This window comes from Centropristis striata, chromosome 15, assembly GCF_030273125.1.
Source record: "Centropristis striata isolate RG_2023a ecotype Rhode Island chromosome 15, C.striata_1.0, whole genome shotgun sequence".
Taxonomy (NCBI): Eukaryota; Metazoa; Chordata; class Actinopteri; order Perciformes; family Serranidae; genus Centropristis; species Centropristis striata.
Window position 1 is genome coordinate 11,483,902 of NC_081531.1, and position 144,179 is coordinate 11,628,080.

Here is a 144,179-nt window from a genome sequence, read left to right on the forward strand (position 1 = left end):
GCATTGTGTGGATGGCTATTGTCACAAGTACAAACCCTCCTCTCCCTTTTAAGAAAAAGACAGTCCTTGTCCTCGTCTCCTGGTTTCCCTGGGAACTCCATTTAGAGGCGCATTGAACAGTCTGTCCGTGAATCATGTTTTTTTTTCTTTTTTTGCTGGAATGAATGGAAATTCAACCAATCCTTTCGTTATACATAAGAGCTTGCAGCTCTGTCAAAACGTAGCCATGGCTGCACAACAAAAAGGCAAATCAGAAAAATGCTTACCAGTGATCACCCTTCTTAACGTAACATAATCCAACTCAAAACCGCCGTGCTCTGACTCTCAGTGGCTATTGGGAGCTACTGTGACTGAATAAAGCTGGGGACTTCTGTAAAGGAACATGATACACATCTTTTAGAACCACCTTTAGTGAGTATTTGATCGTAAAAGGATAGGATTTTGAGGGGTTATTTCTCAGATATTGGCCGACAATAACAATGAATTTTAATAATAAATGCTGCTGCATTTGGCTAATTTCAGTGCTCAAACAGCTTCTTCATAAATCTATGATTTCTCCTGGAACTTCACATTCTCCTATAAGGTTAATGGAGGCTCTAGATCAACCAAAATGGAACTTGGAGTCACTCTGTCTTTCTCACACACACCCAAAGTGCCCTCTGCCACATCGGATCTCCAGGCTCTAAATTCTTAAGCAGTAGGCACAACACGGACTAGCATCTCCCGAGATTTCTATTAGCTCTCTCCCTGCTTGCTCATTTTTCTGTCCTTTTGCTTCAGTGTCTCTTCCATTGCCTGCTGTCTCCTTTTCCCCAATTATCCTTTGGAAGACTCTACAGATTACTTGGCCAGGTATCAGGATCTGTGATTTGCTTTTCTCTTTCAATTGAAATGAATAAATGAATTCGTAAACAGCACGGAAAACCCAATTGGAGCAGAAGATAATTACTTTACGTACCGCATCCACCAAAAGTAAATGCTTCTCTTAGAAAGGTTTTGTGCCCAAGGACAGCATTGTTTTAATTTTTAACCAATATTCTCCCTCTGCACATGTGCTGCAAACTGTTAATGTACAATAGGAACTCCTGCACTCTAATAGGTTTTGTTTTTTTCTTCCCCCCAGGGTGGTTGTTTTATAAAAATTCAAATCAGCCATTTATTTCCGTCAACAGGGCTTAAGGAGTTATTATTGGGTCGGACTTTTCAAGGCTGCCACTGTGGATTCCATCCATTGTCTCTTTCTGAATAGAAGCTAAGATAAATTTAAATGCCTGGTCCATGACAGCCAAATGTTAGGTAGTTATGTGAGGTAGTATTATGACACAAAATGCCAACCTCTTTATGATGACTTTGAGACAGGCTGGAATAAGCAGAAAGCCTCAGCAGTTTTCTGTCCATGTGCTGTAACGTCACAGAAATACATGTAAAAAAAAGTACTCTAACTCAAGTACTGTATAATTGAATAGAGTTTTCAGGTACTTTACTAGACTCCTTCATATTATACCGCATATAGTTCTGCATCAAGTACAGTTTGCACCGGTTTTTAAAACAGATTTTTTTTTCACACTAACAGGACCTGCACACTAGTGTCATGTGTAATAGTCCAGTGACTTATTATTAATATTCCCTTATCAGTTCCCTAATGAGGAAAATCAACCCATCCTTTACACACCATGCTCGTAGAAGTGGCATATAACTGGCTGGGGGGGTTGAGGTGCCTACTCAAGGGCACATCAGGCCTTGACCTGTCAGTCCTGGGATTCAAAGCTGCGACCCTCCAGTTGCAAGCCTGGTTTTCTAACCTCTAGGCCAGGGACTGCTCTAGCCCAGAGTTTAAGGGTGCAAAAAATTTTTCTGATGGACATATCTGTGGTTTGGGGCTACACGGTGGTGTAGTGGTTAGCACTGTTGCCTCACAGCAAGACGGACGCTGGTTTGCCTGCGGCTCTTCTGTGTGCATGTTCTCCATGTGTCAGCGTGGGTTCTCCAGTTTCCTCCCACAGTCCAAAAACATGCACTTAGGTTTAATTGATTCTAAATTGCCCGTAGGTGTGAATGAGATACTCGCCCAATGTCAGCTGGGATCGGCTCCAGCCCCCCGCGACCCAAATACAGATAAGCGGTTAAGGATAATGAATGAATGAATGAATATCTGTGGTGTGTAGAAAAATACATTTTCAAAATGTTTTTCCTGGTAACTCGGCCACTTGATTCATATACAAATAATTAAGCATAATTCTTCCTCTTTAAACATTTTATTCTTTTTAAATGATTTATGGTACCCAAATAAATGCGTATCTGCATTGCTGCAGTGGTAAAAAAAACTGCCATCACTGACTCTACTCCAGTTGAGGCTGGTGTAACTACACAAATAACTATAAGTAGAAGCAACAGTTCTACAATGTGAGAAGTGAACTTATCACATTCATGTTTCCTATCCATGACGTTCAACCCCAAACTGAACTCCAAAATGTGTGCCTTGTTCGTTTCAACATCATTGGACGATGGTGCAGTTTTCCCTCAGGGGCTCTGTCGCACTGCATGAGATTTCCACAAATTACCAAGAAACAAAGCAGCCCCTTATAACGACAGCATCAACCTCAAATGTGCTAGATGCAAATACGGCAAAAAAAAGTCCCTCTTGGGGGATGTTACCATTTGGAGCCATAATGGTGCAGAAAGCACAGAAAATGACTTGCTAAACTTGGCCGAGCCAGCTCGTGGAAGCGGAGCGATGCAGACTTTAGCCCACAAGCTTTTCTTTAGCAATAAGGATAATGTTAGTCATATAATACGACATTTGCAGAGCCACGACATTGACAGGTTTATCTAAACGAGCTAGTCGTTAAGTCTTGTTAGAAGGCTGCAGAATACTGGGCATCAGCTAATGATGGTGGAAGCAGCCGAAGGCAAGACTCGTCAGTCCAGAGGAGAGACGGTAGGGATGAGAATGGCACATACTCTTTAGGCCATCATGATATCATCAGCATATTGTCTTTCCTCCCGCAGCTCTCATTAGAACAAAACGTCTTCTTTTGTCATTTAAATGTACTTTCTAGGACTAAAACGATGCATATACCTCATCTCCACAGTTTTGTATTTCAGTTTGCTTTTCTTTTTCTGCTTGTCTTTCTCATCGTTTTGAAGTTGACACAGAGGGTCAGACCGACCACTGAACCATTGATCTCCTATTCAACAATCCCATCAGTTCTGACAGCTGTTGATGTTTTGTTGCTCTGCTCTCCAGAAGAAGCGAACTTGTGCCAAGACTGAAATGAGGTACGACAGAAGGAGAGCACAAGTAAATAAAGGTGAACTAAGAGAAGAGAAGAGGAGAAAAGGAGGCGAATGGTGAGAGGAGGGGAGGGAGCACAAGGTCATGCAAGATGATAGATTAAGGGGAAGGATGAGATGATCAACAAGGATGAGAAATGGTCCAAAGGCAGTAAATGTCAGAAAAGGAAGTAGGAATGAGGAAAAGGAGGAGTAGAGGGTAATTACAGAGAAGAAGTTAGGGACTGTGGAAGTGAATGCAATGATATGAAAGGACAATGGCAGAGACAGAAAGAGAGAGAGAAAGAGAGAATGAAGAACAATCAAGGTTGGAGATTAGACAGCAGGGAAGTAGTATGGTGTAGAACCATTCGTATAGTATAACAGTCTGGTCTCACTTTTAATTCATTGGATACCAACACTCATGGCCCTCAAGGTGTGATATCTAGTCACACGGCACCCTTTACCATCTGTATGAGATTCACCGAGTGCTCCATTCACTCCAAGGCAGACTCATTCAACATACTAAGTCATGCTTTAGAGTCTGTATGACATGAACTGGGTTTTCCAATAATGCCAATGTGAATCACCATTCATCCATCCATCAGTGACAATATCAGTGGCCAAATATCGACGACCAAGAAAAAAAAAAGCAGTTGTCCAGAATTGCCACAGTATCCTGTTTATTTATCAATTTATCTGAGGTGGCTGAACCAGGCGGCAACCTCCGGGTCTGAGCAGGGAGGCAAACCAGGAAGTGCCTTAAGCTGCATTCTAGTGAAAATTCCAGCAGGGTGTGCTAAGTGTGGCTGCAAAAAATGTATCTATTCTATTAATTTCAATGCAAAATGAGAAACGTCTCACTTGATTTATTACCTCAGAATTTTTTTTAGGACAACACTATGGTCTCAATCACTAGTAAAAAAAAAACTTCAAGACAATTTGATGTTAATAATGGCCCCATTTAGAAGAAAATAGATGATAAAGAATCGTATGATTCGGGGCATGGCTACCTATGATTGACAGGTGGCAAACAAGGCGAGCCGTCATAAGGAGAGAAGCAGAACAATGCAGGACATTTAGCGGTTTGGTCTCTAACTTTGACCCTTTCACTATATGTTCACTTAATGACAGTTTATTTGAACGTTTTGTTCATTAAAAATGTCTTGTTCAGCGTTTGGTTTTCACTAACAGACACTCCAAGGAGTCGCTGTTCGGTTTTCTTGAACATCCCAGTTAATGCTCCAGTTAATGCTAACATGAATTAGCAGCGGCTTCTCTCAGTCAAGTTGCCATTGTAGAGAGGCGTGTAGTCAGTGTCATCAGATCAGATTTCATCATAAAAGGTCCCTGTTTAGAGGAAATAACCCCTCCCTAGAACGGACCTTTACCCTCTTTATATAACATCCATTTAATATTGCCATGGATTGGTTCACAATGACATTAAAACATTAAAACTCTCACACAAACACCAATGCATTATCAGACGTAGAGGGCTGTGACAAAGTGTCAGTATCTAACGAGTTGGGATGAGAATGCATTGCGTATTAAGCTTGATACTACTATAACATACAATAAAGTAAAATACTCAAAGAAGCTATTTTGAAAATATATGTAATGAGTGTTGTATTCTGTGCTAATCAGCTTTGCCCTTTTGACTATTCTCTATCCCTTTCATCTTACCTTGCTTCATAGAATTCCCTAGACGTCCTCCTCTTAGCCTGCTGCTTTTATCCATTTCCTAGATGTTTCGAATTACACATCTGCCTCTTTCAAATCCCAACCAACATCCTCCACCCCCTCCTCCTCCACCACCTCTAAATATGTATACTGGACTTTAATAAGACAAAAGCCGCTTTGTCATCTACAAAATTGCTTTCCTATTTCATGAGATACGCATTCAATTTTTTTGTCTGTAGGGTTGCTTTATATAATGGCAGTTATATAACATAATTAAAAGTTGCTGTTTTACCATCATTGGATTACATTTGTGTGCTCTCCACTTGCCAGCCGAGCATCCTGCATGGAGAGTGGTCTTAAGCTTGTTGCAAGCCGCGGTTATATTTAATACCAGACAACAGAGGGGTAATTTATGTGGCTTACATCACCGAATGCATCCTGTTCCATTAAATCGCAAGTGAAGGCTTTAATGTGGAATTAACTAGTTTTCTGACTGCTTACAGGACAACACTTCAACTCCACCAGTTAATAGAGTCACAGAAATAGTATATTATAGAGTCACATGGCGCCGCTTATTAATGTTGCACCACTGATAAAACGCAATTAATTTTTGTGAAATAATGGAATCATTAAATTATTGCAATATGCAATAATATGCAAATTCTTTCAAGTTGCAACAACAATTTATGCACACTCATTGTGTAACTTCCATTCGCAGTGCACTCTCTCCTTCTATACAGCAGTGAGGTGCTGATTGTAGATGCAGTGACCATATCTGCAGCACACAATCCACCCTTTGTAGTAATACAACTGGATTTATGTGGAACAAATTTGACCCGTTTGCGGTTTTGAATTCTTTTATTCCAAACAATGGCCCTGGCTTGAGTTTTGCTGCAGTAAGCTAGTTGGCTACGCAGCCAGTAAACACTGCCTAATTCTTGAAGGTCAAAGCATAAACACCCTTGGATCCAACATGGACAATATGTTTGTATGGCTCATTGTGAGGCTATTTCTTCTGTTTTGTGTTTGGAAATGACTTTCTTTACAGGGTATTATCAGAATGTGTGTGCCGTCAGCTGTCTTGTATTAATGTAAGCTCCAGTATGTTTGGTATTGACCCGAAACAGCTACAGTACTGCACCTGTCACAGCCAGAAGGCCTGTTTAGCAGCAAGCACATTTACCCATATAAAGCTGAGGAACATAATAGATTTATAGCTTCACCTTGCCAGGGTAATTCTGTTACTGCGTTGTGTTTTCTGTGTTCATACTACGCTCATATAAGCTTCATGCACATATGTGTGTGAATGTGTGTAGGCTTGTGTGTGTCCCACCTGGAGCTGTGTTTCTCTCCTTTCCACTGCTATAAATCACAGTGTAAACCCACATTTACCACGGTCAGCGCAAGCTTCACCTGGTTATGGTTCGTCTTAATCTCATGCCCTGTTCAACCTGAGCACTGTTTCCCCTTCAGGGATTCAAAAGGGATCACTTGTGTTCATTCTTCTCTGGTAATATTCTTTTTTTCTTCCCTCTTTTCCATTCCTTTTCTCTCCGTCTGTTGCCATCCCTAACAATTTGCCTTCTCTCTCCAAGGCCTTTCGGATGTTCTTTGTCAGAACCGATAGTTGCTATGCATATCACTAACAAGCTCTGCAGTTCAAAAGGCTACGACGCTCACTTCTGTTCAGCCACACATTGGCATTCAATCATATCTTGTTACCATTACATGCCCTCTTTTGAAACCATCTATTCTGGGAGGGAACTTAGCCATTGAAAGGGCACAAGTTGTATCGAATTCAATCACAAGAGCATGACATTTTTCTTTTTTACTTCCGATCACATTTTCTTACTGCAGATAGTTGCACTGTGGACTTCAGAAAGAGCTTTGCCCCTGTTTTCCACTGGGGATTACACTGCAAAACTCACTTCCTGAAAGTATGACACAGTACCAGCCGCCTTAATAAATGTATCGGCTTGTACAGGTACAAAATATGATTTCCTCTCGAGGCCAGTGCTTTTCCAGTCTCAAGAGCACAAATCAATAAAGAACTTACAGGATAACACGGTGTGTGAGCGAGGAAGCGCAGGGTAAAGCATTGATTGGATGTATACTTAAGCTACATCATGCTTTTGCAATGCAATTATGAGCAAAATAATGTCCAGAAAAGCAGATTTGAGGAGGACATGCTTCTCCGCTTCCAATTCCTCTTGACATATTTTCACATTATGGCACACAATGTAAAAAAAAAAAAAAAAAAAAAAAAACCCAACCTGCTCAGAGCCTTTTTTTTTCTATCTTTAGAGGTATGGTTAAGCTTTCAATCTGCTGCTCTGAGTATGGTAGGCAGCACATAACTGCATTGTGTCCAACCATAAATCAAGCCTTGATAGACTGTGTACACTGAATCGACACATATCTCACATCACCTCCCCAGGGATGCACGGGAGGCTAAGGCATCCATCAACAGTTAGCAGGTTAAATGCAAATGGTTGGGAAGGCAAATGGATCCTGATCAGACTAGAAGCAAATCAAAACATATGGTGCCTCTCCTCTAGAGGGCTTCTGAACAGGCCTGATAGCTGTTGTAACACACAAAGTGTAGTCAAAAGATCGTGTGCATGCGGCAACTTGTTAACAAGGGACATGACAGGGCTAATGTGAAAAATATAACCAGTAAATTCACTACAAAGCAGGGCCATATTCACAAAATATCTTAAGGCTAAAAGTAGCTCCTAACTTGCTGATTTGGGAGTAAAAATGATGGATGTGTGAGTCCTAATTTTAGGACTCCTTAAATTATGGTGTACGACTATTTCACAGAGCATTTCAGTGCTAAAACCAGCTCTAAATCTGTGGAAAATAAGAAGTCAAGAGGATTTGGGGACTTCTTAAACACTCACTCCTATTTGTTACATTAGGAGTCCTCTGAGTGGTCAAATAAAAAGTTTTGTGAAAACTGTGCCAGAACTATAGACTTGAGACTTGGACTCAATGCCGCAGAAATCAAGACTTACTAAGACTGACATCAGACTTTGCTGTTGTGTTCTTGTATTACTTTACACTGCATGAAGACTCGACCTTATATGAGATTATTTCTAATTGTATTAATGCATCTCATTGAAGAGCAACCCCACATAATAAAATGTTCTGTTTGGCTGCATGAGAGTCAGTTTGTCTGCATTCATTTTTAGCCAATACAATTAGGTTAGGAAGAAAAAGATCTGTTTCATATCGCACTAAAAAATGGTCAAAGTTTTGCAGTAGAATATGCATTAGAATGTATTATTCGTACATTTTATTTCAACATTTTTTTTAAATCTAATAAAGTTCCTCCTTGGATTCCCCAGCTAGTTTAATGGTCAAACCAATTGCAATATAATTGTGGGGCATTTTAAGACCTGTGACTTGACTTGGACTTGCCCTCAAGGACTGGAGACTTCCACCAAAATTAAAATTAAAAAAACCAGCTGCGGTAATACTAACACGGTACATCCTGTAAATCCACTGATGCATCAAACTTGTCTTAATGCAAATGAGAGAAATAATTTTGTTAGTGTGTGAATATATAATGTACAATATCCGTGTCTGTAACTATGTTGCCACCAGGCTTATGCAAGCCAAATTCTTTCTTTTCCCCCCTGCAGTATGGTGCCGTGTCATTGCTTGCATCACTTTTTATTCCAGCTCTCCTGGGTGATTGCTCTGTTTGAAGTTCTTTTGAGATTCAGAGATTTCCAGATAGAGGGAAGAGATTGAAAAAACATGTCATTCTGTTATAAAACACAGATGTACTACTGTTGTTTTTGGGCAACAATTCCATATTACATGAGAGTGTGCCCCAGGCTCTCGCTCATAAAAACCCTGCAGAGTTCCCTCTCAAACATGAAACATTTTATATGATATGAAATGATTTAGCTCTTCCTCTGTCATGCTGTGTATGTGCATGCAATATATGCTGTGCATGAATCCATATGCCTCACACACACAATCACACACACAATCACCTCAAGGACAAATAAATCCAATATCCATCATAATTTGATTCAGTATATAATTGTGTGGTTGATTAGCATATAAACACTGCCACGTTCTAAAATCCTTAAGGAATGCTTGTTTTTTTTATGTGCACACACACACTAATGCTGATGTAATTTGTTAATGTTGACATTTGTTCCACCCTCAGGCAATGCATTTTCCCTCTTCATCCACCTCTTATTGTGTCATCTGGCATTCTGACCCTGCCCACCGTATAAACAATAGATAGATAGATAGATAGATAGATAGATAGATAGATAGATAGATAGATAGATAGATAGATAGATAGATAGATAGATAGATAGATAGATAGATAGATAGATAGATAGATAGATAGATAGATAGATAGATAGATAGATAGATAGATAGATAGATAGATAGATAGATAGATAGATAGATAGATAGATAGATAGATAGATAGATAGATAGATAGATAGATAGATAGATAGATAGATAGATAGATAGATAGATAGATAGATAGATAGATAGATAGATAGACAGACAGACAGACAGACAGACAGACAGACAGACAGACAGACAGACAGACAGACAGACAGACAGACAGACAGACAGACAGACAGACAGACAGACAGACAGACAGACAGAAATGCAGCATCAAAGCATCAAAAAGAAACAAGAAAAGAAAAAGATATAGAGAGATATTAGACTCAGAAGAGAGAGAGAGCGAGAGCTTAAGAGGATAAGAGAGTAAGATAGGGAGAGATAGAGAGAGCGCCTCCATTATTCATCAGCTCATCTCACTGCAGTAGATCCAGCAGGGGGAGGTGTTGCAATATTTGGTTGGTTGCTGGCTGTCTGTTGCAAAAACACACTTACATATAAATACATGCAACTTTTTTCTCAATACCACAGAAACGTTTCCTGAACAGAGACACACAGAACTGCACCGGGTCCTTATCAGATATCGATAATAGACAGCTGATGTGTAGATTTGTCTGTCCTCTCTCTCATTATATGTCCCTTTCACTCTCCTGTCTATTTGTGCTCGAGTCCAGCTCACTTGGCCGGAGGAAGGTACGTGAGGAGCGGGGCGGTGAAAGAGCTGTTCAAAACCATGAAATGTCTCCCCTCACTTGGGAGGTTCTGACATTTTGTCTGTCTTGAAGGCAGGGAGAGTGGAACAGAGAGCGAGGAAGAGGGAGCAGGATATTGGGATGAACCCAGACACAGAGACAGAGTTGTATCTCTCCGTCACACACAATGTGATTGTCACATTCAGTAGGTGGTCATTATCACAGAACAAAAGAATAATGAAAGGTTCGGGATTATGGTTTCCTGTCACACCGAATCTACTCATTCGATTTCATGGGCCTCCGAACAATGAGAGCGCTTTTATGATAGTGCCAGGGTGCTTTTCTATATTCTGGGTCTGCAGCTCCACCTTAGTCTATGACGCCATGTAGCTCAGACAGTTTTTTAGGTGTTTTAAATTGACTTTTCATTTGGCTGTCAAACACATCACAACACTGGTGCTGATACAAACGGCGCCGACGATTTAATGAGACCCTCTCATATTTCTCTGGAACTGTCAGATCAGACTGGGCCGGTGAATATTGGACATTTGACAGGTTGTGAAGAAGAGGACTCTAATGGGATCAGAGCAAGATTAACCTGTTCGGGGGCCCAAGGGTAAAAAAAAAAAAAAAAGAAGAGTTCCGGGCCCTGACCAGCCTCCCATTTCTGTTTTTTTTTTTTGTTAGTGTGTGTTTGTGTTTGTAACTTAACTGTAATGTATCCTTAGGGACATTTTTGTCTTTTTACCATAACTTTGGCTGTCGTAATACATATGGCATACATTTTGGAGGTTCAACCTCAGCTACTATAATAAGTTTAAAAAAAAACTGTCAAAATAAAAATATAAATAGACACCCTTAAGTTGAAGAATATCCCCATACAATTTTTGATTCCACGAATATCACAGCATAAAATCATGTATACTATTATATCAGGATTATATTTACTACCATTTTCCGCTATATTAAGCCACTTTGTCATGTTTGTCTTATAGGGCAAATACATTTTTTCTTGTTATTATAAAGTAATGAGGGTTATTGCTGCTGTATTATGGAGCATGACAGTGTTAATTGCATTTCATCAAAACAATGTTGTAGATATATCTTAGACTGAAAAAAAAAAGCCAAAAAGTCCTCCTTTTTGTCTCCTTTTAAATATTGGTTAAAACATGTAACTTAGAAAGTGGGGGAAAAGTTACTATACGGTAAAAAAAGAAGGGAAAAAAATACTATACAGTAAACATTTGAACTTTTTGTGTTGTTTTTCATACCAACAGTTTTTTGGTGTGGATATTTTTGTCTGCTATGGAAAGTATTTTAAAGGGATGTTCTATGTAGAAATGTATTTGGAAATAAGCATGACTTGCTTCACTTCCCTGTCTGTTTTTAAGACAGGGACAGTTTTGCTTCTACTGTTGCTTGAGGATGTGTCTCTGACAAATACCATCAAACACACACACACACACACACACACACACACACACACAAACACGCACACACAAACGTAAGGACACACTTCTCCCATCACCAGTGGCTGATTATTTAATGAACAACAGATGCTAGTCTTGCTCTTTTTCTGTGTCATGAAGTCAAAATTCTAACAAGCGACACATTATTTCTTACTGGTGGCAATTTTCAGATGAAGTCTCATTTTCTGCTCCATTATTAACACATGGCCCAGGCACACGCACCGCAATGCCGTGACTTGCCTTGGGTGCCAGCTATTATTCATTATGAGACTGGCCACGTGTATGAGCGTGATTTCTTCGCACTAAATAAATCATTGTCGTATTTCAGACCTGACCACTGACAAATCTCTCCCCCCTTATTTTATGTCTCAGAGCCAAACTCATAAGATCCTTGCATTTTTCTTAAATTAATGTTTTGTTCTGAGAGGAAAAACTCTCCCTCCGACTGAAATTCAATTAGGTAAACGAAGCAAACTGTGTTTCATAAACATGCTGGGCAACCAAATGTCTAAACAGATGGGTGTGTGTCAACATAATCAGATTTTTATTAATTCAAACTGCCAATTAACTGCCATTGAAGGTGACAGATTCAGTTCGAGTCTCTGAACCATGTTTTTCTGTTTCTTGCTTTCATACTGTGTTTGAGTCTTTTCAAAAGAGAAGTCTATAAAAAATCTTGCTTTTTTTATTTAATTATTAGTAATTACTTGCTGCAAATGTGTAGCTAGATGCAAAACAAGGTTATTGATAAGAAACAGGGAATACAACGGAAGCAAATCTTCATTTTTATCTAAAACTGTAAAAACTTTTCCCAGTTTGTGAAAAAATAAATGCTCCGAAAGGTAACAAAAACCTTTGAAGCACACGTACACACCTGAAGACATTATTACAACTGAAAATGCAGTATTATTAAAAAAAAACATGTTAGTCAGTCTATCTATTAGTTATTGTATTGCCCGGCATTTACATCATCTCATGGATTTTCTCACACATTTCTCCTACTCTAATGCTCCCAGGTCAGGTACTTCAGATGTGTGTAGAATAGACCCTGTTTCCATTTAGCAGTAACATGTGGTCTGAGTGATCTGAACACAAGTGGACAGCTCTAAATACAGGTGAAAACACTGTCATGACGCATTGAGATTGGATGTCAAAAACCACATTGGGAGGTGGTTCAGGCCGCATGTGTCCATATTCAGATAGTAGTGAGAACGGGTATGTGACTCTTGTCCACCGCTACTCAACCGCCGCCGCCTGCCCGAGCGGAGGTTCGTACTCATTTGCACAACAATGGCGTCTTAAAAGCGAACAGTTGCAGGTAAACAAACAAAAATTACAAGTGCGTCTAACATTTTCGGTGATGTGGTTTGCCAGGAACACGCCAAAAAATGTATTGTTTTGACTTCTTCTTCTTCTTCTTCTTCTACTACTACTACTACTACTACTACTACTACTACTACTACTACTACTACTACTACTACTACTACTACTACTACTACTACTACTACTACTACTACTACTACTACTACTACTACTACTACTACTACTACTACTACTACTACTACTACTCATAGACTGTATATAAATGATGTACATAGTCACCGTTACGTCACCCATTGGTTTGTGGCCTGTTGGAAGCATCAAGTTTCCGTTACGTTTAGGCAACACTCCTGTGGGTCATATGACAGGGTTGGAACAAATGACCCACGTGGCTGTGTAATTTGACTTCTTCCATGAAACCCAGTTCCATTATTATTATTATTACATTACACCTCATATGTCAAATATGACACCGTGACACTTGAACAAAGCTGGACTGTTGTCCCTTCATAGATTTCCCCACATTTATTCATAGAACTCTAAAATATAGCTGCAATTCCTACTTTCTGTGATTCCAGGATGCACGCCTTTACAGTATATGTGGTTTCACTGCATAACTTCTTTAAGTTTTAATTAGCTGAAGCCACAAACGTTTTTTCTCTTCACTGGGAACAAAAATGACAATATTGCAAGCAGAGAACTCTTTGAACTTGCTGCCTCCACTTGTATAAGTGTTCTGCCAAGCTTTATATGTGATAGTTGTGTGGAAGCAAAGAGAATTATCTGAAGAGGATCAGAAATCACTAAACTATTTTACTGAATGCATTTATGTTCTGATTACTGCATTGCTGCTTTTGCAGTAATGCATCAAATCGATGAAGGAAATATCTCCTAAACCCTACCCATGAGGCATTGCTCTTAGCCCAAATTTGCTGTTTGGATCCAGCAGTGGAGGTCCAGCTGTCCTGTCATATTGCTGCTTTTTTTAAGGTGTTTCTGGACTTGCTGTTTCCTTTCTTTGCCCTGCAGGACTTGGTTGCCTGATGTGACTACGTGCCTGTTACTGAACTGAAAGCCTTTGAGTCCTGATCCTGTTAGAATGAACTGGATACACCATCAAAATCGAACATACTGAAGCAAACTCAACGCAGAAAAGATATATTGTATTGTATTCTGGAGGTACAGTACTTAAAGCAGTGCATCTCAAGTTAGGGTCCACGGTAGGTGAGCATGTGATTGACAGAACATCAGATATACGCCTGGCAGGGCATAGCGAGACCACAGTTATCTCATATACCCTTTCTTTTTCTGTCTCTATAGTGACACTTCTACGCTGTCTCACAACCGTCCAAGCAAGCTTCATATTCAATCCAAGTGGCACCATGATACCAGAGGGAAGCAGGGGCGGAGCGAGAGATGAAGAGACAGAGGAAGAGATACAGGGTGAGGAAGGATGGAGGAAAAAAATCCAATAGAGGTTTTGAATGCTCTCCAGAAAGGACATTAAGGAGATACTTAAGCTAAATCCATTACACTCAACAGGATGTGGCTGCTTTTCTGCTCTAAATCAAATCATGTGTCCAGGTAATTGTTCTCACATTAGCAAAAACTACATCTACTGCTCAGTCAGTCTGCCCCATCCGTCTGAGATGAGGGATGGATGAAATGTGAATCGGATGATGATGGGTATAATCTTGATGAGGCAATAAGCATTATGAGGACAGTGTCACAAAAATTGTGTTTATGAGACAAAATGAAGTATAATGTAGCAGAAAGCAGCATTGTGATGATGGTGATGAAGTGATTACCAGTCTTTATAAAGGCAGGTTTTACTGATTGTGCCTGCGATTCTTCAGCAGTTTCTCTGTTGCTCTTTGTTATACATTTACACAGTTCAATGCCATTCTACTGCTGAGTGGCACCACTGGTGACTGTGAAGTGAAGTTTTATTCCTTTAGTCTGAGATGGCTCAGGCAAACATAGGAGGAGCATTTTCTTAGAAGAGAATACAAACCTGAAGTTGGGGGGAAAAAAGAAAAGTACAATTTTTTAAAAATGGTTTATCTGGGTTCTGTTTGCTTGTCTTAAATCTGACGGGAGTTTGATCGAAACCCTTTGAAGCATAACAGCAGTTTCACCAAACTCTTTGTCAATCATTTTTGGTAGAAAGTGGGCACTGGACAATCTCAGGGAATGGTTTGGCACACTGTCCCATAAACTGTCTGAGAGGTATTACTGAGCTAAGCCATGAGTATTGGAGTAATATGTTGTATTTTCCTGTTTTTTGTTCAGTTCTTACTGCTGCATTTTGAACAAGTTGCAACCTAACAATGTTCTTCTTTTTTAGGTTAACCAGTTTAGGCTACATTACAGTAATCCTGGTGAGAAAATACAAAGGCTTGGGTCAACTCTTTGGTAAGAACCAAAGAGGTGTAAATGACATTACAGCACACTTTTAAATGCTGAAGAAGTGTTGGTACGTTTAGAGGTCAAAGCTAGCATTGCTAACAGCTATCATGTAGGAATGCAGCTACTGTTTAAGTGACAGAACACAGAGAACACAGATGAGGAGAGACAGCCAGCCACTGACAATGGAGGTGACAAGTGTCAAGCAAGGACAATGCAATTTCCACCACGGCAGCTTGAGGGCCGGTTCAGAGCTGGTGCCTAATCTCAAACCACTTCTGTGTTTCAACAGCAAATCTGGTTCCAGAGCGGCAACCAAGGTTATAATAGTTTTGGATTTTTCATTAGTTTTAGTTTTCATTTCATTGTGATATTTTGTTTTTCAAATAATTAGTTTTTAGAATGAGTTTGCTAGTTTTAATTAGTTTTTATTTTTTGGAAAATGCTTAATTTTAGTTCAGTTTTTATTATTTTTAGTGTTAGTTTTAGTTTTTTTGTAATGGGGTATTTGTTGGGTGCGAGATTAAAAAAAGTCACAAAAAATGTTTCCTTTATTTCCTTTGTCTTATCCATCTCAGCCCCAATAAGTTTATTAAATCATTAAACCAGATAGATTAAATAGATTTCATATCAACCAAAAAGGTTTTGGTTAGTTATCCTTTTTTAAAAATCTCTCGTTTGTATTTTTATTTCAGTTAACAAATTTGTATTTTCATTTCTAGTTTTCGTTATTTCATTTGTTTTCGTTAACTATAATAACCTTGGCGGCAACAACTGTTTGCTGGTCTCAAACCAGGAACAGGGGGACAGGATTATTGTGACCAACAAGACCAACTAAAACATGTATCATTCATTGTATTTGATTTGTTTAACTACAATGTGATCAATGCGAGCTAGCGCTAGCGGGCTAGCGTTAACAGGTAGCATTGGCCTACAACAAAGTCTAACATTAACATCTTCCATTCAGGCTTAATTTAATAAGAACGTAATCAGCGTCCATAGCAATCAAGACGAGCAGAACAAAATTTGTGTAGTACCAGTCATGTTTGGATGCCAGTACAGGCTCGCAAAGCCAGGAGTGACATTTGTAAACAGACGATGCAGTCCACCATTGTTGTTATTATACTTGCTGAGAGATTGTAGACGTTTCGAGTCGTATACAGTGACGTAATGGCGTGGCTCTCTAGCTTGTGGAAAAGCAAACGGGTTCTGGAAAGTTTGGCAAGTTGAACCAACTGCAAACCAGCACCAGCATTAGAACTTCTTGTTTGAGTTGGTCTAAAAGGGGTAATAGAGAACATTGGGAACCAGACACAGGCTGTAGAAAATATAGGGAATCAAGCAAAGGACAAAAAATATAGGAAACCAGACAGGATTTAGAGAATACATGGAACCAGATACAGGACACAAAAAAAATAGTGGCGCATTATAGTAAAGTGATGCAATTTTTGATTATTTAGCAAAGATCTCATATATTTTGGGAAAGCACCTGTAGTCAACTCTTCTGTTTGGTCATAAACATTGTAATACTTGACTTTCCCCATATGGCCCAGCCCAACATGACCGACACTGAGAAATTATAGCAAAAAGCAACTTTACTGCTCAGTATTTTGGTCACATGGTGGAAGTTAGCGTGAAAGTGTATCTTCTATTGGACATAATTCCGACTCAATAAAAAAAGTTTGTTAATATGGCCTAATGCATAATTTAGACACTCATGTGGAATAAACCACACTAGCGCACAAATCAGAATTTGCAACACAGTGCAGGCAGACTATATTAGTCCTCATTCGTTCTGCTGCAAGTAAGAAAAATGACTGTGCCACAGCAAATGAATTACTCAAACCTTCAATGTGTGAAGCCCAAATTGACCTTTACATGGCGCCTATCAAAGTGCTGCATTGCATAATTGAAAATCTTTGAAATATAAATGGACACTGAATCTCATCAACTTTCAATGTAGAACATCAACAGGAGTGGACTCATGTACCATCTCTGCGCTTTGAGTTCTGTCCAGTTCTTTGGCTTCATAGGCTTTTGTACTTCACCCAATTTATGATTTGAATATCAATTACTTCAAAACCACACACACACACACACACACACACACAGAGTCCACTTTTGGCCAGGAGATTTTTTGGCTGAAATAATACTTTAAGACTCTTCATACAAAAAATTGTTTACAACTGCAACATAATTAAAAGGAATCTCTCTCCTCTAACACAATATCTTATTCATTCATTATCTTCTACAACTAATTACTATTATGGGATTTTAACAAGCATCTTTTGTCTTTAGAGGAGCTTTCTGAGATGCACAGTGTTACAGAACTAAGCCACTACAGTCAGCTGTAGCAACATAAATAAAATTATAATCCAACCTTGAATACTGAGGCGTCCTCTGCAGTGTTTAAAGGCGAATTGAATTAAATGTTTAAGTCAAAGTATACACTATGTTGCCGCAACCTTGGCTCATTCACTATACCTCTGCAAACATGAAAAACTCTCTGAAAAGTCACACACAAGAGAGTGAAGACTAATCTTTGATGCCATCAAGCGACACTTCCTGGAGCTGTTCCATTTGCTGTGGATGGGCCAACTTTGTGAATAGTTCGACAGCGCTCAAGGCTATTTTCTGGGGATATAGGCACATCTTTTGGTTCAGAGCTCTTAGCGCTTTTTATGAAATGAAACCCATTTGGGTGTAAAAGACCTAACAGTTATTCTACAGAGTCAGACTGCAGTGACACTCCCTATACTGTGACAAGAGAGCAGCTGATCACATAGTCCTGGTTGTCTGGATTCTAGCTTTGGGGTTCACTTGTTCATCTTCATAAATATTAATTGAACTTCTCGAGATGATTATAGAGTGCTGAAATTTATTTCAAGTTTGAATACTATGCTTGATCTCACTTTAAATTAACATTATGTGATTTGATATGACTGGCTCATAGCAAGAACAAGAAGTTGGAGCGTTTTACATCTGCAGCTTTTATTAATGGGTGTTTTGAGATTTTTTATATATATATATATATATATATATGTATATATTCAGTCATGGAAAAAATTATTAGACGACCCTTGTTTTCTACAGTTTCTTGTTCCTTTTAATGCCTGGTACAACTAAAGGTACATTTGCTTGGACAAATATGAAGATAACAACAAAAATAGCTCATAAGAGTTTAATTTAAGAACTGATATCTAGCCATTTTATATGGTTTTCTTGGTAATGATTTTGGTTATTATCAAGAAAACCATGAAAAACGGCTAGATATCAGCTCTTTAATTAAAATCTTGTGAGCTATTTTTGTTTTTATCTTCATATTTGTCCAAACAAATGTACCTTTAGTTGTACCAGGCATTAAAATGAACAAGAAAACATATTTTTTCCATGACTGTATATCTTTTTTATATTTTTAGTATAAGAAAGGGGAAGAAGTAGTAAATGGGGAAGCTATCTTCGAAGAGTTTAAGTGTAATACTGCCAATTTTTCTACATCATGTTGGAGGTTTTGTGAATGCAGCAGCTCATCACCTCAAGCCTGTACAAATAAAACATAACCAGGGGTATTACTGTGAACTCTACACACTCCCTAAGTGGAGACCTAGACTACATTTTCACCAAATCCATTACTTTCAGCTCAAAGCACTTTACTTTCTTCCTAAATTAGACCCAAAGCATGTTTTTAGCTCCCCAGGTAAGAGCGAATGGCCTTGGGTTAGGCAACAGGCATGAAGACACTCCCACTGATCCAGAATACATTTGGCGGCTTCATAAACAAAGAAGTCTTTGTAAACTCTTTGATGTATCAGAGGAGTCGCACTCTGAAATCTGTAGCAACTGATTTGATCTCTTATCGTCAGGAGGGATCGAGCAACAAGAGCTGTCTTATTTATTTGCACATTTGCATTTACCTATTAGCTTGTTTCTACAGTAATTGTGTATCTCTCTTATCCTCTCTTTCTGTTATGTGGCAGGTGTACCCGTGGTTCCCGGCAGATATCCTGTTCTTAATATCTTAAAAACCACACTCCTGTCCTTGGTGTGTCTCCAAACATCACCCATGCAATTCACTTCACCTCTGTTTCCTCTTTTGGTGGTATTTATACCTGAGGAGCCCAAAGGTCTGAATTTGTAGCAACATACAACACATAGTTATAGCTTTGCTGTCCAAGTACATACAGCAAGCCGGGTCGGCAGAGGGGCTCCCGCCAGGGCTTTGCAGGATGCTGATCAGAGCAGCACAAAAGGGGTAAGTTTCCACAGACTCCCCACTGCTCAGTGGAGAGAATAAAATACACAGAGCTAGGATGACAACCTGCATTTTCAGGTTTACAGCAAAGTCTCAGGGTGCACACACACACACATACAGGTGTGTACACAGGCACTAGCAGGGTACAAACATCGGAGCTGATTCTGCATGCAGTGTCAGTATAGTTTAAGCTTGGAAACCCACTTCACACTACCTGCCCACTAATGGAAACCAGTTAATTTGTGGCTGGTGGAGCATTTAGCAGCTAATGAGCCTGAAAGTTCCCATGGGAGTTGGTGGCTACCAAAAAAAAATGCTAAAAGGAGAGTAAATGTTGGACTTTCATTCATCAGGTGTAAAGAAGCATGACTCCAAATAAACGCCATGTCTCGTGGATAATTTAATAGACAATCTACAGTCATTATGCAATTATAATGTTTTGCCCAGAGTGACCTGTTAAGTTAAAACAGTATGAATGCCATGACATGTTGAAGGTTTCTACAGACTGTGACTAATGACATTATCTCTAATTTTGGTTAGGCTAGTTCCTCCTTAAAGGGACATATCATGCCGCTTTTCTAGTTCATACTTGTATTATTTGGTTTCAGTGTTAAAAAAAATATTGTTTTTTTTCAAACTTTCCATCTGAATATACCTTCATTCATTTTATGTCTAAAACACGGCATTAAAGTTCATGTGTCTTTAAGCCAACTCTCCTGAGTCTGCTCTGATTGGTCAGCATTGGAGGTTATGCCTTCAGAACTTTCTGCCAGAACATGTGGTTGGCATTGTGGAAGGGTTTAAACCACAATCTATTACTTAACCTTCTGAAGAAGCTTGGTGCTTAAAACTGCAACTGAAAAAAGTCAACTAAGTCAAAAAAGAGTTTGGTTTCTCATGGGTCATGAACATTAGTCTTCTCAATGAAAGTTGAGAGTTTAAATTATTCATCCATGCTTCATGTTCTACTACTTAAGCTTTGGCACCTTTCTACCAGACAACCATATCTCCTACCGTATGTGCTCAAGCCACATGGGGGCCCAGTATGTGAATCCCATGTTTTCTGATCTAGGTAGTGGCATGGAATTCATTTGAAGATGTATTAAAATATCAGACATATAGCAGTTTAAAAAAGCATCATATATGATTTGACAAACACAGAATTTGACCAACAATTACTGTCTTTCTGTACAGGAAACTCTTGCTTGATTAAGATAAGAGCCACTCTGCATCATTTGGGAACAATAACAGGAAATCATGAGACCTGACGCATGAACATTAGGTATAATAGAACCAGAATTAGAATACTGTGCAGTTTCTGTTCGAACCAAGGACCTGTTTGTGTATTTTGAATATTGTATCTGTTTTTTGATACTTGTCATTAAATGTCTTTCTAAGAAACTCTCTTCGTCTGTTAAGATTTTCCACAACATGTCCAAATGAAGCTTCATGATCCATTAGTTACATTAAATAGCCACATTAAATGGCCCTTATAGTTTAAAAAAAAAAATAAGGCTCAATTAATGGCAATTGAGTGTGCTTGCAATCTTTTGTTGAACAGAGAGCAACATGTAGTAGGCTCAGAAAATACAGAAAAGGTTTCATGAAGCTTCATTTGGCCATCATTAGATCTAGGCAGTCTAAACATAGACTGGCACAAAGGTTGTCTTGTATCACAGTTTATGGATTGGTAGGCACATGTGCCAAAATGCATGTACAAGCACTGAAGATATGAGTTTTTCTTTATACAGTATGTACCTGTTAAAAGAACATATGTGGCTTTGAAAACTGTTAATTGCTAACAACAACTTTTTTGGAACACACTGAACATAAGGACAGTGGAGAAGTGCACAGTGTTGCAGGAGTAGTTGGAGTAGTGTCTATAGATGTTGGATACTGCTATTTTTTTCTTTTCTTCTTCTGCCATGAACTTGAGTTGCCATTGAAATCCACTGTCACTGTTGTGGATCCAAGCTGACTACAGATGCCATCCTCTTTGAAGGAGCGAGCAACACATTTCTCATAGCCAACTTTCAAGTCTACAGGGGAAGAGTTTTTAGGAGAGCTTGTGGACCATTTTTCATAAAGAATGTGTTTTAAAAAAATACCCCTCTGTTATTCATTACAAAACTTAAATTTTCAACACTTGAAGGTGTTTCCATGAAGCTAGAGGTTCTAAACGTTGGGTATTTCAACCAATGGTGTTGTGTGTCCACCATGAGGACAACAAGGCCGAGTAAATTATCAACTATTGTTGTGAGTAACCAATATGCCTGCTATGCACAATGGGACAGAGTGCTACGGCCTTGAGTTGAACAACATGTTATGCAAGCATCCTGATGGAGATGCAGAAAAGAGTGATGAGCTTTGGATAAAGCCCTCTCCTACGCAATGAATTTAAATCAAAGGCATTAAAAACCACTGAGGTGTGTGAAGATGTACTGCACTGATTAGGTGAGGTAGGCCCCATATTCATCATAAAAATAAAACTGTTGTGCTGAATTACAGTAATTTATTTCTCCTCCAGTCCTCTTGAATGTCATCGTAAAGTGAAAGGGATGTGTTGCTCTGTCACGTAAAATAATGTTTCCAGTGATAGCCACAGCAACAATTCCGTCTTTATTCCTTACAGGTAATGCTGTCTGATGGGTTGGATTCAATTCCTTATGGTTGAAAACTCATTTTTTATATGATAGTCATCAAAATCAATACACTATCCCACAGTTACAGCCCAATCAAGTCGACATATACCATGACATCAAAGTGTTGCTACAGAATAACTAAAGACTCTGCAGTGTTGTGAGTCACAGCCTTTGGCCACCATTAGGAAACCCTTTTAATATTATCAGAATTAGACATGAAAAAAGAAAATGTGCCTTCAGAACCAATACCCCTGCTGTTTTCTTAATGACTTAGGTGACATGCTCTCCATTTGAAGGGAATGTATAGTGGTGCAGCCAGAGTAAATGGACTAAATGCCTCCTTTTCTAGTGTGCTGCCATTAAAATACAGAGACAAGAGTTTATAGCTGATGGTCGATGTGATGTTTAAGTGTTCCCTTGGGACTGTCCATTTAGTGACAAAAGGGTGCAGGCGGTATATCCTCTTTCTGACACATGCATCAGGCTACATTAACGCTTTTTTATGAGCTGTGATCAAAGTAAATACAAATCTGTACAGTCGTTTCCCAACAAGAAATGGGCAGGCGAGATAATAGGTATCCTCAAACTAAAACTTTTGAAGTTTCCTGGAAACTCCAGCCTACAGTATGATGAATGGGGGGTGGCAGAGCATTAGTGTTCTTCAGATGACAAAGTGGGGCTCTGGCACATCTTCAGCTATAAAAAAAAAAGAGGTAAATGGAAATAGAGAGGCCACCTTGAAGGTGAAAACACTAGGAACACTTGCAGTGTCGCGGGGAACAGCTTTATTTTTGAAACATCAGGGTGCAATGAAGGCCACAGGCAGAAAACGCATTTGTATACCACTATAAAGTTGTTCCCTACAGCACTAAAAGCATTGCTAGAATTTTCAGGGCATTAGCATTCTTCCAGGGGAACAGCTAATCTTGATGGCAAGTGTTGTGTAATGATAGGGAGATTTGCTTTTGATAGAAAAATGCATTATACTGTAAGTACATCCCAAAGCAGATAAATATTTTGGCATCTGCACTCGGTGTATGTGTGAAAGCATTTCTGTGTTGCAGCTCTCTCACGCTATGTTTTTTTCCTCACAAAGAGGCTTTAGAAAAAAAAGTCAACAAATTCCTCAGGGTTCGACGCAGAAATACACTTCTCATATTCCAGTATCGCTCTGCTTTAACTTACTTAGCAGTGCTCGGCCGACAACTTGCATTACTCTTCTATTTTGGCATTTTCTCCCTCATATGTAATCTGTAGTATCTGCATCAGTGACTTCGGGTTTGTGTTTGATAAAGCCGTGACCCTGAAGAGAACATAAAAGCCTCAGAAATAATACCAGAGCTGAAAGCAGAAACTCCCTGTGATCTACCTTTGGGAGTGGAGATTATACCTGCTTAACGTCAAGCAGACCAAATACCATATAAAGAGGCTATGAAATCAGCCAGCTAAATTTCCCCCCCTAATCACAGCGGAGAGGTTAGATGCTGGCAGGCACCTCACAAGCCACAGTTCAGGAGAATGTGTGCAAGCCTGGTGAAAAGCAAACGACTGAGCTTGACTGTCAAAGGCTTAGAGAAAACTGAATTTTTAAATAATCCTTATGGTTTGTTCAATCCACATACAATGGATGGTTTACTGAATCAGAACAATTTAGATAGAGCCAGACAAGTTGGATTTTTTCTTTCCTTCAACTCAGTAAAAACAAGTTTGAAAACTTAATAGGAACCTAAGTTATTGTTTATATTTCTTCACTTGGCTGAGGAACTCTGATTTTTCAACTCAAACTGTGATTTAAGCCCTTTTGTCAAACTCAAATGCAGTACCCCGTATTGGAACAAAGTGCATTGTACTAAATGTATTTATTGATCTTCATTGTGTTGAAGGTATTGTTTCGCTGGATATAATTTGAATTATTGGAATCAAATAACTTTATTGTGCAATGATTGTACATTACCTTTTTTTTCTTTTTTTACTTGAACTTTTATTGGATTTCTCGAGTAAAAAAGGAAACATACTTGAACCTTGCATACCAACACAACATAAGGGGAGAAAAGAAGAAGAAGAAAAGGGAAGAAAAAGTACAAATTAAAATGCATAAAATAAAATAGAGGGGTTATATGCAGCTTAGTGAGATAAGAGCCTAAAGCAACATTTCTCACCGTGGCGGGGGGTCTATTCACATGAATCATATATGAATGTAAGGTTTGTCATAGCTTACATTTATTTTATAATTAGACTTTTATCAATCATTAATTGGTTCCACAAGCTATTTCCTTTCCACAAACTATTTTATAAGCTTCCCATATTCAGTCCCAGACTATATCTATTATTGTTCCAGGTTTACAAGGGTGCAGTATATATAAAGCAGGGTGCCTTTATTGTTGTAATATGATTTTTTGTATTCATAATTAAATAATCAGAATCCCTTTTTTATCCTCCCACAGTCCAAAAACATGCAGCTTAGGTTTAATTAGTGACTCTTGCCCGTAGGAGTGAATGAGAGCATGAATGGTTGTCTGTCTTTATGTGTGTACACTTTTAAAATGCAATTTAAATTAGATAGGAAAAAGGAATCATACATGGTGTGATATCCAGCTTTTAAGGGGTCTTTGGCCGGAAAACAATTGGAAATATCTGGCCTATAGGACAAACTGAACAAGCATAGTGCAGTTCAAGCAAGCCATCAAATAGAGTAATAAACAAAAGGAGCATGGTTAATTTATGTTGCTTGGGAGGTATGCCTAACGTATTTTACAAACACTGTCAAGTATGACCTTCCACACTTGTTTAAGATGTAATATCATCCCAAATATTACATATGATATCTTCCACAAAGTGGCCCTTTAAACTTATCTTAAAGAACTGTTTCATTGTTCTGTAAAAGCAGCTTCTAAAATCCCTCAAGTATTAGATCAACCTACGCTAGTTTTACTGTTGTTTAGATCACACTTTCCTGGCAGATTCATGCAAAAATTGTCTTTTCTACAAGCAGCTACAATGTATATTTCACCGCTTTACAGTGCAACCTAATCCCTAACTGCACATTGCCCTTGGCCTAATATGCCAGTTATTCATCACATCTGCTTACTCTCAGAGATATTTTTCCAGTATCTGAAGCAAGATCCACCCACGATCCGAACACAGTCCACACATTTTGCCAGGTTAAATGCAAACAGCATGAGGGTAAAAGGCTGTTTAACGTGCCATTCTCTCTGCGAGGTGATTGATATGGTGGTTTCTGCCCCCTTCAGGTTGACAGATCTGAATGCCCAATAAGTCTGAAACAGTTCACACCCTCTGCAGCTGCCTCTCCACACCGTCAGGGTTGTTGGCATCTCATATCGAGCTTGTGCTCGTAGTTCTTTCCTGCAGGGTTATTATTCAGCTGCAAACCTTCAGGCTCTAAAGTTATAACATGAGATTTTAAAACAAATGCTATTTAAGATGTAATGTGCAGGTGTGCTATAGACTTCCCATGTGCTTCAAGTTTCAACTAGAATTGGGATATTGAAAATAAAACAGTGAGAACAATGTGATTTGTTGCTGTATATACGTATGTTGATGCACTGTGATTTGACAGTTGGTTGGGGTCCCACCTACACTGTAAAAAAAATCTTGGAAACAGTCTGGGATCAAAAGTTTCCAAACATTTACCATCAAATAACATAAATAGCCGTAAGTTATTTTACAGAAAATTTCTTTAAAAATCTAGATAATATTCATTAAAACTGTATTAAAGAAAAAAATGTATATGTCTGTAGAATAACCAAAAAAATGTTGACATTTATTTTTTATTTAAATTGTATTTTTCAATTTTATTTAATATGACAGTAAGTGTTTGGCAACTTTTGCATACTTTTCACCATTTTTTTAAAATGTTTTTTCACATTTTTTACCATGAAAAGACAGAAAGTAAATATTATATTTGGAATATGAAATATATATATATAATTTATTTATTTTATTTTATTACATAGAAAGTATAATGTCCCATTTTATTAATTTAAATTTGTAATAAAAGTAATTTACTTATGCCATTTGCACTTAATGTTGAAAAAACAAGAAAACCCATGTAAAATAATACAGTCAATTTCTGTGAAATAATTCTCTGTATTTACAGTGTAAGACAAGTGAATGAAACACATGCTCTTATATGCAGTATTCGTATATGCAATATCCAGCATTAAAGTGGTGTGAAATAAAAAAAAACAATAATCTCATTACAAATAGAAGGAGCCTCTCTCTGTCTGTACTGTATGGATGCATGTAAGTCTATCCTTCAATTTTCTCAAAACCCATCCATCCGGTTGATTTCACACTGAGGGTATAATACTGAGGACCTCAGTAAGTGCACTATCAAATGCAAACTTTTGAGCTCTTTGGGACAGAAGTACACTCTGACTTTGTACTGTTACACCCTGAACGTACATGCACAGTACAGCTTGTTCTCTGCTGCCTGCTACAGTACGTTCAAGAACAGATGAAGAAAGAGAGACCGGCCTGACTGGAGATGTCACATACACTCAAACATTTTAAGCATCAGCGAGATAACTTTTGAAATGAATGCTTTTGATCCCAGAAATAACCCGGCATTGACTTCATTGAGGCTTGTGAGCTTTTGTACACAAATGCCGTGTATTCTCTAGCATCGCTAGGGGACGCAACGATATCATGGCAGGTGATTTGCAATAAAGGAAGTCGTTTGGATGAGCAGTTCTTGAGAAAGCTGCGAGCCGCAATACCAGAGGCCAAGCAACCGGCCTGTTCAGAACAAAAAAAGATGCCTTTTTTCAAAGCCACTCCATAAGAAAGGTCCAATAGGTTATTCACATTGTATTTCTAGTTAAAACATAATGTATAGAGTATGACAGAAGCCATTATCTGCTTGAAGGTAAGAAAAAACTGCAGCAAATCAAGAGTCGCAGAGATGTTTCCCTTAATGGGGGCCCTCATTAAATCAGCAGAGAGCACCAAATGACTCAGCGTGACATGTTGTTAGATAAAAGAACAATTTCTAAATGGGGTCTAATAAAGACAGATTCTAAAGAAAGTTTAGCATGGGAAATAAAAAGTTACAGGACTGAGGGCGATTTGGAGACAAGGTGGTCTCTGAGTCTGTTGGCACTTCAGATGTGGTTTAAAATTTTTAGTAACGTCAGACCACAGAGAGTGCTTTCTCCTGTTCGTGTCTGAAAGCTCTCAGTAAGGAGGGATGTGGTTGCATATTTGCTATGTTTAATAAACAGACCACCTGGCTTTATACTGCATCTGTCTTTCCCACACTTTATGTTTTATTCCATCATCGCTGGAGCAGAATCTTCTCATGAAGTTTTTCCGGTATGTTTTTTTTTCTTGACTGGATTTTTTGCTTCTCATGTTACATCACTGCGGTCTGAATGCCAGACTGTTTTTCGTATCCAATCGTGCTTACAGTGGATCATTCTGCTTCCACAGCTTGATGCTAACTGAGTGGGGCTGTGACAGCATATGTGTGGGTTGTAAAACTGGAATGATAGTGGAACTGGGCATCTGTGTGTTCAATGATGCCATTATAGAAGACTATACCTCCCCCAGCTCTTATCTAAAGATGACACAACATATCAGCACAGCCAGGCTCACGCATGCCACCCTGTCTGTAGAGTGAATGGGTGCCATGAAAGATGAAGTCATTATTGAATGTTTTTTTTTATCTCACATGTCATATAATGAAGCCTTCACATGCCGGTACTGTCACTAGCCACAATGTGCCCAATGAAAACCCTGCATGCTTTGTAACAGGCTGCTGTTATTTACATTATGCTATATTGTAATATCCTCAATATGTGTCATGCAATTCTCCATGAAACTACAGGCTGATTCACACACTGGCTTACTACTTATTTTTAATTCCATACATGAGTGTGTTTATGTGCCCTATATGAATTATGGGATGCCATTAAAGGTATCTAACTGCATGTATTTTCCCAATGCTATAAGCCAACACAGATGAATAGGTTTCTGAAAGCCCAGGTGCATCCATGATATGGGGATGCGCCAATTTGGCTCAAATTTCTGCTGTGACTATTGAACCAAGTGGATCCAACCTGACATATCTCTCTCTCTGTTAGTGTGTGTGTGAGAGAGGAAGAGTGCTAGACAGAAAGAGAGAGAGAGTATAAAAAGGAGAAACAGGGACGTATTCTGCTCAGGATATTAACTGACTGCCCTGTATCATCAGATTAATACTTCGGTATAAACAATATAAATTAAAAGTAAACATCTAGTCACCTTCTATGATTGCAAGCAAGTAAACAAAAGCCTCTATCCAAGCCTGCACTCCTTCTTTCCTTGGTGTGTCTAATTATCAGCCAACCATGAATGTCTCCCACTAACTAAATACATCCACATGGGTTAATTAACTGTTACAATTTAGTAGCCAATGGGTATATTAGCATTTATCTAAATTACCTCGTCCATCTTAACTACGCAGATCGATACCTCCTACTGCTAACCAGCATCTCTGAAGCTGACGTTTGGGTCATGACCTGCTTGGCTGGAACCTCTGACAGCTGTGGTGACATGGCTGCAGGGCAGAGAGAGATATCTGGCCCTGGGGACCCACTGATATGGGCCATGCATGTGTGTGACTGTGGGTGTGTGCCTCTGTTTAGACCGATTTAATTTACAGCATGTGATGAGCAAGGACTACATTTTTCATCTCTATTTCCAAAGCTGTCTATGTGTAGAGTAGCTCTATAGTGATATAAGTTTGAAAAATATTGTGTAAAGGCAATTGCTGGCAGCTCAGAGCAGCAGGATTTTGACTGCACAAAAATTCAGCAAAACACATTCAGTTGAATATGATTGTGTTTGCCGGTATTATAGCCATATGTAGTCAACATAAAAAAAATGTCAAACTCAAGTCATTTTATTTATATTGCCCAATATCACAACTCACAAATTTGCTTCAGAGGGCCTCATAATCTGTACAGCATACAACACCCTCTGTTCTTTGACACTTGCTTTGGAAAAGGAAAAACTGCCTTCCAAAAGATCTGTTTAAAGAGGAACAAGAAAAATGAAAACATGATCGATAATACAGTCATGCACTGGTGGACTCAGGGGAGGGGCAGAGGGGGGTGACCACCCTAATGTTTGGATAAAACACAGCAGATGTGGCCTCTTTGATGCCTCCCTTGGTAGAGAAAATATGCTTCTGTGGAGAAACCATTATGGATTACTGTGTAGGGTGCACCTTAATGGAGAAAATGTGATAAAGTACCCCCTAGGGTACCCTTCTAGTGGAGAAAACATAATGAAGTGCACTCTAGGGTACCCTTCTCGTGGAGAAAACATTATGAAGTGCACTCTAGGGTACCCTTCTGGCGGAGAAAACATTATGAAGTGCCCTCTAGGTTACCTTTCTATTGGAAAAAAAACATTATGAAGTGTCCTCTAGGGTACCCTTCCAGTGGAGAAAACATTATGAGGTGCCCTCTAGGGTGCCTATAAGTGGAGAAAACCTAATAAACTGCTGTCTAGGGTGAGCTTCCAGTGGATAAATAAATATTAACTGCCCTCTATGGTTGCCTTAAATGGACAAAACATAATAAAAGTGTGCTCTAGGGACCCCTTTCATAGAAGAATACATCATAAAATCCATCTAGGGTGGCCTTCCAGTGGATAAAACATTACGAGGTACTGTCTAGGGTGCCCAAAAACAGAGGAAACATGATCAAGTGCTGTCTGGGGTGCCCTTTCAGTTGAGAAAACATGTTAAAGTGCCACCCAAGCTTCACATTAAATGGTCAAAATGTGATGAAGTTCCCTCAAGGTTGCCCTTAGAGACACTATGATAAAGTCCCCTCTAGGGTGTGCACTGGTGCCCTTTTTATTTTTTCCACCCCTGCCCCTCAGACAGCCTGAGTCCGCCACTGCTGTCATATCATGAGATATCTGCTGTAAAGGATGTTCTTAGGTACAGTATGACCAGGGAATGTGAAATGCAAACTAGTTATAAGAATATATAAATATAACAAGACTCGCTCTCTTCTCTTCATTATAGGGGATTTAGGAGCAGTTGCTAGTTTACTCTGCTTTGGGGAGTACTGCAAGCCTGATGAAGCATCTGTCAATTTTCTTAAGATGATTAACCTACGCTGAGCCTCACTTGCCACAAATAAACACATGATGGTGTTTTCAAATCAGACACAGCTCATCTTCCATGCATGTCACACTTAGGAGGCAACAGCTGCAATCAACTTTGATTGCCACAGTCGAATTTTAATAACTAATGTTTAAAAAACAGGAACCATACAATGGCTGGCTGTCATTCTGAGTGAATGAGTTTATAAGGCCGCAAATATATGAGAAAACAGTGCAACAGTTTACCATGGCTGTCGCCTCATGGGACCGTAAAAGCGATAATGCAGCATGTTCACTGCCTGTATGCCCGTGGAATAAATGTTCAGAGGGGAATTTGGGCTAATGCACCATGACAAGACGACGACTTTGCAAGCACCTGCTTGTTTCCACTGCACCTGCCACTCTCCTTGGTGCTGTTTTTTTTCCCCCTTCAGCTTTCACGCTGCTAGGTTTTTATTCTAAACAAGATCAATTAACTGTATTTTGCTATGTTTTGTTTACGACATTTTGATAGGGACAAAAAAGCACCATATGTCCACTAGAGAGAAGAAAGTACTTAAATTAAAGAAAATTGTAAATTGTTCTTCCCATCTTCCAGTGAAGACAACATGTGAGAAATGCAGCTCAGATGAAATATGTCTTCAGAACATACTGTACACACTTGAAAATAGATACTTGGCAGATGTGTCCTTGGAACAGTGGACATGGAAGACAGAACGATGCTGCTGAGGACACGTGGCCTACTTTGTTCTTGTTCGAGTCATGCACTAACAGTCCTAACAAGCACCAATTTTAATCTAACTTTCCTATTTATTTGTCTTGATTTCCCTGCTCTCCTTTAAAGTATAGCTTTTAAAGAGATTTGTAACTTGCCATTCAATCAATGTGTGTGTCTTAATAGATTGAGGGTGGGGGTGGGGGGATTGGGGTGGGGTGGAGAGAGGGGAAGAAAGAGATTGCAGAGTGCAACAGCAGTATCAAAGTAATTTATGAGACAGTGCGGGATAGGCTACCATTTTGTATTATAGATTATGAACACATATTTTTCTCAAACATCCCCTCAAGGAGTCCTTGGAAAGAAGTTACACCCCACCAAAGCAGCAGCATTAGCATACTTATATAATGATATTGAAATGGGTACTAGAGCACCTTACAAAGGACAATGCAAACCTCTGGATACTCTGCTGTCTGGATGAGTTTCAAAATATGTCGAAATACTTGGAAAAGCACATATATCACAGAAGAATTGCGCGTGCTGCCAAAAAATAAATATATCCTCTGGCACGGGCTACTTAACCCCATTCAGTCAAACAATTAATTAAAGTACAAAACAAACAGTCAAGTGAACTAATCAGCTCAAATTCAGGGATGACAGTATTTATTTATTTATTTATTTATACATATATATTTATAAATAAATAAATCATGCAGGCTATGAGAGCCTGTATTCCTCTTATTTAAGCTACCACAAACTGACAGACGCTGTCCTTGGTGCTGATTGGTGGTTTGTTATGCATTTGAAACTAATAGAGCTGTCCAAGGTGCTGAAAGCGTGACAGGGCTGGACTCGGGCCTGCAGCTCATTTAGCATCCTAAATAGATTTATATGGCATGAAAGAACACACACTTCTGTATAAAGTTAGAAAAGCGCTAATGAAACATGGTTACTAACTTTGAGTCTCCTTTAGACCCTAACTGTGATTATTAAAACTGTTAAAAAAAAAAAAAAAAAAAGAGTGTACTTGCTCCTCATTAGCCTGTTAGGGACCCTAGGATGTTTCCTTGTGAGCCTTTAAATTAAATTTTAATTGCTGGATCACATAATTATGGAGCAATTGTCAGATGTGTTACACTGATGAACATTATTATGTTTTTTTAATCATTTTCAAAATATATATATGACCAGGCATCACGTGGTATACACCAATTGTGTGCCAGTGAAAAATAAAACCACCATTTTTACTGTAGCACCAAGCTAAGGCTTTTTCCCTCTATTCAGTGCAGCCCTGCTTCCGCTTGGTGAAACCACGCATGTGTTGATCCGTGCTGCAGCAACGTGCATCAGTTCCTCTCTGACCCCACTGTTAATCTGCATTCAGACTGAGACTCCACTGCTTTTTTTTTTTTTCAGCTGCTCGATATTAAGAGTAGCATATTACAGGGGGGCTTCTTCTTCGCCGTCTCCGGCAGTGTTTTTTTTAGGGCCCTGCTATAGTGCTGACGACTCGACAACAGACCAAAAAAAAAAAAAATTCGCGACGCGAAAATCAAGCTTTCGACTCGCATCGATTGTGTTTTTGGCTCATTTCACCCCACCGCACGTCCGCCTCGGGTCTAGATTTGCAGACCCGCTACTGCTAACGTGCGTAATGTATCGTAGAGAGGAAACACAGTAAATAGACGGACACGTCCATCTGCAATAAAGAGGAAACGAAGATGGTGATGATGGCTTCACCAAATTTAGCCTCCAAATGCTCGACAGCAATGGCGAAGCCTTCCATCCCCCTGAAGCTGTTTCTCTGGGTCTTTATTGTCGTTAATCTCCCTACAAGGTAAGATATTCACGCGTGATATTTCCTCTTTAAACTCTATGTTGCTGGGTAGCGGTGCTGTGTCTTATTTTAACACATAATGTTGCGGTGCCTCCCATCTAATGCCAACACAAGCCTGCTTTTAATGGAATCCTGACCGATTATATAGCTGAGGTGTATCTACTTTTATCAGGAAAAAAAACATGCAGTGTATACATATTTGCGGTTTAACATGGAAGTGTGATATCCATTTTTTCAGAAAGCCATAGCGACACATGCATCGCGTCTACTGGGAGATTTCTCGCACCATAATATGTTTTTTTCAAATAAAATAAAAGCGACAGAGTGACTTAAATATTCCGCTGTTTTTCAATCAGGTTATTTAATTAATACCGGGATTTTTTTCCCCAGATGAACATTCCTATGAAGCGATCAATGCATCACACAATCTGTCAAGCGTTAGAAATAGCATAGTGGCAGGCTAATTTGCTTGAAGCTATGGCTACATATAGTCCCTGGCTAAGCTGTCTTTAAGGATCAAGTCTATTCTAAGAGCTAAAGCCTTATTATTAAACGCAGGATGTGGCCGAATAGAAAATATGGAAACAGTCGTTTATATTAACTTGAATGACGGTACCCACGTATTTCAAATTAAATAATAAAAAAAAAAGCATTTCAAAATGGCAGACAATCACACAGATAATACAAGTGTAAAGGCACAATAAGGACAAGAATAACACATATGGACTCATCCCTGTCCTCCCCACACACACACACACACACACACAGGCAAAGGGACTGCCATTTCAGCTTTAACTGAGGTGCAGATTTGAGTTTGTTGAGAGAAGCTGTTTGCTTGTCCCCCCCCTGTCAAGACATTATTCTCGTGCACTAAGATGAGAGAAGTCAAGAGGAATGGATGGTTAGGCTCCTCGCTTCGCTTTCGTCTTGTGCTGCTGGAGGGTGAAAAATGGAGGCAGATAAATCAGTCGACGTTCAATCACCGTCATGCTGATCGCAACCTCAGGGCTCCCCTGCCCAAAGCCTTCATTGTCAGGCCTGTGTGTTTTTTTTTTAATTGTATGGACAAGTAGTGTTCACAATATGCTTGAGTAAACACTACACCTTGTCCCATTGACTTACATCAATAATTGAGATCTATGTGCAGGTTATGGTTTCATCAGCAGGATGTGTTTTCTTTAAGTTTATATACGAGTCCTGTGTATTAATTTGGAGACAGCCATTGCTCGGTAAATTGCATTTGTGATTCATGTATGAGACGTCTTACATAAGACTTCTCTCAAGGCCTCTGGCATGCTTTCAGTAATCTATGCTACTTTGTGACTCATTGACAGTTACTATGTGTAGTGGTGTCTGATTGCATCACCATACATTAACCCCGGTGCACAATCCACTCGCAAGTGGAAGTAGAGGACATTTTGTTACAAATGTTGTGGCATATAGTTCCCTCAGTCAATAATAAGGCTTCAGATGTTAGTCCAGGGCCCACGAGGAGAGTTTGTAAACCTCGGTATTATGGCCATGACGGGAGGAAGTGATGTCAGATGACAGGAAGTGCTCTGCTCAGGGTTTCTATAGTGCCAGGTGATGTTTACATATATATGTTAACTCACCTTGAGCATTTTTAGGTGGCAGGTGAAATTTGTTACGTGACATTACAGTTATTAGGTTTCAGGATTGTGTTTAACCCTCTGAACCTCAAGCTGTTTCTGGGCATTTTTTTGCTGCTGTCACAATTTCATCACAGTGGCCTAATTTTTTTACTGCAATATGTAAGTCCTGCACCTCTATGGAAACAGCACAATCATGGCTAGAAGTAGGGAGAACCAAAAATATCTTGTGTGCAGTACAACACAGGAAAAAAATGGGGGCTCCACATGCTATACATATTGAACTATTTACATTTTTCACAACCTCTCTTGTCCTCTCCTCTCGGCTCTGTGTAAGCAGCCTGCTGTTTGTTGACCTTTTACTGAATTTTTGTCATGTGACTGTAGGTCTCAGCTGAGTCATGCATGGCTTCCTAGTTGGGCTGAGAAACACATAATTTAATGTTTTATTCTGGTTAGAGAAAATTACTTTATTTTTGGTGAATTTTTAAATGCGAAGAAAGAATAATGTGATTTACTATTTACTATTTTAAGCTTAGATTTTGATATTGTTTTCTGGTGGAAGCATCCATCCCACATGATTTGTTCAAGGACTGTCAAAGATGTGAAAATATGATAATAATTTATTTTTAATAGTTTCTGGCTATGATTATTATGATAATAGTTGTTTCATTCTGGTGATTAAAAAACAAAACAAATATGCCTTTCAAACCCACTGGTGTGTTGAGTGGTCCAGAGGGGTAACTTTGAGCCATACTAGCTTTTAAAAAGTCTCTAAAAATGATCACTCTTGATAATATAAAATAATAAATCCAATTTCTCTAATGCCTGGCGAATAGTAATATGTTTCTTATTGTCTTGCATAATTAAATGAAAAATAGAAAATGTTTAGTAGCCACATTAGGGTCATGCTATCAACATTATATTTGGAAAATGACTTGGTATGGCATGTTTTTTCTAACCCTTTCAGCGTTTTACATCATCACAAGAAAACATTTAAAGATGCACCAATCTGACTTTTTCAATACCAATACCAATCCCTGGAGTATAAAGTATAGAGCCAATACCAGTGTTTCATTAACAACCTGACTCACTGTATGGAAATTACTGGGATCATTCTATTGGGTGTAAGACAACATCAGGCTTAATTAAAACATTGCTTTTCTGACTTTGTAAAAAAAAACCTAACAAGTAAATACAGACATGTTTATCTACTGAACTTCAACATGTACAGGAATTACAATTCAAGCCTAAACCGGTTGAAAGCAATAACTAATAACTAGTGAAAACATAAACAGGAATTCCAATTGCAATTTATGGTCAATCGAGATATTTGAGTCAGTGCTGGTTCAATATAAGCATGGGTATTGATGCATCCCTAATAATATTCTGCAAATGTGAAAATGTCGTGTTGTATTTTTAACTCTATCCCATGTCATGTAACATTTTAATGTTGAATATACTGTTTATCAATGCTAACAATGCAGGATTCCAAAAAGGTAACAAAAGCAATAAAATGCCTAATAAAGTCATAACTTCGAGAGAAACATCCATACAGCTACCTGATAAAAAAATGCCTTGTACTAAACCAGTAATGATCAAATAACAGATACCTTGCCAACAACATATACACCCACACTGAATCTGAATTTGGCACAATTGTTTATAAAACAAATAATGATGAAGATATTTCATTTACATATTTTACCAGTTGCTTAGCATTAGAATATTGAAACCCCGGATCTGTATTGTTAAATTCTGCCTAACGTCAGCTTTTTAGATGGAGTATACAATGGACATAGTACATGAAAAATAGTTGATAAATAACAATAATCAAAACTGATGAATTAATATAGATTTGTAGTATTATTTTAATTTTTTAAGTGTGGATTATGCCAGTTCTATGATGTCATTTCTAGTGCATGCCAGTTATACCTACCCCAGTTAAACCTGCTTATTAATAAGAGCGCTTCCTTTATATTCCATCATGGGAAGCCTACCGTGTCTAGGACTCAATCAACACTATCTGTCTCTTGTCATCACTTGGAAAGGCTTGGAATGTAAAATATTGAAAACCTGTCAATCTGTCATGTATCCCATAAAGACTATCATATGAATTGATGTCTCAGAATTCCTAAAATGTTTCTGATAGCAGGCAGATGTCAATGTGTTTTTTGTGTTGGTTTCAGACAGTTTGACAGGACAGTAGAAGAAGACAGTCAAAGCTCATAGCTGCCTCTTGCTTACAGTTTCGAGAGTCTGTCGTATTATTCATCACCCAGGAGGTATTAAGGTCAGAGTGATTTCAGATTTCTGGGATGGAGTGGTGTGAATTAGAGTGGTGATTACTCCCATTTACTCAGGCCAGTGAGTAGCACAAGAAAGCTGAAGTAGGGTCATGGATATTGGCACACAACATGCCTTGAGTGTCCTATCTAAAGACTGTGGCTTTTACTAGTTTTGTTTTATTCTAAGAGTAGATAAATATAGATCTACTACCCTTCGTCCAAAAGGGTTGGTCCATTTCTATTTTAAGGACGCAGGTACACTGCAGGTGAATGAGGCTACTAGAGTAGTGAGATGATACGTTTAAACGCTTTGTTTACCTCTGTGTTAATCTATATGGCATGAATTCAAATGCATGGAGGGGTTTATACTAAACACTCAATTCTGCATTCAATGTAGATGCACTGCAGTGTCCCCCTTTCATATGAAGCTTCAAAAAGTTGAAAGCACCAGGATTTAAATGCAAACAGCATCCCACCCAGAAGTGGACCCTGCTAATACTCCCTTTACGATTGACAAGCTCTTTAATCCTCCACATTAGACAGCATCTTAATGACTTATTAATATTTCATTGTGCTGCTGCTAAGGGTTGTTTACATCATCTTTAAATCAAACCTCAGATTTAAGTTACAGATTGGCCTTTTAACTTAATACACAGCATTGGCAACATTACAGATTGGCCTAATGAGCCTTATTGTACTTAATCGCTGACAGGTCAGTGTCAGCTAATCTATGTGATCTGGTTCAGATTGAACTGAGAGAAGTATATTAGTACACTGCTACTCACTACCTGAGGTCAGTTAAATAGAGTAGGCTGATATAGTCCAGGTGATAGCTATTTTCATCTTGGTCTGCTTTTTTTTTTTATTTATTTGCCTTTCCTAATTGTTCTCTTAATGTAAATCACTTTGAGGTTTATTATTATTATTATTGTTGTTGTTGTTGTTGTTGCTGTTGTTGTCATTATTATTGTCTTTTTCTTCTTTTTCTAATTATAAACAACTTTATTATTATGACATTATTATATTATTATTAGAAATATTAGTTAGAGCCCGATCGATATGGGACTTTTGAGGCCAATGCCGATACTGATTTTAGAGGGGGGAATTAATTGATAACTGATATGGTGGCCGATATAGTAATTTTTTTTTAAGGAATGAAAATAGACAATTTCTTAAAAAATCTGGATTGTGCACTGATTTTTCAACAATCAAAATGCAAATGCACCCAAAGGGCTACTTTCTCAAACATAAAACTTCATTAAACTATATTGTTGTACATTGCTATACATTATACAGTGTGTTACACTGTCAGCCAATTCTATAAAAGATAACTGAGAAAATAAAGAATAACTAGGAATAAAAATAAAAGCTAAATAAACATAATTTCGGTTCAGTATCATTCCTTTGATGACTATTTAAAAAATATATAATTAAAATAATTAATAGCTAACACCGTTTCTAAATCCAGGCAACCAATTTTTTTCTGCATTCTATATTTTGTAAAAAAAAAAAAAAAGTCTTCATAACGGCACATATCGGACAGCATATACACAGATAGAATAGGCCTTTGATGGACTAATAATAATAATAATAATAATAATAATATGGGAGTACCATAACTGTAAAATGCAAATTAAAAGGCTGGTTGTTAAAGCAGGAGCACAGTGAAACTCCACTTCAAATGAATACAGTTTATTCATTAGTAAAAAAGTGTCCAGTGTATTGTTATTCTGTTATATTAATGGTAGAGTTTATGAGAGGAGGGTTGTAGCAACAAAGCGGCATGCAAGAGTGGTTTGTTGTGTCGTTGCCATAGGTGAAGGACCAATTTCATGTCGGTTGATAATAAGCGTGAGGGTTCATTAGATTTAGTTCCTTTATTATCTGGGATTTAAAACATGCAAATATGATAGCTCAAGGGAACTTGATGGGGATGCTAATGGCAGGCACATAGCTGTTTCCAGAGCTGACATTGCTATCATTACCCTACTTAGACCATCTCATGAATGTGTAAAACTGCAGAGGATGGGAGCTCTCTGCTGCTCTACATGAAACCTGAGATTAGATTTTAATTGGGAACTGTTTGATAGTAGGGACAGGTTTTTGTCTGCGGCATGTAGAGCAGATGAGTGTTTATTGATAATGGTGCTATATGTGAAGGGGTAGAATTTATGGAAATATCAGATTGTCCTCAATGGCAGTAGCTGCGAACACAACACTTAACTCCAGCACTCTCCATCGTTACATACACAGCCGAGGACATGCATATGCATGAAAAACAAACACTGATGCACACACAAACACATAAGAGCACACACACACTGGTGCACACCTCTCTGTGGATCTTCAGGTACCAAATTAGTAGGCAAAACCTCAGATCTGCCTGCAGTGGAGAACACATGGCTCTTCCTTTGATCTGCTTGTCTTTGGAGCATTTCCATATACACAGAGATACTCTGTGAGATGAATAAAGATGATGAAATTGCAGCAACCTAAAAAAACACCAAGGAAGTTTACACCCTTATCTGCCTTGCTTATCTATCTATCTATCTATCTATCTATCTATCTATCTATCTATCTCTCTATCTATCCATCTATCTATCCATCAACCTTTAGTCATGTAATGTTTTAAGCCACCAGCATAACGTTACACACTCCCCCACATCTAGCCCGCAGTCCCCAATTGTTTTATTTGCCCGAAGGAAGTAGCATCTTGTTAGCTCAAGGGCGCTATTAAGAATGCCACTATTGAGCCTTGGTCTGTTATATTATCAGTAGGCTTCTGCAACAGTAGTTTATCTATTTTGTTTTCCAGAGACGGTACAATGGTAGGAAAGTGCTATGTAGTGATGGAGTTTATGACATCTGAAATTGTCACAGTAACATTTTAGAAACCTAAAATGATAAGCATAATGTCTAACTGTGGTCTCTGTGGCCCTCTGTGCCACTGACACTGTAGCCTTGGACACAACACTGCAGTGCACAGAGCTTCAGGAGTGGCCAGTGTCAGATCTCTGCAGAGCACCAGAACACAAACACCAACGGTATGATAAGAGTACCCAAAACACAAGATTCACTCTCAGTGGTTTCTGTGACATAAAATACAGCAGCAGCATGCAACAATGCACTTCCCATACTTGAGGGGCAGCCTATCTATAGGCAATCCTCAATAGATATTGAGAACTAGGCTACAGTTAAGGCCTACATTATCCAGTTACGTATTTTCATTTAACATTTGCCAAAAGCCTTAGTGTGCAATTGCGTGCTTTAAATGCATTCTGCATTCTGTATCGTGATCTCTCTCTTTTGCATGCAAGTCAAAATAGTTCCAATTAAAAACTACTTATACATATGAGCAAGATTGTTATAGAATTAACTAGAATCATTATACTGCTGTGATTGTATAGGGTGAAACTGAGCATGAACGAAAGGCTTTAGAGGAGATTTCAAAATATCAAAATATGTATAGCCTAAAATATTACAATATAGTTTATAGGCCACATTGCCCATACATGTGTACATCTATCTATACATCCATCTATCTATACATGTGTACATCCATCTATACTTCCATCCATCTGTACATCTGTACATCTATACATGTATTCCATATTTGCCAGGGAAAGTTACCTGGATATATTTTTTATAACATCCAGTAAGGCATATCTAAAAGGGTCCACCTAAATAAAAATGATTAAGATTTAATGTTTCAGACACTAGTGTTTGGTGGAGATGGATGGCACTTAATGGCACTTTATGCAGTTGAAGGAAAAAGTGCTGGTCAAAACATTATTCCAGCTGAAGAACATGAGAAAGCTATCAGTGCCTCTATTCCTGTACTTTACCATGGAAATGATGTCTTCTATTTCCTCACCATTACTGATTCTTTATTATTTCATTCAGAAGTCTTTTGTCCTCTCACTGGGAGCTCCCAACTGTTTCACTGTTGCTCTTTTGTGCTTTTGGCCGAATCTCCAAACCCTTCTTTGCTGGAATCTCTCTCTCTCTATCTGTAACTATTTATCACTTTTCTGTTGTGTCTCTGTCTTGTTCTGATGCACTGAGTGCCTGAAAAAAAATCTGTGTTATTTATCAGTTTTCTGTCATCTGAGGCACAACGTCCATGTAATTAGTGCAGTAGGCCCCTCTTTGATGCATATGCCTACAAGGAAGATCGCCAGAATAACAGGAGCAATGGAATGTGTGGTTGATTGCACATTCTATTCAGGTCTTTGGTTTTCATGGAAAATTACCTCCCTCCAAGGAGTGTGTGCACATTTTCACTGGTGCATAGTGGAGAAAAATACATTCATAATATCCCTGTATTCCATATTAATCTAAAAACTTTGCTTTAAGACAGGATTATTTAAAAAAATAGAGGGCAGTAACAATATCTGTCTATTTTCTAAACTTAAAATGAAAAGGTTATTGTCTAACTGTGGTCTCTGTGGCCCTCTGTGCTGCTGACACTGTAGCCTTGACCATAACACTGCAGTGCACACAGCTTCAGGAGTGGCCGGTGTCAGATCTCTGCAGAGCACCAGAACTCAAATACAGACGGTAAAATAATAACACCCAAAACACAAGATTCACTCTCAGTGGTTTCTGTGACATAAAATACAGCAGCAGCATGCAAAAATGCCCTTCCCATACATTTATAATATCCCTGTAATCCATAGAAAATCATAAAACTTTGCTTAAAGACAAGATTATTTAAAAAAAAAAAAAAAAAAAAGGGCAGTAAATTACAATATCTGTCCAAGGACACAATCTGCTATGAATGGACTCCAAGGTATGAATGTTTAATCCCAGATTTCATTTAATAAAAAACAGAAAAGCTGATTTTGAAGAACTGAGTGTTGGACCAGACATTATGTATTTTTAAAAAGCACTGCTCTACCATGTTCAGTCAGATAGATTTATAAGAAATATATATATATCTTGTCTTTATCAAGGATGTTTTCTTCTGAATCTTTTTCTATTATTTATTTGTTCTAGTAAGTAGCATGACTCACTTAACTGCAGTACTTTTACAAACCTCTTAAAGATCATATCAAGTTCAAAACATAAATCAGTAAAAGATGTTAGGGCCAGGTGACATCGCCAAAATATTTCTGCAAAGTTTTCTTGTAATTTAACAACAAATAGTTTATATGAAATGATCACTCAACTGAGTATTTAGTCACTTAAAAGAATAATTTAGTGCATACAGTTTCAAGTGAAATTATAGAGAAGAAACATATTTCTAGCTATATACTGACTATGTTTACATGCATGCACACAAATACAGAGTAATATTTAAAGCAAGGTTAAGACAATACTACACTGGGTTATTTCCATAAGTAGATTTCTTTGGTGACTATTAAACAATTGAATGAATGAAGAAAATCTTGCACTGTTGTATTCTGAGTAACGGAGTTAAAGGGTTGGAGAAGCTTGTGACTGAAATGTTGAGTCCAGTTTTTGAATTTTTAAACTGAGTGGTAATGTAAAGTGTGATGGAAACACCAAAGAGGTTTTCTGAGGAATTTGAGTTAGTATGTGCTTGTTAATCCTCCTGTTATGTTTGTTTCTCAGGAACAGCAATAATGTTTGTGGGTCAATTTGACCCGGGGCATGTTTAATAATGTTTAATAAAGAGTGTCAGAAACTAAAAAATCCCAATAAACATTGTTTATATTTCATTAATAACTCCACTACAAACCATTTCAATCAATATTAAGTGCAAGGTGTTCTTTACCTCTCACAGGTCATGGTTCAATGAGGATTCACTCGTTTTTCATAAAAAATGCATGTTAAAACTTTTTTTATGTACATTGCGAAGACCTACATATAAAATACAATGGTTTGACATGATGTTGATTTCTTAAAAATTCAATTAATCAATTAAAAATGTATTGTACATTTTTTTTTTATCTTTATAATTTTTATGAAAAAATACTTTTAACTATTTTTTCTTTTAAACTTTGAAATGGGTCAATTTGACCCGCAACATAAGATGATAAGTTTTGGAAACAAAGATGAAAACAGTCTCACAATTTTTTATTTTGTTTTCTCATTAAAATGTGGGTATACTTTAGTTTTAATATTTATTTAGAAGAAATGTGTATTGTGTGTAAGAATTGTGTATCCCAATATCTTGATGCAGTACAGTTCCATTGAAACATGATAAATTATCATTTTGAAGCATCACTAAGCCAGTATAGACATCTAAATCATTATCTCACTTTGAGTTTAATTAAAGCCTTACTAATTATTCTGGAATATTGCTATTTTTTCCTGTAATTTCATGTTGTGACTTGTTTTCAAGTTGTTGTTTTTTCTGAGGTTGCAAATCTCATAAAAACCCAACAACCGAACTGCATTTATTTTTGACTCTTCATGCACCAAACCTGTCTAGAAGGCAGGCCCAGACGCTTATTGTGTAATGAACTGCTGCCTCAGTAAATCACACACTAATTACACACAGACAGTGTGAGCACAAATTGAATAAAAGGATGCAGCCCATATTTGCTGGCTGCTTTTATGTCCATAAATCTGGCCCACAGTCTCTCTCACCATTATTTACAGATCACGTACATGCTTTTCTGTCTACTCTTCTCTTTGTCACACGCACACACACACCTCAGCCCTGCTGTCTGCCACTACACACCTTTGCCTCTTATTGCAGACAGCATTATGTAGTGCAAAGTCTCCTGGCACACTGTAGTCCCTCTCAATGGCAGCATGTTGTTGTCAACGTATTAATTCACCCTAATGCATTTCCTTTCCTCCATCTTCTATTCAGGTCTCAAACCTCAGAAAGATCTGTTGTAACAGAGACAAACCTTCATTTCAGACATATAATTTTCCAAGCTCATACTTGTCTGTGGGAGAGAAGGAAAAACATTTGCAGACCTACTGTGGCGTTTTTTGTGGCCAAGGGGCTCTTGAGACATCATTATCCTTTCAGGGTGAGACCTTTCAAGGTGAGGAAGTAAACTCAGGAAAATAGGATCGTCCTCTCTAGTTCTCAAATAATCTTTGGGTCGGGGGATAAAAACCCTGTTTACCATTCAACAAACAATTCTGCTGTCAAGTCCCTCAACTTTGGCATGTTGGAATTTGTCCACTGAGTTGGAAATTGAAGGAGCCTTAGCTGTTATTGAAGGCGGTTGTGGAGGTTGTCATTCACACTCTGGGCCTGACAGTAATAGTATGTGCATTTCTAACATTTCTTAAGTCACTTATGTACCATTTTGAGAAGCAGTGGAAAGACTGAAATTCGATTTTGGCTTTTTCTCTCAGTTACTTTTTACTTTTGGCAGTGGTAAAACCAATCCTTTGGGTCAATGTCTTGTCCTTTATTGCACTAATACTAAAAAGGAAACATCTCAGCATGAACGAGTGACCATTATGAGCTTACTTAAGGCTGAACAGGAAGAGAAATTCATGATAATATCTCCAGGTGGGCATTTAACGCCATGTCCAATTTACTTGGCATTAACACTAACATCAGCTGTCTAAACTGTGGCGAAATTGCATGACTGATGCTAACAAAGTTGCTGACTATCTAACCACATTACTTAAATTGAACATTAGCTACATCTCTCCATGGGGAAAAGGTGTGTACAAGGCTTCCAGGAGTATAACAATTAAGGATAGAAGTGATGTGTCATGTAGATGATATTGGCTCTCAGCTGGTGTGGCGGTGAACGCTAATATGCACTGATGTAGTTCCATTTAAAATGAATAAAAAACTATAAAACTCAGATAATAACTTATCCCCGTTAAATTATCTAATGGCATGTCCCCTGAGAGACAGCATCATTCCAATCAGCCATAAGCTCTTTATATATCTATTTCATATCCTCTTAGATGAGCATATTCTGTATGAGAATGAGCCTAATGCCATTTTCATGCAAATTTTTGTATTATTGCAAGTCTAGCCCACCAGATATATTGACCTATCACAGATATATTGCCATCCATTGGTATCAGTGTATAAAATGTCAATAGAGACCTTTTTAATAGAATGTATAATTCAGAAATAATGCATCTTGGGGTAATTTAGAAATAGTGTTATATAGCCATATATTTTATTTTTATTTTAATTAAATGTATTTATCATTCTAATGGTCAGCAATTAACTAATAATGAACATACAGTACTGATGTCTTTTTTTTTAGCTGTTTATTTAATTTGAATATTTTATATTTTCTAATTTTTCATTTTAGAAATTGGTTGATATCATCTATAATAATTTTAGATCAACAAGTTCTCCAACATAAACGACAGATTATGTTTATGAACAGAGAAGGATCTGTTATTACCTCCATCAAATTATGGATACACCAATTCGTTCGGAGGCGAGCCAGACGGTTTTGGACGAGACCTGGGCGATCTAGTCGATGGTGGGATAACTTTGTTGAAGGAGTAGCTGATGAAAATGCCTGGCGTGAAAACTTTCACATGCCCAAAGATGCCCTTATCACTTTAAGTGATGCCGTCTGGCATGCATACAATCGAATTCCACACACTTTCACGGCACTGTATGCACGCAGATTTCCCCCCAAAAAATAAAAAGTGAAGACGTGACACCACTTTTGCGTCTTCTGTTCAGGTCGTCATCATGTAAACGTAGCCTAAAATCGGTACCATGTACTGTAGGTCTCATGAATCCCATATTGGTCAGGTTCTACTGAGAACCATGGAATTACAAGAAAAAAAAAGATGTCATTTCCATGCACGGAATGCAGAGATCTGATGCAAATAAGTCCAGCCCTTTCATGTCATTTTAACATCAAAATTACAAATCTTATATGATGTGGTCTAAATACATGATGGGATTGGTTTTGAGGTACTGGTCAGTTCTTCTCCAAAAAACTAAATGGTCCGGGATGTCCATATTTGAAATAATTAATCTGAATCAGACTAATGAAGCATCTTGGAAGAGACGTTTCTTTGCAGATTACAATCTTTTCATTAGGTGACATTGCTGTGAGAATGTGAAAGACCTTGTGTATTGTGGAGTGCTACAAAATGGAGACAAAGGGGCTTTAACAGCCGGTAGACCGGAAAAATTTGAATGTTTGGTAATCCTGCAAAAGGTTCACTTTTTTTCACCGTTCTGTAACCCATATTTCTCAGTGGTGCAACTTTTTTGTCTGATGACAAACGACAGAAACATAATGGAATCAGACAATTAACCATGAATATTTCAGTTTATCTCTAGCTGCTATTATGTGGTGATGAAAAGGCTTGAAAATACGCAAAGTTCATCTCCAGTTCACCTCACGAAGCCTTCAAAAGACTTTCTCTCCTGTGTCTCTCTTCTCCTAATATTTCTCTGTAAAGAAAGCAGAGCAGGCTAGGAAAAACACAGCTTTCTCTCCCTTTAAAAAGAAATTATTGATCGCATGCATTTATTTTCTCTCTTCTCCCTGCAGCTCCTTCCAGACTGATGACGATGATGAGGTGGCTAACAAGACGTGGGTGCTGACTCCCAAAGTGTACGAGAGTGACGTCACGCACATCCTAAACAGCCTACTAGATGGATATGACAACAAGCTCAGACCTGACATTGGAGGTGGGCGCCGATTTTTCACAGATGATCCGTTTCGTCACAGAAAGACAAAGAGATGCACCCACGTTTATGGCCGAATGCGCAGTCGAACACGTATATGCACTCATTAACTGACAAACATGCTTATACCCAAGAACATAATCCATGATTGTGCATCCTTGTGAAGCCTGAAAAACTTGTTTATGAAAGCAAGGCAACCTCAAAATACACCCCGCTTTAATCTTTAACATCGTTCTCAAAATTGTCACTAAGAAATACATTGAATTAAGGGAACGCTTCTCTGAGACTTTCTCCTTTTTGTTGAAAATCAAGCAGCAATTAGAGGAATTGCATCTTAAGGCACTTGTGGGAAATGAGGGGAGACACTTATATATTATAAAAAAAACATATCTAGTGACAGTAAGGCTGCATACATACAGAGGCAACAAAAACACATCTTTTAAGAAGATAAAAAAACAGCCTTGTGGTGCAGTTGATGACAATGCTTCCTCTCAATAAATCATCGAGAGTCACTGACTTCTTACACTGCAACAGCTTGACTTTACAAAAAGAAAAGACTTGCAGTTCGGCCTTAACACCAGTGACTCGTGACACTTTACTTGGACTCTAGCCTGATTGCTTGGAATCGTGTAACATCTTCCCAAAGCACAGAGTACTTTCTCCCTGACAACAGGAAATTTAAGAAATTAATCCGTCAGCAGCCAACCACAATGTACAAACAATGGAACAGAGCCACATTACCAGTGGTGGATTGCATCATGATAGCTATCTAGTTAACAGTAATGCTGGAAGTCACTTGCAAAAAGTTTACCAATGAAGCTTGGCTATTGTCTGAATTTTAACCCCTAAGCAATGAGCCCATTTGTATGTATGTGTGATGATGTCACTGTAGTAGCCATTTAATTTTAGGTTTTTTTAAATTGACCTCACTGTATAAAATAATCACAGCCTCATGAAACTTTACAACCACAATTTAGAGACCTATAGAGCATTCAGAGGATGTATGGCTTCCTCTGGTTTATTGATAATAAGGAGGTTTCTCAGCAGTTTACAGAAGAGATGTGCTCGCCAATTCTTGCAGAAATCTCCAAAATATCAAAGGTTTTTCATACTAAATCACAGCATTGATTTTCTATGGGGCTCCTCTTGGTCTAAGTGTCTTAATGTGGTCTTTTGGAGGTATTTTGGACCATATTTACCATTTCTCTGTCGGTCAAAATGGTAAAATGTTGAACCAATTCTGAGGAACAAATGGAATCAACCCAAAAATAAATCCTTACAAATCCTAGATTGTACATTTCGACAATTCTAGTTAAAATGGATTGACTTACTATTTTGTATTCTAGATTTATGACTAAAACAACTTGACACCGTGTTGAGCTGCTTCTCAAATTCATCTTCATGTTCTCAGCTTTAGATGATGCCACCACTTCTAAGTGGCTCGACTTTTGACCTGCTATCTCCCCCTAAAGTCCCCCTATCCCCCACCCCTACCCATCTGAAACAGAGGGTTAAATCTAAAGTGACCCATTGCTTTTAAACACTCAGAACACAAAGTTTCAGACTTGGACTTGACTTTGTTGCAAAGACTTGTGACCTACTTGTGCCTTGCCTCACCTCTGGTGGTAGCTAGTAATATTAGCCATGCCACCTGATACATATTTTAATATATCTGCTGCTAATTGTACAGTTATAAGAAATAATGACTTTTTAATGGCACCAAATGAAAATGGTGGGCCAGCTGCAGCGGATGGTCTGCAGAAATGAACAGGAAAGGTTTAATATGCACACTATACAGTTCATTACTAGTGCAAGGTGTCCATGTGTTTTAGCCTCTGTCCGTTCTATGTGTGTGTTTGTGTTGACAGACAGCTGGGCTGACTATAAAGAATGTGTGCCTCTGTTTATGTTCATGCCTGCTTTATGGTCGGGCTAGCAGCAGTCCGTCATGGTCCTGCAAGCCTTGTCTTGTCGATGTGAGGAGTAGACAAGTAGCTCACTCCCTTCACTTTGACAGACAGCTGGGCAGGGCTCCCCTGTCTGCACAAGTGCACATATATCCTAAAGCCTGTCACGTCCATCTGCAAGAGCAGAATAGGGAGATATTCAGTACCCTTGAATACTTGATTCATGGGTCAGTATTCCTGGGAAAACTGGTTTAAGTCAGAATCTGTCACACAGTCTTACAGAATAATAAAGATAGAACACTCTATATGCTACAGTGAATTGCTTCTCCGTCTGCTGCCGGGGTGCAGGGTAGTGGTGTATTAAAGCAGCAGAATGTCCCAGTCTTATCAGTATATGTCAGCCTTCAGTTACAGCTGAGACCTGTTACCATTTGTTTGCCTAAATTAAGTGTTGAGTACACATGCAGGAAGAGGAAACTGCACCCTAAACACCAGCAGCAAAGTGATTATTCCAGAGAAGAAAATATTGACCCCCTTTTTTTAATGTCTCCCAAAACAAAATGATCACAAACTGATGAGCCAGCTTTAAATTATACTCCGTGCAGTAAACAGACCAGGACGGCCTTTGAAGGAGAGGTCTTGTTTCTTAATAAAGCCTGACTACATGATTTTTGGAGATTAAACTAAGGATGCAACAATATGCACTCAAATCAAATAGATGTATGTATAATACAGATAGAGAAAATGTTCCTCTTCTTTGGACAAATTATGGTGTATTAGAACTTTTTTTTTTTTACAACAAAATTTAACTGTTTTCTCTTTGTTTGGACTGAATGTGGTCATAGCCACAAATCCCTCTACTGTTGTCCTAAAAATAGCACATATGTGCCACCTCATTAGCTGCTTCTTCACACCTGCCACTGAGAGATTTTGCTATTTGGGATGTACCCGGATCCGAATAAGTTATTTGTGAAAACGCAAATAATGTGATGAAGTTTTGTCTTTTCTATCCAAAATTGCTCATTATTCTTCAGGGTAAAAAAGCCATCAGCCATTGCATTCGTTGTCATGATGAAAACTCCACTATGATGACATGGAAATGTATTTTATAATTAATTATAAGCAGATATTAAATCAGTTTGATACATTGAAGGCACAGAAACTTCATTGCCAATTAATATTTGCTTAGAAAATATTTGCCCAATTTAACACAACTTGCTGTGTAAACCAATCCCATTTCCAGTCTTTTTTTGGAACACAGATACAGAGACAGATCATTTTGCTGATTCAGACCATAGACTGTATATAAATAATGGACCTAGTCACCGTGACGTCACCCGCTGGTTTGTGGCCAGTTTGAAGCATCGAGTTTGATATTACGGCTGTCGCCATCATTGTTTTTTGAAACCGGGAGAGACCATAGGAAACAGGGGTATCTAAAGATAAACTGTTAACAATAAAACAACATATACATTACCAACCACAAAAAAATTAACAGCCCACTCCTTGGAGTGTCTTTTAGTACAACCAAATACTGAACAAGACATTTTTAAATTAACAAAATATTTAACAAAACTTTCATGAACTAAAAACACGGTGAAAGGGTCAAAGTTCTGAGACGAAAACACACACAAGTTCACGGCTGTTAGCGACCTGTCAATCAAAGTTAGCCACGCCCCACATCATACCCTACTTTATCGTCTATTTCTACTAAATGGGACCATTATTTCCACAATTAACATCATAATGTATTGGAGAATACTTAAAACAAGCAATTGAGACCATTATCTTACCGCAAGAATAGATAGTTCTTTTATAACCACCGTCAGCGACCCCTGTTGGATTTTTGAAAAATTGCAGGCTTAAGGCACTTCCGGGTTTGATTCACTGCTCAGACTGGGAGGTTATCCTGATATAGATCCATATAATAACGTCTCTGTACACCTCTACTCACCGTCCAAACCCAGATTCCACCCACCTCCTTGAAGTTGCACCAGCAAACCAGTCCTCATCTCTATTGCAACAAAAAGGGGACAATCCTCACCGGCTTCCCCGCTGCAAACATGGCCGATTATTTTAGAAAATATATTTTTTTTAAAAGCCCAAGCCGGAGGTACCACTACTGAGAAATGACCCGATGCAGCTTTAAAGTATGACTAATGAATTGACAGAAATGATGGCACAAGATGAAAGCAGCTGAGTAATATGGATAGTAAATCCTCTGCACTGCTTTCATGTTTTTTTTCTTCATGTGCTCTATATAATATGTAACAATGCTGCATATAATGTGACACATTTCATGAAGGGCAGCATCTATGTTCTTAAGACTTTAGAAGTGCTATAAATTGAAGAGCAGCTCAGATCTGCTTTGAGGTGCCGCTTCAGCCCAGAGAGCCGCTGCTTAGCTGGGCGGCTGGCTGCCACCGTCTTAACCATCATCTTCAAACACGCTATGATCTCGCTCGCTCAGTGGTGGTATTCCAGCTGCTGCCAAGTTACACAGCTACAGAGGGGTTATAATTAGCTGGCTATACTGTCATCTGATCCACCAACCAATCAACCAGCCAACACTACCAAGGCAAAGCGGAGCTTCTCCTCCACTCCTCAGAGTGCTGACATGCTGTGGATTTAGATTCACTGCTGATTGTGCCACAGCCTCCCTTTGAAGTCCATTGTGATGCTCATTTAATTTTAATGTCCCCCGAGTCTACTGTACGTATAAAAACTGAAGCAAATAGGACAGAGACATTGAAAGGGAAAGAGAAAATCCTTAATTCATAAATCATAATGCATCCATGGCTTTGATCAAGGTTGTTGCCTTCTAGAAAATAAATAGATTGAATTCAGAGAGTTACTGTACAGTGACTTTAATGGATTTAATTAACAAGTCTAAATGATTGCTGTATTCTGTCAGTTTATGAGCTAATTTCATCAGCCTTTTTACCAGGACGCATGTGGTGGGTGTGCTGGCTTGTCGTCTCAGGCCGCAAGTTAAAAAAATCTGAGCCACTTTATGTTCACTGGCATCCTGGAATAATATTTCCCTGGCATCTGTTTATGCATTTATGAAACACATCCACTTTCCACTTGGCTCCATAAAATAAGACACATTTTGTTTTTATTTATTAAAATTCTATTTATGCCATGCTGGTAACTTTACAAGTGATCTTAAAAATAATCCAGTCCTGGGTTATAGATTTTTTCTGCATTGCATTTTTCAGACTACATAGATTATACATGTGCCAACACAATAATGTGCAGTAGAATACTGATGCATCTGCCCAAAAGCCCTGCTTAACTGTTGAAAACAATATGTAATATCAAGCAAAAACCATTGGGAGCATTGTGTGTGTGTGTGTGTGTGTGTGTTCCTGACTTTATGGATGTATTAATGTTTCCCACTGAATTTGTTTGTGTGGTAGCGGGAGGTGTCAATCTTTGGCCTGTAAAATAGGCCAAAGTACCAAAATACTCTGTAAATCTTACATAATCTGTTTTATTTGTTTATACATTTGATAAAAAGTATAGCAAACAGTAATTATTGTAATTATTTTAGCCAAAGCAACTTGCTAATGATCAGGCACCCAAAGGTGCACCCCTGGCTGCACACCTGACCGGCTGCTGTTTGAGCCCTGATCCAACAGTTGGAGCTGCTGAGTTGCTAAGCATTAGTTGTGTTCAGAACATAATGCGATGAGTATCTTATTCACTACTATCGTTGTGTTATTGATTGATTTTAACTTGCTCATGGCCAATAAAGTGCATGTGTTATAAAACGTGCATTTTATGGATTCACAATGTACAGAATATTACAGTACAAATTACATCGGCAGAATACTCAAGCAATAGTCATATTGTGTTTACTTGCCAACCACGGAGCCATTTTGCATTCACTAAGTGTGGTGAACATGTTCTATGAGTGCTATTGTGTTTTAAACAAGTTTCGACCAAACATTCATACAGAATGACCGGGAGATAATTCGCTCCATCTAGCCATATTATGTACTGCTTTTGCAATATATGACAATAGGCGCGTTTCCATTCGGTACTTTTCCCCCTAGTGAGACGCTATGGGTGTGGCTACGGAGAGAGGATCCATCCAAGATTCGGCAGTTAGCGGCTCAGGTAGCGGTTCAGAAAATACCTGCCTCAGGTTGATACTTTTCTGAGCCGCTACTAACTAGTCAACGCTGACTGGATACGGTTGAGGTGGCGCCTTCGTGCATGCGTGATAAATTTGCAGACTGGATGCTGAGGGGTTAACATCTCCTGCTCTGACTGCAGCTGGAGAGACTGCTGCGGGAGGACTGGGCCGCTTGTGAATGCTTTGGGACGGCACCTGCTACTCGTTAAGAAGAGTAGGAATAAGTCTCCAAAAGTCTCCAATAACACCAGCAAAAGTCGCTATATTTGTTGCTAGTCCCCTTATTTGAAAAAGAGTCGCTAGAAGGGTCTGAGTAGTCGCTATATTTATTATTTATTTTTATATTATTCAGACCAAGTCACTATGTTGGCAACACTGCTTGCCGCGTCGGTCTGCTGTCACATTCGAACTCTGTTGGTTAGCCGCTACAAAAGTACCTGTGTGGGAACAGAGGTCGAGGGGAACTAACTGGTGGGCGTAGCCAAAACACTCAGCCGCTTTCCAAAAAATACTCAAAAAGTACTAAGTGGAAACACGCCTCATGGAACTGATAAATTGCTGCACAGCGTCCTGTCCCATGTCACAGCTCCTCCACAAGCTCTCCACACTGAAGAGTTGGTTGGGTAGACAGAGTTACGCTAAGAACATACGACATAAGACTGCAGATGGGTACGTTTGTTTGAGAGACTGAAACAGAAGGATGGCCAGCTAGTGAGCAAGGACAGGTTGTGCAAAGCTCTTCAATGAAATTTGATTAAAACAGTTAAAAAAAAAAAAAAAAAAGAGAAAATCAATATGTGGCGCTCACTGTTGATATGTTGCTGGCCACTACAAATAAATTAATCTGTGGGAAACACTGTATTTCCCACTAAAAACCAGTTAATTTGGATGATTTGCCCCAACTGGGGACAAAAGTTGTGTCCTCAAGTGGGGAAAAAAGCAGATTTTGGGCCCAGCGGTTAACCGATGTGTGCACATATGCATGAGCATGTATGTCAAAGTGTGTGTGGAGGAGTGGGGGTGGGGGTGGGGGTGCAATGCACTTCCATGTATGCCTGTGAGTGACATGAAAAATGGATGCAAACTTGCACTCACTCCCTCTGTCGATCTCTCACACTCACTATAGGTCCCGCTTCAAGCCTTACCATGACTCTCCTCTCAGACATAACGCGCAGTCATCCATAAACATACACATTACATGGCAGAGTGTAGTGATCCAGGCTGACTTAGAGGATCTGAGAGTGCACAAGTATCCATTTGACATCAAGCTTTTCTCAGCATCCTGTCACACGTCTGTCTGTCCATCCCACTAAGTGTACGTAGTAGTATGTGGAATATGTGACGGTGGAGAGTAGGTGCACAAGCAAAGATGATTAATTTACACGTGCAGCATGTAATAGCAAATGTACATATTTGTTTGGTTTACTTCTTTCCATGAAAAGATTGTTACAATGTGATTTATTCTTGACAGATAAAGTGTATATCTTCTCAAAACTTTATTAATCAATCTCTTCCAAACATATCACAATGAAGATGAAACCACAATTAACAGAGGATTGTGTCTGAAAACAAAATTATTCCAACTTTATGGGCTGTGTATTACGCAGAAAACTATGCTTGGGGTGATTTAGAAATTGTGTAAGCTATAAATATTAAATTATTTTTTTTAAATGTATTTTCTTTATTTCCCCAGTTATAACTTCTAGAATTGATTGACGATATAATTCATTGTATGGATAGTTTATAATCATCTACATTAATGTCATATATTCCTTTAATTAGCTTAAGTTATTTGTTTTAGAGGCTTCTCAGTACCTTGACAGTAGAATATATATATATATATATATATATATATATATATATATATATTCTACTGTCATATACCACATTGATAATCTAGGGTTTTTTTCCTCTCTAAAATCGCTTTCCATCTCGAAAATGCCACAATTGTCGAGCTCTGGCAATAACCTATATGAGAGCAATCAAATAACCTTGATAATCTTGTGTTAAAAAGTACATGCACATATAACTATCCATTTTGGAAATAGCTGTATCAATCAAATAAAGGTCTCAGTCAGAATTCTTCTTGTATCCATTATATTTTTCTTACAACAAAGCACATCAGTTGTAGCTGCTTATGTTGCATATTTGTTTGACGGTCTCCATTGGTCGAAGAATGGGAATCTTCCCTCAAATCTTGCCAAGAGAAAATATTTACGAGCCACTTCTAACCTAAAAGTACATCTCTCTGGGAGCGCCAGGCATCAGCAGGTCTGTGAGAGAAGAGATAACTGATTGGCTGTCACGACAGGCTCACAGCCCTGGAGCAAAGAAGGGGAGAAAAGGGATGGATGGGATGTTGCAAGGGACACAAAGGTATCGTGGTAAATGGGACAGGAGTTTAGTCGTAAATACAGACAAAGCGTGTGCTTCTCATTGGCAGTGAGGCTGTTTAAAGATGAAGCCGGCCCTCAAGGCTCTGACGTAGTCTCCTTGCAGACAAAATAATGAGGGTTTCTATTGCATTAGTGCTATCTGATCTACATTAAACATGGTGAAATCCTGATAATGTAATATAGTGTCGTAAAGTAAAGTGGGATCATTTAATTTACTTAAAGTACTGTGTGTGCTTGAGTTAAATTAATGTCATTATTTTTTTTTGTACAGTGGAAAATGAATCAGGCCAGAAATGATAGAAATATAAAATCTACAACATCTTTATACTTTAGCCACAGGCTGCAAGAAACAATTGTAAAAATCAAACAGCACATTACAAACACCTGAGACAGTAACAACAGTAACATCAATAAATGATGAAAAAAAAACACCCTGAAAGAAGACAAACAACAAATACCTGTTGTTTTTACATTTGTCTTCATTAGCAGAGCATTGACATATTAGTGTGATAACACAGAGTATTAGACTGACAGTTTTTTTTACTTGAAACAACTTTATTTTATTATTTGACAGTAATTGATTCTATTATTCTTCATTAGAAGAAACATCAATAGTGTTATACAGAGTTTCTATTGAAGAAATTAACAGTTTGGATAGGAGAGAGACATATGAAAATATTTTTTCCCTATTTTATTATTGTATTTGATGGATTTTAACATATATTATGTTGCATTTTAGCAATATTTTTCAGATTGGTTTCCACTGCAGCCAGTTTCTTCACTATAAATATGTTTCATATTGTAATTTGATGCCTCCATGATAAAACATTTAAAGCATTTTAACTGAACTTCACTGTGCAAGAATTCAAAACTTTCTTTTGCATGATTTCATCAGGCGCACCTATCCATCAGCTGCATATTGGAAATAAATCTAAAGCTGAGCAGTGGTGTTTTACCCTTTTTTTTTCATATCCATTTGGTGACGATAATAGAAACAAACCTTCCTGAAAATTGTTGTAAAAGTGCATGATAATTCATTGCTCAACTCTAAAGTGGATTTTCTTCTTTTTCCTTGCAGTCAAACCGACAGTGATCCACACAGACATGTTTGTCAACAGCATCGGTCCAGTAAATGCCATCAATATGGTGAGTAATACCAAAATATGGTGTTGATGCATCATCATTGGTATCAATAATGAACTTAAAACTGCATGCTGCTAAAGGAAAATATCATTTTTTAACAAAATGTGTGTTCAGTCCATGCATCCCCGGGGAGCTGAGCGTATAATGATCCAGAGACGAGCTGTTTTCTCTGGAGCTGGCAGGATTTCAGTGTCTTGCTCAAGCACACTTCAGCTGGGCAGATGCTTGCTGTCATGGTGGATTGGTTGGTCCAGCTAATCACTATGCTGCCCCACTGCCCTTGTAGTGGAACAACACAATGCAGTTGTCAATCAGCCACTTAACTGGCCTTTGCACCACAGGGGGTAAATGCGCTCCATTTAATGCATCTGTATTGCATGAAACACGTCCTAATGTGAGTTAAAAATACTGATTAACAGGGAACCAATCGTGTTGCACAACACACGGGCCAGATCTCAAAGCAGCATATTTGCAAATGGCTGCGTGAGTTGGCAAATGCTAAGATGTTTGCACTTTGGAGTTGCCAAGAATTGCATCAGCGACAATCTGAGGTGTCACCTGTTTATCTCTTTGTGGTTTGTTCAAATGAATATACCAGTTTGTGATTTTTTTTCCTTGGATCTGGTTTGAAGACAAGGTTTTTAGGCTTTTGATCACGTCTGTCTGTTGTTATGGTTAGAGTGACACATTTGATTTGTGTGCTGGTTACACGACGTGTGTTTGTGTTCTACAACTGCACAGCTGTTTATTTTCTATCAATATCACTTCAATTAATGTGTGCATATTTTTAAATACTATTTTAGAGCAAGTAAAACAGTAATTAGAGCTCCACAGATGTATTGATTGGCCTATTGAAGCCAAACAATTTTTTTATCTTTATTGATATATGTTATCTAATATGCAGCAATATGACATTTAAACAATATACACGGTTGCTCATAAAGTTAGAAAAAAAATGTTTTTTACCTCTTTCCATGAAATGATTGTGACAATGTGATTTATTCTTGACAGATGAAGTCTATATCTTCTTTAAAGCTTTATGAATCAATCTCTTCCAAACATATCACAGTGAAAATTAAAAGAAGATTGTGTCAAAATTATTCCAACTTTATGGGTGACTGTGTATTATGCAGGAAACAATGCTTGGGGTGATTTAGAAATTGTGTAAGCTATAAATATTTAATTTATTTATTTTTTCAATTTACTTCCTTTATTTCCCCAGTTATAAATTCTAGAATTGATTGAAAATATAATACATTGTACAGTGAGGGGAATAAGTATTTGATCTCCTGCTGATTTAGTGATTTTTTTGCGAAATTTTCGCACTGACAAATAAATGACCGACCTTTAATTTTAATGGAAGGTTTATTTAAACAGTGAGAGACAGAGTATCAAAAAAACAAAAAAAAAACAGAAAACCACATGCCACAAACCACATTATAAAAGTATTTGCATTTGACTGAGTAAAGTAAAAATCTGCAGTGGATCAAATCAATTTCCCTCACTGTATGTATAATTTATAATAATCTATAATTATGTAAAATATTCCTTTCATTAACCTAAGTTATTTGTTTTAGTGGCTTCTCAGTAACTTTACACAATCATATTGCAAAATCAGTGAACAAAAAAATAAATATGCATATATATATATATATATATATATATATATATACAGTATATAACTGTCATATGCCACATTGATAATCTGGGGGGGGCATCCCCCTCTAAAATCGCTATCTGTCTTGAAAATTTCACAATGGTCGAGCTCTACCATTAACCTATATAAATGCAATTAAATAACCTTGACGTGTAAGTTAATCTTGTCTTTAAAAAGTACATGGACACATAACTATCCATTTTGGAAATATCTGTATCAGTCAAATAAAGGTTTCAGTCACAATTCTTCTTGTATCCATTATATTTCTCTAACAACGGAGCACATCAGTTGTAGCCAACATGAGTGGGAGAACTGCTTATTTGTACAATACCAGCTACCAAAAAACAGAACAGTGTATTCCTATTAATAAAAAAAACAACTGTCGAGTTGAAACTGTTGGAAAAGCTGAATTCCAGCTATCATATTCAGATAAAAAGCTCCTGCTGCTATGCTGTATTTTTGATTACCATACAATGCTGTGCACAAAAACACATTAAATCTTTACTTGACAACTGAATAGGAGTAGAATGTTGAGTATGGCTTTCATTTTGCAGTGATGAGTGAAACGGGGGCAGAACGGTTCATCTGATAGCGGGAAAATGTTTGTCGGAGAGAAAGAAGGAATAGAAAATGAGAACCTCACGTCAGCGTTGTTTTATGTGTCATTGTTTTCTGTGGCACGTTCCCGCTGAGAACCCACTTCTTTTGTAATTCTGCAGAGCAGTCTGCTCTACATGGTGGTTGGTGGCGTTCCATTTCACTTAGTCTTAGCTAAAACACCCACTCTCACAGAGAAGCTGGAGGAGAAGCATTGATTGGATCAGTTAGAAAATGTGTCTTTGCGCTCACATTAGGGAGTCTGCATGAATGTGTGTGTGTGTGTGTGTGTGTGTGACGAGGGCATCACGCTGACATGAAACGATGACTGATTGCTTCATATGTAATCAGCGTGGTCGGGCCAGTGCATGACATGACAAATGTGCTGCTGAAGGTGAATTTGAAGAGCCTGAACATAATTTTTAATTTTTAATTATGCAGCAATTCTGAAATAAGTTGCAAATCATATGAGAGAGGGGGGTGGATGGGATGGGATGGACTAACAGACAGAAAGAGAGCAAGGCTTGAAGAAGAAAAAGAATTATAAATTGATGCTTTGTAGCCAGTAGAGCTGAATAGATCTTAGCTGTTCTTGAAAGCGTTCAGCTGTTGAACGAAGTGTGATCTTGTGAAAGATCCCAGAGTATATACAGATATACATATATATATATATATATATATACACACATAAATGCACACAGATACACACACACAGATACACACACACACACACACACACACACCTCAATACATTAGAATATGATGGAAAAGTCAATTTCCAGTAGTTCAAGTCCAATAAACCCCAACCAAGTATTGAGTGCATATAGATGGAAATACTTTTCAGAGGCCATTTCCATATTAAACATACTTTTTAAAATTGGTCTTTTATAATATTCAAATTTTTTGAGACACTGAATTTTAGGTCTTCATTAAATGTAAGCCATAATCATTATAATTATAAGAAATTAAATAAATTAAGACATGACATCTTTCATTCCGTGTGTAATGGATCGGTAATGTGTTATTTCCACTTTTCTATGGAAGTAACAAGTTATATAGCCTTTTTTTTTTTTTTTTTTTTACTTTTCTATGATATTCTTATTTATTGAGATGCATCTGTAGATATATATATTCAGGTTCAAGGAGAAAAAAGATCCCAAGCAGCAGATGAAGATCCTACGGCATTAGATCTTTCATCAGATTTGAACTGTCTGCCTGTCCTTTGTGGGCGGAAAAAAAAGGATGTTGAAAGGATGCGAATGTTGCCTGCTGAAAATGTTGTTTTTCAAATCTCGTTTAGGACTCTTTTGCATGGATTTAGGCTTTATTGTTGGGCTAAGCTTTGTCAGGAAGTTAATGCCTCTATGCCCTCTTGCACACAAATCCCCCAGATTTTTTTTCTCTTGCTGTACTTCACTTTGAACCTCAGGGCTCAACCATTCCAACCCGCAAAATAAATAAGAAAGACTGATCGCTCTCCCTCTCTCACCCTCTTCCTCTCACATTCGACCACATCGCACCTTCGCTCTTTTAGCTCTTCAACTCTGCCCGTGCTGCCTTTCATCCCTCATGTATGTGCTATCCATCTCACAGGGGCTGAATAGGAGACGGAAGGTTTTGTCAGGCTCAGGACAAAGTGCTGCCAAGGCACTCAGGTTATGAGGTTAGATAATACCAGAGCCCAACAAGGGGAATTATTAATTGCCCCGTTGAACATTTAATTTTCAGGTTGAGGGCGTCAAGATGTTTTTTCTTCAACGGAACTCTTTAGTAGGGACAAAAGGACTTCTTGGCCTGAATAGAAACCATTTTGTCTGAGGAAAGAAGCGCCTGGAAAATGTGTTCCAGCATTAAGTTTTCACTGGCATAGAAAAATTCCCCTCAGCCAGGAGAAACAGAGCGCACATTGTGATTTGATCTCATTGCATCTCACAGTTAAAAGCCACACACTGGTGACAGCACTGGTTGGAAACGATGCTGTTTGCAAGGTTTTTCCTGACAAACAAGGACTTTTTTTTATCTGTTATATAAAGCATGTTCAGCTTTTAAACTCAAATAAAGCAATTCAAGTGAAACTGTTTTTTATGTGTCATCAGGAATACACCATCGACATCTTCTTTGCCCAGACCTGGTACGACAGGAGGTTAAAATTCAACAGCACGATGAAGGTTCTTCGTCTCAACAGCAACATGGTGGGGAAGATCTGGATCCCAGACACCTTTTTCCGCAACTCGAAGAAGGCCGACGCCCACTGGATCACCACGCCCAATCGCATGCTTCGAATCTGGAACGACGGTCGGATACTTTACACCCTCAGGTAAAACAACAGGGATGTCTGAGATGAGATATTGGTAATAAAACTAATTTCCACTCTTGTTTTATCAAAATAAAAGCTTCAATTATCAGTTATCTTTATCTGCTGTTTTCCATCCTATATTACTAATTACTAAACAAAGAGATAAAAAGGTGCTTCTAATTTTAGATTAGGTAGGAAAAGGGCATTTTTTCTATGTTGGAGTGATAGTTTAGATAATGGGGAATTCAAAATCTATTTACATAACCAATTAATTTTAGTGCTCTCAACTGAATAAAGCAGACAACAATAGATAACAATAAAGAACACATGGTAACCAGTCTCAACTCAGCAATTTGGGCATTAAAGCTGGACTAAGAACAGATAACAACTGTGCAGCTTTTAATTTTTTTGTTGGATTATTATCAATTTGTTGCCGCTGTGGTGCTTCCTGCTCTTGGTGGAATCCACCACAAAGCAAAGCGTGTATTTTACAAAGTATTCTGAAGTGCCCAACAATTTACGGCCTCTCTACATAAATGATTCATGGTACTGATTATCCCGAACAGGCCCGGGGCCATTTTAAATTTCAGCATTTTAAATTTGACATTAATTAGTGCGCAAGAAATCAGTCCTCCTGAATGAGACAGGAAGTTGTTCGTGATAAGGGAACACTGGCATTTTAAGGCACTCTTACATTCTGTATTTTGATTAAAAGGCACCATTTTTTAATTTATTATTTTGTTTGAATTTTTTTCCTGAGTTTGAGCTTCTGAAATCCCTGGGAATATTTATTTTATTTATTTTATTTATTTATTTTTATTTATATGTAATTTAATTAAAATAGTAATATTATGCCTATGATAGATATGATTATATTGTCTAAAGAGCTTGAGATTGTAGAAATAAAGCACCTAGATGTTCACTTTTTTACCCCCTAATTTTAAATTATTCCTTGCTCTATAATAATATGGCTGCATACTGTCATTGAGTGTAAAACTTGTGGAAGAAAAACATGTGACAGGTGTAAAACAAGGCTAGGAGGAGGATAGATTGAAGGGGAAATATTAATTGTGCTTAATATCATGTTTTGCATGCCGTCATAACTACAGCGAACGTTCATACTTGACATCACAATACATCACCAGGGATAATAAGAGCCAAAGTGAACTATTCTGGACTCAATCAAGCCGTGATGGATGTTCTACTGTGCAGAACACTACCCCTCCACTTCATTAATTTGTTAAGGAACTCACAATTTAACCAGTGGTTAATTAGGATGACCGCTGTGATTGGGAGGACAATGATACATGACAATAGCGAGTGCATGGATGGGTAAAGTCATTTAAGGTCATTCTCTCATTAAGGGGAAGTTTAATGACTTTGCCTTCAAACTCCCTCAAGTGTGAAAAAAGAAGAGACGTGTGTGTTGCTGTGAAAAACATCAATTTAGTTCAGTGAAATTTTAATTAATAATTCCTTATGTTAATACTGATAAGGTTAGGGGTTTAATCCGAGGTTTTCCAGCACGCTCTTAAATGTAAACTATTGTTTTTTAATAGACTGATGTGTGATTTATAATCTATAATTAGTCACATACATTATTTTAGACCAACTGAGTCGGTAAATTCAAATTGTGTGTCTCTGCAGGTTGACCATCGATGCAGAGTGCCAGCTTAAACTGAACAACTTCCCAATGGATGAGCACTCGTGTCCCCTGGAGTTTTCAAGCTGTAAGTTTGGCTATATGCTGATCCCCCACTGTTTTACCTCTTCCTCTGCTTCATCTAAACACACACACGCTGTGGCCATGAGCAGGCAACATATGAGCCCAACAAAGACATCAGTTGAGGAGTAATTATGCAACAGGCTAAATAAAGGAATTCAAGCTGGTGTAGTCTCAGGATTTATTTTAGACCCCTCCAACATCACATCAGACAATTTAGATTTAACAAGTTTATGCACATATGGAAGTACACTATGTATACATGTATGGTAGCACATAAATATTTGCTTTCTTAGACAGCTACAATGTATGATGGTGTATTACGGCCAAGTATGAAAAAAATAAAAATACGGACCCGGGCAAGGGGGGTAATATTTCAAGTAAAAAGCAGCAGATTTATGAGAAAAAAAAGTCGGAAAAAATAGTGTTTTGTTTTTGCCAAGGAACGTCAACACACCACTTACGGAAAGCAGGGGATGCCACACGGACACGTGTCCAAACAATCGGCTCCCCAAATATTTTTTTCTTTAGCTATTATGGAGCCAGTGAGGCTCAGATCTTAGAGCACTGCGCCTATACTCATAGAATCTGGAGTTTCACTTTTTTTCTCGTAGATTTTCCACTTTAATCTCGTAAATTTGCGACTTTTTTCTAAAAGATATTACCCCCCGTCGTAAGAATGCCATCTCATTGTTAAAACTAAGGAAAAATCCTGAGCCCAGTAATATGCTTTAGTATTTGGATTTTTTTTTTAAACATAATTTAAGTCACTGGAATGTAAAGAGAATGTATATATTACAAATATTTTTTTCTCAAAAATATGATTTACCTATTTGTTTTAATAATGTGTCCCTCGTAGGGGACATTGGGTGGATCTTTTCCATGATAGATATATTATGTGGAGTATATTTACATTATATAATTCAGAAATGAAGAAATAGAAGTATTGTGCATGCTTTTAACTAGTTATACACAGTGTGTGCATTTGCATGTGTGTGCCTAAGATTTGTTTGTGCATAAAATAATAATCTATGTCAGACTGTTTTTCCATAATTTTCAACAAAATATTTTCTGCCACACGGTAAAAAATGAGAAGAAGCAAGTCTCACTGTCCCCCACCAAGGATGTGGGTTAAAATGTATTATATTATTGTAATATATTCTTCTAAAACCTTAAAATTATCTAGTTAAGATGTTCATAAATACAAAAAAACATCCTCATTAAGAACAGAAACAACATATCTATGAGTTTCATCACTTATCTCCCTTGCTGCCATGTAACAAGCCCAGGATGTGCTTTACACAGAACATTAGCACTCAAATAAACTGCATGTATGGCCTCAGTGTCACAGCTAAGGAGGTAGTCATGTATTACAATCTGAAATATCTAAACAAAAGCAGTTGTTTCATTCATAATATGTCCTGGCATTCAGTAAAGAGATTTAATAATAGATGTCTCATTGTCAACTCGACCACAGGCAAAGCACTGATTGATTTTCCTGCACTTTGTCAATACTGCTCCAAAAGACATTTCAAAAAGTGACACGAGTCCAAATGAGTCAGCCCCTCCGCGTGAGGAGCCGATGGGGGGAAAGTTATGCTAATGAGGCTGCTATGGATCTAGAGAGCGATGCACCCTGGGATATTCTCCAGAGAGAATGCTTCCTAAATAGCTCCAGAGCAACAAGAAATTGAAAGCAGGGGAGGGTAGCAGGGCCTAAAAATGGAACAGAGGCATTCATTTAAATTTGATGAAAGCCATGGATGTTTTCAGAACTTTGGAAAAAACGCTTGATGTACAGTACATGAGCTCAATCTCAGAGGCTGCAGGCGGAGCAGTTTGCAGCAATTTATCACGTGGGGAATATTTTCTCAACACGTGCCGCCACGCAGCAAAGCATTGTAGACTTTCCAGTGCAACCTCTTTTGCAGTAGAGAACAAGATGGACTGGATTATTTTAGTTTGCTCAAATATTAATTTTTAAGTCTTATCTGCAGTTTCACGACAACAACATCACAACCCGTCGCGGAGTGGATTCACAACATTGAGCTCCAAGAGAATTGTTGTTCTAGCGTTCCCAACAGGACATTAAATCAATAATTTGTCCTGGATGCATTGCCAGTGAGGGAGCAGACTGCTTTCCTGGCTGTAATGTGGCAAATGGGCAGATCCTTCCATCCCCTGCTCCTCTGAGGTCTGGCATTACTGGATGTCTGAGAGCACTTTAGTAATAAAGCCATTTAAAGTTCGAACTGAGGAAGTTTCATGTGCATTATTCAAGCCGCTCCTTTGCTGCAGCTCATCACCAGACTGCAGACAGCACTAAACCATTCACAGGATAAGGAGCCCATTTCCAAATGCAACTTAATATTAGTTTAACCCTTTAAACCCCAGGCTGTGTCAGGGCATTTTTTGTGGTCTTTTCACATTTTACAGACTGTGGCCTTGTATTACACTGTTATAAATAAGTCCTGCACATTTATAGAATCAGCACAATCATGGCTAGAAGTGGGAACAACCCAAAATGTATTTTTCGCAGCATAACACAGTTATAATGACATACATCATAAAAAAGGAAAACTAAAGTTGAATTTCTCTGCTGAATATTTTTTTTTAATGGAATAAAATGGAATGCATAAAAACAACATGTTTCCAAGTACCCACAAGTGTCATGAATATTGTAAAAAAAAAAAAGAGTCTCCACATACTATACATAATGAACTATTTGCAACCTCTCCTGTCCTCTCCTCTCAGCTCTGTGCAAGCAGTCTGCTGTTCGGTCTGATTTTCATGAATATTTGTCATGTGACCGTTTATCTCAGCACAATCAATCATAGCTTCCTAGATGCGATGAGGAACTCATCATTTTATGTTTTTGAAAGTATTTAGTTATTCCAAATAGTTTATTTCTGCCGTTGTTTTAAATGCAACATGTGGAATAAAGTAATATAATAATTTAAAGAAATATCACAATATTACGTTTCATTTTTAACACTTTTTCCAAACCTTTTTTAACTAATGATTCATTCAAGAACTGTCACAAAGTTCAATGTGATGATAATGCCCATTTTTCCATTTTTTATCTAAAATAAACAGTGAATTTTGGGGAATCTTTTAAAGAAGACATACTTTTTAGGGGGTTCAGAGGGTGAAAATAACTTCTTTTTAAAAAAATTTGGATACCTGACATAAATTAAACAATATGATTTCATTATAATAATGCATCGTCTTAGTAAATCAGCATCAGATAATTACAGTCTATATAGTAATTCTCATAACCCTCTTGAGGTAATGAAATTACTGGAATCTGACTCACAGACTGAAACATTTTACATTTTTTTGCTTTTAAGTGTTTGAGAAAAATAACTTTTCACTCCACAGATGGACTGCATATTTTGTCAGGAGTCTGTTACATAATGGTTCTTTCATGAAACAGTTTATCTGCAAGCTAGCTGACGTCGTGTGTATGGATTACTCTAAAATAAAACAAGCAGTGCTGTATGCTTTTGCTTTATTTCTAACAGTGTTCCCAACATGTTGTTTCATAAAGCAGAGAGCTCATGTAAGGAGTCAAGTCTTAAGATATTTCCTCAAAGGGATGAATGTTAGTCTTTGGAAAACAGTGTGTCATTTTTTTTGCACCAAACTTCTCTCCTCTCCTTGTTTTAACAGAGCTTCATATAACTTGTGTTCTTCCCCCCGTTCAGATGGCTACCCCAGGGAGGAGATTGTGTACAAGTGGAAGAGGAGCTCAGTGGAGGTTGGGGATATCCGCTCCTGGAGGCTCTACCAGTTCTCCTTCGTGGGCCTGAGGAACACCTCTGAGATTGTCAGGACTGTCTCAGGTAAGAAAACAATATTTTTTCACCAAACACTGTCTTATTCCTTCAGTAAAGGCTGGCTGAAAAGACACGTTCTTTGCCAGTGACACCTTCTCGTGTCGTTGTCATTGTCAGTTGTCATGGCGTGCATGACACGCAGCAGCAAATAGATTCCACGGGTATCACAACATTCGTGTTCAGACTTCATGATCTATTTAATCTGATGGAGGCAGGAGCGTGCAGGCAGCACCACCTTAATGTGATGGTATGGGGGAATTTCATATGTGAAAATATGAGAGGCATTATTATTATTATTTTCAGGCTTAACCATGCATGCCAGTGACCCTACACATGGAATAAGATGAAGTAAACTGCTCTCTCTGGCTTTAAAAATTGCCATTCCTCTCCCCAGTCCAATCTGTTCATTCAAACATGAACTTCTAGAGAAGGGAGGACAGGATTCGTAATGTTTTTATCCACTTTAAGGTCACACTGCTTCTAGCTAAATCTGTAAGGGCTACCTTTCTGCATAAATATCACCTCCCCTATGGAATTATTGGCACAAACTTTCACATTAAATTTGACTGTCTTTCCTCCTTTTCCATAAGAATATCATTGGCTTTTAATTATATACAGTAAATGTGTGACAACTGTGAAATCTTTTAAGTTGTCAAAGTCTTTTAGACTCTTCAGATCTCCATAACAATCACATTTTAGCATGTTTTTGATTAAATTAATAAATAAATAATCTGTATGAAATAAGCACATGGCAAAGCCTATTTTTGTATATATCTTTTGAAAACTGTGCCTCTATTGGCTGTTATATCTTTGCTACCAAGTGTAGGGATCACAATGTAAATTATTGTCCCAATGACATATACAATATTGTAAAGCATTTTTTAAATATATATTAGACATTTTTATATCACTTGGAAGATACTGTATATGTCATCCTATTGCCCAGCTGTAATTATGATGTCTAATGTCTTGCTGACCCAGAATGCAACATGACGTACAGTTTTTTCGCCGCCACTCCAAAATAATCACATGCAAAAAAGAAAAAATAATGATATAAAAAATTAATAATGATATAAAAATATATTTTTTTTAAATTCTCTACTTAAACTGGTTAAAACAAAGACTAATCTGAAATTATTAAATATTTTATTGAATAATAATATTTTTCAGCATCCTTATCAAGTAAATAATGCACAATAAGTTTTAGTTATAAAGGTTTTCATACATTTTAGAAACCCTCATTTCAAAATAAAAATAGTGTTTGCCTGTAAAACTAAGTAAGACTTTCCATTCAATATTCAAAACATTTCTTCCTCACTTCATTGCTATTACAGTCAGGTGTCCTTCTTGGCGTGCTCTAACAAGGGTGGGTGAATTTAAATAATGTGAAACCTAATAAATACCACAAAGGAAGACGATGTGCATCATTCATACATTATTTTTATGGCATACTGGCTGGATTCCATTCAGAACGATGCAGGAATATAAATGTTTGCTTGAGGAAGGAACAGCTGTGTTGATGTTTTAGAGGAGGGCCACTGTGTCTGTATGCATATGCTTGTTTATTAATGTTTATATTCATGAGATGTCAGTAAGTAATGTATGTAATGTTGTGCACCGAATTATATGTATTCTTTACGCTTGTTTGTGCTGTAAATCAAAGAAAAGCTGCCTGCGGAGATCAACTTTGGCCAGAGGAGAGTTTTTTCTCATTAGATGTGCCAAATTATCCAGATAATATATAATAATAAGGGTCTATTATATATGTGCAAGTAAAATATCTCTATTTCAGCATTTATTAACTTAAATTTGCAACTTTAGAGATGTTTATAAAAGGAAAGCTGTTATGTATTTTCCTATTAATGCCAACATTAAAGGTTTTTAGCTCCAGCTCCATCTTCTTTTTACGAGATATTCAATACATCCTGGTCCGTCTCCTAGAAGATTATCGATCAGAGGGAATGGATGTTTTTTGGCTGGACTCCATCTGTTTAGAATATATATGATGGTCTGGAGGGCTACAGAGAGTAGAGTCACTGTTTCAGACAAGTGGCAGTAGCGTCATTATTATTGCTATCGTTTGCATCTGAGCATCTGCAGTCATTTTGTATACTGCTTCCCTTTCAGAATAAAAGCTCAGGCTGTCTTACAAGAAGCGCATACTGTAGCTATAGAGAAAAGTAGTAAAGTGGAAGAACTTGTGTGGGCAGTTATGAATGCTTTTTTAAATGTGTGTGAGATTTTTTGTTTATGGTGATAATGCTAATATGTGCTGTTTGTATGTACAGGTGCAGCTCAATGAATTAGAATATCATAGAAAAGTTTATATACGTCAGTAATTCAATTCAAAAAGTGTAAAATAACACATTCTATTATTACTGAAAGAATGACATATTCGATGTGTTAATTTATTTAATTTCTTCTAATTATAATGATTATGGCTTACATTTAATGAAGACCTAAAATTCAGTGTCTCAAAAAAATGTATTATTACAAAAGACCACTTTCAAAAAGTATGTTTAATATGGAAATGTTGGTCTCTGAAAAGTATGTCCATCTATATGACTCAATACTTGGTTGGAGCTATTTGACTTGAACTACTGGAAATTGACTTTTCCATCATACTCTAATGTATTGAGATGCACCTGTAAATCTTCAGCTGTGGTAGCTATGGAACCATACTCTCCACTGATGAACAGTTAAGTTGGAGGTAATTGTGTTTGGAGTGTTTGCTGAGGGAGTAATAGGTGCTATCCCTGTTAGGTAACCCAGTGCTCTGTAATGGTGACAAACAAAACTGTGTCAAAACAACATGAATCATCAGCTTTTACAGAAAACACATTTGAGAAATGTTTGATCACAGTATTCTGGATGAGGATACATAAAGATAAAGCACTGCAGTATGCAATGTAGGCATGCATCTAATCTTCTTGATTACAGTAAAAAAATGTCCATCCAAGTGCCTCAAAGTCGAGGAAGTCATCCAAAAACCCCAAAATATTCTGTTTAATATGATACAAAGGAGAGAAAAGCATAAAGAAAGCATCTTTTCTTGCATTTTTGCATGAAAAATGATCAAAATAGTTTCTAGATATACCTCTTTTGATCAACTAATTAATCAGTCAACTAATCACTGCAGCTCTGCTATATTAAATCTATATAAATAGTCAGATATGAGACACACAGTATTTTCAGCAATGGCCGACAAACCGAGCCCTGTCAGACATTTACAGCAATACGCCTGTATGCACTCGCACACAAAGTAGCCATGGGAATAACTGAACTCAGCGAGTCGTTCTGTAATTCGACTCAGTTCAACAGAGTGCTACTGCAACGTAACGCTAACACACACCCTTACACACACAGCAAGGCACACAGAGTTCTGTGGTGTGAACAGTACATGTGTGTTGCACTACCAAATGCTTGAACAGCAGTGGTGCAAGCTGATTAAAAAAAGACACAAAAATACAGGCTCATAAAATTTTGTTCTGTTTAAATCAAAACATTTTTCAAGTGACAACATGAAAAGGCAATCTGTGTAGGAGGATGAGCTGTAGTGGAGAATGTGCAGTGTCCTCTGACTCTCTCTCGCTCTGATCTGGTTTGTTATTTCCACAAACAGCCATCTGCTCTCTTGTCAGAGCAGAGAACCTTGGCTGTGGCTGAGAGACCTCTTGTCTCATTTTGCAATCAGTTTGGGTATCTGACCTGCTTCAAGATTCATGAACACAACATCTGTCTCAAAAAGCAGTCAGTTAGGGCTTTATAATTACCCAGTCACCTGAAGTACTCAGCATGCAGAAGGTGGAGCTCCTGGAGGCTGTGCTGCAAGTTTAGAATCATAGACTGTGTGGTAGAAATATTCCTCTTTCTGTATTTTTCAACCTGGACTTTATTTTTCCCCATGTTTTTGTGTCTAAGTGAATAATGGAGATAACAATTTTTGAAATTGGTCCAGTATTGAGGATGAGAGCTGCAGCCAGCAGCAGTGAAACAGGCTGTAATCGCACATTGTAACTGTGCACCGTTAATGTATGTCCACGAAAAGTGCTTGTTTTACCATCGACTCAGGCTCAGATTTTTGTTATTATAAGTATCTGACAACATTATAAAATGGTCAAATCTTATTCTGAAATCTTGCTAGATTCTGGTGACTTGTTTCTGGAAGACAATGGTGGAAATGTGAGTTGTAGTTTGGTCTTATCTAAAAGATTTTTCATAAAATGAATGGTTCGTGTTTGCACATTTCCAAAAAAAACAAATGTCAAGAAAACTTCCTGCAGCCTCCATTGATTACATTTGTTGGATACAGACAGGCTGAAATGTGGCCATTTGTGCTAATGGATCCTACCACTCCAGTCCATTCACTTGGCCTCATAGTGCATCATGTCTGCAGTGATTATTTGGATTGGGATGACTACTGCCAGCCAAAGGGGAGAAGATATCCTTTAACAAAGCACATATTCCAAAAATATGCAATGCTAGGGAAATGTTCTTTCAACAGTGGAGAGACCAGCTGCATACAGAGTTACCGTGCTGACTTTGGTTGACTCTGTTTCATAAAGTCAGTTTCCATAATGATGTCAGACACTTATAATAACAATATGAGCTCCTCAATGGCTTTTAGTGGACATACAAAGACGGTGTGCAGCTGCACCGTCCTGTTACATTACAGCCTGTTTTGCTACTGGGCACTGCAGCTGTCTTCCTCAATATTGGAGCGATTTAAAAAAATGTTATCCCCCATTAGTCACAAAAACATGGGAAAAGCTTTTACACATTCTAAGTGTAGGCAAACACTGAAATAAATAAATAGTGAGTGGTGATTTAGATGCTTTTGGAATAAATGCTTATTAACACTACTGCACTGTGCTGCAAAAAAAATACAAAAATATTCTTTAACCTCTGATTTTAATATAGCTTTTTCATTGAATTCATTATTTGGTCTACTAGTTTATTCAATCAAATATCAATGAGAAAAATGCATTGAAATATATGCTGGATAAGTATGTTAAAGTATTTCCATATCTGGCACGATTGTAGCTTCATTCCCTTAGTTTAAACATGTTATATAAAGCATTTAGGGGCTGCATCTTTTTGTGAAAAACAGCACAAAAATAATACAAATATTTTTTTATACAACCCCGATTCCAAAAAGGTTGGGATGCTGTGTAAATAAATATCAAATTCAGAACTCAGAGTGTCTATATAACATATTGTCTTTGTTCAGTTTTCAATGTAATATGTGTCGCAAAGGATGAGCAAATTATCTAATTCGGTTTTATTTGGGTTTTAGAAAATGTCCCAACTTTTGTGGAATAAGGGTTGTAAGAAGAACAAACTATTTTTGTTGTCATTGTTATATTGACCTAGAGTGAAGCTTCAACACTGCCGCTGTATCGACTGCTGCATTTTCTCATCTTGACTGAAGGAGTGTTTGTAGCAGGGGCCTGCAGACTGCAGAGTAGTGAGCAGAGACTGTCCTTGAACCAGAAGACCCTGTTCTCAAACTCTCATTCCAGCATCTGCTGGTGTGTATACAGCACTATGCTGTCTATTAGCAGGACACTGAATCCCTGTCAGCTAAAAGGGTCTGTGTCTTCGTGCGGCCTGGAAGGTTATAGTTTGTTACGGTTTTTCTCTAAAAAAACAAAACCTTTTCACTGTATTTTAGTTTAAGCACTGTGCTGAACCACCATCAGTTGAAAGGGGTCAGGTGAGGCGACTACACATAATGGTAAGCTAAGCAGACAGGCAGGCAGGTGACTGGGCCAAATCCAGACAATGGAGACTGGAGCAAATAGTCAGAAGAAGAGATTCCCTCTCATTCTATGAGACAAGCCAGTCTCTCCCAGGCTCAACTTGTCACAGGACTACACTCTTGCATTAATGTATCCGTGCCCCCATTCTCTGAGTATTCATAAAAAGTGATGCATGATTAAAGAACGATTGAGTGATGTTGTAATTAAAGGGGGCCGGGGCGGTGCCGTGCCAGCTGCTGCTCTCATCCAGTTGTGTTGCAGCTTTTTATATAAAGGCTATGTCTGTTTTTGTATTATGTCTCTTCCCTCCCTCAGCCAGTGTCCAAAGGCTTGGTCTCTCAACATGTCACTTCACATTAGAGCCGCCCGTACTGCCTGCAAGCCTATACCTGCATTTACAAACACAGACACACACACATTTGCATGCACGCACGTATTCTCCAGCCAAAAAATATGATAAAAAAAACCCGCTGCTTATGACAAGCAAGGACCCTTGAAAGGACGCCAGTGAACAGAGTAGAAAGAAGCTAAAAGAGATACGGAGGATTTTGAAAGGGAGGACAGGCAGGCGCTAGGTACACAGCTAACACTGCTGTTAAGTTAACCTCAAAGTTAACCCCTCAGTGACCGGGTTACGCTTGAAGCTCCGAGCTGTGTTCTCACCCATCTGCCAGGCTGGAGTTCAGGGATGAGCATCATAGTGCAGACAAGGACAGAGAGGAAAGGAAGGGAATGCAGGGGAAGAGGATAAATCATAGTGAAGGGTAAAATAAAATGGAAAGGGATAGTGGTTGTGGCATTTTATTGGTGCTGCAAAGGAGAATTAGAGAACAGACTCCATGTTTACAGAGGTCAAGTGTAGGGCTGGAAGAAACTGATGTTGCAATTTGTGTTTATGCAATATATATTGCGAGACAAATAAAAAATGCAGGAACCATGCATGTATCTGCATAGAAAATAATAAGATGAAAAATTACATTTAATCTGAAGACTTGTGACAGCTGCAGTGATTTATTTAGGGGAAATGAGGTAGTTTAATACACTGGTTGGCTCACGCATACTTTTTTATAAATTAAGGCCAAAGTCAATGACCCAACATGCCATGATATTAATAATGTATGCTGCTAAAAGGGAATTTCCTCATGTTACTCTCTGTTCATTTTCAGGTTTTGGTCGATGACTAGTGGGACCTGCTTTGGTTGTTTGAAAAATTGATCAGGAATAATTGTGATTGACATTCACATTGACATACACATTCTATGTACCCAAGAATGCTTAAATAGGAGTCAGTTATGTTTTATCAGACATATTTCTCTTGATAAGTTTTACATTACCAGCTTTGCAGCTCCGAACCACAGTTGGGAGACCGTTGGTTAAGCTAACTCAATTAGCTTTAACGTTAGCCTGGCTCATATTGAAGAACTAGCTTTTATGGTCCAGCTAATCTGCATTGAAGAATGGTTGGAAGAAGTCAATATTAATATGCAAAACATACTTTATTTTTCACAATTGTGTACTGCACTGTAGTTCTTTCTACACACACACACACACACACAGCCTCACTTTGTGTGACAACACCAGACGTCACGTGCATGTTAAGGGGAAGTGTCAGCCGATTACATTATTAATGGGAAAAACACTGTGCAAGTTTCATTTTTGCATAAAGCTGCAAAAAGCTTAACATGGTACATCCTGCGCTGTAGCTATTGCACATGCTCAAATTGCAATGTCGCTGCATAAACAACATATTGTGCATCCCTAGTCAAGTGTGTCAGGATGCGAGGAAATGGACTAACTGCATCTTAGGCTATATATAGGATATATATAGGAGAGTTATGTCTCTGTAACAATATAAGTGATATTAGATAAACTCCCATTTGATTATTGGTAGTTTTTTTTCCAAGCAAATGATCAGAACATTTTAAATGGGTTTCCTTTTCTAGCCTTTCCTCTGCAGTATCTGAAATGCAGTGCGACTTCCAAAGTAATATATGCGCTGTGTGATAAATGTATCGACTTGAGTTCACTAACACTCCCTCAGAGCTCGACAAAACGAATTCTGTTATTTTTTATAGCACCTAAAACATCAATGGCTTCCAATTTGCATCCAACAACAGCAGCATGGTTGCATGAATACATTATAGGTGTTTGACTGATAGAGAAAAGGTAAAAGAAGATATATTGTAAGGGGCGAACCAAGATGAATGAGTGATTTGTTTTATCAAGAAATGGGTGATTAGTCATTTTGTCCTAAACTGCTGATTAATGTAGCCGGTGCACTGCATTTGCATTAACTATCAAATACTAACACGGGGATCTCTCCGAGGCTGTTAACCATCTTCCCGGCACATTAGTGGAACAAATGAGCTTAGAAAAGCATTGCTTAGATTGCCAAGAAGCTTTTCCTTTAAATGCATAAAGGGAATCAATGCCATTTGCTGTCTTTCTTTCTTGTTTTGCTACTAGTATCACTTGGCTCAGCAGTGAATCATGGGATGGTTTAAGCTGGACATGAGGTGCTTAATTTGCCATCCTTTTAGCTGAGCACAAATGTACGCCATGTGCATCCGGCAGCGGCACATATCTGTGTTTGACAGTATTCAGAGTGCTCTGGTCCGCGCCTGTGTCCATGAATTAATGCATGCTCCTATATGTCCATTTGCTTGCATGCACATTTCAGTGTGTGCTCTCCACTGGATATGAGTCTTCTTTTTTTTTACGTATTGAATTCTATTCTTAGAGTGACCTTCCAAAAGCCATGCCGTGCAGCTCTGTTGTCTGTGTGCGCCCGCCTGTGTGATTCAGTTAGAGTGGAGAAAGCCCAGGGACACATCAGTGGCCCTCTCCAGATTACGGAGCTCCACAGTTTGCAGATGATTCTCTGATGGGGCGAATCTGGAGGCATTGTGGTTGAAAGGAAGTGGGCCCGGGTGAGAGGAAAACAGTCAGCCAAACAAACACACGAACGCCCATGCATACGGTATATATAAACACGTACGCACAGTCACTCTCTGACACGCCGAAAGGATTCCCCTTATAGCATGGCAGAGTGCAACATCTTTAGGCCCCTCTGTGCTGCGACTGGGGAGCTAGATCATAATTTAATCCTGAGCTACACAAACACACACACACACACACACGAGAAACGAGAAAAGATACCATTCCATCCTTCTTTCTGATATCACAGTTTAGTCTGGATATCTTACAGAGGAGTGCTTGTAGAGGAAAAGTCATTCTGGGTCCTCAGATAACATTATAGTTTTATGTCATGAGTATTCATGATGAGTTGGTTGCATTACCATTGCACTGCCCACCAAAAAAGATGCTCCTTTAAATGTGCAATATGTAACTTTATGCTGCTACGGGTCTCTTAATGAAAACAATAATAAAACAAGATTGGACAATGTTCACTCATGTTTAAAACTACTTCCTTTTTTATGGCAATAGAGTGAAATTTGAGGCCTCGCCCTTTGATCAAAAGTTAAAAGCTTTGCAATTTATCTTTGTACATGTCTTATGAATGGACTGACCAGATTTGAAGGCGGTCGGGTTAAATCATCACGTGATGACACAGTTGGTTTCCAAAACACAGTGAGTTTTGGATATGGGTCCTGCTGACTTTTTTGTTCGTCTGGAAGAGTTCTATATGCCTACCGAATTTTATAAATTCTCATCAATCTTGGAGCTCAGGAAATAATGTAGGGGGCGCTTCAGAGCCAATTTGCCACGCCCATTCCTGAAACCCATATCAGATCTCAATTTTTGACAAGCCTGACAACTTGGCCAAATTTCGTTTGTTTTCAAGTTGCCCAATCACCTTATTTTTTCCTCCAAAGTGATAAAATAAGAAAAAGAAGAAACGGAAAAAGAATCCTTCTGGATACAATAGTTCCCCTCACTGATAGAGCAATGCCATCATTGCATTCGGTTTCTCCCAGTTAGGATATCTCCAGTGTTCATTGTTTTTGTTTTTGTAAATTTTTACCGTGAGCCGTATTATCTGCAGTGGTCTCCTCCTCTCAAACAGAAAGGCCCACAGTTTAAAACCAGTAAAAACACTGAATGAAGCAGTTTCACGCTAAAAATCAGTGTTTCTCAGCACAACAAAGGAGGGGCTGGAGCTGAGCTGCTGCTAACGTTTGCAGTTTGTTTATCTGATACCTTAAAATCTCGACAGCATGAGGTTCAGGAGATTTTTTACGGGAGCAGAATTATCTGTGGAGGTCCCCTCATCTCCAAAACAAACAGACCAGATGATTAAAACTTGTCAAAACACTAAAAAAAGCAGTTTCAAATTAAAAATCAGGGATTCTCCAATGAAGTTTGGCAAAAGGCTGCTGCTAAGATTTAGATCGCTTGTCGCAGACGTCCAATAACTGAAATCCTTTATCAAAACTGGATGAAAATTAATATTAGTCAATGTAAGTTCTGGCAGACAAGATGACATCAACAGTAAATCTGTAAATATTCAAATTCCACTAGGTAAGATTTGGAACAATGTTACGACATAACTCAACAAAATATATAACATAGGTCTAGTCGTTTTTAACCATATTATTGCAGAAATTTTACTTTTTTTAAAATCCACTTAAAAGAGAGGTGGGACAGACGTCACAATAATGTCTTGTCATCAGGTGATTTGTGAAATCCCCCAGCAGTGGTGTGATAACAGACATGCTATGTATGAGTGCAATAGCAGAAATCCAGAGCAAATTAAAGGGAAAATCAAATTTCTCGAAACAAAATGATGCCACTGAGGCAAGGACGCTTGTCACCACCTGCCTGGTTTAATCAAGAAAAGATAGAGGGAGACAAAAAGCAATAACGCCAAAATGCCAATAGTTATTTTTTATTATTATTGTTACTGAGACATTGCATCCCTGATCAAATAAAACACCTGTGAAAGCTCAAACATATTGTGCCAAATTATTCCAGTTTCCAATGCATAAATTGTCTTGATGAGTAACACTTCTTTTTGATAACAATTTAAAAAAAAATTAAAAAGGACATGCAATGTGGCATTGAGAAATATGCAGGTGCATATAGAGGAATATATTAATTTATGTTTGTATCATTTCATGTAATGTTTGTGTCAGTTATTCCCATAATGCTCTGTTGCAAATAATAAAAAATAATGCATGAAATTTACTGGACTGTATTAGAAAATAGCCAGTCTTAACATGTTTATTAAAAGTCTCTTTATTTTAAGGGAGTATTGACAGTATTGGACACATGAAATCAAATAACATTACTTTAGGAAAACAGTAATTTAATCACACTAATATTACGCTGCTGTTTTTTTTTTATACGATGACAATCACTCCATCTTAGCTGAAGGAAAAAGGTTAAGAAGCGCTGAAACAATCCATTAGCCGCGGTGCGACTCTGTTGCTATAATAGCTGCTCTCTCTAATCTCCCCCTCTCCCTCTGTCTCTGTGCGTTCTCCCTTTTGCTTCTGGGTGATAGTTGTGATGGGCAGGAGTGGGAGGAAAAATGCTCTGACTCAGCCCGAATCCTCCTTTTGTGAAGTTAAATACCAATTTACACTTCTCTCCCCCCCCCCTCTCCCCACATACACACACACACATCCTAACCCGCACCATACACTAACAGCATTTACACTTACAAGTGTCTCCTCTATACAATACTCCCCCACTTCCCCCTTTACCCGTCTTCCCTGCTCGCAAAAGCGATGATTTTTATTTTGCAGTGCGTGTATTCCTGTGTCCTACTTTTTACAACTCCCCCTTCCCCCCTGCTCTCCATCTCTCCCTCTCTCTCTCTCTCTCTGCCTTTCACAGTTGACAGTCTAATAAGCTAGTAATTAAAACCTGAAAACACAGAATGGTGATAGGCCATAGGAGAGGAGATTGCTTTGGGAAAATAAGGCTCTTGTTTTCCTCACCATCGACCACCACCTGCATATAAAAGAGCGCCTGTGGTGCACAGCAGAGCAGCACAGATTTAGAGAAATAGATTTTATTTCTGTGGTATGTTGGATTGTCAGCGCTCTGAGCTGAGGAGATGTTTGTTCTTTTTTGGAGGACATACCATGAAGCACACAGGAATATAGATTTGAAGACAGTGAGGGAAGGTCGAGAAATAGAATAATAGTCAGTGTCAAAGGCAAGGCACTGCTCCACCACTACAACTTACTTTATTCATCTGAATAGAACTGTCCTCGTGATGTTTATTTTCAATCCACTTCAATGACACTGAACCTTTCCACAGCACAACTAAAGTTTCAGAGCTTTAAACTAGGACACTGGAATACATTGACTACTAAATTAAAGTCATCTAATTTGCAAGAGGGAGAAAGAGGGCGAAAGCAAGTGGACGTAAATAAGCCAGGCGGCTGTTGTTGCTTCCTGTTTTTCGGTTGAGACGCCGGTAGGCAAAGATGGAGGTCATGGGGCGGAGAGATGCAAGGATTTAAAAAAAAAAGAAGACGAGAGAGTGAGAGTGGGGAAAAAGAAGAGGATGTTCAGCCAATACTAAAACAGGTCAAAGCTGTTAGAGATGCTGTTTCTGGAGGTTCCTTGACTTCTGCTGGTGCAGCTGTCACTCTGGAACATATTCTCACTCCACCAGTGTAGCACTGGAAGGGGTTGGTGGGGTTTGTCTTACACTTTGACAAGTGGAGAGTGAGACACTTTGTAAGCCTGAAGGTGCAGCAGGGGAGATAGTCAGACATATACTGTAAGTTATGATGGGATGTTCTATTGGAAGCTTGGAGCAATGTTATTGCTCCTGCTGGTGCTACAAATAACTTTACTGCTGCTCTTATTGCTGACACAAATACTACTTCTGATAATAATGGTTCTAATACTTCCAGTATTACTACAGTACATCTGTGTTGAATTATTGGTATGTAAGTTCAACAACCATTTTTCCCCTAATGCACCTTCTTTTATTTTTTAAGGATATGTCATTTAAGACAAGTATAATAAATATTAATCATTTATATAGATTTTTTTTCTTTTTTATTTGTGCACTATGATTTTTTTAAATTTATGACAAGGAAAAAAAGAAGAAGAAAATAAATATATAAATAAATAAATGGAAAAAAAAAATTTTGATCAAATATTTTAACTTTTTTTGGTTTTTGGTGAGACAAGACAAACAATTAATTTGTCACATTGGGCTCTGTAAACTAGTAAAAATGAAAATAATACAGAGAAAGCAAATAATTGAGAAAATAATGGAGGGATTAAGAGATGACTTAAATAATTCTTAACTGCCAATACTTTGTACTAAAAACACACCAGGTGTGGTAAGAAGGTGTAATACCACAATGTGACACTATAATACAGTATATTCCATTAAAAGTGTTTGTAAAGAAGTAAAAAATACTCATTATATTTTATCATTATATTATTACGTATGGTGTATTGTTTTATTTTTACTGATAGCTTAATGTACAAACAATAATTTAATGTTGCAGCAGCTAGGGCTGAAGCTAATTTTACTTTTTTATATACTGTTTAATTTATTTTAATAAAATCACATTTTATTTTCTGATCATATATTTTGTATTTTAAATATCTGTAAAGCAACAAATAGCTATATATGGTAAATAAATGTATTAAGTAAAATGTAAATGTAAAAAGGACAATATCTACTTGGAAAATTCAGTGGAGCATAAAGTACCATAAAAAATAGATCCTCAAGTTAAATACAGGTGTCTTACTGTTCATAAGTTCAGTATTTGATGCACACAATACTCATACTGCTGCAATATGCAAGTATTGAGTTAGGTCTTCATTAAATGTAAGCCATAATCATTATAATTAGAAGAAATTAAATAAATTAAGACATGAAATGTAATGGATCTATAATGTGTTATTTCTACTTTTTGAATTGAATTACTGACATAAATACATTTTCTATGATATTCTAATTGGTTGAGATGCACCTGTATATTAGCTGAAGTATAAAACCATTTCTGTAAAGTTGAACAACAGAGATCCTTTTTCAGATAATTATGCAGAAAGAGAAATTTAAGACACTGCTACAGCTGTTTCTAGACCAAATAAAGTTTGTAAATGTTCTGCACATGCTTGCACCTGCACGCACACACAAAATTAACTTCAACAGTCTTTTCTGGGTGCCCTGTTGAGACGGACGAGGCTGGATTAAAGGCTAGTCAAAGTTGATTTCACTCTGTGGAGCAATTGTTCCTGGGTCAAGCCCTCACTGCTCAATAAATAGTTATAAACTTTAAACCAGGATATGCTTCTCACTCAGCTTATTGGCCTTGTGTAATATTCTGCAACCCAAGGTTTCAAAGTAATTAGCCAGAAGAAAGAGAGAAAAAAAAGATAGTTGTGGAACATCTTGTATCTGGCTACAGAATTAACAGTTTCCCATGAATTACACTGTGCACATCGTCTGAATCATTCCTCTAATACACATAAATGCCTTTTCTGTTATTGTGCTATTGGACCTCTGCACAATCAGTATTTATATGTCATATGTGACGTATGGTATTACCTTGCTAAGCTTTGAATAGAGCATCGTATAGCCATGCATATTATGCTAATACATGTCAGAGATACTATAATGTATCAGAGGCCTGTATTTTCCAGTAAATCTGGCAAAGGCTGCAGGGAAATTTAATTTCAAGTCATCTAAGCTCTGACTTGGAAATGTGGAACCTTCAATGAAACTGTCCATGAATCTGTATGCATGAAAGAATGCATTGTTAATATTCATGCTGCAGAGCTGGGATCATGTATGAAGTTAAGCACAAGGAGCACATTGAAAGGATAAGGCTTACCACACTGAAAATATCAATTTCTTTAAGTGTACTTTTTTTTTTCTCTTTTATTCTGGGAGTGCTGTTTTGGCAAAGCTTTGTGATTATTGAGGTACTTAGTCTGAGTATGCACAGGCATAAATCAGTGCTGTATATTTTTGGGCGATTCATTCAGTGCGTTGTATATGATTAATTAGATTTCAAAGCTTAAATACCAGGGATCCAAAACTGTAATCTGTAATAGCACTAAGCCATTGGCAATGAAGTGATTGTCTTGGCTTGGGCTGTGTTTGTCTGAGCTCATCCATTGAATTTAGATTTAAATTACATTGTTGCTATTGTAAAGACCAGGACATTGTGCCATTAGGACTGAGAAATCATCCCCAGGATATCTTATAATACAGTAGTTAGCTTTTCTTGTTTTGTTTTAATTGAACAGCATTTATGGTCCATTAAAAAAGACATTAAAATAGGATGATATGTAGGTAATGTTAAGTGATTCCTCTTGGTGTGTTTCGGTTCGGTTCATACTGTTTAAAAGTTCTAAAATTACACTTTATAGTCTATTTGCAATGTTAAAGGAGGCGTGTGGAAGCTACTTGTAGCTTTTTAGAGCATCTTTTTTATGATAAACTGTTACTGCTGTGGTGTTTTTGTACAAAATCATTACTGAGTTGTAAAACGAAAGAAATATGGCCGGCGCTGTGACATCCTTACCCTTCGATTTTCTGTTCCGAGGCTCTACAGCCACGGTGCTTATTACAACTGAAGCTAACTACTCAGTGCTTCTTCTATTTATTGCAAACAAATGTGCTGTCCATGCGGGAACACTCCTATTTTTGCTGAGGGCTTTTTGTTCTGGTCCTGCACCAGGTGTGTAGAGCAAAAACAATGAGGGCTAAAATGTAAAAAGTCGATTCACTCTTGTGTTACATCACTGAGAAAGATATTCATGCGGCGCAAGATATTCCAAATATTTTCTCTTTTGATTGCTTGTCTTAACATATCAAGTCATCTGTCCGTCCATCTGTGTTTTTAGAATTCTCATTATTTTTTCTTTTTTAAGCATACGCACACAAATCATAGCAGAACGGATCCAAGAGGCCTCTGGAAAGCTTTTTGTCTCATGTGCTTTTTCTGTAGTTTTCTATCACTACATCACACATCACATTCCCCTCTCGCTTCTCCCAAATTAGCCGTATTTATTTTGAGTTTCCGCTCACAAGTGTGACAAATAGGTCGAGCCATCGGTGTCCTGACTGCTCGGCGAGGATACGTCCTGTCACTCGGCCAGAATAGTCAGGACAGAAAAGAAGAGCAACAAATAAAGAGGTGATATATTAAATATGGGGAGAAAGAAGAGTGAGAGAACTTGGAGCTTACGTAATGAGTGTGAATCGCATCTCTCTACAGTGTGTGAATAAGAAATAATGAAGCCATTTTTAGACGAGGTAAGCTGGAACATGGATAGCAGACTGAGAGAGAAGTGAGGAAAGTGGCTTGTGCCTTGTTTTTAATTATATACAGCGAAGGAAACAGACTCTATAATGGAGTTGTCCTGAAATGTCTGTAAAGTAAGAGCAGTTCAGGTAAATTCAAGAAAAAAACATGTTTGTTTATGACTTGAAATAAAATGGAACACCAGACAGGCCTGTGTTTTTTAGATGGCAACTAAGGTAAGACTGGGGTCATCTCCCACAGATTTGTTTGATAATACACACCACTAAATCACTATTATAATTGAGCTATAATGCAGCATTCAAACTTTGGGTGTAGTCTTATAGAGGGCCTTTGTGTGGAAATCCATATAGCGAACCTAGGTGAGGTATGAGGTTGTCACAATTTTGATTCTAAAGCGAAAATCATTTGAAATAAGCTTTCAATTTCAACTATCACACTCGAAAGCTTGACACTTGAAACAATAAGAAACAGCGTAGCCTGTAGCTGCACATTTCCAGACACAATCACGGTCACTGCCATGTCTGTGATGACAGAAAACCAACATTAGAACTGAAAATATCCTCCTATTTTACAGAGTCAGCAGTCTGGAAGATCTTTCCCGTTGAATTTTGCAAGTCAACTTGTTTTATGCCTTATTTTTATTACTTTAAACTGCACTTTTTAGCTTAGCTTTGGTCTATTTTAATTACTGCGGCCTTGGTTTTAATTTTGTGTTCCTTAGGCATGTTGTTTATTGTTGCACTTTTGTGCTCTGGTCCTGAGATAGAAATGATGTTCCTTTGTATGTAGTCTTTATGTATGGTTGGAATGGCAATTAATAAACGGGAAACTTGAAACTTGGAGGGGACTTCATGGTGCATTCAGGTGCACCTGTTAAACTCTGTTGCTATTGGTGGAAAGTACCCATCTTCCATCGAGTGGCTTTCAATAGTTAAGTGAAATATTATTTTTTTGGTATTGTATTATTTTAAGAGCCCTGTGATCATCTGGCGACCTGTCCAGGGTGTACCCTGCCTCTTGTCCAATGACAACTGGGATAGGCTCCAGCCCCCGCGACCCGAGTGCAGATAAGCGGTTAGAAATAATGAATGATGAATGAATTAATGTATTATTTTAAACTTAGATTCTATGGCCTTAGTGACCTTCATATTCCAACAAAATATGAGTTATAGGACATTTGATACCATATACATTTAAAGTCAAATTGAATCATTGGGGGATTGTGTGCTTGTGTGTAAGGAGAGGGGTTCAAAAGGGTCCAGTGATGTACTTTTCCCCAGGCTTTCCCTCATTATCAGTCCTAACTTCCACCCAGGAGATTGCCGTTTGTGTCCCATGTGGAAGTGACACTTAATTTGTTTCCTAAACCTAAATGTTTTCCTGAACCTAACCAAGTAGTTTTCTTTCAATTTACAACTTAACCACATGTTGCATTATGTAAATAGATGATAACAGCCTTCTGAACCAGTAGGCCCATTCTAACCCAGATCTATGAGTCTGATTATCACTGATAACACCCCTTCACTTATGGAAGAAATTATGAAATGGGTGCCATAACAGCATGTGACATTATCATTTAAAAAAAAAAAAACCTTTACTCATAAATATGTTTTGAATTCAAACTTGTTTCTTAAAACTTTCACTTCCTCCTAAACTCGTCAAATAATGGTGAGGAAAACAGTTGTGGCAGCTTCTTACTACCTGTCAGAAAATTCCATAAACAGGCTTGCTCTCAATAATTTGAGAGCTATTAGCGTGTCTGAGAGAGGGATAATCATCTGTCTCTGTCACATTCAACACAATGTTAACAACAAGGCAATCAAACTCTGCAGCCTCCTGTCTGCTGTTTAATCATGCTGCTGTGTTCCCGCAGTTACTCACCATGACAATGCTTTGCCTTTTTTTTTTTTCACCATGACATCATCTCGCCACCCGCTGTCGGGTAGGGACGTTGTAGCAGCAGTTCGCCTGTGGAGACAAAATGCAAAGCTATCGTAACTAGTTCATCACTGGCTTATAGCCCCTAGTCATGTCACCACAGAAAGTGGTGAGTTAACATTCTCTGTAAGTATTGTTGACCCTGGCAAGCAGCCATGGCATAACCTTGGTCATTAGCAAAAGCTCCTGTCTTTCTCACACACATGCACGATACCATCCGCTGTCACCTCTGATGCAGATGACCCCTGACAGTAGAGGAGCTCAGTAAGACAGCCTGTCAGAGGCTCTGCAATGTGTCTGGCTCGTCTCCCTTCACTGGATGGCCAGCATGTGCCTCAGGTCTCTCCTGCCCATCCATATCTATACCAATTTACAGCCTGGCTGCCAGCACAATGATATTTCCATGTGACAGCTTTTTTTCCCTATTTTTTCTGGTCAGCAATCCTGAATTACCATGTTTTATTCCCATAAACTCCCCTGCAGCTATTCTGCAATAATGTACATTTGGTCCCATATACATCAAATACAGAATGTTATAACAATTTAGTTATCTTAATAATAGTAAAACAACCATTTCTGTGTATTTCCACTACAATAAATGTCTCAAACTGGAAGACTTATCTTTTTTTTCCCTCCGCTCTGCTGTGTGTGTCTCATTCTGTCGAGTGTGTTGTTTCTGCGGCTTTTAACAACAAAGCAACACTGTTTTCTGATGAATGATCATCCCCGCCAAGTTTTTATTGCTTTTTTTTTTGTAGATTACATCAGCCCCGTAGTAAATCGCTTTTGCAGAGGAAATGTGTGATCCTAATAAAAATACTTCAAACCATATCTTAATGCAAACAATAGTTTTGAGCTGTTGTCTGCGTAGTTGATTTTTCACTCGAGCTGTCATCAGCATTTCTCATTCATGAATTATAAGCAGAAAGGAGCGGATTGAATTGATAGTGATGTAATTATGGCGACAAGATGATAGGATTGGAGAATTTTTTACTTTTAGGAATTTTGGTAACAAAGAAGCAAAGAAAGGAGGGTGAATGGGAAGCCTTAACAGAGATCTGAACTGTGAGCGTTCTTGTTACTGGTGAAGTTGAGTTGATGATTATGGAGGAGTTACTCCCTGTAGGATCACAGGAGATGTGGGCGTTGTTGGATACATGCAGGAGGCTATAAGATCAAAACATCATGTATTGCAACATATCCATTGTGGATACACTCAAGGTAAATTTGACCTTAGCTGTGACAGCCTTAAAAAAAAGGCTTTCTATAGAGCCTGTGAAGATAGAGTGTGAACACGCCCTCCTCTGCTGGCGTTGACAGATGGAGCGTTCTAGCTGAGGTTACTTTGAGGGCTCCCATTAGGAGGAACAGAGGCACAAAGGCTCGGATGCTTTGATATTCCAGCTGCCATTTTATGAGAAATAAACAGGGACCTTTCATCCCACTCACACAGGCAGGCATACATACACATGTGAACCACCATCTACCTCGCACATTTAAATGTAAGATAAGGCACCCGAAAGCAAACAGTTCACCATAACTTTTTAATTAAACAGCCAAAACAAAATGTTTGGAGGCTTTAATCCTACTGAGGTGCTGTACAACAGCAAAGCATCCTGGGGTGTGAAGGAAACACAGAGTCACACCTTCATAAACTGCTTTCACTGGGGTTAATATAAATATTTAAAGCCTCTATGTGTAGGATTCTAAAATAACTAACTTTGGCGACTCCTAGTGGTGATAACGCAAATAAGGTACTGCTACACCCCCACCCACTCCACCGAAAGAGTCAGATATGAATTTAACACTTTCAAGGGATAATTTCAATATTTTTAAAGTGCGGTTGTATGTGATACATATCCAAAATACATGTAATGCCTACAGTAGATCGTGAATGGCCTGGCATCACCAACCAATAAGCAAATGCAAATTAGTCAGAAACGTCTCAGTTCGTTTTCCATTTTCCAAGGGGTGATAATGATGCCTATAGACCAAAGGCCTCTGGATGCAATTGGATAAACGAAAAAATAATCAGAGCAACGAAACGTGATGTGAGCGAGGGACAAATGTAAACTGAGTCAGACTACATTGTGCTGAGCAATGTATAGTACGTCTGGAAGAACTTTTCAAATTCTCATTGCGACTTGACACTCTTTCACACACTTGGTTGATTTTGAAAATGTCTCAACAGCACACCTGTTTAGTAACCTAGGTGTACGCTTGCCCAACTTAATTGCAAATGTATAGTTGCCGTATCAAACCTGCCCCATATAAGTAATGTGTTGGTATTGAGGGGGACCAGATACTGACACAGACACACAAAAGCAAATAAAACACCAGTTTGCAGATTCATGTGCTTCCCATGCCTTGGTGAATCTGAAGGAGCCCTTTAAAACACCAAAGTCCCACAATAACACAAACAAAATAAGTGATCGATGCAGCAGTGCACCAGCGAATCCTCTGCTCTGCAAGGTAAAATTACTGTTTTTGTCAAAGTAGTCTGGTGGCTTTTAAGACAGATAACCGCTTTAGCTCCCGCTGAGTAAACTCAAACTGATATTGATTTTTTTTTTAGGTGGCCAAAATGCTGCAGTAGTCCTTTACAGCAGTACATTGCTAAACTTTGGTGCCAGTTTGGACTGCTGTAACCCTGTTTCAAAAAATCCAAATCACCCCTTTTAATTGCACTTAAACAGGTATTTAAGTATCAACAAACAGCATGCAAACCATGTTACATGTTCACAGTCCACTAGCTGTGTTGGGACTGTTTATCTGAGTGCTGAACTATATGCTTCTCATATGGAATTATGTGAAATCCCAGCCAGACACTTAAACCAGTGATAGAACTGGAAACCATTTTGTTTTGAGTGGAATCAGGAAGTCATTAACAAACTGATGCATTACTACGGAGCCATAATGGCAGGCGGGCTTATACAGATACATCAGCATGCCAGAATGGAGGCCATCGGTCGATAACACCTCCTCAAAGTGTCTTCCTGGCAAGTGCTGTGGCCTATAATGAAACTGGCGAACAGACAAACGGAGAGAGGCGTGCGGCGGTGGGGTCTTACACCGGCCCACCTCACCCCCTAGTGGAAATCCCATTATCATTAAGAGTCCGAGGAAATGCGAAGAAGGCTTTGTGCTGCTGACCGAGCTGGAATAAGTGTATTAACCGGCAGTTTCTCAGCTGTCAGGGGTCTCGGTTTTGGGCCTCTGCTAATGTAATGTTAATAAAAACAAAATAGTGGGCAGCGGGACCCCTGAGAGCAGCCTTCATGCTTCATGTGTCTCCCGTACTCCTACAAACCGAGGCGGCGCACTGTAATATAGCGCGCACCTGCCTGCATCAGCAGAAAACACACGCATGGTGATATGAACAGTTATGGTTGTGCTGCTCGGGGTTATTGCACTTGGTTTATTTAATGATGCTATCAGTGGCTGGGCGAACAGAGGTGCATGATGGGATGAATCACAAAGACTTGGTCCCTGTCCAGACACTACGCGGACTCACTCACACACATTCATGTTCGCAGACATAATAAACACTGACAGTCTCATCTCTTTCTCTCTCTGTCTCTCATTAGCACACAAATACACAGATGTTGGCTGTTTCTCAATAAACTGCAGTATGTGTTGTGCGCCCTTTCTCATGAGGAAAATTATTAGCCAGCTGTTCAATCCCCAGCTGCAGAGACTGCTCCATGTGCTGTGGGTGCTTAAACACACTCTCTCTCACACTCTCTCTCTCACACACACACACACACACACACTGTAGATACATAGCTGAGAGAGAGTAGGTTTGTGCCCTGCAGGTTACAAGCCACAGCGAGAGGCCAGGGGAGGTTTCCGACACCGTTAACAGTCTGATGTTAATCAATTAGCAGACAACTGACTGAGCTGGAGGCCAGCAGTGAACTGCCATTAAACTCAGGGAAACAGACAGACAGGTACATGTGTAGACAGCTAAATAGGACAGTAACTATTGGCAGTTGTTGCTGCATTGTCAAGCTGGCAGGAAACCTATTGGAACGTGCATGTGATGAGTTTGTTCTTTTACATGTCTGTCTTTCTGTTAGGTGCAGTTTATCCTTCTTGCAAGGGTGTTAGGAGCACATGGTGCATGCACGCGCAGGTGCATCAGTGCTTCGCATGCATTTAAAACAGGCAGGGCAGACAATCCATATTGTCAGGGTCAGGGCTGTTTGGGCTCAGCCAACCTCAACCTCTTAACACCTAACATCTGCTGGGGTCAGACAGCCAGCCCAGGGATGGCTCATCATCAGCTGGATGCTAGTGTTCATGGTCCAGCTAACTACTGGCAGGAGATGAGGGTTTGTGTGTGTGTAACCAAGCAAGTCCGGCTCGAGCTCTCTGAAACACTCCGTTTCTCTTTAGATCTCCAGTTGCCTCGGGCAAACACGCTGTGAAAATTTTGGTTACACAACATTACGTATTGATCAGTCCGTGACTTAACGGTTTGTTTAATCCATGCTTGGTGTTTCTGTGTTCATAGCCTTTTTTGATCAAAGTCAGATAATGTGCTATTGCATATTTTAACTGTCTCAATGCAAGGTATGTGCACTGTGAACATCAATGCTAAAGAATAATCACATTACAAATTTTACACGTCAGTTAAAAAGTTATTGTATCTAGGGCTGGGCGATATGGCTAAAAATCATGACAATAAAAACAATTGAATTCAGTCAATTAACATAATTATCCAAATAAATGTCAAATCCTCATTTCTTTCAAGTTTAAAGGCTGATTTTTGCTCCTGAGTCCAATTCAAAGAACAATTAAAAGACAAAGACAATTAATTGTTTTTTAAACTATTCTTGATTGACAGAAAATGAGGAACACTTGCCAAACAACAGAACTTTCTTTGTATAATTTTTTTTTTTTAAATGAGATGTATTGGGCATTAACTTAAATATTGCAGGCTACTTATGTACAAATTTAAAATAATTGTACTTTTCTGAAATATCCTAAAATTATTTTTATATTTTTCTCTGCAAATATTTAGAGGAAAATATTGCACTTTTTAACCTGCTATGTGTATTTCATTAATTTAGTTCCTTTACAGATCCAGATCAATAATACAACATAATAATGCTGTTATGACTGATAAAGATTTATTGGCTGCTTGTTTGAATTCACAAGTATGTTCAGCTTGTACTCAGACTACACAGTCCTACCTGTTTCCCTTCCCCCCATCACTAATATACATCTGTACCTGGATGTGTTCACAAACAGGGATTACAACATTTTAGTCCTCCGTTATTTTAATCTCCTACCTCTCTAATTCTGGGATAGTGTAGTTTATCAGTGACCGACCCAGAAACTGTTTCCGTGTCTGTAGTACGAGTCTCTCCCCCGGGGGTGAGTCCAAGCTGCGATTCTGCAGTATTTCCCTTACTCTGCTCTAACAACAAGCCTGTCTGACTGCAACATGATAGTCTGACTGTGGTAACTAGCATCAAGGTGCATTAGCACCCCCTCTCCAGGTGTGACATTTAATTACATAGAGCATTTTATTAAACATGTTATATTTTTATCAAGGAAGGTCTTATTGTTCCCATTTTATCACCCAGCCTAATTATATTCCGCATATGTGAAAACTTTATACCCCTCATGTTTTGTGACATATTCCACAATGCCCTCATCCTTTCTAACCTTTTTCCTGTTATTTTTCTCTCTGCAGGAGACTATGTGGTGCTGACTGTCTTCTTTGACCTGAGCAGGAGAATGGGCTACTTCACCATTCAAACCTACATCCCATGCACCCTGATCGTTGTCCTGTCCTGGGTTTCATTCTGGATCAACAAGGATGCAGTACCTGCCAGGACATCATTAGGTAAGAAGAAGAAGAAGAAAACTTAAAAGATACTTCAACTGCAAGATACTGATCATTTGTTTTACAAACTGACATCATTATTATTTATTTTTTTAAATTGTATTTTCAGTATTTTATTATTTATTTTACCTTGCAAGACCATTGGGGAGACATCCTGAATCATACACGGTCACCCATAAAGTTGGAATAATATTTTTTCAGACACAATCCTCCTGTTAATTGTGGTTTCATTTTCATTGTCATATGTTTGGAAGAGATTGATTAATAATAATAATTTGGGAATATATACACTTTATCTGTCAAGAATATATAACATTGTCACAATCATTTCATGGAAAAAGGTAAAAACATATTTTATTCCAACTTTATGTGTGACTGTGTAATAGCGTAATACAATGTGTGCAGCTAACAATAGAAGAAAAAAAATGATATGTATGATTTTTGCAGATTATAACTGTTTAAGGTGCACTGTCAGAGCATAGCATTGTTCCTAGTTCGTTTCTCATTAATGGAATGTGGAGCACCATCCTATTCTGTGAGCAAGTACCAAGATTATGTGAGTTCAGAGTTAAAAGGGATGAAATATAGGGCGGAATCATCAGTATTAAAGCTTTATAGATGAATAAAAGCCAGTGCTTGCCCTGCATAACTGTTAAAAATGACCAGCCAACCTTTTAGTACAAATGGCAGGAGTCGGCTTGCAGAGAGAATTTGAAAAATTAAACATTAATTTGGTTTTATACACCATATCCCTCTCTTCTGTAACTACTCATGCAGCTTTGATAGAGCATTTTCTCTAGTTAATTTTTATAATCAGTCTACCTAGCCTAAACACACATATGCTGCAGTTTCACCAGTGAGGTTCATTAGCCACCCTGGCCTTAATTACTCTCTGCTGTGAAACATATCAAAAACCCTGTGGTGGTCACACACACCACCTCAAACTGAAAAGCAGCCAGATTAAGCTTCCTCTTTCCTGCTGTTCCTCTCCTCTCCTTTTGTCTTCTCCTTCACCATCACCATCCTTCCTCCTCCTCTTTTCCCCTCTGAGACAGGGCAGCTGCTTAGGAATCTAGTCCATCTTGATTAGAAGAGCCTATCCTGGCACATATGTTTTCATGCATGCCTTAATGAGGCATTAATTATGCAATACAGCAGGGAAGTTGCAGAGATGCAGCCTCAGCACAATAATAATGCAGGTGGCCTCTTCGCTGAATGCGATAACAGGACACGGAATGAGAAAAAGAGGGCAGGAGTGAGGATTTCAAGGAAATTTGTCAGCTTTTGAACTTGCCCTTGGCGCTCAGTGGACATCCTCAGAAGTTCACTCGCGTTGCAGATGCGTACATATTCCTTAGTCAGCTTTCCTTTTTGCCCCGTATGGCTCTAATTCTTGACCTCACATCCATGTGATGCGCTGATTAACGAGCATAACTGAATGTAAAACAATCCCTGCGGGCAAAAACCCTCATCCTACCTCAGCATCATCATTACTTTGTCTGTCATTAATCCCTCTAAAAATAGGTTTTGTTTTCCTCCTGCTTATTCAGCCCCAGACATGATTTTCAGTGGAAATAATAACACTATTAATGCCCTGCTAAAATAGTACCAAGAGTCAAATATCTTAATTTCCTTTGAAAGATGATGCGGGAGGTACAGGGAGCCAGGTGGTTAGGAAGCGGATTAATTCAGATGACATAATTCTTAATCCTTCAATGCCATCCAGAAATATATCATTTCACTCACAATGCTGCAATGTTAATCTTGACGGAGACTGATGTCTTTCAGTCCACTTTAAATTTAGACATAAATCATCTCCTACATACAACACAAGTCTCTTTGCAAGTATGTCGATTTAAAGGAAAGAGGTGGTGTTGTTTGTTGGTGGTTGGGGGTTGTGATGCTGCTGTTGGTAATCTGTTGTATCAGTGTACTTAGAAGCGTATCATGTGCAGTCAACCGCCTCCATCTACACCACCATTAGAGACACACACAGAGTGAGTAGTGGAGAGGGTTAACAGATGGTGGATGAAGAAATGTTGTGTATCAGTGGTGGTCAATGGCAGATAAAGCGTAAACAAGTAAAGTATGTGGATCAGAGGGGGGGCAGTAAAACAGCTGCTCAATCCCTCATCAAGCAGAAACCTGATAAGTGAAGCCAGTGTGGAAGTGCTTAAACCGGCATTATTTTTAATGATCAGCAGGGGGCGACTCCACTGGTTGCAAGATAAGTTAATTTGTATGTCAATAGGAAAATTACTTGTCACTTGATTTATTACCTCAGTAAATTTCTCATAATAACTTTATGGACTCAATCACTAGTTTCAAGTTTCCCAACAACATGATGTTATTTTAGGGTGTGGCTACTTTATGATTGACAGGTCACTACCACAGTGCACTGTGTTTTTTTACATCTTACAACTCTAACCATTTGACAGTGTGTATTATAAAGAGACCAAAACTTTTTTTTATATAATATATAGAAAAATGTTACTCTATAGAGCCAGCTGTTCATTTTGAATTACAATTGCGCCATGCTAACCAAGCTAGCCAGCTAGCTACAGCTAACAATAGCTGTTGATGTAGCACCATTCTGGCTCAAGATCCATTCTGTACATCCAGTGGTTGCAAAAAAACAATATGGCGACGGCCATAAACCAAGATGGCGACAGTAATAATGCCGAAACCAAGGCTTCAGTCCACAATCCAATGGGTGACATCATGGTGACTATGTCCACTATTTCCATACAGTCTATGGTCCTCATGGTCATGATCTTGCAATGGAATAGCCAATATTAATATTGTATACATGTATGTGGCAGTGCTAAACATAGTATTGCCGAACTTACACATTTCTTTTTAGTCTTTATTTAGAGCAGATCTAATTTGCTCTGTTCTCTCTGACCTTTTTACCAGGCATCACCACTGTGCTGACCATGACCACGCTGAGTACTATTGCTAGGAAATCACTTCCAAAAGTGTCCTATGTGACCGCCATGGACCTGTTTGTGTCCGTCTGCTTCATATTCGTCTTCGCTGCACTTATAGAGTATGGCACGCTGCACTACTTTGTAAGCAACAGGAAGCCGAGCGCCAAAAAGGACAAGAAGAAGAAAAACCCGGTGAGCGTCTTTCTAAAACTAACTGATGTGATGTTTTTTGGATTATGTTTTCTTTCAGTTTCAATTTCTGACCCAGAAATGTTTTCAGTTTCACAATGATGCTATTTAGTTTTATACCTTCTTGTATTATATCTGTATTACAGTGTTTACAGTATCCTTCATTTAGGTAAAATGTCAAGTTCTCCTTACATGCTCTCTGCCCCTCCCCCACTGTGTTACATTACAGGGATTAAGCCTTAGAAAAAAGCTATACTCTGCTTCCCTAAGGGAGCATCAACCGTGGGACCACCACACAAATTACTCAATGAGCGAGGCGTGCAGCTCGAACCTTTTCCTAATCCGCCACATATCTGTTACAGTTGTAATTTAGAACGATGTCACATGACAGGAGAGTTTGAGTCATGTGACCCTTAAATCCCTCAAGAGATCACGGCAGCTCAGTTGAAGGGCCATGATCTCTCACCATATGAGCACTAATGGAGCCCTGATCGTTTACCCTCGACAGCAAGACTAGCACTTCTCTCTAATCAGCTAGAGTTGGCATATGCTTCTAGAAATTAATATTCTTCATGGAAATGTGTTAAAATCTACTGGTAGTGGAAAAGTTTACATTATATATGCTTCTTCTTGTTATAACTAAACCAAGCTGAATTACTTTTTTAAAGGTTGCAGGTAACTGAAATCCATCTTTGAAGTCATGACAATTAATTTTTTTGGAATTGGACTTGAGAGATATCCTCAGAACTCGGGGCGCTCTAGTTTCAGCCTCTGTAACGAAGGTTTTGCACACGGTCTGACTGTCTTGTGGACGAATGAATGACTAATGAAGTGGAAGGTGTAATGCCAGTTTGCCCTCTCAGAGGGACTTTTCTAGGTTCTCTGCATCAATTGCCAAGATATGGGACGGAGGAAATGTTCAAGAAAAGGAGGTCTTGGACTAAAATTCTTTCCGATGCTCATGAATTGTTAAAAGACTAGAAAGAAAAGGAAATTGAGTAAAATGTGAATAAATAACTTTGAAAGATTCTTGTACTAATTTTAAGCTGTTGTCGTTTTATGTTTCTTCATAAAATGACCAGAGTTCTGATCACCATATGTCCTCTAATCAGATGATTATTTTGCTTTTAGATTACCAACATATATTATCACATTGTTTATTAAATGTCATAAACTGGAAGTGACAACGATGCTAGATGAAGTTCTGTGTAAGAAGAATATTTCCACCGTAATGACGTCACATTTACAGGGAGTATTTAAACTGCATTAGTGTCTACTTAAAGGTATACTATGCAGGATTTTCCCTTAAAACAATGTACGGGCTCATACAAATGTAATGCGTTGCAATCATCACTTAGAATCATGTGGCGTTGTCTTTGTCTCTTATATTATCTTTCTTTTAATTTCGCTGTGTTCGGGATGTTTTTGGGCGTCGCCCTTTGGACAGGAAGTTAGGAAAATAGTGGTCACAGTGCAGAAAAATCACAAAAAATTGCAAGGAAAAACATCAAGCAGACAAAGCTCATTTAAAAACTGGGTTTTGTTATCACTTTGCTGGGGAGGAGGGGCCAGATTTGAATGTTTTATTTACAAACAGTAAGTGATATTCCTGCATAGTATGCCTTTAATCTCTCCAGTTCTGCACCTGTAATAATTCTTTCCAAGGTGTTGCTGGCGTAAAAAGCATGTGAGATACATATATCCCACCATGCATCTCCCCCTGTGTCTGTTCGTAAAATGTACGTCTCTCTACAGTATATTTCTTCTCTCTCCATTTTGACAGTAGAGTGACTGTAAATTTCACACATTATCTTGTGCTTATTTTTTTTTATTGATGTTTTTTTTTCTCTGTTTACATGTATTCTTTTGTTTTTTTGTTACTCTCTTTCAACTCCACATATTCTTTGTTTCCTGTCTGGACAAAAGCTCCTCCGGCTCTTTTCCTCAAAGGTATATTGCCTGTGTCTGACTGCATGTGTCTGCTGCATTTTGGCTCTCTGAGCCCCTAGCACCTCACTGCTTTTCTGTCTGTTATACAGCAGATACGCCTTTCTCTATTCCCTCTTTATCTACCTGCATTCTTACTGTAGTCCTCATCAGTTACTAAACAGGCATCAGAGATAACATTTAAAAAGGGGCGCTCTGCAGTGCACAGTGCGGAGGCAGCCAGCCAGACGTACTTATGCAGTTTTTAAAATGAAAATAAACATCCCACACATCCCGTGTCCAGAGGAATGTAATATTCCAGGCCCAGCGTGGACTCATTCTGGCTCCCTCTGTCCTGTTTCACTCTTTGTTGTTGTTGTTGTAACCACAGTGAATTAGCAGCCGCTGCAATAGCTTCCTGTTCTTTCCCCTTCTCCCCGCCAGTAAATCTATACCTGTGTGTTTGTTGGGCTTCTCAACCTGACGCTTCCTACAGAGTCAGCAGAGCCTTAACAGACTGAAACAGACAACCCCTGCACTGTGTTAAGTCTAATTAGAGTTGGAGGTCCATTCACAAGATTAACACATGCTAATCTTTAAACACCCAAAAAGCATCCAGGGTGGGTGGCAGCTAGGGAAGATCTAAATTTAACACAAGATAATCTGCTTTTCCACATAGTGGTCTCCATCGTTATTTAACTGGGGAGAAATATAGTAAGGGCATATTCTAGACATGCACTGCTGAAAAATCTTCATTTTTTATTTTAACACTGCCATCAAATATTCAGCCAAGGGATCCTCCAGCATTCACCCCGAAAGTTCACGCCTTTTTGTCTTCTTTGAGAGGTTGTCTAATTTCAGCCAGTTAAAGTTGCCAATGCCACTGTGTTGTTTCTTTGTTGTTTTTTGATTTAATTTCTTGCTAACACCGACACAGCACAGCCCAGCTTGACCAGGCCATGCGGCAGGATGCTGTTAATGCTCCTTCTGCTTGAGCTTCCACCACGCTTCCTCCAGTGCAACCAATCCCCCCTTTGAGAACTGAGTCATAACCTGTTCTGCTAATCCCACCTCCCCACCCCCATTAACCTCAACATACTGTCCGCCACTAAGGACAAAAAAATGCTGAAAACTAACCCGAATGTTGTTTTGTTGTGTGGTTATGTATCGTTTTCAAAGGGACCACAGGTTTGTGCACTAGTGCTGGGCAAGACGACAAGTTGTAGGGAATTAACAGTTCAATCAAGTTTAAGTATTTTAAGCTTGTTTGAGGATGCATGCTTACAGCAGATAATGTTATGTTCAAACTAAAACTGCAATGACCTATTTTTGATTTATTTTTTTATTTTTTGCAGCAAGCATGCCTATTGTAGACACATAGAAATGGGGCCTCCATTAAAAAAATTGTTTGTGATGTTTGTTGCAATTAAAAGACAACTGATTAACACAGAGCATATATTTATGCTTTTGTGCTACTTCAGTCATTCATAGATCATCGTTCCTATGTTATAAAGATACAACATAAAGAACAACCTAAATGACAGCTACTGGCAAGTGGAAAGTGGTGATGTGAAATTCTTAGAAGCTGAACTTATTCAGCTCCCTGTGTCTTTTTTAAATGATGACACCCTAGTTTATCAGCAAGGTCAAGAAACCTCTGCCAAAGGGGCTGGGGGGTGGGAAGCATTTAAGCTGCCAAACAGCCAGAATTCCAATTTGTGCAAAGGTGGCATGGTATTTCAAGATAAAAGCTGATGAAAACAGTCTGTTTGAATACTAATTGTCTCCCTTTAGAATGACAGGGGGCCACAGACTCACTGACTGTCCTATTTTGGGAAATAAAAAGGCTTGTGCCCTCCAGTGGTGAGCACAATTCGAAAAGGAGGTTTATTTTAACCCATTTAGTGACAGAAAGAGTGGGCTGCAGAAATACTGAGCTGCACATCTGCCAACACATGCTCCTCCCTAAGCTTAGCTTTATGATGCATCATGAGCCAGTTACAACATTTCTTATAAAGGCGTTTCAGAAAAAAATTCACACATCCATAGAGGTCCAAATTATGACATTTTGATGAGTCACTGGGCATAAAAAAAAACATTTTTTTAAACAAATGACGCATAGTCATGTTGCTACAGTATTTTTAAATGTGCAGGAGGAATATTCAGAATAAAACATGCAAGGCATTGCCCAGCACTGGCTTTATGTAGCTGCTAAATAAAGCAATATGGACTACTGTACTAAAAATATAGTGACTGCCTCAACCGCCAGCTATTCCCAAACCCAAAGCTGTAATTTGCATCATGGGTACCATGGGGACCGACCCTTCGCAACAATATGCCTCACTAATTACAACCACAGGTGTTAGTTGCTGGTCAATTTGTATTTTCTTGACATTGAAAGGGTCCATTGGCAAGTCAAAGGTGCAAATTACATTTTGCTGACTAATGACATAAAATTGAAGCGGGAGACAGAAAATTCAGAGCTCAAATTAGGTCCCCTGTTATGTCAGTGAGGTCTTAATTACGCCACTCTCAGGGCTCTGATGGCTAACTGTGACATTTTGTCCTGTTAAAAGCAGACACCCACGGTAGACATCCGTCCACGTTCGGCCACGGCCATTCAGATGAACAACGCCACACACATGCAGGAGCGAGACGAGGAGTACGGCTACGAGTGTCTGGACGGGAAGGACTGCACCAGCTTCTTCTGCTGTTTCGAAGACTGCCGCTCCGGAGCTTGGCGGCACGGCAGGTTGCACATCCGCATCGCCAAGATAGACTCATATGCACGCATCTTCTTCCCCACTGCGTTCGGTCTCTTCAACCTGGTCTACTGGGTCTCCTATCTCTATCTCTAGGCGTGGGTGTTCATCCAGGCCTTATCATACAGCTCATTACATTCTACATATGCTCTGTGCCAGCAAGGGACATTGTGAAGGAGGGGACCCACTGAAACACCCACTGATTTATTTCATTCCTTAGTCTAATCTCTTTGAATTTAGGTGGTTTTATTTAAAAAAAACTTTGACAGACATTGCAAATGTTGTAGCATTACATTTAACTGGTATGAGGAGTTTTGTAGATGTGTTGTGAAGACACTGATTGTGTGAGCATTTTTTTTTTTTTTTTTTGGATTTTCTGTTTGCAATTTCTTTTTTTCTTCTCAGTGGGATTTTTACTAATTGCTTTATTTTTAGACAAATACATTCCTTCCATAGGGAGCAATTTAAATAAATAGCAATTCAGATAACAACAGCAAACACCTATCTGAAAAGAATCTAAATGACTTTACTTATCATTTCTTTTCACTTGTACTAAAACACACAATCTGAAGCACTTTAATAGAGCTATGTTAGAAACTGATGCTAATTTATTTTTAATTTATTTAGTGTTGGCACGATTAAAACAACGCGTTTTTTCATGTGTGGTCAGAGAGAGATGATGCTGTTTATGGACAATGCTCAATTGTACAGACACTGTATATATTTTACTATTACATAGTGGTTTACATTTATTGCATGCACCTTTCAGGCCAAAAATCAACATCTTTTATGGTCTTCTATTGTTGGCTATGGAAAAATAAATAAAAAAAGAGCACTGTTGATTATCATTCGAGATTTAATTATACTATTTTCTAGGAAAATTGGAAAATGAAATGATAAAAAACGTGCCCGGTTTATCCTTTTTGAGTTGAGAATTCATCTTTGCATACAGGCGGGAGGAGCAGCCAAAACAACTGCTTTAATCATTTTCCTCACAGCTATTCGCTTACGGTATAGTATTACACTGTCATCATGTGTGGATTTACATAATGACACAGTTTTTTGGTTATGCAAGTTTTTACGGGACAAACTCTACAGAACAAGTTTTCTTCTAAAAACGACTTTTTTCTTTTTTCTTTTTTTGCCCTTTACATTAGCAGAGCGATAACTGCATCTGTGTAACCAGCGGGTGAGATTCACATAGAGTAAAACTAATCTACACTGTAATGTGAATGTCAATAAAGACAGCTGTTGGGTATTTTTGAAATTCCCTGCAGTGGGACAGGGTTCATTCAATGTGTCATTCTTCTAAGATGAGCAACAAAACAAAGGAAAAAAAATATGAATTCATATCAAATAAACATTCAAGTAAAAAGAAAAAAAGCTTGTGTTGAGAAGAGATGTGTAAGCCTTATTATCAAACATCAAACTTCCTGTCTTGTTGAGAAGAAACACATTCAGAATGTAAATTAATACACAGTGAGGAAATTGATTCACTTGTTTGGGCAGAATTGTATTTTTTTTTTTTATGGTTTATTTTGACTTTGTTTCCATTGAAATTAGCTTTGAATGCCGTTATGTTACGTGACGAGAGCGGAGATCACAGCGAAAGCGTCTGAATTGTAAATGTCGTGTATGATAACATGTAACGCACATGAACTACGACCCCTAACAGATTACAGTTTTGATAGACACCAGTATGCAACAAGTGGAGACAGTGCTTCAGTAGGATTTGTAAACTCATGAGAAATGGGTGTAAATCACATTGTTTATGTACATAAATTATGAATGGAAGAAAAACACTCGTCAAGCCCTTGGGATTTTGTAAAAGGGTATATATTTTGTAATTTCAGCATTGTTACAGTATATCACCATACAGTATATTAGACTTATTGTATTATGCTGGACTGACCATGTAGAATATTTTTTGGGGGGGGTAATGGGGTATTTATTTATTTATTCATTAATGGTATTTATTTATTTATTTTATTGAGAAGAAACTGATTTTTCTGTTCATATAGCCCCTAAAAGAAACACAAAATGCTGTCATTTATATCAAAGATACATTTTTGTTTGATGTGTCAATGGAGCTTGAGCTTATTTATCTTGTGTTTTTCTATGTTGTGATCGATGTACACTACTCTCACAAAGGCCTGTCGAACTGTTATATCTGTTGAATTAGTGAGTTGCAACATTACTTGTTGTGCAGCTTCTGAGTAGTAGACTTGAATATTTTCAGGGGGGAAAAAAACACAAAAAACAGTTCCCAAAGCCACCAGAAGAAGAGCATTTGCTTGTCTAACTATTGATTATTTCCACTTTTTCCACCTTCGCAAAGGGTTTTCAGTGGTCTTGCCATCTTAAATAAAGCATCAGTGATGATACTGACATATACATTTACCAGATTATCTCATATTTCCGCGAGTTCTTTCCCTTTCGTATTTAAATGGTGGTCCTGTTGTGTTCCGAAGCTGCCACTTAGTAGTCTAAACCTGTCTTCAGTGTGCACATACTCTATCTCTCACATCCTTAGGGACGTTAAGTGTGTCAATAGCGATGTAGACTGGTCATAATCAGTGTTCTGTAGTTTTCAAGAAGTGTAAAAGAACGATGACATCATAAAAGTGCCAAACTGACACACATGCAATAGAGAATATCAAACGATGATATCATTTGTGAATCCGCTTTTACTGCCTTGAAGAAAAAAACATATCCTAAAAGTGACACAGCGGAAGTTGGAGACGCAGATGTACCCTCAGATATTGTTTTTTTTGTTTGTTTTGTTTTTGTTCATATGGTACAGAACCAATAGCATGAGGACAAAGCTCGAATGTAGACCAGACCTCCAAAATATGGTATTATTGTGTCGGGGTGAACCAGACATTTCTTTATCAGGGCGCTTGGTTTGTTCAATACTGAGCACGTCTTGCAAAAAACAAACATACTTTATCGTATTTCATTTTCTACATCATGACAAAAGCTTGTTTATTATTTCTATGATATTTTTGTGCACTCTACTGTAAATGCAGGGGTATAAAGGTGTACGGGGCGATGCTGTTAATATTCAGTAGTGTGCATGTTGGATATGTTTTTTTAGAATCGGGACTAATTCAAACATTGTTTCAGCTGGTCTCAGTCCTTTGCCTGCATAGACATGGGCTTTTATGACACTGTACTTTTTTGTGTGATTTTATTCATTTCTAGGACCCACAAATGAGACACATATGTGAACAGCACATGTAGATATTTTCTATTGTTATGTATTTTGTCAAAGCTGCAGAAAATAACACACACTGGAATTACAGAGCTCAGAAAAAGGTATCCAAGATCAAAATAAATTTCATATGATCCTCATACATGCATTATGTTAGTTGTTTGCCATCTATGTATATTTGAGTATTGTATAAAAGGGGCACTGATCAATTCTGTTAGGGTCTGCATAATATACTATACATGTACTGGAAAAAAATCCTTTTCATAAGGGAATTGCACATAGCTGTGGAATTTTACAATAAAATGGTTGCATTTATCAGTGTGCATAGGTTCATTATTTTGTATTATGTGGACTATTGTAGCTGTTGTACTTATAGTTCAGTGGTGATATGTGACATTTTGCATAACCAAGTACAAGACCTGCATTCAAAATCATAAAGAAGAATTGTATTGAAGGGGATTAGGGGCAAGCAGGAGAAAAAAAATAATGAGAGGAGGAATTAAAAAAAAATAAAAAGTCAAAATGAAGTTGTTATACGATTTCGAGAAAAAAGCTGAAATGTCGAGAATAAAGTCAACTTTTTGTGTTTGGAAAAGTTTTAAAGATAATCACAGATTCTTCTCACAGGTTCCTGTGTCAATAAGTCATCAGAGGAACATTGTTTTAGAGAAATGGCATCTATCTGAACAGTTAGGGAGACTGCAAGCTACAACCTGATTTTCATCAATGTCATAAAATGAGCAATAAACACAATATTAACGGTGTAGTAGTACTAAAATCTCCCTGCAAATAAATATGCTTTTCTTGGAAGTAGGTTACCACAACTATTGTTTTGGGAAAATCTGCTTTTATGTAATTTATGAGAATTTTTTAGACATATATAAGATGTATTGAGGAAAATCAGGTTGTCAGGTTGAACACAAAAAGTTTGTTAAAAGTAATTTTTTCTTTACATTTCCACTTTTTTCTCGAACTGCATGATGCTTTTAGTTCCCCTCCTCTCATTATTTTTTCTCCTACCTGGCCCTTATCCTCTTCCATAAATATTTTGAGCAAAATATTCTGAAAGTATCAGATATATATTATTATATTTCCCATTATAAGATTGTTACTGCTGCATCATTGTTTAAGCAGCATCTTGCTGTTGTTTTACTAGTGAAGCTGTGATTAGTTTTAACTTTTTTCCATTCAGTTAGGTGGTTTAGCCCAGTGTCACCCAATCTGGGGGTTGTCCCCTTTAAATGTTGCACACTGTTTTATTTATTTGTGAAATACGACATAATTGAACATATTTTAGGACTATTTCAAATATATCAAACTATGTAATGAGTTTAGAGAGGACTCTTGTCCCTTTGCTGAAACAACAAACATATGAAGAGGCCCTCAGATATGGCTTTTTGTGGAAGAAGTCACAAACAAAAAGTATTCTTTAGCAGTGCGATATAGAGGACTATATAGAATTTAATCTGGACAGTAAGTAGTAAATATAGGTGTCGAATTAAAGTATTGGAGTAATAAGTACAATATTTCTATGGAATGGACACATTCAGGTAAAGTACAAGTACCTGAAAAACTTTTTTGACAACTTGTCAGGAGCTCAGCAGCCATCTCTGGCACAATTAGGCTAAAAACTGCCATTTGTGAGGGAAATCAAACTAACTTTTTACGATTCAGCTAAGGGGAAAAAAGTGGCAGACAGTCTTGGATTTACAACTGTTAGCAGATATGTACTAATTGTAAATTGGTTTAACAATTCAAGCGGTCAAGTCTCAGTCTGAGGTTGAGGAGAGGTTAATGTTAATAGAAGATCGATAGAAAAGTGATAGGAATCCAAATATTGAGTGTAGAAAGTTTACTTCTAAAGCTAGATCATTGTATAAGCACCACATTGTAGAAACAAATAGTAAAGTGCAGTAATAGATTACTTCCTAAAAGCAAACAACAGTGGACATATTTAAAAATGAAAAAAAAAAAATCTCCATTACATCCAAAACAGTATGTGTGGGTACAAGAGTTTACACCCACACAGACTACGTGGCCACTAAAAAACTTAATATTTGAACTTATCTGAAGCAGAGAAGACATCAAACAAGCTGTAATTAAAGTAGACTACCATAAACACATTTATCCAATTTCATTGTCATTTGATAAACTGTCAAGGGGGCCACTTTAACGACATGCTATAAATTACAACTGACATGTTGAGACATTTTAATAGCTATGTCTGCAAATTGTACAATAAGGATTGATGGGAATCGTTCTTATTTTCCCCTTGTGGAGGGTAAATACATTTAATAGTCCCGCCCTTCTCTTTAGTTGTCATCCAGACTCACACTTGAGCACTCATTGCTTATTTTCATGAGATATTGTCAACTTTATAACTGAATGTTTCGATTGCAGATTATTGTTAGGGCTTTTCCCACCATTTGCCATTGGATAGGGCAGGTGGAGATATACAGGAAAGGGGAGACTGGTCTCCCCTCAAAAATGTCAATATAAGGCTTTGTACATGCAGCAAAATAAGACCGACATTTACGTTTTAGGCTGTCCACCGCCCCCATCTTGCAGACGGAGTAGTAATGATTGACTGCGATGCGGAGCTGAAATGTCAGTTACCACACTCGTGGTGGGAGGGTCGAACAAATGGGACTTTCCCCCAGGAGAACTGGGTTTGTGTCCCGTGTGAAAAACAAAAGTAAAAGACATTTTTACCTACAACTTCTTACGTAACTTATGTGGCTCACGGTTTATGAATCACCTTTTTATTACCCGACTCACATTTTTTACATTATTTCCGTGGCTCAAATCTCCCTCCTAACTACGTCACTTCCAGCATTTACGTACATTTATGTACCGTTTAAACTGTCTTTTATAATAACTAACCAGGAAGTTTTTTGCCCTAAACCTAGGTCATTGGTTTTGTAGCATAAATTCACAGAAACTGCAGCCTTTTTTAGAACCGTGAACCGTACATGTATGTATAATGACGTGGTACCATGAACTGTGAAACATTAATTTTGACAAAGGCTCATATGTGTCGTTATGGGTGATATTAACAGACGGTCTATTCTGTCATTTAAGTTGGAGATCTTGTTGGAATGGGGAAGAGAGAGATTGGACGATGGTCTTTGTACATGGGGTGCTTGCTTTTCCAGGTGCACTACTAGGGGATGTGTTGGAACGACAATGTGCAATGCACCGAAAGCATAATTATCAGACTTGTGTGTAATTTGAAGCACGATTGCAAACCATGTGTCACTAAGTAATCTGATATAAATAGCAAAGGTCATTTTAGTACCAATCTGCTTTTCGGGTTACAGCTACGGACATTTGTTTAGGCATGACTTAACTCTACCAGAAGCATGTTTTCATTTAATAGGACAGTTTTAATGTTGGAATAGCACAGCCTGTTCTGCTCGCGTCCAGTGAGTCTCTTCCTTCCAGGAAAGTGCACTTGAAATAGAGCAGCAGTTGGCTGATGGACCCCTGTGCTGGCACCTCTCCCTCCACTGGGCAGTGTGGCAGCTGCAAAGGACAGCCATGTGAATCCCTCTGATTATTACACAACCGTCTGCAATGTACCACAGCACCGTGCCGTCACAGCCAGCCCTTTCATCAGCTGAGGTACAGGCTCTTCGGCGAGTACAGAGCTGGGAGTGCAGGGAGTCCTGCATGAATAATGCAGTCTGCACATGGCTCACTTTTTAGGACTTCAACCCCATGCTTTCATCACTGAGCCGAATGAGATATGCAGAATATGATTATACTGACTCCGATTTTTATATACAACCCTTATTCCACAAAAGTTGGGATGCTGTGTAAAATGTTAATTAAAACAAAATGCATCACTATTCACAGAGTAATGTTTGTTTTTTTTAACTGGGGTTGTATATAAAAAAAAACGTAATATTGCAGACAGATTGTTATCAGTCAATAGGACAATTGACAACTCCAAAGTCCCTCCCTCCCCCCCGAGTTAAGAGCCTGGGTGTCATCCTCGACAGCACTCTTTCCTTTGAATCCCACATCAACAATATCACTCGATCAGCATATTTCCACCTGCGCAACATCAACCGTCTCCATCCGTCTTTCACACCTAACAGTACCGCCATCCTTGTTAATGCCCTGGTTACCTCCTGTATAGACTTATGCAATCCCCTCCTTTCTGGTCTACCTCTCAAGCTTATCCATAAACTCCAACTGGTCCAGAACTCAGCTGCCTGGATCATCACCAGAAACTCCTCCATAAATCACATCACTCCTGTCCTCCCACAGCTGCACTGGCTACCTGTTGAATTAGGGGTGTGCCATATCGTATCGTTCACGATAATACCGGTATATTTTTTTTATGGGTAAAAAAAATGCATATCACGATATTGGCAACATGCTCTACTTCTTGACAAAGTGGCGTAAGGATTTCCTATTAATTACCTAGACCTTGGCGGCCCGCCAGTCTCTTGTGCTGCTCTAACGTCACATTTCAAGCTACTGAAAGTATATCTACACTATTCATAACATAAAGTTATTTTGCGTTGTGTCTCTGCTCAGCAGTGTCTGTCACCTGTCAGTCAGTCTAGACCCCGACCCACCTCTCTGTCCTCCTCCGAGACATGCGCACGCATTCACACACACACACACTGAATATACCGAGCTGCCCTCCCACTGCGCTTCAAAACAAGCACCTACCTGTCTGTAATGTATCAGTCCCGTCCCCTCTCTCTCTCTCTCTGTGCGTCTGCGTGAGCCGATCTAAGTACTATCAACCTGTCCTGTCAGAGGTCCAAACGGTCCAAACACACTGTTGCATTGTGCCGTTCGTTAGCCGCGAGCTAACATTAGCTAACAATTAAAGTTGTTTTAATCACAAAAAGCTACTATTAGTTCCTGTCGCTTCACAAATGCAGCTTTCAAAATAAGAGCACAGAATCCACCACAGAAATTACAAGAAGACTGTCAAAATAAGATGCCTTAAATAAAACATAGAAGAACCTTTATTCTCCTTTACAATAATTAATTAAAATAGGCAATGATGTGTTTGTGAGGTGTTTGCTCACATTTAGCTCTCAAAGTGGACGAGATTGATCACATTGTACTATAAAATGTACAAAATTTTCTCCCAGGGGGCCCCCAGACCCCCTAGAAGGTTATTTTTTATTATTATTCGCTAATACTCAAGTAAGTAATTTTTTTGTATTTGGCAACTGTTGAGATTTGCAATTTACACTACATTTAGATTTATGATTGATTTTTATTTTGTTGTACAATTTTTATTTATTTATATGGACTACAAATTAATTTTCTATATATTTTTCAGTATTTTTGATATCGTCAAAAATATCGTTATCGCGATAATACTCTGAAATATCGTGATAATCTTTTAGGGCCATATCGCCCACCCCTATGTTGAATACCACATAGATTACAAGATACTTCTTCTCACTTTCAAGGCTCTTCATAGCCTCGCATCTCCGTACCTTTCTGATCTCCTTCATGCCTACTTCTTACTCCTTCCCCCTCCTCCATGCTCCTCACTACTCCTCCTGCCCACCTCTCTTCAATGGGGTCCAGAGCTTTTAGCTGTGCAGCCCCCCCATCTCTGGAACTCTCTCCCACAAACTATCCCTGACATTAACTCTCTGTCCACCTTCAAATCACAGCTCAAAAATCACTTGTTTAGATGAGCCTTTTCTGTTTGTCCTTGCCATCCTCACATTTGTTCTGTTCGTTGTTTGTATGTAGTTGTTTGTTTTTATGTAGCTGATTGTGTTTTTGTTTTTATCTAATGTTTTTTGCTGTGTTTGTAAGGTGACCTTAAATGACGTGAAAGGCACCAATAAATAACATGTATTATTATTATTATTATTATTATTATTATTATTAAAATTATGTTCACTTACAAAACAGTAATCTACAGGAAAGTCTACTGTCCACTGAAAATACTTCATAATGAGCATGGTGATTCATTTCGTAATGTCTGATAATATTCTATTGTTATACAAATGCTATAGAAATACCAAAATCAACAATTAATTGACACTTTGAACAAGCATTGTCTATGACCCCAAAGCCCAATATTCTTCTGTGATATACTGAACATCTCCATTGAAGATCAAAACCTATTAACACTAGAAAAGTGCACTCTGCTGGGCATTGAGAATCTCCTGCATAGCACAGCTGTGATCATTTCAAACATTTTAAAAGTTGTTTGCTTGTTGTCTCGAAACCTGACAAAGTATGAATTCTGACTACTTACATATCTGCATCAATATGTAGTTATGTCAGCATCCCTTTGATCCATGTTTATGTTGGAGGATTTGTTGGACAAAGAACATGCAGCCAAACCATCCAGCAACAAAAATAACCCAAACAGTTGCACTTTGTGAGTTGCTCTTTCCTATCATGAGCATGAGCAGCGGAGGGTCGCGGTCAAGTACTGCAGTATCCTTGAGCAAGGCACATTTTATAAAGTCACTTACGTGTTGTGGAATTTACGACGAGACGAGATGAAGACAACCGTCTCATTTGGCATCCAGCCGTTTATTTCGGACACTGGCACAGGAATTAATTGTACAGTCAGTCGGGTTTTTGCTCTCTCACACACACATCTGGAAAATATAAAATGAAAAGACGGTGCAGGTTAGCTAACTTGTGGCACTAGACATTTTGTAAACAAAAATAAAAGAAAAATGGCGTCAACTTCTGACGAAAAAGGACGAGCTCAACCGTAAGGGAGCTATATGTAAAAAAAACAAAAAAAAAAAAAAAACTTATACCACCCCTTTGTAGTGAAAATAAAGTAATCAATATGGAAAAATGACGGAGCTCATAGCTCGTGCACCTACCAGGGAGCCACGAAGGTCTGACTGTTGCTGCCCCCCGGGGTTCATGACCCTAAACCACAGGGGTGCTGCGTTTAATTACTATGGGACAAACAAGTTTGCGTGTTGACAGATGAGTTTTTATATGGCAAGTGGAATCAAATTTCTTATTAACTCGGTTACACAGACCGATAGTCCACAAAATGTGTAAATGAAATTGCCCTTGAAATGTGTACAGAATGTTCTACAGCAGGTGATCAAGAGCGAACACGTATATAAATAAGCTGCCAACATACGTTTATGATTTACAACTTGAATATCCAACTTGAGGAGGCAGATAGTTTGAACCCAGCAACACTATGATCTGGCCAGTTACCATGGGCACTTAATTGATGTTTCTGACAGGACATGCAAGTAAAGAATTAGTCCCTCACACAGTATTTCAAACAGATTATAGTAAAGAAAGTAAAAAGTGCTCTATGAGCACATGTCATACATGACAAGTGAGGGTGGCAAGTTATTAATTTGCTGCTTATATACAGTAGGAGATCTGTAGAAGATCACAGAGACATCTCGGCGATATGACAAAACATGGATGAATGGACCACTCCAGCCATAAAGGGAATTAAAATAACAGTTCAAGCAAAGGGACAAATATAGCTCAGCAGAAAAAGTGTCAATTAGCATGATATGGTCTATCTGTACGACGTTTTTGCATTTAAAAAAGATAGATCGTTATATAACACACCTTCTTTAAAGCACACTCTACAAAGTCTCAACATATGATAAAAACAGAAGCTACTAAGAAATGTAATGGTTGTAATGCTATGATAGTGACCTCTCTAAAAATGTGAAAAAAATGACGATACCACCTTTACATCAATATACCACGGACTTCATTAGTGATGACATTCAGTGACTTTTGAACTGTTCAATCAATGATGCACGTTGTAAAATGTCAGCAATAAAATCATTTGACCTTTCACATTAAGTTAGACTGTGCCCCTCGTGTTAGCACTGAGGGTTATACATGTGAATAAGATCAGCAGCATCCATGTTTGCAGTTTTTTCCACCCATATGTTTATGACATGTTTTTAACTGTGTGCGCATGTTTCTGCACCCCCTCATTAACAGCTCAAATGTAATCTGCATCAGTCATCAGTCAGAGTGTGAGCATGGTTACAGAGTGATGGTTGCATAACTTCTTCCTTCAGCCAAGACAGTGTATAAAGAGAGATTAATTACCACGGGTTACTGTCATCCTACTCCAATCTACATTCGTCAGAGGCAAGTGATAAATAGGGTGCTAAATGCACCAGTACTAATACTACTACCGTACACACACACACACACACACACACACACACACACACACACACACACACACACACATAAAGACTCAATCATCATCTCTGAGACTAATGAAAGAAACAAAAAACATTAATTGTATTTATTTACTTCTAAAGTCCCGTATGACAAAGTTTCTCATTTAATAAATGGAATTTAACCAACCACTGTAAATCACTGACCCACTGTAAAGTTCCAACTCACATGTGTTTCAATGTGACATCTTCAAAAGGCCAGAGATGAAAAAGTTTTTCACATCCATGCTTTAGAAACCTGCAGCTGTCTACTTCTCATATTCTGATTTCTTACAGTGATTACAGTGCTGGTCAAAAGATGTCTATAGACTGTTCTGCACTAATCATTTATCAGCGTTGGGATATCTAACCATTCTGACTATAAATTATGTAGCAATATATGCAATTATGTTGGTTTATAAATGGTGGTTTCATGGTTCAGGTAAAGTTAAAGCCTCAATCCATAATTCTATGCCCTCTTGAAAAATAGTGGCAAAGCATTTGTAGAGGGAAAAAAAATAAAAAAATAAAAAAATAAAAAAATAAAAAAATAAAATATATATATATATATATATATATATATATACATACACATGTGTATGTTTAACAAATGTATTGTAATGTAATGTAACTGAATTAATATATAAATATATATATTTTTTTATTCTATTTTTTTTTAATTTGCTGTTTTCCAAAAAAGACTGTAAAAATAGCAAAGCACATTAATATTCCTCGAATAAGATGTCAAATTATATTTATTTACATGCATTTCTGAACAGAAAAATTAGTTTTAGCCCATATATATATGTGTGTGTGTGTGTGTGTGTGTGTGTGTGTGTGTGTAACTATGTTTGTACTTAGTTGTATTCCACCACTGCAAGGAACAATGCCCCAAAACATAGTCACAAAAGTCATCTAGGTCCCTGTTGTGTTTTAAAGTCTGAAAATCCATTTAGTTTTAGCTGATAATTGAGACTCTGGTGATTCAGAGAAAACAAGCCATAGTGAAAGCACTTGTACATTTAAAATGCCATTGAATTGAAGTGTAAAGTGGATAATGTATTTTGTATGTATACATATACATACAAAATACATTATCATGTATGTTTTACATACATACATATCATTACATGTTTTAAAGGTACATTACAAAAGTTACAAATAACCATCTGGTTTTTCACCATTTACTGAACGAAAAATCTGACCGACATAATGCACTTCTTTTCAAAGTAAGAGTTAAGACTTTACACCTTGAAGAATGTCTTGTTGTGGACAAGGTACATTTACCAGGAAGGGAAAGCACCATAAAGCACAGGCTTTATGGGAAACTTAAGTTCAATGACCCTTGATGCTTGGAGCTGCACGCTGAAGGCTACCCAGAGTCCTTCAATAAAGTTACTGCTTGATTTTAATCTGACCTTCCTGTAGCTTTGGAAAAATGTTAGAAGTTTCGGTCTGATTTATAAAGTTATGTTCTTTTGGATAAAAGAAAGAAAAATACTATATCGAGAAGTCCATTGATAAACTGTAAAATAGCAGATGTTAAAGTGCGAACAGCAGCTGACATTAAATCATAGATGTAAGTGTTATCTTTTTAAACTAATGCTGGTGTAAAAATATATTTTATAAAACTATTCTCTTAGGACCAGAAATGGCAACTTTTTCTGAAGCAGAACATTTACACAGAAAAAAACATGCAACAGCTTACAAATAAGGTCATGTACAGATGGTTAACTCCAGCCAAGAGGATAAATCTCAGCTGATACAACACAAGCACTACACCAAATTCAAGTAGTCCTTTCTCAGCAAATTTTAAATTTTCATAATTTTTTTCAAGCTGAAAAGCATACACAGGGAGAGAGAGGCTAGGATAAATGATGATATGATGTGATGATGTTAAAGTTTATCATAAAATATCATTACATGAGCAGTTATTGTGCCAAACCTTGCTATGCTGCACCAAGTAGAATTTTCAACACATTTGCCATAATAAAAGATGACATCGTGCAAAGTACAAGCCACAGATATTTTGAGTTTTTGAACCAGAAATACATTGAATATGAACATTTCTGAAATGCTGCAACATTCTCATTGTGGCACCTAACAGCCGCAGCTTTAAACACGCTGTAAACTTGTGACAATCGCTGTTTTCAAGACATGACAACCACACTTTAAAAAGCACTTTTGTTAAAGTTTGGCATCAAAACCACTAAGGCTGAGTCCTTGTTGGAGCCGACCCGCAGGCTCAAATCCTGTACGAGGTCCCTTTATTGCATGTCTTCCCCTCTGTCACCCCATTCAATTTTCTCTGTCACTATCACATAAAGCATGAAAAATGCCCCCAAAAAATATTTTAAGAGAAAAACAACGAAAAACACAAATTCAGGACATAAAAAAACGTAAAAAACTTGACAAAACATCCAACAATGGAGCACAAACAAGCACATTCATTCATTATCCTCAATTGCTTATCCAAACTGGGGGGCTGGAGCTTATCCCAGCAGCATTAGGCAAGAGGCGGGCTACACCCTGGACAGGTCGCCAGAGGCGACAGGGCTGACACATCAAGACAGACAACTATTCACGCATTTGGACAGTTTAACCTAAGCTGCATGTCTTTGTGGGACGAAGCTGGAGTACCTGGAGAGAATCCACGCTGACACAGAGAGAACATGCAAACTCTACACAGAAGAGCCGCAGGCCGGAGTTGAAACAGCGACCCTCTTGCTGTGAGGCTACAGTGCTAACCACTACACCACCATGTAGCCTGGAGCACAAACACATTCACCCAGTTTGATGACTTGGATTTACTGGTCCCCCCCCAACCAATGCAGCTTTTAACGTACAGGTGCATCTCAATACATTAGAATATGATGGAAAAGTCCATTTCCAGTAGTTCAAGTCAAATAGCCACAACCAAGTATTAATTGCATATAGATGGACATACCTTTCAGAGGCCAACATTTCCATATTAAACACACTTATAAAAATTGGTGTTTTGTAATATTCTAATTTTTTGAGACACTGAGTTTTAGGTCTTCGTCAAATGTAAGCCATAATCATTATAATTTGAAGAAATTAAATTACAGTAAGGCATGATATGTTTCATTCTGTGCATAATGGATCTATATAATGTGTTATTTCCACTTTTTGAATTGAATTACTGACATAAATACACTTTCTATGATACTCTTATTTATTGAATTGCACCTGTAATTTTGTCAAAAAATAAATTAAAAAAAATAACACTGTAGATGAATATATTTGTGGTTTGCAGAAACATACAATGCCAACACTTTTGCTGGAGACTTAAAGTACAAATCACACCTGCTAAGCAGCCCAATTCTAATACCTCATTCATTTGTTTCACTTTTTAAAGTTACCAACTCTGTCTCGACTGCCAACAGGAGGGAGGAGGCCATGTGTTACAAATCTGTAATGGCCTGTCTTATTTTTGTTGGTATAATGGTGGAGCCAGAGTAGTGGACGACTCTGGATCTGTTGCTGGGCTCAGTCGGCACCCTGCAGGCAGCAACAGAGGTGAGAACAAGGACTGTACTGCATCCTGAGCTGAAATCTACTCAACTCCCACACCCTCTAAAGTTATCACCTTCATCGCTCTTCACATCCCTCCAAGGCGCAGCTTTCAGCATCACACTTTTGCCAGCAGTCATAAGACTACACACCTCTTCTCGAACAGGCTTATTAAAGTTGGAATGTGATCAATGTTCAGTAAGCAGAAAATACCTTGCATTAGATTTTTTCTTTTGTACAAAGTACGGCACTTTTTTGTGCCTTTCCCTGAAGCAGACATATATATTTATATGTATTATGTCTATAAATATACTGTATTTTTCTCCGCTGTACCCTGTTGCTATATGCTAATGCATTTGAGCTAGTTTCCTCCCAGGGATTATTAAACATTCATCAAACCTGAAGTATGAGGTGGAGGTGAAGTTGTGAAGCTGTAACTTGGACTGAAGTCTCACATACATGCATTAAGGTCTTTTAAGGTCTCAGCTCAGTCAAGGAAGCCTCAGGTGTTGTCCCGACATTGAAAACTCTGGGGAGCTTGAGGCAGGAAAACATGCGCATTTAATTTCAGATTATATATCATAAAATGAATGGTTGGCTGGCTTTGACCACTTTCAAATGGGATTTCACGGTATTAATACATGTTTATTTATATCACAGTGATAGCAGCAACTCCGGCTGGTGCAGGTTGGATTTTATGTATTTGTTCCCATAACAAAATATAAAAACAGTTTTCCTGTAATAATAACAATCTATCTATAAAAGCAGTTGCAGACGTTGTAGTGGTCTGCATGTAATGTACAAATTCTGTTATTTGCGATAAGAGGTTCAACTCCCTGCGGTGTCCTGCTAACAGCCACAATATATGAAACACAATAGTTATCAATCAATCTACACATTAAACAACATACCTTATAACCCTTACTCACATTATTCACATCCATCTGTTTGTGCTGCATGTAAACTTATTCCCTCCTATGTCTGTGTCTGTATATATGTCTAACCATGCTGAATGACTGAAGTTTATTTTTCTTAAAATAACTATTCAGTGTCTCTTTATATCTCAATGTACATCCATGTATTTCCCAATATACACATTGTATATTAACACTACACAACAGTATTACACCTCATTGTAGTCCCCACTTTCACACACAACCTCATTTGGCCATAATTGAAAAATCAACGTAATCTCCCACTATACAAATACATACTTCCTACGGGCACTGCACTAGTAATAATAATAATAATAATAATAATAACTTTCAACTACCTAACTAATGTCAAGTGACTAAGGTTGCAGAATATGAGGAAGATGTTTGATTGTGATTTTTCGGTCCAACTGCTATTAATAATGGAAGTTTAGAGACAAATTATGCAACTGCATGTTGTCCCAAATGAACTTAACCTGGTTTCTACAGATTGGTATCAGTAAGGTAAATAGTCACATAACTGAAACTTCTACAAGTGGAAGCACCGAACCACTGACCTTTCAGTCGGCGAATGTTCTATTGACCTGTTCCAGTTAATATAATCCTGATATTTAAACGTCGTGTTGTATTTATTGAAAGCATCCTCTGTTCATACTGTGAGTGTTGTTAGCTTAGCAGACTGACAGGATGGGTGGCTTCACAGAATAAACTCACGTCAAACAATATTAGGGCTTTGAAAAGTTCAAATGAGGACTTCTGGGTTCTTATTCACTATCTGCCAGTTTAACCCTTTATCGGGCAAAGAACTATATGGTAACTTCAGCAGACATCCAAAATGAGGTCCCCATGCCTCTCAGTGAGGTCATAGAACCACATGGATTTCTCTCAGGTAATCAGCAACATAGTGACACCATGGCATCTGACCAAGCAGTATAATAATAATTATAATAACAATAATAATATTAATATAATACTAAAAATACTAATATTACTAATAATAATAACTAAATTGACCTTTATTTGCAACAGAAAAAACAGAAAAAAAGTCATAAAAGTAAAAGTCTTGTAATATCCTCCTATAACATTCAATAAATTCTCAATTTCCAAGTATTTCAATAATTGCCGTATAAATGGCTACAGGGGACATATTGTGCACATTTTCAGGTCTATACTTCTTTTTCTCTAAATGTTTACTGTTTCATGTTTAATACCAAAAAACATGCTTTTATCTGTCAGAATAAACCTGTATGAAACACTCTGTTTTAGCTCCTGTCTCCTTAAGCGCCCAAAAAATGCCTGATCTGCTCTGATTGGCTTGCAAAAAAATATGCAAAGGTAGATGTCAAGTAGTGGGCGGTAGATACTAATGAGCCTGCATGTGACATTTGATAGTTGAATCCCATGTTTTCTGATAAAACAGCTGACTGTCTTACTGCTGGATTGGTAGGCACTGTGCAAAAGCACCATTTTTAAAATATATATATATTTCCCCTTAAAAGTTACAAACAGGACAAACAATGAAATCGACAGTGCTGTTTCAGCAAAATCACCTTTAGCTACATCGAAATAGTAAAGACACCGGCAAGAGTTTGATTTTGCAGTTTGGAACATTTTTAAGATGCAGTTTACTTCTGTCCATGACAGTTGTAAGCATAGCCAGCACAACTGACAGTTCCCTAAAAACTCCTCCACATTTTGCAGCTCCTTAAGGCACTGTCAACTGAGTCAAATTGTAGCTTTTATCATTTAAGAAATTCACTCTTTGTAATTACAATTTCCATTTGGAAAATATTAATTTAGTCTGTATTAGTTAGCATTTGAGCTGGCATTTAATCTTGATTCTGTGTTTAATGGCATTACCTGTTGAGTTCATTGACAATGCAAGACTTAATAATTACAGAAAAGTAATGTTTTTAGCAAGATGACTTGCATTTCATGTGAAAAAATTAAGCTTTTGTTAAAACAGGCACATCAAAGCTAATCAGAACAACTGACAAGACGTACTAAAAAGATATTAGACATTAAAAAAGTTTTAAAGTTACATTATGACCTACAGGAGTCCCGTCAGAAGTCATATCTGCCTTTACTCACAGTCAAAAGATTAGTAGCCATGTACCGGGAAACTAAAAGATATTCATTTCCTTTTGTAGTGAATAATCCCACTTCCCTGCTGCCCCTCACAGCAACGTGGACCCCGTGCATCTCCTGTTCCTTTTTAGCATGCTGGCCCTGCAGGGAGAGGGAGCTGCAGGTGTAGAAATGTTTAAATCTCTAATCTCTCACAGTGACTGACTCTTTCACTGTGACTAAATCTGTGAAATTAGAACACTCTGTCGCTTTGGGTTACTGTGCAGATAAGAGTACAGTCTGGCTGATGTTGATTAAAACAGCCTGGAAAAGTTAAGAGACATTCCTTATTTAGAAACTACTTTGCATTCCCTAAAAAAATGTTTTATGGCCATGGTAAAAGATTTAAGAGTTTCGCTGTGATTCCAAATTATCTACACTTTACTTGTCTCGCAGACACATTAGCTGCCAGTCTCCCTGCGGGGCGGCCACCTGTTCTAGACTCTCTGGTCTTGCAGGTATCACATTCTGTTTTCCTGTGCAGCTGCAGCATGTTTTTGCATCCTGACTATTTATGTCTTGTTGATATTTACGAGTAATAAAATAAGACTTGTAATATCCTCCAATAACAATTTAGGTTTGAAATTCTCAATTTCCAAGTATTTCAATAATTGCCCTATAAATGGCTACAGGGGACATATTGTGCACATTTCCAGGTCTAAACTTATTTTTCTCTGCATGTTTACTGTTCCATGTTTAATACCAAAAAACATGCTTTTGTCATTGTTTTTATCCATCAGAATCACTCTGTTTTAGCTCCTGTTTGGCTAATTGGCTTGCAAAAAAATATGCAAAGGTAGATGTCAAGTAGTGGGTGGTAGATACTAATGAGCCTGCATGTGACCTTTGATAGTTGGATCCCATGTTTTATGATAAAACAGCTGACCGTCTCACTGCTGGATTGGTAGGCACTGTGCACAAGCAGCATTTTAAAAAAATATATATATTTCCCCTTAAAAGTTACGAACAGTACAAACAATGAAATCGACAGTGCTGTTTCAGCAAAATCGCCTTTAGCTACGTCGAAATAGTAAAGACACCAGCAAGAGCACCTGTTCTAGACTCTCTGGTCTTGCAGGTATCACATTCTGTTTTCCTGTGCAGCTGCATCATGTTTTTGCATCCTGACTATTTATGTCTTGTTAATATTTACGAGTAATAAAATAAGACTTGTAATATCCTCCAATAACACTTTGGGTTTGAAATTCTCAATTTCCAAGTATTTCAATAATTGCCCTATAAATGGCTACAGGGGATAAATTGTGCACATTTCCAGGTCTATACTTCTTTTTCTCTACATGTTTACTGTTCCATGTTTAATACCAAAAAACATGCTTTTGTCATTGTTTTTATCGGTCAGAATAAACCTGTATGAAACACTCTGTTTTAGCTCCTGTTTGGCTGATTAGCTTGCAAAAAAATATGCAGAGGTAGATGTCAAGTAGTGGGCGGTAGATACTTATGAGCCTGCATGTGACCTTTGATAGTTGAATCCCATGTTTTCTGATAAAACAGCTGACTGTCTCACTGCTAGATTGGTAGGCACTGTGCACAAGCAGCATTTTAAAAAATATATATATTTCCCCTTAAAAGTTACAAACAGTACAAACAATGAAATTGACAGTGCTGTTTCAGCAAAATCGCCTTTAGCTACGTCGAAATAGTAAAGACACCAGCAAGAGCACCTGTTCTAGACTCTCTGGTCTTGCAGGTATCACATTCTGTTTTCCTGTGCGGCTGCATCATTTTTTTGCATCCTTACTATTTATGTCTTGTTGATATTTACGAGTAATAAAATAAGACGGCCCAGGCCCGTCGCATCATTGTTTGCTCAGCATCAAGCGGCTATCAGACATAATCAAAGCCTGATAAGTCAAGCCAATACCATTACCAGGCCCGTTTCACAGTTTGGTTTCCAGATGAACTGTGGCAATGAGCTTTGACAAGATTGATGGAGCGTGCAGACAGGGGTGACATAATGTTATACACACACAAATACACACACACACACACACAAAACAAAACCGTATCACTTTCTGCTAGGATATAAATCGTGCTGTGACAGTGAGGCATTTTACAGCTGTATATATATCCTACCACACACACACAGATATAAAACACACACAGGATAGTGATAAGTGTGTTGTTCACAGATACAATAAGGAACATGGTGCACTGACCCTTTTCACTTTCATCCCCTGGGATGTGCAGCTGGAAATGTGATGCTTGGATGGCTTGTCTGTGAATGTTGCTTATTCCAAAAAAACATCTTAACTTAGATCCATTTTAACTACCTTAATGCCTTAATACAGGGCTGAAATAAAGTAGCTGTCAATCAATTCAAATGTTTAATTGCGATTAAATGTATGATTGTGCGTAGTTAATCGCAAATTAATTGCAAATTAATGGGTGCACCCGTACTTGATGTTATCACACGATTAATTATCAGCAGTTAGCATCCCTGTAAGTATGGGCCTGCTCCACCCGCTTGCACATCCAGGAGGTTGTTATCAGCCCGTTCATTGGCCGGTCGCTGTTTTGTTTAATTTCACTTTGATTTTTGTACGGTTTAGGGGCAGAAACTACCGTTTAGGTTAAGAAAATAAAGTAAAGTATGGGGTTAGATTTTGGTAAAAAATGTCATTAAAACTATTTCTATTTCTTATAAATCAGTAAAACTAAAATTATTACTCTCACATATGGAGCATTGCATGGTCTATATATTGTTGAACTACTTCACCCATATCTGTCAGCTCGATCTCTCGGTCCCCTGTCTGAAAACACGTGGTGATCAATCATTTCAATATGGTCTACTATTCTTGTTTCATTTCTGTTTTTGTAATTGTCTTTTCTTATGGTGCAAATAAATAAATAAATACAAATACATGATATAAAAATTAAAAGTTTAAGGCAATTATGGGATGTGAATTCAAAAATCCATAATAGATGATTCCATTCAGTTAATAAAGTGGTTTAGTTGCTTGACCCTATTTACTATAGTATATTTACCATGAACACCAAGAATAAAAGTGCTATAGCCTGTTCCGCCTGGCACAGATGTTGTCTTAGTGTGAACTGAAAATGTTGCAATAAGACATTTAAAAAAATGTAATCATCTATTTTAATGTCATCTAGGGTTTTATCAAATTGTCTAATACTGTCGTCTTGTCAGGTAATAGGATTAGTCCTCATCCTTTGTTGTAGAATGATCGCTGACTGGCTGAGATGGTAATCATCTACAAATAACATGTGCAAAGTTTCCCACTACATGATAAGGTAATAAATATTCAAGTCTTACTCAGAAAGTTCAAAGAAAGATTTGATAACCTTTCCAAAGTTTTGCGGTAGCAGTGGAGTATCACAGCAGCGGATACATGTTTGACATGGCACACCATCAGCCCTAAAGGTTCACATCACTGATAGCCAACTTGAAAACAGCTTCATTTTTTTTCTTTTCCAGTCACTGCCATTCAGTGGCAACATATGAGCTCTAATTTAGACGGAGTGAGATGAATGTTGCACACAGCCTCTTCATACCATCTGCAAATGCAGTGACAAAATCATATGGAGACCTTCAAAAACACGCAAATGCAAAATAAGCCTTTGAGCATATGTGAATATAAACACTGACATGTTGTGAGAATGAAACATGATGTGACAGAGGGGGCATGAAAGATATGTTTATACCCCGTCACACACACATACACACACACAAACACACACACACACACACACACACACACACACAGTCTACTGCGTGTTTTACAGAACCTTCGGCAAATGTCTTTTCTATTCCATCAGCTGAGTAGATGAGCTGATCTGTCGGGTCTACACTTGGCTCAGGCGATGGTCACACAAAGGCCTGTCAGGTTTTATTTGAAGCACTATCACAATTCTTTTCATAAGTTTTGGTGTGTTTATTGTTTCTCTTCATCGTGCATTTGTCAAATGGTGAGGAAAAACTATCTTTTGGCTGTAAAGTTATTTTAGAAACAGCTTGTTTAACCTCCCAAAATATGAACCAATGAGAACTGCCTTAGCTGTAGGCTAGTCCGGGTTTAAACTAATAGGAAATCGGTGCAGAAAAACAATAATTACATTCATGTTGTTTAAAACATCTCAAAATGGTTCCAGAACATTAATGTGCTTGAAAAAAAAACAATTATGAAAGCAAACTGTATGTGCACATTTCTTCCTGTTCTTAGTGTGTCTGTACATTCAGGTCTATGTCGGCATGCATTAGAGAGCTGGTGGAGCACACTTCCAGACCACACTGCCCTTGACACTACCTCTCTCCACGTGACCGCCCCTGCCCGGGCTCCCTGAGGCGATGTCGCTCCGGCGTCAGACCTGTCTAGTCGAGGAAAACTGGATCTCTCTCTCCCCGCAGGGCAGAAGGCCCATGGTTGCGTGCCTTGGATATCTCCTCCACTAGCTGTCCATTCCCTCAAGGTCCCAGTGAGTCACCCAAGCACACAGCTGAGTCACTCCCATTGGGAGAACACAGACAAGACACAGGCACAAACATACTGCAAAAGTATGTTACATACACATATATATACCGAGGTATGTTTACTTTCGCCATGGCGATTGTGCTTTCAGCTTGGTTTGTCTGTCAGCAGGATTGCAGCAACACTACTAGCTCGGTTTTCATGAAACTTGATGTGTAGCATGGGCCAACTTTGGAGCAGATCCGAATCACGGGGAATATACACAAACTATTATTTTACTTTTATTAACATTGGGAGATATGGCATCTGTGCTGCATTCATGTGGTGTTGGAATCATTTGAAAAAAATAACATAACTTTTCACCAGGGAAAGTTCACATAATGCCCCTTCAAGTTGGATTGGAACATTATGAGGGCAAGCCATGGTGGAGATCTGTGCTCTCTGAGTGCCCTTCTGTTAAAATGATGTTATTGTATATACATTTCAAAACTTTAAAATATATGTAGTGCGGAAACAAGTAATTCAGAGATGTAATGTAGTAGAATTATTAGGGGCTATAAAAAGGAAATACATTAGTAAAGTACAATAGGTCAAACTGTTAAGTACAGTACTTGAGTAAATATACTTAGTTACATTCCACCACTAGAAGTAACCATGCTTGTAATGTTTTTAAAATGTAAATATATCAACATTGAGTGATATCATTCATTCATTCATTATCCTTAACCACTCATCGGCACTCGGGTCGTGGGGGGCTGGAGCCAATCCCAGCTGACATTGGGCGAGAGGCGGGGTACACTATCACAGGGCTGACACATAGAGACAGACAATCACGCTCTCATTCACACCTACGGGCAATTTAGAGTCACCAATTAAACCTAAGTGCATGTTTTTTGGACTGTGGGAGGAAGCCGGAGTACCCAGAGTGAACCCACGCTGACGTGGGGAGAGGGGTCAAACTAGCGACCCTTACTGTAAGGCGAGCGGCTTACCACGACACCACGGTGTACCCCAGTGACATCATTATTTACCTTAAATTATCTTAATCTTGTTCCTTCATTAAGTACATAGAACAAAAAGGAAGTTGAAGTTAGTTAGAAAAAAGTGAATTTCAGACCCTGCATACAAATGATATTAACTTTAAATAAAAATTTGGACAGGATGAAATCTAACATTTGGTGTAACCAGGACCCTGGGACAAAAGCTGCTTGTGGGTACGGGTCAGTAGGTAAACCACGATGTTTATCAACCGTCTGGGAAGCATTGTAACAGGGTAAGCAAAGTGCCCTCCCCTGACACTTCATCTAGGGCATCCTGGAAAAAATCCCTCCAGTCTGGTCTGCCCTCAGGTCCCAGTTGGATGTTTCCACACTACCTCCACAGGGATCCACCCAGGAGGCCTCCTGATCAGCTGACTCTGTTCAAACCATTGGAGCAGCAGTTCTACCCCCAGCTCCATACAGATGTCACAGCCTCTCACCCTATGAAGAAAACTTATTTCAACCTCTTGCATCACTGATTTCAGTCTTTCCCTGGAACAAGGACAGTCAGATGTCCTTGCAAGAAAAAGGAACTGTTCCATAGCAATCAAACAGGGCTCAGCCAGGGACAGAACCAACAGGAAAAGTGCAGCCCATATCCTTTTCCTGGAAAAAAGAAATGGTGGCAATCATGCACATATAGATTTATGGTCCTTTTATGCAGTACATTAGCTTAGATAAACATGCACATACTAACATATGACAATTCATGGATTTCCTAATGAGCATCACACAGTGAATGATCACCCTTAAAGCTTTCCTGTTCATTAGGGACATCATCTATGCCTGCACACTCCATATACCATGAATAAAACTCATAATGTACGCCAACATCCTCATTCATGCACACACACACACACACACACACACACACACACACACAAACACACGAACAGTGGATGGAGCAGTGATGCATCCATGTGGTGTTTAAATGTAGAGTGGCATCTTCCAGGAATTTCCTGTCCTAAAATTTGGCCTGGCAGTGAGAGAGATGAGGGGGAAGGCATCTGGCACATTGGCTGCTTATATAACAGCTGGATAGTCCATTCACTATCAACCCTGCTTTGTTGTATAAGTGTGAGAATATGTTATATGTGCTTGTGTTTGATTCTGAATGATGGCTCATGTGGGGATAATTTAGGGGTTCAAGACAGTGCTTACAACTTGTCTAACCTGGGATGAAATTTTTTTACAACCAGTTTTTTACAAATTTTGATTTCATTATATTCAGCACAAATGAAATGCTTTGTTTCCTTGTCACCTTAGGGAAGGAGGGTGTGCATGTTCTCCCAGTGTATGCATTGGTTTTCTCTGGATGTCCCAGTCTCTTCCCCAGCTCCTAAGACATGCAAGTTAGGCAAATTGGAAAGTCAAAATTGACTGTAGGTGTCAATGTGTCCATAGAGAGGCAGATGTACCACACCTATTGCCCAGTACATGCTGGAATAGGCTAGCCTGGAATCCTGTCAAATCTGCTGAGCTCATATTTTATTTGCTGTGGCAGATGTGTCTGGTCACTCTCCGATTAAGACAGACAGATTGGCGTCCACCAGCCACAACCGTTTATCTCATAGAAGACGGATTGAATAGGATGACTTACGTCCTGCGAAGCTCAAGAAACTCAGATCAAACTGTCAAACTAGGCAGCGTTGATAAAATGTGATTCAACATTCTGTTACTGTGCTGCATATTTCTCACCTCAGAAACACATTTTAGTACTGTTTACCTGTAATTTGAGAAGGTTTGCAACCAGGACACCATGTTTGGTTTCCAGGCACCGCTCAAACTTTCCTGTGTCAATTTTTTTGTTGCTCCACTTGGTTGGGGGTCACATTCCTTTGCTCTGATTGGTTTAAATCTATTCAGAGGCATTATGGACTTCTATTCATTTGCAAATTAGTCTAGTGATGTCAGGATTGGAACAGGATCCAGTAAGCTCAAATCTTAACTGTGGCAAAAAGATCTCCAACCCAAACAACAGAATACACCGTTTGGTACCACCCATAACAACCCATATGAGCGTTTCAGCTCATGATACAGTAGAGCACACACATCATTATACATACATGTATGGTTCGCAGTTGTAAAAAAGGCTGCAGTTTCTGTGAATTAAAACTACAAAACCAGTGACCTAGGTTAAGGGCACAAAATCTCCTGGTTAGACAGTTTTTAAAAATTTATAAATGTACGTAAATGCCGGAAATTAAGTAGTAGAGGGTGTCATGAGCCACTGAAGTTACGTTAAAAAAAAAAGCAAGTTACATGAAAAAACGTGATTCAAAAACCGTGAGCAACTGAAGTTAGGTGAAAAGGTGTTTACTTTTTTTCCACATAGGACACAAACCCCCCCTTCCCCTAGTTGAAAGTCTGCCTTTTGTTCGACCCATCCACCTCTCCTCCCTCCCTCCTTGAGTGTGACATCGGCCATTTAAACTCCCCATCACCTTCAATCACTACTACTATGCCAGCAAGATGGCAGCAGAGGAAAATCTAAAACATAAATATGAGTCGTATTTTGCTGCCTGTACTAACACCCAAAATTTACGTTTCTGAGGGGAGACCAGTCTGACTGTGAGGTTACTTTTGTCTCTTTATTATGGAGACATGCAGGTGAGAAAAAAGTTTCCACACTGTAATGAAAAAAGTAATTTTTTCCACACTGTAATAAAAATGTTTCATTACAGATAAATGACGAAAAATGAGAATCTAAATGTTTTCTTGGCAAAATCCAAAAGTTTCAAAGTTTGCTTTGAAAGGTATTTTACTTGCTATTAAGCATTGTTTAATTCCAGTTGATTGGAGTGTGACTCTCAGACCTGTCCTGTTTGATTGTATGATAAAGACACAAAAGTAACCCCATTCTAAACAGGATAAGCAGTTGAAAAAAGGATGGATGGATGTCTTCGGTGTGTGTCAGCTATTGTTAAGATTAGCATGAGCCTCAGGGGAATAAATGTAAATTACAGCAATGTCCTTTGGGTGACCCAACACTGTGTATTGTGCACACGTGCATGTGTTTGTGGCTCTTTCCAAGACTTCTGTGCCTGTCTCAACTTTTTACAATTTCTGCAAAAATGATGAGACAACAACAACACCAAGGTCAACGAGTCACTTGCGATGTCCGCCCTCATTCAAATAGCATTATCTCCAAGTCCCTGTCACAGTCATGAGTGAAAAATGTTGTCAGCTGCTTGACATGATCATTTATAAATACAAATGTCACAGCGGATGTTGGTTTGAGCACGGCCATTGAATTCAAATGACTGTGACTGTCTGCGTCAAGTCAGGGGATAAATCACACACATTGACGAAAGGTCAGAGGTTTAAGGAGCTTTTTATTTAATTATTTATTCGATCTAAAAATAAATCCAGTTGTTGGGCGTTTGTTGGCCTTTGGGAGCATGCTCAGGGAGGCGGCATTGATTGATTACATTCCTCTAGATGCAAATGTGACTTTAATCAGATTTGCTTTGATTTGTATCTTGTTTTCCCCCCACTGTTGTTGTACAGTACGCTTGGCAATCACTGTGTCAAGAACAGGACCTTATCTTGAATGTTTAGTAGACCTCAGCAGGGAAAAAATATATAAAATTAAAAACTGTTAATTCACGGAGCTGCTTTGCATCTGATGAACCTTTTAGAATAGGTCTGTAAAGAGCCTGACAGATGGAAATGCCAACTGTTTTAATGAGGCTATTCAAACAGTGTAACACAACAAGCATTACACAACCCTAAAAACAATCAGCTATGACTCAAGCATGACTTGGTTTAATTGAATAACATCAGTGCTCTATGGTTTGCCCATATGCTATTTGTCTCTGATGTGAAATAGAGTGCAGACTGAAAAAGAAGCCAGAGAAGCGTGCAAGAAAGGGTTTGGGTTATGAACTTTAAACTTTTGCAAACAGCTGTTCCCCCTCACCCCATACTATTATTAGCGTTGCATGAGGTTGGACTAGAGTAGATTGACTTTATCTCCCACCTCAATTACTCATTCCAAAGTAAAAAAGAAAGACAACAGCAAACATTTAACCCATGCTTATCAAGCACATTCTCCTGCAGCAATCAACCAGTATAAGCGATGACAAAACATAGCCTGGAAGCAAGCACGCAAATAAAAGAGTAAAAGAGAAGACAACTAAACCAAAAAAAGTTTGATGAAAATTGAATGAGCCAGCTGTTAAAGCGTGTTTTGTCATGCACAACCAACAAGCATTAAACTTCAGCTCATATTTGCATTGCTTGAAACAACTGAAATGAATATAACAGGCATCATTATATAAGAGGGGATAACAGAATTCTGCTGAAAGTCACAGAAAAGTTGACTGAGCACGCCTGCTCCTCTGCCAACTCTGTTTACATTCATCTAAGTCCACATCCACACCTGGTAGCTGCCAGTGCAGCCAGAGTTTTCTTCTGTTGATGAACAGCTCAGCTTGAGTAGTTTGGGGTTTTGTGTTCGACTCAAGGGCAAACAGGAGAGTGTTTCATTTCAGCAAACCCATATTTTTTTAGGCGATCCGTCATTTTGCAATTGCAAATTTAACGTTCACAAGCTCAATTCTGTGGCTACGCATTGAAAGATTGCTGATTACATAACCAAATGCTGAACTGTCTAACCGTGGCAATTAAAATGGCTACAAAAGAAGTCACTTCCCACTTGTTTAGGGGAAAAAATACCATATTCAATTTGTTTGTTTTTTTCATATGGGAGAAAGCTGCCGAGTTAAAGTTTGCTTAGTGTTTTTAGCAATAAAGCCTCAAATTCATATTATTTCTCACTCCCTCCCAGCAACTGCAAAGCATAACCACCTAGTGTTTACTGTTGCACCTCTACAGTTTACAGTTTAATTACTTGCTCAAAGGCACAACCATTTAAAGATAAAAATCCATGTATATATATATATATGTATATATATGTATATATATATATATATATATATATATATATATATATATATATATATATATATATATATATATTGCAGGACACTGGAGGTTGTGCAGCCTTTGAGTAAATGTACTTTTCAGACTGACACAGTTGAAATGTGCATACGTAGCAGTTTTCAGGTAAGTTTTGCCAACTTACAGTACCAACTGTGTCACTATATCTGAATATACGACCTCTTTTACAACTTAATTAAAAAAATAAGGGAAAAGGAAACCTACAGTAGCAACAAATCAAGTGAATTTTTGGCTGGACATTAGCACCCCAATTAACTCAGTGAATTTGCAGTCCACCCTTTCATATGGCTGGAGTTCAGCTGCGTTCTCTGAGTGGGAGAGAGGAGACACATTACAGTAAATTGAACGCACAGCAGCCAGAAACAGGGAACTTTCAATGCATGTGAAAAAGCACATTTTGTATGCACTGCTAGACTTAGTAATTGTCATTTGACTGCAAGCTTCAACAAGTGAGCAATGCCAGTTATATTGTACAACATGTGCACTACACCTTATGCACAGACTTGGCCATTGATGTGGAATCAAGAACCTGTGTTGTTGCATTTGTTCTTTATCATAACTACTGCAAGCTTCCTGGCTTCCCCAGAGCAATGGAAATTATGCAAGACTCATTGAAATGTTACACTACTCTCCCTTTTATCTTTTTGCCTTCCCTTTTCCCCCCATGAGACTTTGTGGTGGTGACAGTGGGCCCTGGGCCCTTAGGTGCACTCTGACAGACACTACTTTTTAATCTTCCCTGCATTGTATCCTTCTTTTGTCACATCTATTTAACCTCTCTTGGGGAGTTCTACACTAGATAGATTTTTCTTTTCTTTTTTCTTTAATTATTTCACTCAAGTTGGCCTCATTCTCTTGGCAAACCCCTTTGTCCTTCTACAAAAACAGCTTCTGTCCAGACCATACTGCTTCTGATTTACCAATGACTTTTGGGCCATTTACATTCCTAATCCACATGTTGGTAGGTAAAAACATTAAGCACTTGTTATGCACCAATGTGTGCCTCTTTTGCACCAATTTATGGTAGAAATGTCTAGTAATAACGGGAAAAAAGGAAAATTATTTTGTCATTTAAAAAAAGTGAAGCCTCTACAATGGGTCTGTGTGACAACCTCATTAGTTATCATTGCAAGTACATGATAACTCTTTAAGTAATTAACCAATAAGTATGGTGGAATGTAAGTAAGTACATGTACTCAAGGACTGTAGTACAATTTAAAGGTACTTAATTTACTTGAGTATTTCCATTTACAGAACCTCTACTCTCAAATATTGTACTTTTTACTCCACTACATTTAGCTGCTAGCTTAAGTTACTAGCGAAATTTCAAGTCAATATTTAACATTAAAAACATATGATCAATTTAAAATGCGTATCCATAAACCACATGACAGTATATTAAGTAGTTTAAATTGGCCCTTCTTGACAACACTTAAATGCTGCATATTTAATGTATCAATATGAATAATCCAATAAGATATTTGCCATATATATAACAATCTGAGTGGGTCCATTCTGCACAACAAGTACTTTTACTGTTGATACTTTAAGCGCATTTTAATGCTGACACGTTTGTGCTTTATCAAGTCAAGTAAGGCTTTGAATGCAGGACTTTTACTTGTGGTGGAGTAATTCTTCAGTGTGGTATTAGTACTTTTACTTAAGTAAGGCATCCGAATAATTTTCCCACCAATGCCAATAGCCTATGGAACTGAAATTTTGAGAAAGATTAGATATTGTACTTCAGTGATCACCAGTGTAAAAACTATATTAAAGAAGCAACACTGCAGCTGCCCTGTTGCACAAAAGCAGCCCAGACCATTTGAGTTATACAGGCTGCCATTTAATTACCTTAAACGCCTTTCTATCCTAGTGTGTATTACATTGCCGTTTGTTGTCCAGATGGCTGTCAAAGCTCCACTTTACTCCTCTCTATTTCCCTGATTCATCCCTGATGTTGAGGAGGAGGACAGTGAATTGGGGAGATGAAGGCGGTGGACTTTTATTTGTCATGGAACAAAAAAATTCTGCAGACTCTCCCGATGGGGGGAGTGTGATTGATGCTTATTTTAAAAGCCCGTGATTAAACGCTATTGCTTCCGTTTATCCTCACAGCACCCCTCTCTGTGTGTTTCTCCTTCTCTAACTCCACAAACACATATGCATTTAGTAACTCTGTAATTAACAAGGAGGTTGCTAAAAATGTTTTTCCTCCTCTGAGGGGAAAATAATCATTACCGGTGGCTCCATTAGTCTGTTTATACCTGGACTTTGTCTGCCTCTACAGTGAATAGTAGTATGGCTGGCTGTAATTGATTAGACATTGCTTTGTTGCTGCTGCGCACCATAGAAGTACTGTAGGTATTTATCCTCTCTAAGTCTGGGATATAAACTCCCAAATATAAACAAGAACTTGTTAATAGCAGAACTTTAAAAGAAAAATACACTTACTTTAAAAAGCTGCCAAAAAACTCTCTCATCTTTACTGAAGTGGACATCATAAACCAAGTTTTTTCGTCCAAGGCTTTCTCTTTTATTCTGATACTGTATATAATTTAAAAACCTCCAAACCCACAACTGAAATATCTCTAAACATGGCATCATAACAGTTACTTACCTCTAAAACCTCATTCATTTACTTGTCACATGCTGTTTCTTTCTAGTTGGGTTCAATTTCATCCAACTCTCTGTGGGTTCCAACAAAATGCAAGTAAACACAAACAGCAATATTATAGTCCCTACCCCCTCAATACAGTGAATCCCCCAGAAAGCCACCAGTCCTATGTTATCATGGTTTTATGCATTTGCTGGCAGCTTAGGCTGGAGATGTGAAGTTGCATTTGCCTCCAGCATTCACAGCCTCCCCTCTGGGAACAACATTCAGCACATCCAGAAGGCAGCCAATGGCTCGTATCTGAATACCAATACACCTCTTAGATCCCTGTTGCTACCTTGGCAGTTGAGCCACCTTTGCTACAGTAAAGCTGCTGGTAGGTAGCTGTTTGAATCATATCACTGCCTGTGGTATTGCTGGAGGTAAAAGCATTTGGAAAAAAACATGATAAATAAGTCCAAGACAAAAGGTCATGTTGTGGTTGTGATACATTGTCTGCGACTGTTACGTCTGGAAATAATTCAACAATCATTGGCCTTTAAAACTTTTAAACCAACAAGTCCACCAAACCATATGGCTAGGTAGGCTAATTGTTCCTTTGTTTACTAAATTATCGTTGCTACTGGTAGCAGGAGATCAGCATGGCCTTAACGTAACAGTCACCATTTTTAACATGTGGTTAACATTGTCAAACAATCGTAGTTTGGTTAGGTGAAGGCAACAAAACTACTTGGTTAACCTTAGGAAAGCAGAATTTGGCCTAAGATAAAACCTATATGGTGGTTCTGTAAAATGTGAAGTAGCTACTTATAGAGGTTAAATTTCATATGTAACTTAACTAAACAGTCATTTTAGGGATTTTTGTTCAACTAACCTAACACCTCTATCAAGAGCCCTGAGTGGACCGAGCTCCCCTAAAAGGCGTCCGATCGGAAAAAGTGCACTGCACTATTTACGTCCTACGTAAATAATGATATTTTGAAAAATGAATTCAAAAATCTTCAAAATTGAGGATGCACACCTTCCTGCCATGCACAAGCCACAAACGAAATCTTAGGTGAGTCTGACTAATGCTCAGCGAGATATGCCCTAGACACACACACACACACACACACACACACACACACACACACACAGAGGATAGTCTCAAACCCACCTTACCTAGAGTTTGCAAGGGTCACTAAAAGGCCAAGCATTTTTCAGATGTTTTTCTGTAATCCTGCAAACAAACAAACAAACCAAACCATAAATATACATTTTTTGTTGGGGTAAAAAGAAAAAAATTGGCATTTGACTCCGTTAGATCCCTGGAATGTAGTGGCTGAATGCTAATAAATACCAGCTGTTATTTGTGTTCAAAAATAGTGAAAAAACATGAATGCAAAATCACTTGACTTGACAGTGATAATACCACAGCTGGCAGCACTGTTAATCTGATGTCTTTAGAACCTCTTCTGTTTTCACTAAAACAACATGCTTTTACACAGAAAATAACTCTCGTGCACCACACTGACCCTAAATGCCCCCACACTGTACTTGAATAGCTCTCACATACACAGGAACAACTTCTTGACTCATGCTAGTGCAAATTTCTCTCCATTTCTTTACTTCAAGCACAATTTAATAACAGTGAATGATTCTTAGTCATTTTTCAATGATTCTTTGTGTTGTGAAGTATTACAAACTGCAATCGACGAATAGAACAAATGGGCTGAGATATGTGCTCAAGAATGACCACAATTAACCCGTTTCTCTTCATCTTATCAGTGGTACAACTTGCTCCCTTTAGCCAGCTAAATTCTGCCCGGAACTTTGAGTGTTATGCCATAAGACCTCAGGTGATACAGAATGAGAGATATTTAAGTGGAAAGCCAAGATATCAGAGAAGAGAAAGTCCCTGAACCTTGTTAACATACAGACACACACACCCATTCAAACACCACCTGTCTTGGCCTAAAGCGAGAGCCAACTAGCACAGGGATACTGCCTGTTCAGTGAAGCTGTCAGAAGCTTTGCTCCACCCTACAGATGTGAAAGTGTGTGTTTGGGTGAGGGAGCTGCAGGGTGCCGCCATGCAGGAACAGGGGTGCTGTAAGTTCCATCCTTTCATGGAGATCAAAGTCAAGCTCCTGGCGCTAATGATCTGATGCGAGCAGCTGGCTGGTTGCCACCGCTGCCACTGACCTGGCTAAAAGTTTTCACTTGGACTAAGATAGATGGCCTCATTTGGCCGTTCTCTGTTAGGAGGCAGGCATGTTAGCAAACAGGACATCAATGGAGAGGCTAGCAGTGCAGTGAGCAGTGGCAGGAGTCCCACTGCCATTGTGAGGAAGGTAGAACATCATGGCCTTTCATTCAAACATGATATAAGTAACGTGTAAAATGTCATAGCCAGTTTTGCAGCAATAAAATAAGGATGTCCTTACAATTTGTACTGTTCTTACAATTTTTTTAAATTACGTGAATAAATACCAATATTTTATTTTTATTTTTTTAAATGTAACACTATTTTAAATACTATTTCAATCACTTTTATCATGGGCAACACATAACACATAATTAAGAGCATCTAGCTTATTCTTTAGATAGAGCAGGTGTATGGTTTATGTCAGTAGTAGTAGTAGTTAATACTGTTTTACTAATACTTTTTTGTTGCAAATAAGACACTATAAAATGCTCCTAAATCATATTTTTCAAGATATCTTGAAGTTGGATTGAAGTTTGACTGCAACCATGCGTATCCAAACATTTTATTAAACACTTATTATTATTATTATTATTATTATTATTATTATTAATTAGTACTTATTAATTTATTCAAACATTTTTTTTTCTTCTTTTTTTTTTTTTTTTTTACAAGGGACGACCACTATATAGACATGAAGTGACACCTGTCAACACCAGCAAAAGAACATGATTCCTTTCCCCTCACTTACAACAGTATCCATGCTAACTGTTGCTGCTAGACTTCACTCAAAAGGCAAGTTTGTTTCCTCCCTTTCTTCCCCTTCTTTGTGCCGGACACACGCAGAGAGCTGCCCTGTCCTGGCCATAAGAGAAGTGCTTGCTATCACCCAATTTTGTATTTTCTGTGGCAGTGGGATATCCACTGAAGATCCGCTCCCCTATTGTGAGACAAGCTTTTGTGAGTATGACAAAGACCTGTGTCTACCTGAAAGCCTGATCTGTCCTAATGGGGCTTGTCTGGATTTACAGAGGCTTTCGATTTCTGAGAATACATTGTAGACGATTTCTCAGACATACCAGGTGGCCAGGGTAGCATGTGAAGAGGAGACAAAAAGTAGAAAGTTAATTTTTTTTTGAAAATGTGGTCAATGTCAGGTATAAACCTTTGACATGGACTTAGCCCCCGCTAAGTTACCCTCTGGTTTGTGGAGTACAATTTTGTAGCCTCAGGCATTGCACTTTTCTTGCTTGTTAGGGGACAGAAGTTATCATGTTTTGGTGGGCTAGCTAGCCACGCAAGCTAGCTAGCTTGGTTAGCAAAGTAGCCTACTCTCTGAAATTCAAGATGAATTGCCTACTCCTTAGAGTGTCTTTAACTACAATTTGGTGAATAAAACATTTTAGGTGACAAAAATGTTAAAATGAACTTTCATGAACTGAACACACAATGTGAAAGGGTCAAAATTCTACGAGGAAAACACACAGTGATATGTCAATAACGAGATAGCCACGCCCTAAAGCAAACCATTTATCTGTATTTTACTCTATATGACACAACATGCTGTATTAAAGAAGATTTGAAACCAACAGTTAAAACCATAAACTAATTAGGAAAAGGTTAAGGAATGTGAGAAGTGAAAAATACTGTTGAGGTCATTCTACCATAGACTTTAATAAAATCGGACTTATTTTCCAACCAGTGCAGTTTCCCCTGTTGGTCATTAGAAAAAAAATGCAGATTCAAAGAACTTTAATGGCTATACTTCTCAGACCCAGAGGTTAGTACTTGGTATAAACCCAATAAAGTAAAATAGAGTTTAAAGGTGCAAATCAGACTCAAAGTTTACTTTAAAGTTTAATACTTGTTTAACTCAAGAAACTAAACTTTAGATGGTTCAGTTAAAGGCTTTTGCAAACAACACCCACATTAACACCAATCTTTTGACAGGGTACCTGTTCTCTTTACTTACCTAGAAGAACACTGACTCAACAAAGCATCACTCCCAAATGACCCTTTCTAAACTCTGATTGAATTGAATAATGTGAAGACTCACTAATCGGCGAGTGACAGCTGGGGTAAAGCAGCCAGCAAGAAACCAAACTGTAGCTTTTTCCAGCAAGGGAGGGATACTTACCTCCACTGCATTAACTTTTAAAAAACCTCAAGACCAGCCAACACAGCAGATACTCATAACCATGAGGGGTAACTCTAGCAGCTCTATTGTGGTCAGAAAAGCTATAGTCCCATGTTTATAGTGCATGCTTGTGTAGTTGTGATAAGCTTGTGCTCAAGTCTCTTCCCCAAAGCCATGTCTTTACATGCTCTTTCATGTTACATGCATGTTCATTGATTTTCTTTCTACCAAACTTAAATTATTCATTTAGAAAAATACATGAGGTCTGGTGCTGGAACTCTAAAGGCGATGTATGTGGTTGCAACAAAGGCAAATATAAATAAATATTGCATTGACATCCGGACTCATCCCTTTCAACTGTGGGAAGAATCTTTTTGTCAGTACTGTGGGAAAAACATGGAAGCATACATGCTGTGAATGGTTTCTCAGTTTCTAAAGCCCACTTAGAAACTAGAATTGTTTTATTAAGACTTTGAAGTGGAATTTATGATTTCCTTGACTTGTTTTTATAATAAATCCTCCAAATCATTGAACATTTAAACCCACAAATAAGATACATTCTTTATTTTTACTTTCATATTTGCAACATTGAATATCCAATATCTAAAACTTGACGATTAGAACTAGTTTTACTAGTTACTACTGTCGTTCAATATGTTGTGCCAATTCTTCTGTCAAGTCACTGTAGTTATTTCATGGGTTTCATGTAACCATTGGCTTCTTTTTCACCATGTCTGGCTTGTGTCAGGCTCCTAGAAGACATTTTTGTGGTTCACGTCATCAGAGATTTCATCACAGAAATATTGTGAAATTTGATTTGAGATCAATTTTACATTGGATGTTCCTATTGCACAAATACATTATTCAACCCTATGTTACCCCTGGGGTCCCAAAGAATGACATCTGTTGAGGTGAGAATTGAGAGAGCTCTAAAAATGAATTAGGCCCATATGGCAGTGTGCTGTTTTCCAGGCAGGCCAACAAGTGTTCAGCTCAGCATAGGGTTACATAATTCAAATTACCAGGACTGAGGATCTGATAATGACACACATAAGTGCAAATATAGCGTGTTGACCTGCAAGGGAAAACTAATGTTCTAAAAAATCTACCAATTTAACAACATATTACTGTAAATACAGAGCTGAACACAAATTTACAACAGAGTTCACAGGTCATTGGACATAAGTGCAATTAAACATATTTTGAGCAAGTTTAACCCTTTTTAGAAGTCAAAAAGCCAAAGTGCATTTCTACCAGCTGCCTCTTCTTTAAAAGTGCAAGGACTGTTTGTTGTTCTTACCGGTTTTAACAGACAACATCACATCACCCCGATTTTAGCTTCTTTGCACTGGCTCCCTGTTCGTTTTAGGATTGATTTTAAGATTTTACTGATCACTTTTAAAGCTCTTTTAGGTCTGGCTCCTAGCTATGTAACATCCTTAGATCCTCGGGTGGCGCCTTCCTGACCATTCCAAAGTCAAAACTGAAAACCAAAGGTGACCGGGCTTTCTCCACCAGAGCGTCCCGACTTTAGAACGGGCTGCCCGAGGAGATAAGGCGCACAGAGTCAGTCACTTCTTTTAAATCACATCTTAAAACCCACTTTTATAGACTTGCTTTTATGTAATGCTTTCTATCTTACGACTCCTTTTTACTTCTTCACTTTTTTCATTTTTTACTCCTTTTACCTTTTATTGTCTGTGTATCTGAGAATGTCTTGTGATTGTTCCTTCTCTGTGTCTTATTGTTTTTCTTTTATTGTAAGAATTGTTTTTAGCCTTATGACATCATTCTCCTTGGGATTAAATGCTCTCTGTCGAAGCACTTTGTAAACTGCTGTTTTTAAAAGATGTTATATAAATAAAGCTATTATTAAGTTAATTAACTATTAGCTTATTAGTTAATTAACTTTTGAACCTACTACACCAGATTTCTTATGGCAGCAAAATTGAGTTTTAAGGTTTGTGTAGTAGTAATGAAAGCATAATTTCTAAAGGCTTGGTTAGCGTTGGAGCTACAGTACAGACAAGTGTTTAGTCACGTTACAAATGACATTGTTTACTTTAGGTTTCACACAGGGACATGAACCCCGCTCTCCTTGGGCTCAGCGCTTTCACAGTCCGTCACATCACTGCCACCTTGACCATCTTGTTCATCGTTACTACAGCAAACGTTCATATAACTGTCCATTTACTGGATAGATGACAACCTACTGACCTACCAGCAGGTGGAACAGGCCCCTTCTCACCCATAGTTATGGAATGATTGAGTGCTGATAACACCCATTCAATAGTCTGACTACAGTCAAATCTGGTGAGCTATTAGTGACAGCTTTCAAATAAAATAGGATTTAAGAAGAAAGCTGTATCACTCCAGCCATGTCTCCATTGGACTGTAAAGGTTGGTCATTATCAAGTAGCAAGTAGTAGTTGAAAAGAACTGCAGTACTTGCAAAAGCATAAAACTATTTGAGGAATTAATTTTAAAAAGTGCCTATGCATTTGCATACACAGAGAGACACAAAGACTCACAAACACACAGAAACACACACACACACACACACACACACACACACACTCTTTTTACCATTTACCATTTACACTCTCTCTCTCTCTCTCTCTCTCACACACACACACACACACACACACACCTACACACACACCTACACACACACACACACACACACACCTACACACACACACACACACACACAGAAATCAAATCGGAGCATATGGCCACATGACACATTTAAATGAATCTCAACACATCACTGCATGTTTTAACGCCCAATTTGACTGAAATATGAAATGAAAGTTGGTGCATCATGTCAGTTCATATGTTGATGTAAATTGACATCATTGCATCTAAGAAGTACTAACTAAAGTCTGATTCTTTTCATCTTCGGTCCTCAGCTGCAATAATATCGAAAGGAGCTGGTTCACAGATCAGAACAGAACTAACCCAGTTTGAAATTCCCTATGTGATATAACATTATAAGAGGCTGTAATGTTTCCGTCATAGGCTTCATGATGGTGCATTTTCTGCCTGCTATTTTTCTCTGTTCTTGCACCACCCACTCCTTCATTTCTAATGAATGATAGCCGTTTGATCGGTGGTTTGGGCTGATCAGCATTCAGAAACCTACCGTGAAACTGCTCAGTATAAAAACTATTCTTACTGTGAATTCATGTGTTATTCATGAGCCAACTACATGCTCAGTGTCTTACAAGGCTAAAGCAAGTTTTGTTTTATGTTGCATCACATTCCATTTCATATAGGATAATGCGTTTAAGTGTGAAATACAAACTAAATTGGCTGGACTGAATTAAGATGTGACTTTACCAAAAAGGCAAAGTCAGGGGTTCAGAGATTCTGACTGATTTCATGGAAATCTTTTTTTACTCTAGAGGAAGTTGACAGATGGTCAGCAAGGAACCAGCAACCTCTGATAGCTCTGAATTCAACCAACTTATGGTTGACAGATGGATTTGAATTTCTGGTGACATTGGTTTATTTACACTCACCGGCCACTTTATTAGGTAAGCCTGTGCAACTGCTCGTTAATGCAAAATATACTCAAGCAATTCAATGCATTTAGGCATGTAGACATGGTGAAGACGGCATGCTGAAGTTCAAAGGGAGCATCAGAATGTGGAAAAATGGTGATTTGAGTGACTTTGAGCGTGACATGGTTGTTGGTACCATGGCACGGGCTGCTCTGAGTAGTTCAGGAACTGCTGATCTACTGGTATTTTCACCCACAACCATCTCTAGGGTTTGCAGAGAATGGTCAGAAAAAGAGAAAATATCCAGTCAGCCTTGACTGGATATTTATTTATTTTTAATTATCAAATGCCTTGTTGTTGTAACTCAAATAACCACTCGTTACAAACAAGGTCTGCAGAAGACCATCTCTGAATACGCAACAGCCTTGAAGCAGATGGGCTACAGCAGCAGAATACCCGGCACCACTTTATAAGTTACACCTTGCTAACTTATAAAATGGCTGGTGAGTGAATATGATATGATTTACTGAGCTAGGCTGTGGTTGGTGTTAGTGTGGAGGGACTACGGTCGGGGCTGGGTTGACAGAATATAAGAGGGGAACAGCAGCAGCAAACACTGAGTTTGAGTTGAGCAGCCAGAAAGATCCACACATAGACCAAACTGAGTCTGAATTGGATAACAATAAGTAAACTCAGCATCTTGCAGGGTTCCTGCAGTGTTTTATAGTGGAAATAAAGAGCACCTCTGTAAACGCCACAAGAAATAATATCATATTTATCACGTCTAATATAAGGATGATTTAGCTTCAGAGGAAATGGGCACAGTCGCTACATCACTTTACATTAACATGAATGAGTGATGTGACTTTTTAAACCCTTGTAGAAACTACTCTGATAACAAGATGGATGCATTAGGCTCTGTCACATTCAGCCCAGCCAGATTGATTGATCAATCACATTGCACCTAGCAAAAAAAAACATTATATTATATTTTCCATTTTAAAAGTTTGAGGGTATGATGTTGCTTTTTACTAAATGGTCACTTTTTCCCAACCTGTATTATTTGTATTACCTCCTAAATGCATCCTATTCTAAGCCCTAACCATTTTTCAGTCTTTCAGTCCTTGACAAATGCAAATCCAAAAGGCTTTTTGTTTATTTGACAGTTACTGTAAAAATATACAAGAAACATGAGGAGAGGCAAGAGTATGAATGCAACAAATAGAGGTGAGAATTACCAAAAGGTCCCGCGATATGATTTTATACCTGCGTCACGATACGATATTTTTGCAATTTTAAGCATTTATATGGTGAGTATTACGGTACAGTATATTACGATTTCACTGTTTAACTGCATTTGGTGTTAACAAAATTAATTCAATCAGGAATTGTTTTGTCAAATAAGAGAAAATTCTCAGTCTATGCATCTCACTTCAGTCATTTTATTTCTCCACAATGAGAGTCAAACCCACAGACTGACCAACAAAGTGTTCAGTCAAACTGAACTGAACTGATAACGAAAATGTATGGACGACAACAATTGCAGCACATTTTTGAATGAAACATAAAAAAAGCCTAACTTTACAGCTTTATTTCGACAACTTCCAGACACAATATCCTGATTGTGCCTATAGATTACTTAGATCCTCTAGTTTCATATGATACCAGTATCTCTAATATATTCCTAAAAGTGAGTCCGCTACTGCCTCCAAAAAAAACCCAACATTGAAAATACTGATTGCTGGCAAGCTGTCGGAACGCTAAATATCGATACTTTGCGGCCATGAATCGATATAACATTGTCACGCAAAATATCGCAATGCTATGCTGTATTGATTCTTTCTCCCATCTCCAGCAACAAAGGGCCACCGACCAGTCAGCAGAACTTGGCGGTAGTGTCAGATTCTGGTTCCACATAAGTTAGCCTCTAAAATTGATGACTTGCAGATGTATCAGAATGGGGACTGTAGTTAGCTATTTTAGCTTGTTTATGTTTATTAGCCTGTTAACTTGTAACTGACAGTGGCTGACACAGCGCTAGCAGTTGTGAAACGTACAAACATGTTGAATCTGCTGTGATGTTACAGTGTATTTTCACTCTTTGTTATCAGGTTTCTTTTACGGATTTTGATTGGCTTTTCAAACTAGTGATGTACCTAATCTATCTTGCCCATTGTCATTTGAATCTCAGTTTGTTTGACAGTGTACTGACAGAAAGTCTATTGGCAATGCATATTTTAAAATTCAAAACAGCCTCCATTTCATTGAGGTACCAATTAGCCCCAATTTCCATAGCATTCTTGCAAGTGCAATAATGACACAGTGCAACATGGACAAACTGCTGGAAACTGGATGTCACTTTTATAAAACCCAATCTTCTAGTAATTGTTTTTTAACAATACCTTTCATTTGGCTAGACAAATGATTCCCAATTACATTCAGGCCACATGCAGCGAACACATTTCCCAAACCACTGTAACAAACTTTCAAAACCAACACACCAAAACAACTCTATTTTCAACTAGGTGATAAAACTTTGTGTTTATTAGTTTCTTCTACCAACACCCAAACATGTAAGTAAATATAAGTGAGCTCGAATAGAGTGACTGCTCCACAATATACAGGGAACAAGATGTGTGGGGGAAAAGGCACTGCTGCTATTTTCAACACCTACAAAGTTTTCAAAGGTTCTTCACTGGCAGCATGTCAAAAAGGAGACTTGGTGTACCTTCTTCTTTTTTTTCTCCTATTGTTGTCTGGAGAATGACAGAATGAAATACTGAAAGACAGATCAGGAGGCCTTCATTCTGAGTGGCTGCTGGAAATGACACTGAGAGACAGGGTGGAGGGGGGGAGAGGAGATAGTAGTATCAAACTTTTAAATGCTAGGTGGAAAAAGAGACAAGGAAAGGAAGCAGCTCTCCTGTGTAAGCTTGATAGGGCCTGGGAAAACATGGCATCTGAGACACCTAGTTTTCCGAGACTGGTGTCAAGGGAGGTGAGGCTCTCAAGCTCTAGACGCCAATTACAGGAAACCTTGCCTAAGCAGGTAACGAATGGAGCCATGCTCCCCGATGCTAATGAAAGTCCTAATTATTTCAGACAAAGCATCCAGGATTGACACTGGCGGTTTCTGAGGGGATTGACTGCCTGTGCCTTCATGCCAAACGTCGACACTAGCTTGAGGAGAAATCTTTGGACTGACAGGTTCCCACAGGGCGACTAAGGATTGGGTGGTTATGGACAGATAGATAGATGGAGAGAGAATGAAAGTGAGAAAGAGGGAAGATGGGAATGAGACAAGGTGTGGGCTGAAGGAAGGCCAGGAAGGGCTCTCTGTCACTGAGAAAGAAATGCAATAGGAGGTAATCTGTAGTCATAAAGAGCTCGCTGCTGAGTTGCACTGAGGGTCCCCAGGGAGCTGTCATGCCTTAACCGCTGCTGTTGCCTTCTAAAAGCTTAATGTTGAGGAGGAATTAAACCACTGTGCGTAAGTGTGTGTGTGAGAGAGTTGGGTGTGTAACTTAGTCTGTGTATGATCCCTCTGTTTGACATGCTTGAACAAGCAGAGCAAATAATCGAGCCCATTAACAATGACTTCCTCAATCACTCCCATTATTGGCTCTGTAGCCAAGAACTGAGCGTGGGTCAAATGACAATCCTTTCATGAGCCTCAGAGGAACCACACACACAAATCCAATACTACACAGATGAACAAACAGTAACTCTGCATCCAGACCATTAGCAACCTCATGTCAAGTTCCTGACTATGCTACACTGTCAAGCTATTAATTACCAGGAGCTGATCACTAGCATTTGTATAAAACAGTGGTGGTTTTAAACATGTTGCTCAGTGATGCTAACTGTAATGTGATCACTTTCTGTAATTGTGATAACTAGTGAAATAGCCACTCCGAATACACCTTGAGTGTAGGGCAAAGTGGTAGGGCTATTTGGCCATCCAAACCACTCATAAGCCAGTGTTGAATGAAATCCTTGTGAGTCATCAGCAAAAGCTGCACAATCAAAAAATTAAACTGAAAATGTAGGGTTTTTTTTTGTTTTGTTAATATTGCAAATACGAAAAGATGTACTTATTTCTTATTTATGATCAAAAGATAGTTGACAACTTTGCTAACACAGCTGACAAATATGTGCAACAACGCAAAACATAGCAAGTCAGCTAATATTACTTATTACATTAGTCCAAAAGCAAGAGGACCAGTTTCCTGTCTCTCAGCAGCCTTTCAGTCCTACTCTCTCCTTTTTCTTTTCTAATTTTCCTCTCTCAACTTCCTCTTCTGGTTCAGGTATGACACAGGCAACACTCCCTTTAAACATTTGTCCCACACCCCTAGCCTTCTCCTCCCAGTGGTCCAAAGCATCGATGCTAGTGGGGTAAACACCAACTCTCCCTGTGGTGCTCAGAGCTTCCAATCCTTCAGCACAGCTAACTGCTCACTAATGTGTACACATATCAGGGTCTTGTTTGGTTGTCCCATTTCATAGGTGTAGATTTTAACCACAACCCTAAGGGGCAAGTAAAAAAACGAGGATTAGGAGTAAAAATAAGAAATGGAATTGGGGTTAAGTGAACTATTACCAAACACTTAAGTAATGATTATTACATGATATATATTTAGCAGATTTAGCTGCCTAAAGGCAGCCAGCTACCAGAAAAAGGAATATGAAATCTGGTAAATCCAAAATTGCCTAAATTACTTGTGTGTCTTTGTGTTAAGCTTGCCTTACCCAGGAATCACCTGCGTCTCTAGAATTGATAGGGTGTGTGAAGCTGGTGCCTTCACTGTAATGATGAAATGGGCTGTATGTGGTCACTGGAACTAAATTAGCTGGTATTGGAAAATTATTGTTTTTTAGGAGCTCATCTGGTTTCTTATTTTGCCACAGGAGATTGATTTTTATTAACATGAAAGATAAATGGATGTTCCAACTTTGTTTGATTATTGGAAGACAGAGACAGAAGACAGAGACAGGTTCAACAGAAATGGGTGGAAAAATAGTGACCAATATAACATAATCAATGTAAAGTCATATATCATTGATTGGTTGCTATTGGAGTCAACAGTTGTTAGACTGCATCTTTATTTAAATATCACACACACACACACACACACACACACACACACACACACACACACACACACACACACACACACACACACAAACACACACACACTGTACATCACCAAAGCTTATTTACAGGATTAGCAATTGCTAATTTTCCCTTGTGTGAAGTCTACCTCAGTTCCCAGATTTCTACAGATATTTCCCTCTGGAGCCTTCAACGGTTGACCTGGCCGGTACTTAGCGCTTGTTATGTGTGCATTGAGTATGTTGGTGATTAATTAAAGCAATCTATCTCGAGCTCCAGAGGGGAATCAAGATGCTGTTGGAGAGATGTGGATAAAGAAGCTGTAGGAAGCCTGTAGCAGTGTTGTCCCCTCAGGGTAAAAACTGCTCTGCCAGGAGAGAATACTACATTATAAGATGACATGCCATTCCCTAGAATTCATTTATTGCTTTTAGTTTTCATTTAATTGTTTCGTGTTTTATAGCCATACTGTAATGTACATAAACAATACAAGCCCATAAAGAACATTACACAACAACAATTGGCAAAAGTGACCACAAATGTGTCAAGTTTATAAGAAGGGTCTTACATTTTTAAACAGATTTCTTGCTGCCAGATAGGGCAGTTGGTGTTTATGTATTCCTAATCACAGCCTCTCTTTGGTAATTACTTTAAGAAATAACCAAGGCGATTTCCAAGTGGGATTGCAGTAACATGTAATGATGATAGAGGTGTACAGAGACATCATTATCTGGATCTGTAACTGGTCAGTGTGTCACGATTCTACAAATCCACGATTAGATTAGACTTTCTATTTATTCAGCATTGGAGTATCTGCCATTGTTAGACTATCGATTCTTGATTAATACAGATCAACAGATTATTGGCTTGCCTGACAAGTTTTATTACAATCTTCTTTTTAAAAAAAGGATACACGGTACCAAGTGTAATATAACTTATCTTTTCTGGAATGTACCACACTGTACATATACAACGGCCAATGGTCAAATTTCCAACTGCACCGATCCTGTTTTTGATTTTGATCATTTAAATTGAAAGCTTATTTTTATTGATGTTTTATTTAAAATTAAAATTGTGAAACCAGTTTCTCTGGACCCAGTATCTGGTCAACCAACAAGTCTGGAAGTGAAAGTCACTTTAAATCTGACATAACAATTGTTGTGCCTTAAAAAACATCAAATTGGTTTAATATTGTCATATAATTACTTATGACTCTATACATTTCATTTCTCCCTCTCTCTCTTAAATGTTATTTAAACTAACTAGGTTTTATGAACTGTCTGAACCCAACCACCACCCTTTAACTGGGGGACACTGAACAATCAGAAGCTTACAAAAGTGTTTTATAGATGAAAAGATTCAGTTTTGCATTGGAAATAGAAACTATTTACTGCAAAAATATATAGAAAAATATTGTTCTGAATGGAAACATTTTAAATTCAAATGATGCTGGTTTTGCATGCATTTATATTTTGACAGTTTTTTTATTTTATGGGATATGTGATGCAAAGCTTGTGAGGGGTTGATAGAGCTTCCACACCAGGCTTTAGTTCTGCTACTACAGCATTTTACACCTCCTCCTCGTCGATGCAGGGTCCCGCGGGCAGGTCAATGTAGCACGTAGGAAGGGCATTGCATGCAATTGTCCATCTTCTCTTCCCCCTTCCTCCTCCATCTCATTATTTGTTCTTTTGCAGATAATGTATTCGGATTTGGGTAAATCCCTAGTCAGAGGGTATCATTTCTATGTGATGATACAACATTTTAACAATAAGGAAGTCAACCAAAACAAAGTAGCTCATGAAGGTTATACAAAATATAGGGACAGTTATTTGAAGTTATCCTCACAAATTGTCCATCTTGGCTTTCCTAAGCTCACATGGTTCCATTGGTGGTTTATGCAACAGGCTGGCGTGATTGAGAAATGTCTTACTTGAGTCCATCCATAATAGATTTGAACAAATAGCACGCCTGAGCACTTCCATATCATAGACATTTTGTTCCGTGCAGGTTGCGACCAAAATATGAAAATGCCGTAGCGTGTACAAAATCCCTTTTCCCTTCTCCCTGTTCCCTTTCTGATTCTCTGGCAATGCAGCAATCCCATTTCAGAGTTAATTCTGTTCTTGTGTCCTTTCATCCATAATTAAAATAACAAGCAACTAATTACTTTTGAATAATGTCAAGCCAGTCAGGCGGGTTGCACAATCCCTCTCCATAATTAAAGTGCACCCAACAGTTTTGGCAGACATTCCCCTCATAGCCACATCACTTTGCATTGTTTCTGGGAACGAGTGTACAGGCCAAGCCTTTGGAAAACCTTCGAGATACTCAGGGGTCTGAATGTCAGCTAGCTTTCACATGCTCCAGGCTGGAGTTATTTGAGGTTTGGAAATACAACATGGCCCCTTCTGAAGCACCCTAAGGGCAAAAAAAAGAAAAGAAAAACATTGTAGCAGCATGTTAGGGGATTAAACAATCTGGGTATTCTCTTTTTTTGTATACCAGCCGAGGAAACAGTGCAACAGTGACTGAGGAAGTATTGACAGGACGGAATAATGGATGCACACTATGTCCAATGTTTTAAAGTAATGCTGTCTGGGTGAGATGAGATGGTGTCCTGTGAAAAAAAAATCTGA

The 144,179-nt window shown here is 38.3% G+C and overlaps 1 protein-coding gene across 4 annotated transcripts; it reads left to right on the forward strand.

Moving 5' to 3' along the window:
- Positions 1-32,193: 32,193 nt before the first annotated feature.
- On the forward strand, positions 32,194-99,240 carry gabrg2 (gamma-aminobutyric acid type A receptor subunit gamma2). Of its 4 annotated transcripts, none has more exons than XM_059350963.1 (10): positions 32,194-32,790; positions 46,117-46,256; positions 55,779-55,846; positions 60,194-60,414; positions 62,041-62,123; positions 65,824-65,961; positions 89,580-89,732; positions 92,649-92,854; positions 94,778-94,801; positions 97,354-99,240. In XM_059350963.1, exons 1-10 carry the CDS (start codon positions 32,675-32,677, stop codon positions 97,633-97,635), a joined length of 1,431 nt encoding a protein of 476 aa, XP_059206946.1. In that variant the 5' UTR covers positions 32,194-32,674; the 3' UTR covers positions 97,636-99,240. The 4 variants fall into 4 exon arrangements, with proteins under 4 accessions (XP_059206946.1, XP_059206948.1, XP_059206949.1 ...); XM_059350965.1 differs by having other exon boundaries at positions 97,357-99,240; XM_059350966.1 differs by lacking the exon at positions 94,778-94,801.
- Positions 99,241-144,179: the final 44,939 nt, after the last annotated feature.

Bases quoted from the DNA above. Each gene is read 5' to 3' on its own strand.
- gabrg2 (XM_059350963.1), top strand. From the start codon at position 32,675: ATGGTGATGATGGCTTCACCAAATTTAGCCTCCAAATGCTCGACAGCA. The intron at 55,847-60,193 runs GTGAGTAATACC...ATGTGTCATCAG, and splicing joins CAGTAAATGCCATCAATATG to GAATACACCATCGACATCTT. The intron at 65,962-89,579 runs GTAAGAAAACAA...TTCTCTCTGCAG, and splicing joins GATTGTCAGGACTGTCTCAG to GAGACTATGTGGTGCTGACT.